The 142,700-nt window shown below is 38.5% G+C and overlaps 8 protein-coding genes across 17 annotated transcripts in view; 4 read left to right on the forward strand and 4 right to left on the reverse strand.

The window, feature by feature from the left end:
* Window positions 1–317: 317 nt before the first annotated feature.
* On the forward strand, window positions 318–53,219 carry myo7ab (myosin VIIAb). Its single transcript, XM_036588742.1, has 48 exons — window positions 318–576; window positions 11,174–11,236; window positions 11,515–11,628; window positions 12,643–12,795; window positions 14,800–14,984; window positions 15,347–15,468; window positions 17,328–17,470; window positions 18,256–18,369; window positions 19,004–19,157; window positions 19,273–19,349; window positions 22,862–22,981; window positions 23,484–23,626; window positions 23,767–23,977; window positions 26,312–26,447; window positions 27,325–27,431; window positions 28,908–29,045; window positions 30,705–30,863; window positions 31,270–31,362; window positions 31,602–31,696; window positions 31,776–31,860; window positions 31,993–32,211; window positions 33,464–33,781; window positions 35,129–35,332; window positions 35,953–36,129; window positions 36,439–36,528; window positions 36,615–36,742; window positions 36,840–36,966; window positions 37,066–37,185; window positions 37,280–37,453; window positions 39,089–39,316; window positions 40,856–41,026; window positions 42,700–42,817; window positions 43,441–43,567; window positions 44,495–44,664; window positions 45,189–45,379; window positions 45,798–45,922; window positions 47,288–47,445; window positions 47,554–47,707; window positions 48,118–48,273; window positions 48,365–48,470; window positions 49,506–49,619; window positions 50,888–50,975; window positions 51,064–51,170; window positions 51,318–51,503; window positions 51,606–51,722; window positions 52,511–52,594; window positions 52,678–52,797; window positions 52,933–53,219. Exons 2-48 carry the CDS (start codon window positions 11,219–11,221, stop codon window positions 53,023–53,025), a joined length of 6,537 nt encoding a protein of 2,178 aa, XP_036444635.1. The 5' UTR covers window positions 318–576; window positions 11,174–11,218; the 3' UTR covers window positions 53,026–53,219.
* A 2,143-nt stretch (window positions 53,220–55,362) lies between these two features.
* gdpd4b (glycerophosphodiester phosphodiesterase domain containing 4b) lies at window positions 55,363–68,450 on the reverse strand. Of its 4 annotated transcripts, none has more exons than XM_036588706.1 (16): window positions 68,188–68,450; window positions 66,957–67,134; window positions 66,214–66,317; window positions 64,164–64,257; window positions 63,744–63,803; window positions 63,548–63,646; window positions 63,340–63,433; window positions 61,963–62,108; window positions 61,094–61,176; window positions 60,028–60,229; window positions 59,619–59,843; window positions 58,689–58,846; window positions 57,299–57,446; window positions 57,132–57,214; window positions 56,128–56,207; window positions 55,363–56,001 (listed from the first exon to the last, which is right to left on the reverse strand). In XM_036588706.1, exons 2-16 carry the CDS (start codon window positions 67,116–67,118, stop codon window positions 55,967–55,969), a joined length of 1,773 nt encoding a protein of 590 aa, XP_036444599.1. In that variant the 5' UTR covers window positions 67,119–67,134; window positions 68,188–68,450; the 3' UTR covers window positions 55,363–55,966. The 4 variants fall into 4 exon arrangements, 3 of the variants coding, with proteins under 3 accessions (XP_036444599.1, XP_036444598.1, XP_036444600.1); XM_036588705.1 differs by lacking the exon at window positions 68,188–68,450 and adding an exon at window positions 67,956–68,084 and having other exon boundaries at window positions 55,364–56,001; XM_036588707.1 differs by lacking the exon at window positions 68,188–68,450 and adding an exon at window positions 67,956–68,084 and having other exon boundaries at window positions 55,366–56,001; window positions 60,079–60,229.
* Window positions 68,451–71,124: 2,674 nt separating this feature from the next.
* nadk2 (NAD kinase 2, mitochondrial) lies at window positions 71,125–78,958 on the forward strand. 2 transcript variants are annotated; one of them, XM_036588037.1, is made up of 12 exons: window positions 71,125–72,383; window positions 72,744–72,832; window positions 72,948–73,036; window positions 73,188–73,269; window positions 73,362–73,445; window positions 73,628–73,764; window positions 75,035–75,122; window positions 75,289–75,432; window positions 75,516–75,571; window positions 77,601–77,654; window positions 77,764–77,887; window positions 78,200–78,958. In XM_036588037.1, the coding sequence occupies exons 1-12, from the start codon at window positions 72,144–72,146 to the stop codon at window positions 78,336–78,338; spliced, it is 1,326 nt and encodes a 441-aa protein (XP_036443930.1). In that variant the 5' UTR covers window positions 71,125–72,143; the 3' UTR covers window positions 78,339–78,958. The 2 variants fall into 2 exon arrangements, with proteins under 2 accessions (XP_036443930.1, XP_036443931.1); XM_036588038.1 differs by having other exon boundaries at window positions 75,337–75,432.
* A 1,131-nt stretch (window positions 78,959–80,089) lies between these two features.
* Window positions 80,090–84,532, reverse strand: skp2 (S-phase kinase-associated protein 2, E3 ubiquitin protein ligase). 2 transcript variants are annotated; one of them, XM_036588039.1, is made up of 10 exons: window positions 84,410–84,532; window positions 83,169–83,392; window positions 82,354–82,468; window positions 82,086–82,229; window positions 81,840–81,974; window positions 81,594–81,692; window positions 81,341–81,468; window positions 80,887–80,938; window positions 80,692–80,799; window positions 80,090–80,475 (listed from the first exon to the last, which is right to left on the reverse strand). In XM_036588039.1, the coding sequence occupies exons 1-10, from the start codon at window positions 84,421–84,423 to the stop codon at window positions 80,274–80,276; spliced, it is 1,221 nt and encodes a 406-aa protein (XP_036443932.1). In that variant the 5' UTR covers window positions 84,424–84,532; the 3' UTR covers window positions 80,090–80,273. The 2 variants fall into 2 exon arrangements, with proteins under 2 accessions (XP_036443932.1, XP_036443934.1); XM_036588041.1 differs by having other exon boundaries at window positions 84,248–84,527.
* A 1,761-nt stretch (window positions 84,533–86,293) lies between these two features.
* On the forward strand, window positions 86,294–99,261 carry lmbrd2b (LMBR1 domain containing 2b). Of its 2 annotated transcripts, none has more exons than XM_036588522.1 (18): window positions 86,294–86,534; window positions 87,551–87,758; window positions 87,854–87,966; window positions 89,306–89,404; window positions 89,554–89,721; window positions 90,012–90,222; window positions 90,674–90,748; window positions 90,861–90,974; window positions 91,065–91,248; window positions 91,392–91,573; window positions 92,617–92,750; window positions 92,882–92,987; window positions 93,253–93,350; window positions 93,562–93,665; window positions 93,799–93,845; window positions 94,658–94,772; window positions 94,869–94,995; window positions 96,512–99,261. In XM_036588522.1, the coding sequence occupies exons 2-18, from the start codon at window positions 87,585–87,587 to the stop codon at window positions 96,573–96,575; spliced, it is 2,115 nt and encodes a 704-aa protein (XP_036444415.1). In that variant the 5' UTR covers window positions 86,294–86,534; window positions 87,551–87,584; the 3' UTR covers window positions 96,576–99,261. The 2 variants fall into 2 exon arrangements, with proteins under 2 accessions (XP_036444415.1, XP_036444414.1); XM_036588521.1 differs by having other exon boundaries at window positions 86,294–86,456.
* Window positions 99,262–100,021: 760 nt separating this feature from the next.
* capslb (calcyphosine-like b) lies at window positions 100,022–105,011 on the forward strand. Of its 3 annotated transcripts, XM_036588687.1 has the most exons (6): window positions 100,022–100,068; window positions 101,243–101,392; window positions 102,074–102,251; window positions 102,337–102,546; window positions 102,795–102,923; window positions 104,883–104,989. In XM_036588687.1, the coding sequence occupies exons 2-5, from the start codon at window positions 101,256–101,258 to the stop codon at window positions 102,894–102,896; spliced, it is 627 nt and encodes a 208-aa protein (XP_036444580.1). In that variant the 5' UTR covers window positions 100,022–100,068; window positions 101,243–101,255; the 3' UTR covers window positions 102,897–102,923; window positions 104,883–104,989. The 3 variants fall into 3 exon arrangements, with proteins under 3 accessions (XP_036444580.1, XP_036444581.1, XP_036444578.1); XM_036588688.1 differs by lacking the exon at window positions 102,795–102,923 and having other exon boundaries at window positions 104,883–105,011; XM_036588685.1 differs by lacking the exon at window positions 104,883–104,989 and having other exon boundaries at window positions 102,337–103,596.
* Window positions 105,010–109,418, reverse strand: il7r (interleukin 7 receptor). 2 transcript variants are annotated; one of them, XM_036588684.1, is made up of 8 exons: window positions 109,211–109,418; window positions 108,707–108,821; window positions 108,453–108,601; window positions 108,195–108,334; window positions 107,936–108,089; window positions 107,719–107,812; window positions 107,555–107,627; window positions 105,010–107,446 (listed from the first exon to the last, which is right to left on the reverse strand). In XM_036588684.1, the coding sequence occupies exons 1-8, from the start codon at window positions 109,281–109,283 to the stop codon at window positions 107,096–107,098; spliced, it is 1,149 nt and encodes a 382-aa protein (XP_036444577.1). In that variant the 5' UTR covers window positions 109,284–109,418; the 3' UTR covers window positions 105,010–107,095. The 2 variants fall into 2 exon arrangements, with proteins under 2 accessions (XP_036444577.1, XP_036444576.1); XM_036588683.1 differs by having other exon boundaries at window positions 107,719–107,830; window positions 109,211–109,415.
* A 17,895-nt stretch (window positions 109,419–127,313) lies between these two features.
* myo5b (myosin VB) overlaps window positions 127,314–142,700 on the reverse strand; it is a 68,752-nt gene continuing 53,365 nt past the window's right edge. The window contains 19 exon segments of the mRNA XM_036587638.1: window positions 127,314–128,878; window positions 129,580–129,660; window positions 129,752–129,880; window positions 129,882–129,927; window positions 131,501–131,694; window positions 131,696–131,787; window positions 131,928–132,078; window positions 132,220–132,309; window positions 132,475–132,626; window positions 133,207–133,282; window positions 133,284–133,354; window positions 133,461–133,554; window positions 133,660–133,858; window positions 136,386–136,480; window positions 139,207–139,446; window positions 140,823–140,891; window positions 141,246–141,380; window positions 142,083–142,202; window positions 142,301–142,446. Coding sequence (XP_036443531.1) covers window positions 128,726–128,878; window positions 129,580–129,660; window positions 129,752–129,880; window positions 129,882–129,927; window positions 131,501–131,694; window positions 131,696–131,787; window positions 131,928–132,078; window positions 132,220–132,309; window positions 132,475–132,626; window positions 133,207–133,282; window positions 133,284–133,354; window positions 133,461–133,554; window positions 133,660–133,858; window positions 136,386–136,480; window positions 139,207–139,446; window positions 140,823–140,891; window positions 141,246–141,380; window positions 142,083–142,202; window positions 142,301–142,446 — 2,333 coding nt within the window. The 3' untranslated portion in view covers window positions 127,314–128,725.

Below are 142,700 nucleotides of genomic sequence, written 5' to 3' on the forward strand. Positions count from 1 at the left end.
AATTGTTCATGGTTTGTATCAGACACACCCAGGTCCATTTTTAGACACAGAACCTTGACCTTTTTCCATGCACAATACAAAGACAGAGAAGGAGAGAGAGAGCACAGGGGGCGAGAGACATGTGGTTGGAAAGTTCTGACTGTGGGCTATTCACTGAGCTGTGTCGGCTGAACTGACCAGCAGACCTTTGTTTAAGCCCCCTCCCTACCTCCCTCTCTCCCTTCCTCAGTCCTCCCGCATGTGCTCCATAAGCCCGGCCTCCTCTCTAAGTAGGATCATGAGTGTGAATGAGGGAGGGCGTCACTGGCTGGCTGCTGCTGCCTGACCCAGCATCTCTCAGCTACAGGTAGTTCCAGACCAACAGTCCCACATATACACATATAGAAAGTCTTAGGAGGGTGCAGGAACATGCAGAATGTGTAGACAAGTGTATTGTTTTCCAGGCTGTTGAAGTTTATTCCTGCTTTTCTTCTGCTTCTTCAAACTGAGCTGAGCCTGTGGACTTGCCTGAAGGGTTGGGAGGAAGAAAGGAGGAGAAGTGAAGAAAGAAAAGGTGAATTCCTCAATCTCTGAAAGGTAAGTAAAGGTTCAGACGAAGGGCTTAGCGGTACGAGGGCACCGCATGCTCTCTCAGGGCTTTACTCAAAGCCTCTTACTGCTGTTTTCTGCTCTAGCATGCTCCACACCAGGCCTCAACAAGGGACCCTTTTGCTGACGTAAAAAGGGTCTAATATGTGTTTATTGTTGTTTGGGTGATTGTTTATTTGGCTGCACTGCTGCTGTATGATGGTTAAATGAAAGTCAAAAGTATACAGTTTGGTTTCTGCAATATACAGTAAATACTTTGCCCTTGTTGACCTCCGACTAGACACTTAGATTGATTCATCTAAGGGTGGCTAGTGTTTCACAAAAGGCCTGGAGCAACTTCAGATTGGAAAGTAATGCAAATGAAAAACAGAATGGATTACTGGTGAGTTGTAGTCTCTTAGAAAGCTGCAATCTGAAGTAATCTGAAAAATCAGTGGGAAACTTCTGATCAGAAAGATTTCAAAGGTTTGCTCTAAAAAACAGCATATTCATCTTTTAGAAAGTTGCAGTCAAGTACAATCTTAGCAAAAACATTATATATAGTCCTTTAAAAGAACCATATATAACAGCTTGTCCATCATGGAAAAGACCCATCCAGTCATGCAAAGAATCACAGAAACATTCAGTTGGTTCTTTTGAGTTGTCATAGTTCCATATTTAACCATTGCCTTCACCAAAGAACCCTCCTTTTTTAAAGGTTTAAGTGTGAGGAGTTAAAAGAACCCCCTTTTAAGAGTGTAGAAGTTAAAAACTGATATATATATATATATAATATAATATATTATATATATAAAGTTCTATGACTTGAATGAACCATTTTTAAAATGTTCTTTAATCCCTTAAAAGGCCCAAAGTAACATAAGAATAGCTCAGACAGTTTGCATTGAAGTCACTGTAGTTTCTGAATAATAAGTGTGTATAAGCCTGTGATTTTAAAGGGTTAAAAAGAATAGATTTTAATCATAACGAAAACCCTTTTAAACAGTTACTCCTTTGAGTTGCCATGGTTCTATGACTAAAATGATCATTTTTTTAAGGGTTCAGATTAGGGGTTTATACACTGTAGACCTTCTTCAGATCAGCAAGCACCAGAAAAACAGTATGTTTATTTCCTAGAAAGCTGTGATCAGGTAGAAATTGAATATTTGAAATCTGGTAGAATTAAAAAATTCAATTCTATGTGCAGTAGAGCCCCAATCTCCCATTTGTTCCTTGTACTTTGCACTACATCACAGAAGAGAAAGTGTCTGATTAAGAGACACTTTGCTGATTTGGCATAGATCTAGCAGTAACAGGTCCTCACACAGCTGGGAGATGCTATGGAAGTGGCAGGGTGATGGTTCAGAGTGGTGGTGCTGCTACTCCAGTCATTAATCTCTTGGCACCGTCTGAGACACTGGCTGCAGCATTCGGGAGCAGCACAGGATTTGTATGCATTTAGTGGGTCTTGGCCAGTAGCAGATGACAGGTTATGAAACACAGTGTCCTGGAAATGTGTGAGGAATATTAGTGGCTTCTGCTCAAATGTTTATACAAGAGCTCAGCAACCCTGAAGTTTTATTCTGGTAAATCTGATTATATGTGTCCGTCATTTGGTTTGCAAAGCTATAGAGCAAAAAACAAATCAGTTTCATCATTCAGTACATGTCTTGTGCAACTACTGTGTTCTACGTCCGGGTGCTTCTGTGGTATAGAGTTGATGCAAATTCTTTTCGATAGGTTTCACTTTTGTCCCCATAATCTCTAACCCAAAAAATGACCTTGTTATGGCAGCTCAAGATTAGCAGCTTTTGTTTGAAGGCCCAGAGCAGAGAGATGTTAAAACTTTAACTGCCTTTTTTAGGACAAAGCTTTGGTGTTGTGTTGTGCTTGATAGATCAGCACCAGAATATCAGCATATGGGTCCTTAACCACATCTACTTCTGCTTCTACTACCTTTGTTACCCAGTAATACCTTGGGAGTTTTTTAGACATAATCACTAGCATTGTTGTGTTCATTTCAAATGTTAGCAAAATATGAGAAATTGATTTTGTAAATTGGCAGACACTGTCAGACTTTTTTCATTTAAAAGGTTTTGCAACTGTTTGCAATACTTACTTTTTGGACTTTTTTTGTAAGTCGATACCACTTATTACTTAAAGGCTTTCAAAAAATAAAAGATCCCATATAACCCCATAGATCAGCCTGGAAAACAATAAGCCTTTGTTTTCTTCTTCATAAATGCTTCAAAAGCATAAATCAATGGCAAAGGACTGCACTGAAAATTCCCATTACAGTGCAGTTTACATAAAGCCTTTCTCAACCTTTTTTGGAGAGAAACATTATGTAAGATTAGAGTGTTTAGGTACAAATACCACTCATGGTTTGGATTTATTACATTCTGACACCTTAGGAAGTATTGTGCCTACTGTAGGGCTCAGATGAGCTATGTGCTAGGAGATGACCTGGCCCACTGTAGTTTAGAGGGCCCACATGATAGAAAACTGAAATCTTAAAAATTAAGTCAGTTGATGTAGTATGAAAATATTGTATCTTGTTTGAATTTTCCCATTCCACCTTAAATGCACCATTTAAGGTGAAGCATGAAATGTAGCTCGCTAGCTACCCAGACATCAGCAAACTACTAGCAATTTTTATGTTTATTATGAAGAAAAGGACCATAACACATTGAAACGACATTAAACAAAGATAATACAATGGTTATCATATTTTTTATCAGAGAAATATCGCTGAGGGTGATTTATCCGGAAAACTAACAGGATCCATACATGCTTATAAATGTGAGCCAAGTCTGTAGTCTTAATTGCTACCCAGCATTCCCTTCTTTTCATCACATCAAACTTTATGTTTAGGTATCACTAAAGCCCAGGCTAATCTTCTTACTAGCATACTGTGAGGACAGCACATGATATGCCATATGTCTCAGCCTATGTCCCAAACTGTCTTCCAGATTTGCATTGCACTCAGCTGCTTTTGAGCCGCATACTCATTGAACTCTAACGTAGCAGCATCCAGATCAGCTCAGTTGGCTTACGCCAGTGTTTACACTGTTTCCCTATGAGACAGGAAATCGATCTGGTAAAAGCTTTCAAACAGTGAGGAGGGACACCACAGGGCTGAAATAGGGAAATTACTCAACAGGAATATGTAAATTACAGTTTGCCTAAGAAACGGGCTTAGCTAGAGGAATCTGTGTAAGCTCCTAAAGGCAGTCCCAGTCTCCGTCACCCTCCCCTCCCCTCACCTGACCAGCTGACCTCAATTGGGTGGAGGTGAAGCTGCTGTTAACCCATGGATGCTACACAGACACTACACAGACACTGCACAGACAATAGACAGAAACTACACAGACACTGCACAGACAATAGACAGAAACTACACAGACACTGCACACAGAATACACAGACAACAGAGTCTACACAGACACTACAAAGACACTGCACAGACAATAGACAGAAACTACACAGACACTGCACACAGAATACACAGACAACAGAGTCTACACAGACACTACAGAGACACTGTACAGACAATAGACAGAGACTACACAGACACTACAGCGACACTGTACAGACAATAGACAAAAACTACACAGACACTACAGCGACACTGTACAGACAATAGACAGAGACTACACAGACACTACAGCGACACTGTACAGACAATAGACAGAAACTACACAGACACTACAGCGACACTGTACAGACAATAGACAGAGACTACACAGACACTACAGCGACACTGTACAGACAATAGACAGAAACTACACAGACACTACAGCGACACTGTACAGACAATAGACAGAGACTACACAGACACTACAGCAACACTGTACAGACAATAGACAGAGACTACACAGACACTACAGAGACACTGTACAGACAGAAGAACACAGGCACTATGCATAGACTACATACAGACAGAGAGAACACAGACGCTATACACAGACTACATACAGTCACTGCACAGCCAAAAGACATAGACTACAGAGACACTACACTGAGACTACAAAGGTGAAGAGCACATGGCACAGAAACACTGTGCCATCTGGGCCTGTCTTTCTTTCATTCTCTCCATAAGATCACAGCTGCTAGATGTTGTTTTACAGTAGAAGTTTTCTGCAACACTTGAATTTAGAATCTGCTAGTTTACAGTTCTGCTATACCTGCAATAACCGTCAAAGGGCTCACTGATGCTGTATGTAAGCATTGTTAAAGTTTCCCGAACATAACGTTCATTTCCCTGTCCATACAGTTTACACATGGAAATTGTGCTGCAAAAAAAAGCCAGATTTGAATCCATTATTTTTCTGATGTCATGAAAACCAAAGTATTTACATATATCCACCTGTTCAGCCTACAACTCCGGATGCTGATTAACACTGACGTTTTGAATTTGTGGTTTTTGTGACATCACCAAAACCAATATGTTTACACATCTGTCTGTTCAGCCTAGAGCAGTTTAGACTGGACTGCTTGTTGAAGAAAGCGCAATACAGGGCAGCCAAACAGAACAGAGGTCATTTATATATTATCATATTAACAAAAACATCCTGTTTAATTCTGAGGGATAAAGATTGGTTCTGCATGGCCAAGGCTGGACACAAGCCATGTAGAAAAGAATTTCTCACAAACTCACAAACTTTATAAGGGAAAATAAAATACAAGAAAAAGATCCTTTAATTGCTAAAGAATTCCCAACTTCATTTGTTTAGAAAACTCTAACATTAATGCATATTTATATTTATTTTAATGTAATACATTCTGATTTGATGTCACTGTGCTTTAGCCATCCACTAACAAAAAGTGAAAAGGTTTGACAGTTTATCAGAGCCCTCAAGTTAGGTAAAGTCAAAAAAAGCTGTGAAATAAGTTGTCTTAATAATTTGACCTGACATTTTTTTACAGAGTAATCAATATTTCATTAAATTCAATCAGGTGTGCTGATGGTGGAATTTAAAAAATCAATGTAATAACTGGAGTGCATTAAAGAGAAAGGCAGAAACCAAATAAAACAAGAAATCATTGCACTTTTACTGTTTTTTGTTTATTTATATTTATTCTAGTGCTATTTTGTGGATTTAAAAGCAAAACATACCGCCTAGAGAGATTTTCTTTACTTAATAATCATTTCTTTAATTGATAATTCAGTTGCTCCTGAATCACTGAGCGTGTGTTCTTTTGTTGGATAAATATTGATTGGAGGTGATTGTGTTGCTTATGTGGCTTTGCATTTGGAAGTGGAGTAGCCGAGTGTTCAGTCAGTGGCTCTGTGCTGTGTGTTTCAATTAACGTCTCCCAGCAGCTGCGCTAAGAGTGCTAAACAAAGAGAAGAAAGAGATTACCTGTACAAGCTCCTGACAGTGTCGGACATGTCAGTCACCACTGTCCTACTGCCGCGTGTCCCACTAATGCCCGTCAGGTAAGTAACCAGGCTGCCTTAAGATTTCGAGATCATTTAAAATGACTATTTATACGAAGTAAATTATTATTTATTTACGTTCTATAAACTTATTATAAAATGTTAAGGCAGCCTGGTTACTTATTTTCCTTAGCAAAGTGAATTTGAGCTTTTACTTCATTGCTATGTAATTCACATTCTTTAACATTATTCCCTTTTCAGATCGGCCCTGAAAAAAGTAATGCACTGAATTTACTTGATTTATGTGTACAAAAAATACACATCAGTAAAGTATATTACAGCAACTTAAATATTGCTGAAAGTAATACATTTTATTAATGTGGAAATGTTGCACATATCTGAATCAAGGAAATTCAATACGTTGCTTTTCTCATTGTGTTTTAGGTTTGAAGATTTGCTAATTGATTCGAAGATGTGAAGAAGGGTCTTATTGGGAAACGATTATTAATAGTTATCAGTATCAGTGCTATGCTTCAGTGCATTGACCACAGACCTCAACTATCCTTTTGACCCAGCCAGTCTGCAAGCCAATTACCACAGAGTACGGGTTCAGTTAAGCTGTCTGCCACAAACTACTCATTAACTTTAGTTAACTGACAAGACTCTACAGTAAAGTCTAGCAACTCGTTGTGTGCACTGAAAATATATACATTCAGTTATTGCTGAAAGAAGTAAACTGAAAGACGGTGGTTGTGCTAATGTAATATATTTTATTCACAAACGCATTTAAATGAGGTAAATTTGATGCAGTCCTTTTTTTTATTCAGAGTAATGGGGGGCAGCCGCATGTCTCCCCATTCACGCTGGGCCTAATCCATACCCTTCTCTCTGGCATTTGGCTTCTGTTAGCTACTTTTTGGCACAATCTGGTGGCTAATGCTAAACTACAGGCTATTATCCTATTAGCCTGTTAAAATCTTCATTGAGAGAAGTGTTTTGTCCTTGCCAGTTCATAGCCGTGTGGGTTTGAAGTGCACTGTACATGGTGGGTAGAATAGCAGCGCTCCTCTGGGGATTAGAGGTTCTGGTTGGGTGATTCCAGTGTTATTGCTATATCTGGTTACACAGCTGTTTAGAGGTGAGAAAGAACAGGCCAGCGATTGTTCCTCAACGCCAAGGCCAGTAATGTACTCAAAAGCAGGAATCACACAGTTGCTCTGCATAGCATTTGGTCGTCTATTTAAAATGTATTTTTCAGAATCAGAATAAATTTTATTTCACAAAGTATGTTACAAATCCCAATATTAGCTACAGTAAAATGAAAAAAGATAGAAAATGATATTAACATGATCCAGTGTTTAAAAAGAGCCAAAAACAAATACATATGTGAATATGTAAGGTATTGTGCAAAGGTCGGAGCCCACCCTTTAATTTATTCAATTTCCAGTCAAAACGGCTTTTGTCGTTCATTTTTTAGTGTCAGAAAAAAGGAAATTTTAACAGAAAATGCACAAAAGCCTCCAACACAAAGTATATCAAATATTTCAGTATTGAATATACTTTGTCCATTTTTTGCTTTTCTGCACCTGCTGCCACTTCAACTTCATCCTTCCAGTGTTAAAACCATGCAGTTACTGCTGTGTACACAAGCAACTATCCAAACACACCTAAGCTGCCTTGTAGATTTCTTTCTCATATGTACCTAAAATCGCTAAAGGAGATATTTCTGGTATATTTTTTTTAAAAAAGCAAAGGAAAATTGGAGTTAAAAACGTGATTTAAAGATGCAGAGAAAATTGGAGGACCTGGTAGACCTCAACACTTGAATACTTAACAGTGAAGAAGACAAAGGGAAAATGCATATTTTCACTACAACAGCGAAACTGGACGTCTGAGATGTGGAATAAGGTTTTATGGACTGATTTGTCTACACTTGTAAATTTGTGTTTGGGATTGCTTGGATAGTGAGAAGCCAAAAATGCAACCAACTTCTATGACTGAACTTTGGAGGTGTGGACAAATATTCCTGCAGATTTTGAAAAAGAAAGCATGACTCTTGAAAAAAGTGGAAACTATAATAAAGGCAAAGAGTGGACAAAATAAATACTCAATAAATAAATATCATATTGAGTTGTTGGGGCTTCTGTGTATGTTTTTGCGCTTTTCCTGATACTGACAAATTACTTACTGACAGTTTTGACTGGACATTAAATAAATGCCAGAGTGGTCTCTGACTTTTGCACAGTTCTGTTATTTACCTGGGTATAAATGTTATTTACATTATATTATAGAGTGATGTGAACATTTGTACAGTGATACTATGATAAGTAATGGTACAGATGATCTATTTTAAAATGTATTTAAATCTGTAATGTACTTAGGATGTCTTTAGACAGGCATATCTACACTGTGGGTGTATTATAAACAATGCTTGTTTGAATGACTTGAAAAGTCACAGGCTACTGGTTGTAATTCATGGCAGCTCAGTCTGAGGCTGTTAGAGGCTGCAGCCCTGTGTTTTAATGAGGGCTGTTCAACCAGCAATCATCCTGTCTAATTCCGTTGCCAAGTTTGTATGGATTACCATGGTGTCTTGCTGGGAGGGTTAAAATAGAACAGAAGTTAAACTGAAGAGATAAAGAGAGGGAACCTAGTGGAGTCTGTTAGACCTTACACCAGAAAGAAAATAATACTCAAATAACTCAAGGAATTATAATGTAAGAACCTTCATTCTTTCTATCATATGCTTAATTAAGCAGGTTGACAGAAGTTTCTCGTAGTTTTTGAGTTAACAGCATAGTAAATGCAGTTGATTCAAAGAATATTCCAGCCTTAAACTAAATTTTGGTAGGTTATTTGTCGTGTTTACAATTTTATGATGTTTTTGTTCATCAGTGTCTCTCGGAGTGCCTTACGCAAATATGTCATACAACAACTGATGTCAACCAATCCTGACTGCTAGCTTAGCTACTGATCTATAGGCAAATAAATACAACCAAGCTAGCATTAGTATAGCCAGCGAAGTTCTTTCAGCTAAAGTAAGGTATGTTGATAGCCAGGTACTTTGCTAACTTTAACTTTAAACTAGGTTTAACTAGAACTGCAAACTAATGTACTTGATCTGAAATGATCACTTAAAAAAACAAAGCAGGTTAAAACAATGCAAAAAAAAATCCATCAAACTGTTGCCTTCAGTTTTTTTAACTAGGTTGCACAGTTGCTTTTTTTAGGGATGTTTCTCAAATAATCATTAACATGACTACCAAAGTAAGAGCCCATGCCTGCACACTAGAGACAGATGGAAATACACCTCCAGGCCTGTTACCTACTGCATCTATCCATTGTTCCATTAGGTGTGAATGACTGCTTGTTAGTTCAGTGCACATTTCAGGCCATACAGCAGCACACTGGCTGTAGTTATATCCATCCTTCCTGAAAAGGCTTTTTCCTGCTGTTCTCAATCCTGCAGCCGCACATATAGCCACTGACACTGGGGAGGGATGCATTACAGTTGAACCACTAATACTCATAAATTTCACAACAGGAGACATCTACAGCGTTTGTGCGTCTAGAGAAATATTACCCACGGCCGGCCTACTCCACACCCAGGAGAAGCAGCAGTAATCTGTTTCAGTAATGGGCTTTGACATCAAGCATATGTGTGTGCTGCTACTTTCCAGGAACTGAAATCTTTAGCAATTTATATTCTTTAATTCCTTCTAATTAAAGTGGGATTTAACTTCAGCTCAGACATTTTAGGATTTGTTTTGCTGAAAGGGACAATCAATCTTCTTATTGTACCATCTGTGTGCCTAATATAATGACAGTTGGTTGTTTAAAACTGCATTTTATACAGACACCATTAACATTTGACTCATTGTGGTTGCTCACGTTGCACATTAGCAGTTAGTAAACTAGAAAACAGGCATTTCCTTATTACATTCATGATTTGTTCACAGTAGAAGCAAAAGCAATTCCATATGTAATGAACCATAACTCAGCATTGTTTTGGTCTAAATTTACCTCTGTTTCTCTGATTCACTGCTGGATTGAGTCCATGTGGGGTCAATGTCTGATTTTGTTTGACCTACATCTGGTAGAATAAGCCCTTTTGTAAGAGGCCATGCTGGCAGCAGACATAATCTCTTATACAAATACCTGCACTTGTTTCTTCTGATACACAAATCTAGGCTGATTTGTCAAATACAGCAAGCTATTTCTCTCCTGTTCTTTTCTTCTTTTGCTTCTATGTGCCTTATCCTTCACATATGCAGTACTACATTCATTCTTCACTAACTTCATTCATTTAATTTCCAGTCAAAACAGCTATTAATGACACGTTATTCATTTTTCAGGATATATTTTTGGGATATTAGATTATAAGATAATGCACTTACGTAAGGCATGAACAAGGCAAAGGAAAACAACTAAAAACACAGGGGTTTCCAAAACTGGAGTTAGTAAAATTATTCAAAAATAAAGAGAAGATTGGACTCCTAACAACTTTGCAAGACCTGGTGGACCAAAACTGTCACCATCAGATAAACAGTATTGAAAGGTTTCATTGCTTCAGATCTGAAAAAACCCACAGGTGTTTCTGTCCATCTGTTAGAAGACAACTCAACACTATGACTCTTAAAGGATGTATAGCTGTCAAGAAGCTGATACTGAGAAAAGAAATAGAAAAAAGAGGAAAATGTGCAAATCAAACCAAGAAGCTGCTTGTGTTTTTAGAACAATGGACTGTCCACCCCAGAGTCCAGATTGCAACATCACTGAATGTGTTTAAGCTTACTTGCATCATAAGAAGCGGAAAATGCAACCAACTTCTAAGACTGAACTTTGCAGGTGTGGAAAAATATCCCTGCATATTTCTTGAAAAAACTGAAAGCGACTCTTGAAAAGGAAAGGCAGAGTGGACACACTAAATACTGCAAAATCTGATGTTAAGGATATTATTTGATTTCTGCACACTACTTTACACAAAGTATTTAAGATATTTACATCCACATACATCATCTGTAGATCAGCATCTTTTTGGTACCTTTGTATGTTTATATGATACTATATTTCACAGTCTATAAGAGCAGTGTACACAGTTTGTGTTGAAATGCTATTTTATTGTACCGTTCCTGTTTTATCCAGTCTGTTTTTAGCATTAGTATTATGCCTCCTTACATCTTTGTATTCCTCTCCTAATCATGAATCCTTTACTTTATACAGGATCTTCACATGGTGACCTCTAATGTCAAGAAGTAAACCAGAAACATGGTCATTCTGCAACAGGTGGGCCTCCATCCTACATTTCTCTGTAACACAAAGGTGAAATGACACCAGGCCACAGTGTGAAAGGAGTCTCAGTGCTCTATGCCCTAGGCATTGTACTGTCCAAATAAGAATGACTCCCAGCGAGTCCTGGCAAACAAACCCTTCTCCGGGATTTGCCTCCCTGTACTGGGTCTTATCTGGTGCATTACCTAATTATTATTGTTACATTAATGACCCAGTAAAGCTTGCTGAGGTCTTTGGCTGATTCCTTGCTTGTTTACTGGTTTTCCCTACAGGGAGACTATGTCTGGTTGGATCCCAAGAGAGGCCATGAGTTTGACGTTCCACTTGGAGCTGTGGTCAAGCTCTGTGACTCGGGCCAGATCCTGGTTGTGGATGATGAGGGCCATGTGAGTGTTTAAAAGCAGCCAGATCATAAAAATGGAATTTTCCTCATTCTTTTGAAATAAATAAGCTTGATGTCCATTATCTGCTCTCCAGTTCATACAGTCCATATATGCAAACTAAGCTGCAAAAACAACCTTTTTTGTTATTGTGGTTATGATGTTACAACTATGAACACTTTTACAAATGACCACCCATTCAGCCAACAGTTGTTCTGAACAATAAAAAAGTGGAAAACGGCCATAAAAAATAAATTATGTTTGCTTTTGGTAGATAAAACCAGTGACATGGCATAATTTTGCAGCTGGGAGGGCAGTGCCATTATTCTCATACTGGACTCTGCAGCCTTGACCTGCAGTACGTTCCACTGGTTCCTGATATTAGAATAGTTATTTATGCATTTTACTCTATTCTAATAATGCACACAAAAGCCACTTGAGTGCTAATAGCTCCCCCTTGTGGAGAATCTTCAGTCTGCTAAACTTAAGTGAGCGCGAGATATGAGTAAGATCCATTGTGTGCCTCGTGTATAAGACTAAAACAGTGAATTTATTTATATGCATGTTAGGTTTACAATGACAAAATGCAGCATATGATGAAAACACATGGAAAAAGCTGGACATTGCAGCGAAATCTCCAAAATAAGAAAAGAAGTCATGACATGCCAATGTAGACAGATCTTTTGCCACAGAACTGAAAGTTACCAAAAAACATACAGCAGTCTGGAAAAACCAAACAAGGTAACGTGAAAATACTATAGCATACAATTATAAAAGCCCTTTGAGGATACTCACCAGAAATAATCGTGGTCCTACTTGTACATGAATTATGTTCATTTAACATTTAATTTTTAACATGAGTTTCCTCAGATAGGTTTAAAATTAGCACCTCAGCTGTATTTGTAGACTATGATGGGTTAGCCAGGTTTTCTTAACCTGGTACGAGAAGCTTTAGACAGGTCAGAGTCAGAGATGATGGGGCAAAGTCAGGTAAAGTGTCTTAACCCTCCCCCTGTACAGGAGCACTGGATCTCCCCTCAGAATGCCACTAACATAAAGCCCATGCACCCCGCCTCCATCCATGGCGTGGAGGACATGATTCAGCTGGGGGACCTGAATGAGGAGGGCATCCTCAGAAACCTCTTCATCCGCTACAATGAGAGGGTCATATATGTGAGTATCCAGGACGCTTTATCTCTAAATTAGTCTTTTTTCACAGCTTTACATTTGTTCATGTTTTATTCTGGTCTTTTGAGAATTGATGACTTAATTAGCTCTAAAGCCATGCATGCTTATTTAATAAAAAATATTTAATTACTTTAAATTCAGTTTGTTTAATTATTCAGTTGAATTCCCGCCTCTCTAATGGATATCCCCTGCCTGCTAAAAGCTTTTCATTATGTTTGAAAGCCAATATGCCTTAATTCGATCTTGTGCAGACATGTGACCCACACAGCAATAAAAAATGAAAAAACATTATATATTCTTCGCACAGAGCATTGAGTTTGAGCAGTAACTTTGTTTTTCATCTTCATCAGAGTTATTCTGCAGGATTTGTTGTGGCCACTTAAATGGAATAGCTTTGTTTGGTTGTCGTTGTTTTGGAGGGTGCTCAGATCAGATTGCTTTGCTAAAATATGACCTTTTTCTCTTGGCTCATCAGCAAATCCCCTTCAGCCATTTTCACTGCAAGAATGCATGATTGAGGGCACAGAGAGTCTGACAAAGTCAGAGAGAAGTTTGAGCTGCACTATGATTGAATCAGCTGGCAGTGATTGAAAATGCTTATCTTATGCTAAGGCTGTTTGTGTATGCCTGTTTTCTGGTAACCCTCTTCAAACGGTCTCGCTGTTTATGCTACTGCTCACAGGGTTGTAATCATTGTTTTCAAACCCTTGATTCTGATATAATGGTAGCTCTGTGCAACTTTATAGTCTTCAAATAATTTATAAGAATATATAATAAAATGAAGAGATTTTTAGAGGTGATAAATGGAGCTGCAGATGATTCCATATCTGAGAAAAGCTGTAGAGCATTGAGAGCATTGTTAGAATAAAATGAACAGCCAGAATGCATCTTATTTGCAATGTTGTGGTCAAATCACAGTGAGTCATTATTGCAAAGTGCCATTATATATTTATAATTTAATTTATTTTTGTATGTGAAACACTGAATAAAACAAATGTCTCTTGGTTTCGGGTTTATATGATTTAAATTATTTAATATGAAAAGTGTTGAGCAAGAATGTATGACATCATTGCTCAGCATTATTAAGGCTCATTCATTTTTGGGAATTCACAGAGTATATTTCCTCTCTCAGTTCCATGTATATAAAAGCTCATTGGACTGGTTAGACATTAGGTCATTGCATAGAATTTGCTCAGACCTCTTGCAGATCATATGATGTGGTGTTTTGTGAGTACAGAGCAGACAGGTACGTAATGGCAATGTTGATAGCAGTCACATGGTGTGATTATACAGTTGTTTAATCTGGTGCACAATTTGTTTAGCATATTAGGGAAAATTGAAAACATAAAATATGCTGTAAGTTTTGCACAGGCCACATTTTTTAAAAATACGCAGTGGTTGTGCATTAAAATATGAAGAAGATTTTGACTTATTTTCACTTAAAGAGATCAACAAAACATGTAATTTGGCTGAGGTGCCCAGACTTTTGCATACCATTGTTGCAGGTACATGCCATCATTCTGTGTCCATATTTTGTGAAATACACTGAAAACAACTACAAAATAATTAAATTTAAATATACTGGTGTCCTAAGTTTTTGCTTACTGTGAATGATTACATGACTGTTCCTAATCTAATCTAATGACAAGACAGTCAAAATAAAGAGCTGATGTGCAAATTTTAGCGATGAAGTTAAATGCTATTTATGGATGGGTCAAGAGAAAATGTCTCTGTCTAACCTGTGGCTTCATTTCTAAAATGTGTTTATTTTTTCATTTAAGCTCAATTTAAAAGTGCTAGTTGCACTTTACCCTGTATGAACAATAGAATGGATGGACCAACGGAACACAGAGTGGGCCAAAAGAAATTTAGAGAAGCAGACCTTTGAAATTTTGATGTTTTTTTCCTCTTCTGTTAGGTTGCTGTTTCAGGGATATGAGCTATTTTACAGCAGAAGTGAAACATTTTTGTTAATCTTTGGCATTTCAGACATACACAGGGTCAATCCTGGTGGCAGTAAACCCCTACCAGCTGCTGCCCATCTACACAGCAGACCACATTCGCCTTTATACTAATAAGAAGATTGGAGAAATGCCTCCGCACATCTTTGGCATTGCTGATAACTGCTACTTTAACATGCAGAGGAACAACAAGGACCAGTGCTGCATCATCAGGTAACAGCTACAAATACATTTGAGTGACTCTATGGCCTCTAACATCTATGTATAATAGGACTTAGCATTGAGTGTTGAGTCTGTGTATGTGTGTACATTTAACAACATATTGTAAAAAAGAAACATATATGTCTATTTTTTAAATTGTTATTTTTCTCCATCATTTGAACACAACAGCTGCCCTTTACATTGTGTGAAAATGTCATGATTTTGGGTTGAATGGAAATGCTCCAAAATTGAAGCACATGGAATAAAATCTCTTTACATTTACATAGTACAAGAACTGTTTTGCCCTGTCCTGTAAACTTGCTGTTTTGGAGGTGTGTTTTTTGAGTTATTGGGTAATCTGTATTGTTCTCCAGTGGCGAGTCTGGAGCAGGGAAGACTGAGAGCACCAAGCTGATCTTGCAGTTTCTGGCTGCTATTAGCGGACAGCACTCCTGGATCGAGCAGCAGGTTCTGGAGGCCAATCCTATTTTAGAAGGTAGGAGTGATATCTTTTTCACAGTGTTTTGATAGATTCTGTTAGCCCCTCTAAACCCAAAGCGGCCACAGTTTCTGACCCTTATCACTACATAACGCTCATATTACTTTGATAGTAGTTATTGAGTAGTTATGTCTGAATAAGCCTGCAGTTTAAAGCAACACTGTTTTTCAACCTAATCTCTACTTGCTGTGTTACACTGTCAATTGTCGACTGTTTCTTTGTACATAGGAAAGAACAGAAAACCTGCTGACTCAAAACTCACAATAGAATTCTTTGTGCAGTTGCTGAATTCTGTGAATAAACAGTTGAATAATTTCACTAATGCAAATTCAAAAACTGTAGCTGTTCAACTCTAAAAATACATGTCTTAGGAAGACAGATGAGAGAGTAACTTACAAAAGCTGTAAAGTTTAATTCCAAAATGCAATTCAAGTTAATTTAAAAGACTTTGGTAAAACTTTATTTAAAGGCTTTAAAACACATGCATAAGCCTTGCAAAACATTTTAAATGTAATACTTTAGTATTTACAGACAGCTTCTGTACGTGTTCTTAAGATGACACCTTTAATTACTTTATAAAATAATACATAACACAGATTGTGTCATTAAGGACACTGTATACTAGTAGTACGAAAGATACCCTCAAACTTAAATGATATGGGAATATATCGTTGCTGTCCGAGGGAAAATATGTATCTCCAGAACAGAACCTTTTCTTATTTTTAGAGAATTTCTTTTGGACTATTCATCTTTAAGTTTTTCCATAATACAAAGAACAACTGTCATGTTCAAATGATGTAGAAAAATCAAAATTGACAACCATATGGAGATTCTTTGAATAGTGACAATATGCATAAAAATTAGCACTTAACTTGAGGACATCTGAATCTTTCATAGAACTGATATATGGGGTTCTTAACTAGGCCTCAGCCTTAGAAGTCCCATTACCTGGGAATGATACTTCATAATGACCCTTCTTAATGTGTTATAAATGGAAAACTGTCTGTCACTTTAGTTCAAGAGCCTTTCTGTCAATACAATGTCATTTACGTTATAAAGCATTGTATGCTATCTCTCGAATACTGATGTATGCTGTTCATAAATATACAAATGTTGCTTTTTATATTCCACCCACACCACTACATTGGTAATATAGTATCATAAATTCTTCTCTCTGAAAAACTAGTCCCATTTCCAAAAGAAGTCATTATACTATGATTGATAGCTTAGTTTACTAAAGAATTCCTGAAAGTCTTCTACAGAAATACATATTTTACATAAAGATTACTGGCAGAAATTTAGCCACTGCCCAGTGGCTTCTATTATTTGCCATGGTAAGCAACTATACAGAAGATAGAGATTAGGTTGAAAAGCACTGAAGTATTTGTTTTACAGGGTTAAACCAGTAGTCAGCATGTCAGTTTGGCCTCCTGGGTAGATTTCATGATGGGGAATTATTCAAGGATTTGCTCTGTTCTTCTAATATGACACCTCACCTGCTGCTCACAGCTCCTGCTAATGGAGTTCAACCATATGGGAGGGGATTCTTCTGTAGTGCAGAGGGGAATTCATTAGCAGGCTTCAGCTCCCAGTAGGACTCCCATCTGACCTCCTAGCAGTGTCTGTGACAGATGCTTAACAAAACTCATCTGAACTTCAAACACTGTTTTTTCTTCAAACCAAACTATGAAGCTGGTCCGCTGTACATCAGTGCTTCTGTATTCTAGAGCGAAGCTGTTTTATCATATTAAACACGTTAACAAACCCATTCTCTGTTAGTCTTCAGTGAAGTGATGCATGAGAGAAATGTTTGTGAATTAATTCTGTTTTAATGGGAATTTCTCTTGTTCATGCAGCGTTTGGCAATGCTAAGACAATACGGAATGACAACTCCAGCCGATTTGGGAAATACATTGATATTCACTTCAACAAGAGGGGGGCTATTGAGGGGGCAAAGATAGAGCAGTACCTGCTGGAGAAGTCAAGAGTTTGCAGACAGGTAAGAGAAGCTGGACGTTTGGGCCACAGTGCATATCTACATGACTCCTTGTTATCTCACAGGAATATACAATATATGTAATATATAAAATATAGTAATGTTTTATTTTTGCCTGTTCTGAATTCATTGTGTTTGTAATGTCACAAAAAAACAGCACATTTGCAAATATCCTTATTCACCTTTTCCACCTAAGGCAGTTTAGCTCACCCATTCTCACTGAAGTTATAAGGAGGGTTTGAGCCTGGACTTCGCTTTGAATGAGACAAAACACAAGACAGCCACTATAAACAGAGATACTTTCCAGATATCAGTCTAAAATGCACAGCAATGAAAACAGTCTGTTTAATTCTTAAAGATAAAAAGAGATTGAAAAATTGTCATGTAAGAATGAATTATGACTGGTCAGACCACACAAACTTTATCAGTGGACGCCTAGTGAAGAAAATAAAATGCATTAAAAATGTAGGGTATGGACCCTTTAATATAACTTGCAAGTACACAGAAAAAGTGATGTATTGCATTTGCTTTACTTAAATGTGTACATCATTTCCACATGAATAAAACATATTACATCAACATGAATTTGTCTTTCTGTTTATTTAGTTTTAGCAGTAATCGTGCTAATATTAATTATTTTTTCATGTGGAAGTGATGTACACATAGGAATAATCCATATTCATCGCCTTTACTTTTTCACTGCAGGCTGTTTATGGAAGTGTTCTAGTCTATGTTATGCTGTAGATCAGGACGTTTCTCATAAGTTCAGAGACGCTGTTGTTTTACAGGCTCCAGATGAGAGAAACTACCACATATTTTACTGCATGCTGAAGGGCATGAGCCCAGACCAGAAGACTAAACTTGGACTCGGCCTGGCTACAGACTACAACTACCTAACCATGGTGAGAGACTGCATTCGTCTGATCAGAATAAAGCACTGTTTCAGCCTTAACATGTGCTTAAATCATTTCTCCTGTGATATTAGTTATACACCAACTGGATACTTCATTAACCACATCTCCTTGTATCTACAATCATTTTCCATTTTGTCAGCTCCACTTACCATACAGGTGCACTTTGTAGTCCTAAATTACAGACTGTAGTCTATTTTTCTGCATACTTTGTTAGCCCCCTACTACCCTATTCATCAATGGTTTGGACCCCACAGGACCACTACAGAGCAGGTATTATTTAGGTGGTGGATCATTCTTAGCACTGCACTGACATTGACATGGTTGTGTGTGTTATGCTGGTGAATTACATACAGCAGTGCTGCGGGTTTTTTTTAAGCTCCACCTATTTTTATTTATTAAATATTATTAAACCAATATTTATTAAACCAATTGTTATTTAATAAATACTGTATCAGTAACGTTGATATGTATAGGCCAACGTATAAATATAGACATTCGTGTGTGAGCTGTTTTTGATACCTAAAAATGTACTTACATAACTGTGTGTGTGTGTGTGTGTGTGTGTGTGTGTGTGTGTGTGTGTGTGTTTTCTGCTGTCCTGTTGTCCTCGGCTGCTCTCCAGGGGAACTGTACAGTGTGTGACGGGCGGGATGATATGAAGGAGTACTCGAGCATCCTGTCAGCCATGAAGGTCCTGATGTTCACAGACACAGAGAACTGGGAGATCTCCAAACTGCTGGCTGCCGTCCTGCACATGGGCAACCTGCGCTTTGAGGGTAAACCACAGGAGACACAAACCAACAGACAAAACATCTGTGTACAGCTGTTGGGATATGATCTCTATGACAGCACTGAGTTATGAACTGATCTGTGTAATTCTTTGATTCACAGCCCGCACATTTAAAAACCTGGATGCCTGTGTAGTGGTGCGTTCTCCTGACCTGACTAAAGCAGCAGCTCTGCTGGAGGTGAGGAGGGTGTGTGTGTTGGTGTGTGTGTGTGTGGGGTGTGTGTGTGTGTTGGTGTGGGTGACTGAATGTGCTTGTTTTCATGCATTTTCAGGCCCAGAGTGTTCCTGACAATGTTAAAAAAAAAGAAAAAACGGGGAGCCAACATCAGGGTTCTGTTGTTGTAAAGTGCTTTTTCCAAATGCTGCACATTTCATATATTTTTTTAGTTGAGAGGTCTTTTTAGTTATTTAGGTAAAGATTAGGCTTCAGTTTAGGATTAGGATTAGAAAATTCAGGGACTTAGAAATTACAGATATCATAAGAAAATCTAGCATCTTAGAAATGGTAAATTTGTGGGGGAAGAATGGAAAATATACATTAATATATCTATCATGAATGGAGAAGCATTGTGGCAGGATATATGTGTGAGTTGGGAACTTTATTTAAGCATTGACCCCATCATTAGGAGATGGAAAGTTCAATTCCTAGGTGATGCCACAGCCATCCGTTCTTGGGAGTCCAAGAGAGCTTGATAATGACCTCTACACTCAGCACAATGCTAGTCAATGCTGATGTTTGACAGCTGATGATTTTCCCATCAGTTACTGCATGTCTCTTGAAGAGTGCTTGATGCTTTATGACATTGCAGGACACTCCTGATGAAGGGATTTAATCAACTGCAGTGGACTTTACTGACATTGCATGCTCAGTGTGTAGAGTGTATAAGGGTACTGCTTAGGGACCCTGTGGAATAATTGCAGCTACTTTTCCTGACATTGATGCAAGTCCAGGAAGAGAAACATGAGGTCTATCTATACAGCAGACAGTAGTAGAAACTCCTGGAGAAGAAGGGTAGAAACTACACACAGGTGACTACGATAATTAAGCGGGAGAGTTAGACAAAGACAAAAGGGACTTGAACAGAGAAAGGAGTGGGACCACGTGTGGGGAGCAACTGTAATAGTAATGAGACGTTTTATTGATTTTAACACTACAGGGAACAAATAATTTTTTTTCTGCTAACATTAGCACACATTTCTGGTTATTTGCTGAGTTTAAAGGTGCAGTGTGTAAGATTTAGTGGTATTTAGCAGTGAAGCTGCAGATTGCAACCAAATGAATAATCCCTCCCTCACTGCTCTATTTCCATGCGTATAGTGGAACCTACGGTGCCCATCAGGTTTTCTGGTGCCGTCTGGCCCAATTTCATTTTGCCTCTTCATGTTTTCTCTTCTTTGAGGATGATAATTCACCTTCGCTTGCTTTTTCTTGTGTTAAATAATAAGTATGATGCTCCATTTGCTAAATGTTCTTCTTCTCACAACACAAAATGGTTAGCCAGAACCAGCAGCAACCACTGATTCTTCTTCTTTCTATGTCTTCCAAACAGCACCAAATTCAAGCTGCTGCTTCAACATAAAAATGTGAAAGACACCCTCTAGAGCCAGTGTTTGGTTTGTCCTTTCTGGGCTACTGTAGAAACATGGTTGCGCAACATGGGAGCCTCTGTTCGAAAAGGACCTGCTACCTGTGTAGATATGAAGGGCTCGTTCTAAGCTACCAAAAACACAGTGATTTGTAGTTACAGGTGATTATACACTAATGACAACATGGATTTATAAACTATATAACATTTCTGCTAATAAATCCCCCTCAATCTTACACACAGCACCTTTAACGTATTAAAAAATATGAAACATAAAATATAAATGTGCCATAACTTTTGCACAAGCCACATTTTCTTTCCCCAAGATGTTAAATTCACCAATAAACAGTAATTGTGCATTAAAATGTACAAAAGTGTGTTCTGTACTGTAGAGCATGTATGATGTAACTTATTTTCACTTAATTAACAAAACACATCATTTCACTAGGGGTGCCCACACCTTTGCATATGACTGTCTATGTATGTCTCCTTGTTCTGTCGTTGTATGAAAACAAACCTGTGTGTATGTCTGAGGTTATAGCCACGTCATTCACCGTGTCGTGTCCCAGTCTGTCTGTATGTATAGCTGTGAGTGACTCAACTGAGTGAAGCATATTTCATATCTGCTTGTTTCTGTCAATCATCTGGCAGCAGCTAGCAGGGTGCTCTGCTGATTCTTTTCCATCTTCTCCCTCTTACTGTCTGTCTCTGATTTCTCTCTCTTGCTTGCTCATTATCCTGGTGGGAGGGAGTTATCAGTGCTGTTAGAGGGGAGAGAAGGGGAGTTGGAGATAAATGCAGTCATTAGAGAGGGATCAGATGTTGTTATCGGAGTGTGTGTGCGCAGCGTGGCCTTCACACTCACACTGCCTGCAGCTCTCCACTGCTTCATCACTGCGCTGCACTCCCATCTCACAGACAGCTGCAAAGTTTGAAAGTTTAAGTGTGAACAAAGTGCTGTGCTTTACACAGTTCAGTTGTGCATCTGCCCCCTGGTGGCAACATGCAGAATTTCAGGAAAATCCATGGGTAGACAGAAAATGCCACCTGTATCTGTGTGGAATTAAGTACTGGAAACTGGAACTGTAAGAGACCACCTTTCATTTGTTTAATTTACCCTCAAAAAGGCAATAAAGTACAAGGTATTCATTTTTCAGCATATGAGAAAAGTAGAAAGCACATTTAACAATTAAATACAGTATTCAATATCCTTTGCCTTTATTACAGCTTCCATTCTTATCAGGAGACTTGCTTCCAGTTTTTTCAAAGAAATCTGCAGGGACATTTTTCCACACCTCCAAAAATCAGTGTTAGAAGTTGGTTGTGTTTGGTCTGCTTCTCACAATCCAAGTAATCCTTTCAATAATGTTGAGATCTGGACTCTGGGGTGGTCACTCTGTTGTTCTGAGAACACCAGCAGCTTCTTTGTTTGATTTGCAAATGTTCTTTTTTCTTTGTCTATTTTCTTTTCTTAGTATCGACTTCTTGGCAGCTTCACATCCATTCAGGCTCATGGTGTTGAGTTGTCTTCTCACAGTGGAAGGATGGACAGTAGTACCTGTGATTGTTTCAGATCTGAAGTAGCAGTGGAGCTTGATTTTGTCCTCTCTCTTAAATATGAAAGTGCTGTTTATCCGATGGTTACAGTTTTGGTGGTCTTCCAGGTCTTGCGTGGTTGTCATTTTCTCTGTATCGTTTAATCATTTCTTGAACTCCAGTTTTAGAAAGCCATGTTTTTTTTGCTAATATTCTTATTTCTACTCTCTTCGAAAGTATCTCCTGAAAAATGAGTTTGTACAGACATTTTGCCTGGAAATGAAATAAATGAAGGGTGATTTCTGACTTTTGCACAGTACTGTAGCTTGCTATAGTTGTGCTGTGTTTACAAAAGTAACTGTGATTTTGTTGATGAAAAATTATAGTAAACGCTTTGCAGTCCACCACTGTAAATTTATGTTTGAAATATACATTTTACAGTGTATGAGCATAGAGCAGAAGTCTTATTGTCTTGAAATACTAAAAGGCCAAAGTTATTGGAAAATATGTTGAAATGTTCAGTATGAACAGCTGTGTTTCATGAAAATGTGTACATTTTCTTCTACAGGTGGACCATCAAGATGTCATGAGCTGTTTGACCACTCGTACCCTCATCACTCGAGGGGAGAGTGTGTCCACCCCTCTGAGTGTGGATCAGGGGCTTGATGTTCGGGATGCTTTCGTCAAGGTTAGGCGCTAAGTTGTTTTAGCATTTTAGGCAAAATAATGACGTCAGACATTAGGAGTGCAAAAATGTATCGTCAGTGAATAGGTGTGAAGTGCGTCATGAATAGGTCTGAAGGTGGCAATTCAGCTGCATAGATTTTGGAATGATAGAATCGATTATAATTATATTCTATTTAAATAAAAAAAATGTTTAATATAAAAATAAAAACACAACCGCTTGGTATATTGTTTTAATGCCTTCAGCACTGCTGTGTAAATAGTTTCTCTGTGACATTTGACATTTGTATAGTCAGTGTATTTCTGCATGTTTTAGGCCTGAGTAGTGCTAAAATAATCAAATTGAACTTTGAAATTAGAAATTTCATGCATTGAATAAGTTCTTAAAGAATCGTAATTGAATCAAATCGTAATGAAGAGATTTACAACCCTACTACGAACTTTTCATAGTTAAATAATGCCGATGTACGTTAGATGATAGCTAATGATGTTTATCTTTTTTTCAGGGGATATATGGGAGGTTGTTTGTGTGGATAGTGGACAAAATCAACGCTGCAATCTTCAGGGCCCCGTCCTCTGAGGACAATACTATCCGCAGGTCCGTTGGGCTGCTTGACATCTTTGGCTTTGAGAATTTCAACATCAACAGGTGTGTACTGCTGTCTGAAACTATATCAACATCATTTGCGCTCATTTATTTTCATATTCAGAGTTTGTAGTTACCTCAGGCTTGATGATGATTGATGGCTGAACTTAAATTCTCTCTCTAATCACGGACCTTTTTTCCAGCTTTGAGCAGCTCTGCATCAACTTTGCCAATGAGAACTTGCAGCAGTTCTTTGTGCGGCACGTCTTCAAGCTGGAGCAGGAAGAGTACAACCTGGAGGGCATCAACTGGCAGCACATCGAGTTCACTGACAACCAGGAGGCCCTGGACATGATCGCCATCAAACCTATGAACATAATCTCTCTGATCGACGAGGAGAGCAAGTTCCCCAAGGTAACCACAGGGGAGACTTAGAGGTGTGATGAAATACCCAATATTGAAAAGAAATATATCTCCACTTACCATGTTGGTACTGTCTGTAGTTCTAGAATTAAAGACTCCATCTGTTTCTCTGCATACTTAGTTAACCCCCTTTCACCCTGCTCTTTAATGGTCAGGGCACCCACAGGACCACCACAGGACAGGCATTATTTGGGCGGTGGATCATTATCAGCACTGCAGTGATGGTACAACTGAATCAGACACAGCAGTGCTGCTTGAGCTTTTAAACTCCACCAACCAAAAATATCCAGCCAACAGTGTCCTGTGGGCAGCATCCTGTGACCACTGGTAAAGCATTAGAGGATGACTAACACAAACTGTGCAGCAGCAGATAAGCTATTGTCTCATTCTCAGCATTGGAGTGACACGGACGTGGTGGTGGTGTGTAAGTGTGATCAGACACAACAGTGCTGCTGGAGTTTTTAAACACTGTATTAGGTGCTCTATTAGACACACCTACCTTGTGGGGCCACCTTGTAGATGTAAAGTCAGAGACAATAGCTCATTTGTTGCTGCACAGTTTGTGTTGGTCATCCTCTAGTCCTTCATCAGTGGTCACAGGATGCTGCCTACAGGACACTATTAGCTGAATATTTTTGGTTGGTGGACTATGCTCAGTCCAGCAGCGATACTGAGGTGTTTACAAACTCAGCAGCACTGCTGTGTCTGATCCACTCATACCAGCACAACACATACTAATACACCACCACCACATCAGTGTCACTGCTGTGCTGAGAATGATCCGCCTCCTTTCCATTGAAAAACAGGGTAAAAGGGGGCTAACTAAATATGAAGAGAAACAGATGGACCACAGTCTGTAATTGTAGAACTACAAAGTGCATCTATATGGTAAGTGGAGCTGATAAAATGGACAATGAGTGTAGAACTAAGGATCTGACAAGAATAAGGCCAGCTGATTGGTATATATGTTTATGCGAGAGACTCATCCAACTGCTCATCTGCTGTGACGGTTGACAAGGAGAGAGATGACTACAGCCTAATAATTTTTTTGCCTAATAAACTACAGCCTAATAATAATTTGTTTTTAATGCTGACTCAGCTTTACCTCAAGTATATTGTACAGCTTAATATTACTACTTACCCCTGATAAGATGATTTAGGCTGTCAAAATATCCTACCTAATATCCTAATCAAACTTCCTTCCTACAGTTTTATGTAAGGAGCTACCTAATAATGTTGTACTATGGTAGGACATTTGGACAAGGTAGCACAATACATCAGAACACCGGAGAGTGAACATCAGGGCTGTACAGTGGAACAGTTTAATAATTTAAAAAATATTCAGCTCAAATATTAATATTATTATACTTTTGTATGTACCATCCTGTACATTGTTATCACCAAGGTTTTGCTAAAAACGTTGAGAAGTAGATGACGAGTACCTCCATTGGTGAGAAGTCTACTTTTATGTAGAAATAAGATGTGGTGTCTCTTTGTTAGTTGTGGTATTCCAGTTACTTGCTAATGTAGTCAGTGTAATTCAGTTTGTATTTCTTATGGGAGATCTGGGACCCCCTAGCCCCCCTCAATTCGAATTCTGTATTGATAAAGATATAAAGTACTTTTGAAAAAACTACAAGGGTAAACCGCAAGAATATGAGTTTCGTTCCAAAAATTCAGTGTCCTGTATTCATTTGAAATAATTTTGGATATAACAAGTTTTTGATAGCTGAATAGCTGATATATAATGGAAAACACATTTTATTTCTCTAATAAAGGTTGTATTAGTTGTAATAAAGCACTGATGTTTCTAGTATGTGTAAAACTCATTCCCAACAACGTATATAATGATAAAAGACACTTGACACTTCTCTAAAGTGATCTATAACGCATTTTACAGTTAAACTCTTCATATACTGTGAAAGTAGTGTGCATCAAAACATAGGTCATTTCATAGTTAGACTTCTTCCAGAGGACCCCTAAGACCTCTGCCACAATTCGAAATTCTGGATCAAAGGGAGCATCTATAGGGTCTCACATCAGTGCCTAGACAATAGTACTGTTTGAATTCACTTTGAACCATATGCATTGTCCTCTATGCATTACTGCAGGGGATTACAGAACCTATGGTGAGATTCCAGTCACATGACTGATTTACTTTGACTCAGTTCACTTGCACTTGCATGAATGTTTGGATGAATAATGATGGATAAACCCCCTAGTGCTGGTGGGGTTTCTGATATACTCTCTTCTCAGCTTTGGAAAGGGGCTTTTTTGACGTGGATGTGGATATTTGAATGCTTTGCTATATTTTGTGTTTTTTAGGGAACTGATGCCACCATGCTGAGCAAACTGAACTCCCAGCACAAGCTCAACATCAACTACATCCCCTCTAAGCACAGTCATGAGACCTATTTTGGCATTCAGCACTTTGCTGGTGTGGTCCACTATGAAACTAAAGGTATCTCAGAGAGTAGCTAATCTGTCTTTGTCACACTGCACATAACGAGATTTCCCAAAATAATGAAATTTCTAAAAGTGGTACAAGTAATAACAAAAATATTAAATACAGTTCTGTTTACAAAAGTCTGGTAATTTACTCCACATCTACTTATTATTAACCCTCTAGAGCAGGGGTTCCCTGTCCTGAAAACCCAACGCTAAACATTTTTGTGATTTGCCTCATCAAACTCACCTGATTCAGTTCATTAACTAATTAACAAGCGCCTCGTTGTCTCAGTCAGGTGTGCAGAATATGGAAGCCGCAAAAATGTGCAGGGCAAAGGGTCGCCAGGACTGGGGTTGGGAACCCCTGCTCTAGACCCCACAGCAGCCTAGAGTTCACAGTGACGGCCCTGTAATTTCTTGAGAAAATTTTAAGAGAAAATAGAAAAATTACAGTAGTCTCAGACATGAACTACAGTTTAGATTGTTATATATTTTGTTTTTTAATCAAAATATTTCAGTTTTTGACAAATGCTGAAACAAATGGCTTTACTCATTTATACACCTCGTTTCTCAACTGATGCCAGAATGAGACAAATGTTTTTAAAGCCTTGTTGGTTCGTTCTGTATTCCTGTTCTTTATTTTTAGGAATTCTTATCTTTGTATGTATTTTCAGCTTCACAATGACACATCCTTTTACAATTTCATTGCCCATTTCTCTTTAGTCCAGGGCTGACAGCTCTATGTTGACTTCTATCCATTAGTTTTGTGTTCCTACTAAAGAGATGGCACTCATCTTTGAAATGAAACCAATTTATTATTGTCATTCCTCCTGGCACTTTTATTTATTTAAGAGTGTTTTGAAAGTTGCTCTTGCATGTCATTTGTACAGGTTTTCTAGAGAAGAACAGAGACAGCCTCCACAGTGACATCATCCAGCTGGTGCATTCTTCCAAAAACAAGTTCATCAAGCAGATCTTTCAGGCTGACGTCGCTATGGTGATGCCCTTTTCCAATATGAAATCCATATGTATCCTGCATTAATATGCCCAATTTTTGCCAACTTAGGAGTGCATACCAGTGCAAAGGAGTCAGTTTTGAGTTTGTGTTTGAAAAGCTGATGTTGGGTTTCATATTGAAAGCGAAAATGCCAAAGTGCTGGGCCTTTGTAAGTATCGCCAGTAGATTAGAGAGGGTTTCTTGCTGTGAGTGTGTGGTGTTGGGAATTTTCCCGTTGTCTCACTAACACTGGTTTATTGTGATGTGAGATTTCATTTCCTTCATGTTTATTGTCTCTAGGTGTTGTTTGGACAGCACTGCTTCTTTTCCCATTCTCTGTGTGGTGATGTCAGCTTATTAAGTCTTGGCTGAGTGTATTCTTGCTGTTCTGCCTCAGCAGACTTGGCTAACACCAGTCAATTCTCTCTTTCTCTGTCAATTCTCTCCCTCTCTTTCTCTTTCTGCCTGATTTCTGGCTTCAGTTTCTCTGTGGCTATTTACAGCCCACCACATCCCCTCACAAGGTAATCAATCCTTGGTGCTTGTGTGTCCCTCTGAGGCTTCCATCCTCAGTGCTAAAAAACAGCATCTCTGCACCGTTAACCAGCAATGATCTCTCTGCAGTATCTCTCTCCAGAACTCATTCCTGTGGTTATTTTCCTCAGTGGAAACTATCTATGACAGAGTGTTCAGCTTTAGCATTTTCACTGAGTCATTTTGTTAAGTCTAGTAGTGGCTTTATATGTGGTAATGAATTTGAATTCTGGGAAAATGTAGTCATCAAAGCAATATATAAAAATCAAGGGAAATATGGTTCTGTTTCAAGTTAAATGTGGCCTGGTCTTACTGGTGTTCTGCACTTTACTGAGGAGAAGCTTTGTTTTTGTATGACTTTCCTGGCACCGTATGAGGTTGGGGAGGAAAAAAAGCCTCCAAGTCCTTCCATTTTTTTTCACTCTGCCCACCAGCGTCTTTTCTTCATTATTCCAACACAAAGCTCAGGCAGTGAGAGTGAGAAGTATACAGAGAGGAACATATAAGGAACCAATGAAAGTTTCAGGAAGAGATAGAATGTCAAAAAAGAGAGGGAGAAAGCATGTAAGGATAAGATTCACAAGAGGAGGTGTAAAAAAATGGAAGGACTGGTGGATAGATATTGTCAAGGTGAAAATGTAAATCCTCCACTATGGTCTGTTTCGAATGTGTATGTGCTGTATTTGGTGTTTTAAATGTATAACTGCTGTATTTGGTATATATGCTGTATATGTGGTGTATTTTGCAGTTTAAATGTATATGTGCTGTGTATGGTGGTGAGAACATGTATGCTGTATATGTGACGTGTGGTGTGTATTAGTAGCATGTATGTGCATATTTCTTTGCATATGTATTTATAAGAGGGAGATGTCTCTATGCTCATGATTGTAAGTGAGTGTTTGTGATGTGTAATTGATTTTTTGTACATGTGTGTGTGTTTAGGGTGTGGAGACTAGAAAGCGCTCTCCGACTCTGAGCAGTCAGTTCAAGCGTTCGCTGGAGCTGCTCATGCAGACTCTGAGTGTGTGTCAGCCTTTCTTCGTGCGCTGCATCAAACCCAACGAGCTCAAGAAGCCAATGGTGAGTCTGTGCCTAGAAGTGTGTGTTTGTTTTTGGCGGTCACTGCAGTTGGAGCAAAACATACCTGTTTTGCATAAAAGTGTTTGCATAAAACATAAAAGTGTTGCAATTTACTAAACAAACACAACAGCCCATAGCACCCAAAAATACCATCAAATAGGCAGTCACTGCTTTTTTTTGCTCTTTTGCCTCATGGTATAGGCGGCACGGTGGCGCAGTGGGTAGCGCTGTCGCCTCACAGCAAGAATGGCCTGGGTTCGATTCCCGGCCGGGCGACCAGGGTCATTTCTGTGTGGAGTTTGCCTGTTCTCCCCGTGTCTGCGTGGGTTTCCTCCGGGTACTCCGGTTTCCTCCCACAGTCCAAAGACATGCAATCAGGCCGATTGGACGTGCTAAAAATTGCCCCTAGGTGTGAGTGTGTGAATGTGTATGTCTGTCTGTCTGCCCTGTGATGGACTGGCGACCTGTCCAGGGTGTATCCTGCCTTCCGCCCAATGACAGCTGGGATAGGCTCCAGCACCCCACCGCAACCCAGAAGGATAAGCGGTTTAGATGATGTATGTATGTATGTATGCCTCATGGTATGTGCATTTATAGGAGTTTCCATGTAAAAGTGCAGTGTAATGAGAGATTATTATAATGAAGCAGCTACTCAGATTTACCAAGACTGATAGTAAATACTGACTGTGCATTATTTAATGCCTGTGAAAAACTTATTTTTGGAAAGAGAGAGTTTTTCAAACACATTTATTTATTTTTGTCTTATTTATTTAGACTTTTTTGATGAAGTAAATTAAAAAAAACTAAAAGCAAATAGTCACAGAGCAGGTTTTGCCTAAAGTATGATTTGACAGTTTTCTTCTCCAAATAGTTATTAAAAGCACATGTTGAAACTCAATACATTACTAAAGCTATTGTGGCTTTGTTATTTGTGTACACTTTGGCTTCTGTGTGCTGTAGTTTAAATGGTCACATTCAAAATCAATAATTCCCAAATTACCTAGGTGCACTCCATGAAATTAAACAGGGATTTCACAGTGTCAAAGAGGTTCGTCCATATGCACTTGGTGCTGAACTAAAGATCAGCATACATCATCAGAATGAACATGAACAGTCATAATAATTACTTACTTGCGCAAATTTCTGATGTTTTTGTCATAATAATTATTGTTGAAATGATGTTTAAATAATCACATACATTCTCAATAAGTAATAACTCAAGTTAGTCATTATTCTGACTTACTAAGTCAAAGTCTTGAAATATTAAGTCATAATAATTAAGTCATTATTTCAACATAATTTCAACCCATATTTCAACCTACCTGGTGGAAATAGGCTTTCATACAAAAACAATTGTGAACCAGGCACGTATCTCGTAGTGATCTCATGTTATTATGTTAACAATGTTGCAACTTTGTTAATTTGCATAGACATTCTTAGTATATAACCCTCTAAATTGGCCAACCCACTGGCACAAAGTGTCAGTAGACTGTCAGTAATTAGTGCCTCTCTTAGTAAATCTGCCCCATAGTCACAACCGCATTTAATGCATTTATCAAATATAGGAAAATCTTGTATTTAAAATTGAGAAAATGAATAAAGAACTGTTTCAGAGCTCATTGTGTTATGAACTTCTTGCTGCACTTCTTTCTAATGCAGTTATTTGATCGAGGACTGTGCGTACGGCAGTTGCGGTACTCTGGGATGATGGAGACCATTCGGATCCGCCGGGCTGGATACCCTATTCGCTACACCTTCGCTGAATTTGTGGACCGTTACCGGGTCCTCATGCCTGGTGTCAAACCAGCCCATTTACAAGTGGGTCAATAGCATTAATAAAGTGCACAAACTGTACACAAAAAGTCCAAAAAATGTCTAAAAACTTAAGTTCCTTTCAGAACTACAGTAGAACTTGTTAGTACATCCAGCATGTACCAACATAGAAAATGAAGTTTGTTGGGAAAAATCTTTTCCTTCTGGGGTCCTTTTGATCTAAAATAGTATGATAAGCAGTGTGAGCAACAGATGCTGAACCACAAGAACAGAATGAAACTAAGATGAACTGAGATGAACAAATACTGCAAAATTTCAAGCACATCTGCAGATTTTGTGCTATATGGAGGCAAAGGGAAAAAAATGGGCCTGTCTGTTACTTAGGAAGTCACAAAGTCTGTAAGGCTTGCTTTCAGCTTATATTCTATGACCAATCATTAACATTTTGTAGGAGAATCTGCGGGGGACATGCCAAAGGATAGTGACATCAGTCCTGGGGCGAAATGATGACTGGCAGATAGGGAAGACAAAGATCTTCCTCAAGGTTTGATATTTCTCAAAACATTGTATGCATTTGAACAATAGGATTAGTGGAATTATTTTCACTTGTGGTTTACAGGCCTTGGTTTACAGTGTTTCTGAAAGACTGCAAAGAAAAAACAGACATCCACTGTGCAGCTGGACACTAACAAGCTAAATATTGATCAAACTGATTAAGCAGATGGAAAGACATTGACAGAGTGGAGGCAGAAAAATGTTTTATTTGGTCTTATCATATTGTAGGATCACCATGACATGCAGCTGGAGATTGAGAGGGACAAGACCATCACAGACAAGGTCATCCTGATCCAGAAAGCAGTGCGTGGAATGAAAGACAGGTAATGATGCAGGTAATGGATGGTGAATGGATGTAAAACATAGGGGTATCTGTATGTAACCTGCGTTTCTGACCTCCAGAGCCAACTTCCTGAAGGCTAAGAGAGCGGTGACACTGATCCAGACAATGTGGAGGGGCTATATCTGTAGAAAGAACTATAGAGTGGTATGTTTTATCACCTTTTATTGAATTTACAGCTTTACAGCTGTGTAAAAAACAAAATTACCTTATTTTTCCCACTTGGCTGCAGTCAGTCACTATAGTAATTATTCAACTAGATTCATGCCTCTTCTGCAGATGCGTGCAGGTTTCTTGAGGCTGCAGGCCCTGTGCCGCTCCCGGAAGCATTACTTGGTGTACCGAGATGCCAGGACACGCATCATTCTGCTGCAGGGTCGTTGCCGTGGTTTCCTGGTCAGACGGACGTTCTGGAAACGCTTAAATGCCATTCGCACAATCCAGGCCTATGCTCGCGGCATGATCGCACGCAGACTCTGCAAGCGCCTCAGATTAGAGGTACAGTAGTGTGACTGCTCACTGCAAATACTTTATAACAGGAGTTTTGTAGTAAATAAAAACTACAACTGAAATTACAAAAAGAATCATAGAATAATAAATAGAAATGAATAGCCATCATAGAGGTGAATCTGATTTTACAATGAATTGACTGGATTTTTTATTTTTTATTTTTTTTAGAAAAATATTCAATTTGATTAGAATATTTTAGCAGTGTAGACAAGACACCAAGCTTCACTGCAAAATATGATATCTTGGCAAGTGAAATCATCTTAAATCTAGTCTATATAACTAATATTTCTCATTATATGATTGCTGTGAGAATATTATCAGATTATTCAACTTATTTCTAGACAGATTTGCTTGTTTTATGTCATTTTACCTAGTAAAGTTATTTGATAATGCTCTACTGAAGGGCATCACTCATAAGGCTACATGACACATACTGCCTTTTATGACAACTGACATAAACCTATGTAAACATTTTAAAAGCTGTTTCCAACAAGTCAATTGTCACACATTTTCTGAAGTGAAATGACAGTCAACTTGACAAAAACAGGCTTTGTGACAGCTGACGCATATTGGGATAAGCTTTATTAATGCTTATGAAGATTTATGTTATTAAATATATTTGTTATTAAAGGCTTATGTAATTGTCATGTAGCTTTGTAAATAACAAGTGTTACCAGTTATTTTATTATTATTTTATTTCACATACTATTTTTCTTTTTTCATGATATTTAAAGATTCTAATTTTATTTGAAACAATACTTGTGTAGGATTTTAAGTTTGAAAATTGGCTTGAAACTTGATTATAAAATGAAAGCAGTTGAATTTCCACCTTCCCATGCACATCTTATTGGGTCTGTGCATATATAAACCTGTAATAAGCTAACAACAGAATATAAAAAGATGTTTATAACAGAAACATATAATACAGCAATTCTCAAACTCAAATCACATCAAGAACTGAACATAAGTGATATGGTGAGATGCTGTATATAGTTTTAATTAATCCTTAACTTTTTAGGTGCAAAGCACGTCATGGACCTGGCTTTTAACTCACTCATGTTTAGCAGGCACTGTGTGTCCTTGTTTGCTTTATGGAAAACGTGTTGACCTTTCAGTTCTTGTGAATCTTCTCTGACCTCTTGTTCTCTCACTCTGCTTTTGTGTGTTTGTTTGTCTTTGTGTGCTTGTGTATGTTTGTTTGTGTGTGTGTGTGTGTGTGTGTGTGTGTGTGTGTGTGCAGAGGGAGCACAGGCTGGAGGCTGAGCGTCAGCGTCTGGCTGAAGAGGAGAGGTTGAGGAATCTGATGACGGCACGGCGTGCGCGGGCTGAGGCTGAGAGGAAGCATCAGGAGCGACTGGCCCAGCTGGCCCGTGAGCGGGAGGAGAGAGAGATGGCCGAACGAGAGGAGGCACGCAGGAAGAAGGAGTTGCTGGAGCAGATGGAGCAGGCCAGGCAGGAACCTGTCAGCGTTTCGGAGATGGTGGACAAGATGTTCGGCTTTCTGGGCAACTCTACATCCCTGCCCAACCTTGAGGGAGAAGCACCTGCAGGATTTGAGGTTTATGTCAACTTAAAATGATAAAGCAGCTTTTCTGAGTTACAGCTCCAGCTAATTAACATCTTCAGCTTACTAACATGTCTGTGATTGGCTTGATCAGGTTAATTAGTGTTATCTGATAAAGGGAACAGCATGTTAGATATAAGCTAGAACTAAACTCTGTAGGAAAAAATCTCCAGAGAGAAGGTTGGTGACCACTGTGTTATGTATCACGCTGCTCACATTGTTCTGTCATTAACTGTCTTAAAGCCACAGCTGAACATATTGCTGCAGTTCTTTGTTTACATAAAATTTCTAGCATATTGCTGCTGTCGGAACAAAACCTTTCTCCATTTTTGTCGTTTTTCAGTTTTTGCCATAATTTGAAAATGCCTGTTGCCCTTTACAATGTGTGTAGATTTCATGATGAATGGAAACGAGAGAAGTCTGGTTCCATTGACTTACATTGAAAGTAAAGTATATTTTTTCCTTCTCCTGTAAAGTGACCGTTTTGGAGAAGTTTTGTTTAGACAGTAGTGATATACACTGCTTGTCAAAAGTTTAGGGAAAACAAAGCTTTTCATCAATAGAATAGAAATGCAGAGATATCTGACGATGTCGCAGCCATCCATGACCAGGAATCCAAGACAGCATTATTGGCCTGGCTCTCTCTGGATGATTAGGATGGCCCTATGTCTCCCCATCACTCAGCTCCATGTCGGTTAGCTGACGTAACATAATCGGCAGTTAGTGCTCTCCTCCAAGTGAGTTAAGCTGTCTAGTGACATTACCTTAATGGCAGTTGGAAAACACTGGCAGCATTACATGATATCGTGGAGACCTAGCTAGTGGGTGGAAATTGGCCTCAACTAAATTTGGGGAAACACTGGGTAGAAATCTTCCCCTCATCCCAAGAAAAAGAAATGGAAATATAGTAAAGAATGAGCAGGTTTTGCTTTACAAAAACGATAAATGTAAAAATGTATGACAGTGTTTGTGACAGTGCTAACTTGGGAATAATATCAAAGCACATGCATTTCACTCCTTGTTGTGATGTCAGCACTTATTAACACTCAAATCTTTTTAGGTGTCTCAGTATGTACTTTTAACAATTGTTTGGAAAAGACTATTGTTAAAACTGTCAGATTTCCTAAATCAATTCGATTCTTTTATTTTTTTTTATTTTTTTATTTGATTATCATTATTATGCTATTTTTCTTACCTAATTGAAAGGTAAGAGCAGGAAAATTCAATACAAAAGGTTTATCTCTTTTTGGGCACTTTATTTGCATTGAGCCTGAATAGAAACAGTTTTGACCAATAAAACCATTACAGCAATACTGTTTAATATGTGTTTATCTATAATAGGACCTAGAGCAGGTTTCTAAGGACTATGAAGAAGACAGCATTGATGAGGCTCTTCCTCTTCCTGAAGAGGAACAAGAGGATCTGTCAGAGTACAAGTTTGCAAAGTTTGCTGCTACCTACTTCCAGGGAAATACAACACACACATATGTGCGCCGGCCACTTAAACAGCCTCTGCTTTTCCATGAAGATGAAGGTGACCAGCTGGTGAGATTTTTTTTCTTCTTTTTTCTTCATAACTCAGTCCTTCCATTTGCTCACAGCTCACAAACTTGTAAACTTACAGTGTAATTCTGAAGTTAAAAGTGTGGCTCTAAAAGGTGCATTCAGTCCTGAGTGAGGCTATATGATTCCGAAGAGGAGTACCACATTGTACCTGGACATTATTTCAGAGATTGTGTTGAAACAGCTCAGACTGTTGGACAAAATACAGCTAGTAAGAAGGCCATTACCAGAAATTGGCCCTAGACTAAATCTTCCAACCAAAGTCAATGGCTGGAGATGGAAGTCAATGACTTATGACTTGAGAATGAAAGAGGACCTGTTTAAGAAAAAAATGGGGGAAATAAAAAAAGTGTATAAAGAAATGATAAAAGCAGTAGCTTTGTGTTTTAGTTTTAACTATTCACTGTAAACTGCCAAATATATTTTGTGCTGTACTTGTTGCGGTATTCTGTTAATTTGTCTTTCATTTTATTCTGCTTCTTAAAATGAAAAGACCTTTGCCATTTTAATAGTCTTGATTGTTAAGCACTTTGATGCAACACTGTAGTCTTAGCGGATGATTTCTCTTATTGTGTGTGGTGGTTTTGTTTCTGCGTGTGCAGGCTGCTCTGGCTGTATGGGTGACTGTTCTGAGGTTTATGGGAGATCTGCCAGAGCCCAAATATCAGATCAGTGTCAGTGATGGCAGTGAGAAGATCCCAGTCATGACCAAGATCTATGAGACACTGGGCAAGAGAACCTACAAGAGAGAGCTGCAGGCCCTGCAGGGGGAGGAGGAGGTGAGAACATGAGGAAGGACATTAAGGAGAGACTTGTAGAAGAAGCAATGTATAACATCACTGCCAAGGGTGGAAAAAGTACAGAGAAACTTATGAAAATTAATTTTTGAAAGTTTTATTAGATTTAAATTCTTATGAATTTTTTATTGATGTAATGTCAACCAAAGTGTACCATATGCCTGAGAAAAAACGAATGGAAAGAAGTGTCAGTCAGTCTTGTTATTGTGACTTCCCAGCAGTCCTATAACCCAATAACCCAAAAGTTTTGTCGTGCACCAAAGCCAGACTGTTTTGTCTGCCCTCTTTCAGAGCTCCATCATTGACAGCCAAAAGAGGAACAGCGTCAGGCATAAACTGGTTTCTCTCACTCTGAAGAAGAAGACAAAGATTACAGAGGAGGTGAGAACCTTCTATCTAATGTATAGATATATAAATATTTAATTATTTCAGTTTTGCATAAAAAACTTAACATCCTTCTTGTTTAGGTGACCAGACGGCTGACTGATGGTGAATACAGTATACAGGGGAACAGCATGCTGGAGGACCGGCCCACTTCCAACCTTGAGAAACTCCACTTCATCATTGGCAATGGCATCCTACGGCCTGCCCTGAGGTCAATTATTGTGTTTGTTTTTTTAGGAATGATTTGTCATGTGTCTTACTGCAAAGCATGTACATTTTTGTTACATCAGCGTATTTGTCTTTTACAGAGATGAGATTTACTGTCAGATCTGTAAGCAGCTGACTCAGAACCCGTCCAAAAGCAGCCACGCCCGAGGCTGGATCTTGCTCTCACTCTGCGTGGGCTGCTTTGCACCATCGGAGAAATTTGTCAAAGTAAAGGAACCTTCACTTCTTGTTTTAGATGTTTGAGTCTCCTGTCAGGAGACCCTATGCAAGTACAATCCATTCTTGTCTGTTTGTTATCTTTCTTAGTATCTGCGGGCGTTCATCAACGTTGGGCCTCCAGGCTACGCCCCGTACTGTGAGGAAAGACTGAGACGCACTTTTGCGAACAAGACAAGAACTCAGCCTCCCTCCTGGCTCGAGCTACAGGTGCTGGAAATGTTCCCCCTACAGCCATTAGCCAGCTGTGTTAGAAAATGGAAATTGGAATATGGATTTTCTGGATCTTTCTCTCCTCCTGCAGGCCACTAAATCCAAGAAGCCCATCATGCTGCCAGTGACCTTCATGGATGGCACCACTAAGACCCTGCTGACTGATTCAGCCACCACAGCTAAAGAGCTCTGTAATGCTCTGGCAGACAAGATTGGCCTAAAGGACCGCTTTGGCTTCTCCCTGTACATTGCTCTTTTTGATAAGGCATGTTCAGCCCAGCTTTCGTGTCTTCAATATCAGTGTTAACAATGATACCAATGCAAAGATGACTATTATATACAGTGCTGTGCAAAAGTCAGAGACCTACCTACATTTATTTAATTTCAAATCAAAACATAATATTAATTTTTCAGTGTCATGAAAAAAACCACACATCAACAATTAAATATAACATCAGATTTTTTTATTATTTTGTGTGTCCACTGTTTGCCATCATTAGGAGACTTGCTTTCAGTCTTACAAAGAAATCTGCAAGGATATTTTTCTACACCCCCAAAGTTCAGTATTAGAAGCTGGTTGCGCTGCTTTTAATGATCCAAATAATCCCAAACACATTCAATGATGTTGAGGTCTGGACTCTGAGGTGGTTTATCTGATGGAGATAGTTTTGGTGGTTTCCAGGTCTTGCACAGCTGTTAGGAGTCCTATTTTCTCTATATCTATTAACCATTTCCAGTTTTCAAAAATCCCATCTTAATAGCCATTTTGACTGGAAACTGAATCTATGAACAGAGGACTTTTGCACAGTACTGTAAACATAAACTATCACTGAGGCTATCTTGAGTAAACTCAAGTACAACCCAGTTTCCAAAAAAGTTGGGACGCTGTACAAAATGTAAATGAAAACAGAATGCAATTATGTGCAAATCGATTAAATACTTTATTTCACTGGAAATAGTACAAAGCCAACATATCATATGTATACACTGAGAAATTCCATTGTTTTTTGAAAATATATGCCCGTTTTGAATTTGATGCCAGCCACATGAAGATTGAACAAGGGCAACAAAAACTGGTAAAGTTGTGTAATGCTAAAGAAAGCACCTGGTGGAACAGTTCATCGCTGGATATACAAATGCAAGTTAAAACTCTGCCATGCAAAGAAGAAACAAAATATAAACAGGATCCAGAAACGCCACCACCTTCTCTGGGCCAAGCTCATTTAATATGGAATAAAGCAAAGTGGAAAAGTGTCTTGTGAAAATGTGTCAAAATTTGAAATTCTTTTAAGAAATCATGGACACTGCGTCCTCCAGACTAAAGAGGAAAGAGACCATCCAACTTGTTATGAGCACACAGTTCAAACGCCAGCATCTGTGATAGTATGGTGGGTGCAATAGTGCAACAGCATGGCTCCATAGTAAAAGAGTCAGAGCGCTAAACTGGCTTGCCAGCAGTCCAGACCTGTCACCCCATTGAAAAGTATTGAGCAGCTGAAATCCTATATCAAGCAAGAATGGGAAAGCAATCCACTTTCAAAACTACAGCAGTTGGTCTCCTCAGTTCTCAAATGCTTACAGAGTGTTGTTAAAAGAAGAGGTGATGAAACGCGGTGGTAAACATGGCCCCTGTCCCAACTTTTTTACGATGTGTTGTTGGCATCATATTCAAAATTGGCATATATTTTCCAAAAACAATAAAATTTCTCAGTTTCAACATTTGATGTGTTGTTTTGGTACTATTTTCAATTAAATATAAATATAGTTTAAATGATTTGCACATCATTGCATTCTGTTTTTATTTATATTTCACACAGCATCCCAACCTTTGTGGAAGCAAGGTTGTAGTTATAAAATCTTCTAGGCATCTTATCATTCTGTTTATGTCTGATTTGCTCAGGTATCATCCCTGGGCAGTGGAAAGGACCATGTGATGGATGCAGTGTCACAGTGTGAGCAGTATGCCAAAGAGCAAGGGGCTCAGGAGCGTAACGCCCCCTGGAGGCTGTTCTTCAGGAAGGAAATCTTCACACCGTGGCACAACCCTTCTGATGACAGTGTAGCTACTAACCTCATCTACCAGCAAATTGTCCGTGGTGTCAAGTTTGGGGAGTACCGCTGTGATAGGGTACGGATTGTTCTTTAAGTATATGATGGTATATTGAATGGAGATGGTAAAATACCACTTTTTCTTTTCTGGTCCTGATACAGATATTTAAATCTTGATACTGATATAAATTATTTTTCTTTAAAAACTGCTAAGTTTTAAATTAAGCTATGAAGCAGTTCACTTAAGATGAGCATCTAAAAGTAGACTATCATGCTCAAACACTCTACTCCCTTACAGGAATAAATATACAGGTAACAACAATACATAAATCCATTTCAGGATAGATTTGTTACCGAATCAGATGGAACGTTTTCCCTCTGATATCCAGTCCAGAATTTCCTGAACTTATTCTTTGTACGTTGCTGTTCAAAAGCTTAGAATCACTTGTCACATTGATAATTGTTGTTATTTTGTTATATGACACCCCACCTACTGTTAGAGCCATACGAATAGCATGAAGTTACACTACCATTCAAAAGTTTGGAATCACTTGTCATACTAATATTTGTTATTTTATATACAATAACAACTTATATGGTGTATATTAAAATATTATAAACAAGACACCAGAAGGTATTGAGGTGTATATTTAAATGATTTTAAATTAATCTTAAATTAATTGTTAGGAGTGCAGCGTTATAGGAATTTAGGCCAATGTTGATATCCGATAATTTTCTTGTGTGCATCTGCTGATGTTGATACATTATATGAATGTATCAGGGAAACCTACACATTACACCTACAGGAGCTTTTATGACAGCGTGCTTTACACGACTCCATCCGATGTTTGGCATTGCACTTGCTGATTTAAGGCTTGCATGCAGCTGCTCGACTATGGAAACCCATGTCATGAAGCTCCTGGCGCACAGTTTTTGTGCTGATGTTAAAGCCACAGGAGGTTTGGAAGTCTGCGGTTGTTGAGTCAGCAGAGCGTTGGCGAGTTTTTATGCACTATGCTCCTCAGCACTCCGCAACCCCGCTCTGTAACTTTACGTGGTCTGCCATTTCGTGGCTGAGTTGCTGTGCTTCCTAATCGCTTCCATTTTTCAATAATTCCACTTACAGTTGATTGCGGAATATCTAGGAGGGAAGAAATTTCACAGACTGGCTTGTTGCAACAGTGGCATCCTATTACAGTACCATGCTTAAATTCAGTGAGCTCTTTAGAACAACCCATTCTTTCACAAATGTTTGTAAAGCCAGACTGCATGGCTAGGTGATTGATTTTAAATACCTGTGGCAATGGGGCTGAATGAAACACCTGAATTCAATGATTAAGAGGTGTGTCTCAATTCTTTTTTTCCATATATTGTACAAACACTGATACTTTCATTTCTAAAATGTAGACATTGGGATTTAATCTACTTAATCTGCTAATCTACAGCTTCCTACAAATTATTTGAAACTCATGAAGTTGAACAGTACTAGCATCATATTACAATAATATTATATCTGTATCTGCAATAAAATTAGTTTTATATGGTTGATAATGTGAAACTTTTGAACTGTAGCATATATGGGGTTGTGTGTGTGTGTGTGTGATGATGATGATATCAGGAGGAGGACTTGGCTGAGCTGGCCTCTCAGCAGTATTATGTGGAGTATGGTGTGGACATTCTGCAGGACCGTCTGCTTAGCCTCATCCCCTCCTACATCCCAGACCGAGAGATCAGCTCATCCAGAACCATGGACAAGTGGGCCCAGGTCATCATAGCAACTCACAAAAAGGTATCCACTAATCAGAGCAATAAATCAGCAGCTGAGCTCTTTCCTAATTGCAGTGCAGAAATTAATGTTGCTCAGACATGATTATTTGGCTCAGTCACTGTTCACTCACCCAGCATATTCACATTTAAACTATTTCTTTTTTATATAATGCTATTTTAGTGGTCAGTAATCTTCTGATGTTCTTGCCCATATCTGTTTCTAACCCTTATCTATAAGTGTCTCTAATAGTGTCTGCATGTATCACTGCATTCTCAAGGGCATCCCTACCTGTATTGCTGCCCACTGTTATTAACATTTCACATGGCAATGACTTGCTCTCTAATCTCTGTGCCAAGGGCAGCCTTCCCATAATTCTCTGTCCCCTCTACCCTGTACGTGGTGTAATAGGTTATAATCAAAATTTAGATAGGGCAAAAAAGCCTCCGTCATCATGTTCTGGTCTCAGGCTCTCTATCATTAGCCTCAATTTGTCGCCCACTGTGTCACCTGGATCCACTACATCGCTGTAGTTTTGGAGGTTTCTTTAATAGACAAGGCAGACTGATCACTGTCATTAGACACCCAGATGCAAATTAAACACGTGAGATGAGATAAAACTTTTTAATCCCATAAGAAATTACATTTGATAACAATTGTTCAATAAATTATAAACAGAGTAGCTGAACACTTGTTTTAAGGCAATAAGCAAGAGCAATAGGACAATATCTACAGTACTGTGGAAGATGTCAGAGACCACACCTCATTGATTTAATTTTAAGTCAGAACAGCCATTAAGTTATTCATTTTTCTTTTTAGGAAGAAAAGCAAAGAACATATTTAACAGAAAATTACGCAGAAGCCTCGACAACTAAATATATTGTAAAATTTTTCGGTATTTAGTGTATGCGCTTAATGCCTTTATCACAGCTTCTATTCTTCAGGAGACTTGTTTTATTTTGTAAGATTTATTCTTCCATGCTTCTTGTAAGCACCTCCAAAATTCAGGCTTAGAAGTTGGTTCCATTTTCTGCTTCTCATGATCCAAATAATCCCAATTACAAATGTATAAATTTAGACTCATCAGTACACAAAGCTTTACTCTGCATCTTAAATTGCTTGGAATACAATATTGTTACAGTAACTTCCATTAAAATTAAGAAAATTTTTTCCCTCGTTCTGTAAAGTTACTGCGTCAAGGACACAGAGATACAATGAACAGGAGGTGTGATTTCAGTGCTGTCAGAGCATCAATAAGGTGGTTGAACTGTCACTCCATTTTACTCCATAATGAAACTGTTGTTTATCCACACGTCATAATTGAGACTACACTATCAAATATAAGACCTCTCATCATCAGTTTAGTCCACTAACACTGTATCGATCACGCACACACAGTGCTAGTTCTCTTTTACTGGATCGAAGCAGCAGGTTGAGCTTTGACTGATGATGACCGTGGAACATTAATCGTGCGTTCCTTCCGTCAAAGGTGAAGCCTGATTTAATTACCCTTATGCCTCCCATAGGTTAAAGTGATGGACATGAATCTTTAATGCTGCTGGAGATCTATATTATGGATTGATGGAGTGGGCTGTTATTGCATGTGCTCGTAATATTTTATGCATATGAACTGGCCCTCAAGGAGCGATGGGATCCGAGGAGAAAGAGACATGTTATTGACTGTTAAATGTCCACAGGGAATATACACACAGAAGCGGTTCGACCCACAGAGAGTGAAGGAGGAAGTGGTGGATTTTGCTCGGTTCAAGTGGCCTTTGCTTTTCTCACGCTTCTATGAGGCCTTCAAATTCTCAGGTATAACCACTGTAGAGCACCTGTGTCGTTTGTAGGGATGCACTGATCCAGAGTTTTCTTTCACGATACCGATTCTTATATGTAAATTTAGAGTGTTGGCTGATACCATTACTCTTAAAAAGCAATTAGCACGGTTAAAAGTACAAAGTATGTTTTTGTATTAGAAGGTTTAGAAAATCACAGTATAACAGTTTTATATTGACCATGACTAAGAAAGGGTACAGTGTAAAAAAAAAAACTTTAAAAAGTATGTAAACATGGTTTCTGTGACATTTTCAGGTCATTGAACTTCTAAAAGTACATTAACAGAACAATAAACGTTACATTCTGTTAATCTATTATTTGAAGCTATCATTTTAGAGCAATTTTAAATCTAAATTTGAAGGCAGCCAGGTTAACTTACCTGTTTAGGTTAGGTACATCAAGCTATTTATTTACTGTGACGTAAATGTGGATTGATCATCTCCTACTGATATTTGATTCATTCGGGTCAGCATCACTGTCAATGTGAGTATCGGATCCGTGCATCACTAGGTATTTGACACCATACCTCTTATGTGACTCTTATTTTTAGATATCATGGTAATTATCATCATAATATGGTTCTTGTTCTGCATGTACAGGGCCCAGTCTGCCAAAGAATGATGTGATAGTAGCAGTGAACTGGACTGGAGTTTACTTTGTGGATGAACAAGAGCAGGTTCTTCTGGAACTTTCCTTTCCTGAAATAACTGCAGTATCCAGCAGCAGGTCTGTTGAAGTAATCCATTAAAGCTTTCCTTCTTAGAACCACTGCACACGATATTAGAATTCCAATAACTGTGCCATTGTTTAATTGAGCAAAAATCCCTTATAAAGTAGCAGTTCTTTCTGTATAAAACTTTCTGTATTAATAAATCCACCACACTTTAAAGTTCACTCAATCAGTCTTTTCATGCCTGTGTCTCAGTGGCAGATTGCTCTGATTTTTTTGAGATTCAGTCTTCAGAGTGATTTGATGTAAAAAGGGTCATCGTGGAGAAATTTCCTCCTGTAGAATATTTGTATCTTTATAGTGGTGGTGATCGGAACCAGATACTGCAACTTCTGACTTCATGTATATATAACATTGATAATGTGTTTTTGGCCCCAACCTTATTGCAAACTCAAAACTATCATAAGACAATGTGTCCAGCAAAGTGTTTTTAAAAATTCATGTAATAACTATCTGTGAGTTGGCCTTTAGAGGCATTAAATGCTTTGGCTGTCTGGTTTTTATCACCACCACTGTGGACAATTCTGATTTCACATCAAACCACTTAGAATGACTTTGTTTACATCTTGAAGATTTAGTTATGCGGATTTGGTGAAAATTAAGACTATTTTTGGACTAAGACTCTCCTCTGAACTTGCTTAGTAAAGGACTATGTCTTTATGTCTTAGTCTACTACACTAAAAAAGTAGTACATTGATATGACTAGATTCAATTGTGTACATTATTTACAAATAAATAAAATATATTACATGAATACAATCTTTTGATTTCTTTCACTCCAGCAGTAATTGTTTGGAGGTAATCTATCTTATTCAGATTGAAATGATGAATTAAATGCAATAATTTTTCCAGTGTAGTGAACTTTTCCAGTGTATATGAATGACTGTGACGTGAATGAAAACAGTTGTTTCACCTCTTCTCAGGGGAGGCAAGCTCCAGGGTCAGAGTTTCACTCTGGCCACCATTAAAGGAGACGAATACACTTTCACCTCCAACAATGCTGAAGACATTCGAGAGCTGGTCGTCACCTTCTTAGATGGCCTTCGTAAAAGATCAAAGTTTGTGGTGGCCCTTGTGGACAGCCATAATACTGGTGAGCTATATAGAACACATCAAAGTGTTTGCAGCATATGTTTGCACAGTCTAACATGAATATAAACAGATGAATTAAATCCAAGATGAGATGATTGTTTACATGTATGATTTATTTACAGTCATATGCATTTGTTTGAACAGAGTTTGAACAAACCATGTAAAATGACACATTTTGTTGATTTTGTTGAAAGTGAGGGAATCTCTACAGGGAACACATTTAAATCTAATATTCTTCTGTGAATTTTAGTGCACAATTGCTACTATTTGCTGAATTTAAGAAATTGCAAAAACACCCATAAAATAGCATGCAATTACTTTTGCACAGGTCAGATTATACAGTAATTGTGCATTAAAATATGCAGAAGTGTGATGCCTGTAGATGACGTTTTCACTTAGAAAATCAACAAAACGTAAATTGTTTAGGGGGTGTTTCAAACTTTGCATATAACATCTTGCATTTAATGCAAGATTATTCTGCCTATCAGTGAATGACTCTGGTGTATTGTGTGTTGGTTTCTGCAGCTGGGCATGACTCCTCGTTCCTGAGTTTCTCAAAGGGAGATTTGATCCTGCTGGACGAACACACAGGAGACCACGTGCTGACCTCTGGCTGGGCCCATGGAGTCAATGACAGGACCAAAAAGAGAGGAGCCTTCCCTGCAGACAGTGTCTATGTGCTGCCCACTGTCACCAGACCACAGTATGATATTGTGGTAAGTCAGCTGTTCTTTTGCCTTTTGACCCAGCAAACTTCAGGCTTATTATTTAATTAGCAATCATTTTTCAAATAATTTTATTAATTTATTATTCAGATCTAAAGTAAAAGCGGTTTATCTGTTTATCTGATGGTGATGGTTTTGGTGGTCTACCAGGTCTTGCACGATTTCTCTATAACTTTGAAAAAACTTCTGTTTTTTCACACATTTTCTTTTGACTTTCTCCTTCGTTATGCAAGTGGATTATCCTATGTCAAATCTCATCAGAAACATTTCCTGAAAAGTTAATAGCTTTTATGAGGCCTTTTGACTGGAAATGAAATTAATAAAGAGTGGGCTCTACTTTTTGCACAGTACTGTATGTAATTTGTGGTTCCTCTGTCTCTCTCTTTATTTACGTTTATTTATGTTTTAGGCATTGGTAACTATGTCTCCAGACCAGAGGAAGGACTCCATAAGTTTATCACAGCTGAACATGATGGAGAGTGAGGAGAAAGTGAAGCCCTACACTTTGGAGGAGTTCTCTTACGATCACTTCAGGTATTTTAACCTATTAACCTATTAATCCCCAAGGACTTGTATGTAGACCCACCCTTCAGGTCCTCTCTTTAACTGCCTAACCTTTATTAGTTTCAGAGTAGCTACTGAATAATTCACAGTAGTTAATGAATAATGAGACTTTAAATAGCTGAATAAAAGCCCATCGTTACCTCTCCAGTACCCTGCAGTCTTGCAAAATTGCATCCTTCTTTATCATGTAAATGAAGATACAGGACCCAAAGCACCCCACACTCTGTGGAAGCATAAAGCTGAATGTCTGAACACAGCATGTCTGAATGTTTACTTCCCTGATGGCACAGATGAGGTGGGGTTCAGTTACTGATACTACACTCTTAAAAATGAAGGTGCCAAATGGAACCAAAAAGGGTTATTTGGAGTGATGCTACAGAAGAACCACTTTGGGTTCCCTAAAGAATGTGAAATGGAAATATTGGCATTTATTCAGTCATCAGGTATTATTCAGGTATTAGTGCTTTTGCAAAGTGCCTTCCAGGTTTATTAGAACCTGTGCATTGTAGAGGAATGTACTAACTCAGATTTCCTTACATTGATGGTGATAGGAAGCAGACATCATGATGTCTACAATGCAAATACAGTCATTTTATTTACTGTCCAAAATGACCAGTGAACCCACATGTGTCTTCTGAGTTTTTATTTGTAATATTGATGAAGTTAAATCAGAAAAAAATGTTTTCTTTGGGTTTTTCCTTTCAACGCACTGCATGTACTTCTTCTGTGTAAATAGATTTGAAATATAGTCGTATGCAAAATTTGGGCACTTCTGCTTAAGTGATATTTTGTTGATTTTCTAAGTGAAAACAACACGTCCTCAGTGAACACACACGTAATGCACAATTACTGTTTATATGCTGATCTCAACATGTTTTGCCTATACAAATGTTATGGCACATTTTATACTGTATGTTTTTTTCAATATGTTAAACTTGCAGATAGTCTCATATTTAATTTATACCCCCAATTTTTTGACTTCGTAAAACAATTTGTAAACATTAAATGCTTCAGATGTCTGGTTCCTATCACCACCACTATGAACAATTCTGACTTGATATGTCTCTCTGTGATGGCACATTTAAATTCAAACCACTCTGAATTACTTTCTTTAAATCTTAAAGACTTAATTATGCAGAATTTTTGAAAAATGGATGGAATTCCCCTTCCTGCTTAACTATTACGATACATCATGTGCATTTCTAGCACTAAGCATTATATCCCAGAAGTTGAAAAATGAAATTTCATTTACTCGTCATCGTACAGTGACATTAATCCTTCTCTATGTCTCTCTTTTGTTCTTTGTGTATATTGGTGTTGCTCCTCTGGCTTCAGACCTCCTCCTAAGAGCACTCTGAGCCGTGTGATGATTACTAAAGGCAGAGGGAAGGATAAGCTCTGGTGCTGCTCCAGAGAACCTCTCAAGCAGCCTCTGCTGAAGAAGGTCCTTAACCATGAGGAGCTCTCTCAGGACGCCTGCCTGGCCTTCATCGATATCCTTCACAAGCTAGTTTTACTGAAGTAGCACTATATCATTGGCTTTTTACATCAGCTATTGCTTGATGCATGAGCACTTCTGATCCTTGACTCCTCTGCTGTACCTATCATGAAGTATATGGGTGACTATCCCTCTAAGAGAACTCGATCCGTTAATGAACTCACTGATCAGATCTTTGAGGGAGCTCTGAAGGCCGAACCACTGAAGGATGAGATCTTCTGCCAGATCATGAAGCAACTCACTGAAAACCATGTGAAGTAAGTCATTTCACTTAGAGGTTCTTCATATTGAGTTATTCTATGCTAGCTTGCCTCAGGCCTGGCAGGTCATGTAATGGATTTTCATGGACAAAATCAAGCAAAAATGCAGAATTTCAGGATGGTGCTACTTTTATTATAGTTATTTTAGATGCCTGTTGACCTTTACATTGTGCATAAATTTCATGTTGAACAGATATATATATATATATTTATATATGCAGGTAATTTTGGAGTTGGTATGGAATAAAACCTTTATTCTTAAACATTGTTTTACACTACTGTTTTTCTCATGCTTCATCACTCATCAGCCATCATGGAGCAAACATTCACAGTTCCCCCCTGACCAGCTGCTGATACAATATTTTGTGATGGACGCAAGGCTGACCTCATGTGTTTTCTGTGTGCAGGTACAGTGAGGAGAAAGGCTGGGAGCTGCTGTGGCTTTGCACTGGCCTCTTCCCTCCCAGTAACAACCTCTTGCCTCATGTGCAGAAGTTTCTGCAGTCCAGGAAGCACCACCCGCTGGCACCGGACTGCATGCAGAGATTGCAGAAAGCCTTGAGGTAACGGTCAAAATAAACTACATGCACAACCACAAAATGCAGTATCTCATATCATCCTTTATATTAACTTATCTACTCTTATGCTTTTCAGAAATGGCTCGAGGAAGTATCCTCCTCACCTGGTGGAAGTGGAAGCCATCCAACACAAAACCACACAGATCTTTCACAAAGTTTACTTCCCTGATGACACAGATGAGGTGGGGTTCAGCTTTTGATACTACACTCTTAACAATGAAGGTGCCAAATGGAACCAAAAAGGGTTATTTGGAGTGATACCACAGAAGAACCACTTTGGGTTCCTTAAAGAACATTTCAATGGCTGGTTCTATAAGGAACTGTTTCTATAAAGTAGGTGTGTAAATAATATTTTTAAAGTGTAAATGATGTAATGGTTCTATTCCAGTTTAAGGTTTTATCTAGCACCTTTTCCTATAACCTAAAAAGTTCTTCAGTGAAAGCAATAGTTATATATACAACCATAAAAACTCACCAAACCATTTGAATGCTTTAATTGTTCTTTGCATGATTAAATGGTTCTTCACTATGATGGAGTACATGTTGTTTAAGGTTCTTTAAAGAGCCTTTTGAAAATAGTTCTATATAGCCCCAAAAATGTCAAATAACCTTTGTAGTACTACATAGAACATGCTAAGAGTGTATGTTCAAGCCAAGCATTATTTTAGAGTTTTGTGGTTAATGGTTTGCAATCTATGCTTGAGGAATTTTTCTTGGCACTTTCGCTCCAGTACTAAGCTGTAATTGGCAAGGCCTCAGGATGCAGGAGCGATGCTGTCATGCTCTGACCTCATTAGAATTCCAAACTAATTTCAGCAGCAGAATTATAGAGTGGGGCTGTTTATACTGAGCTTTAAAGAACAAAGCATACCCAAGAATTTAAAACAGAGAGGTAGTGATTAAAGCCTAATGTTAATAAACAGGACTGTCTTTTAGGTGAACAGTATATATTGTGTACTTTATTACTTTGTTCCTTTTGTTAATCAACTGGCATGGACAGCTCATGTTATAAAAATGCACTGATTACTTATTAAAAATGCCTTAACTGTCTCCTCATTTCGATAATGTTGAAATATTTTGCCAACACTCACTCGCGCCCAAGGCAAAAGTGCAAACCAGTTCAAAGAAAAAGAGAAATACTGAGCTTGACCCTTCCTTTTATTTCCCCTGACAGGTGTCTGATAAAGTGCTTATCTAAGGTCTATCTTATTTTCCAGGCTTTTGAAGTGGAGTCAAGCACAAAGGCCAAAGACTTCTGTCTGAACATTTCTGGCAGAATGCGGCTCAAATCATCCGAGGGGTTCAGCCTGTTTGTCAAGATTTCTGACAAGGTAGAGTAAACCTACCAAAAAACAGCAATGTCTATTGGTAAAGATATCAAAAGAACTGTCAAAGAGGTGTCTGTAAGAGTTCATGACCTGCTGTAATCTCCAAGAGAGTCGTATGTTTTTAGATTGACAAGCATTACTGAAAAGCCCACATAGAGGCTCACAGACACATTTTTAACAGTGTATAACATATTTATAAAATGTATTGTTGATTTGGGTAACACTGTAGGGCAGGGTTAATAAGGCTACATGACAACTACACAAGCCTTTCATGACAGCTATCATAGACCTATATAAACACTTACACCAGTGGTCATCATTTGTCATAAAAGTTGCTTTTGCCAGGTAATTTTTTATAACATTAGGTGGTCATGGCACTTTATGGGGTGAAATGACACAGACGTTGTGGCCCAGTGTATGTCACAGTGACACGATGTTGATAATATGACATAACTTGCCAAGTCAGGCTGGTTGAACAAAAGTGAGTCCCTTAAGTGAAGTGAGTTTCAATGTACCATTTATAAGATTTAACCTATAGTACAGGTCAAAGTCAGTTGTAAAAACGCAAGACACAACCCAATGACAGAACAAAATAGGTGACATCAAAGTTTACAGAATCAGATCAGATCCATGGGCGATTTAATACACAGGCTTACCTATTTTTTTATTTAAATAATAAATAAATCTCTGCCACCTGGGCCTACCCTGATTGATCACAGGCTTACCCAATAAACTGCGAAAATGTTATTTGTTTACTTTAAGTGCTTTCATTGTATTATGGCCATTTCTCAGCCCTCCAGTTCCTATTTGTCAGCATCTTATTCTTATACTTTTTTGTTCCATCTTAAATAGTGCAGCAGTCACAGGCATGTCCAAGTATGACCGACTATGGCTTTAGTATTCTGGTTCTGGGTTTCAGTTCATGCAGTAATGGATGGCAATGCTGCAGTCACTGACTGGTGGCGGCAGTGTGCGCATCTTCATTAAACACAAAGGTTTTTGGAGGCTCTCTGTAACTAGGCCCATAGGGCCCATGACCACCTGCAGCCCCAGGACCCACAAGCAGGTTAAAGCACCCCTGACCATGCCTACTGGAGTAAGCTTTTATAAATGTTTAGGAAGGATTATGTAAAATAATCATGATGAGATTATGTAGATGTCATGTAGCCCTATACAGCCTACAGGCTAAGGCTTAAGCATTACCTTGTTTTGTCTCACATTTTGCATTGTGTCTCTTTAACATAATATGTACAACACTTGGGTTGTCTCAGGTCATCAGTGTGCCAGATGGAGATTTCTTTTTTGACTTTGTAAGACACCTCACTGATTGGATCAAAAAAGCCAGACCTGTAAAGGATGGTAATAATATTTGATTATTCGTTGTATATTTAATATTCAGCATCTTCTTGAAAGAAAGGAATAAATATACATGCTCTTTATGTTCTAGGAATAGTGCCTTCGCTGACATATCAGGTGTATTTCATGAAGAAACTGTGGACCAACACTGTGCCAGGCAAAGACTCAATGGCTGACTCTATCTTTCACTACCACCAGGTAAAGAGCTCCACCGGATTGTGTTTTGACTGATATTCCACAGTGAAATGTCTCTTTATTTTATTTCTTTACGATGTACCTAGTACTGGTAAATTCCCTCTCAGTAGTGTTTAATATGCTGCTTCATGTTTTCCACTTCTGCTTCAGGAGCTTCCTAAATATCTGCGTGGTTACCACAAGTGCACTCCTGAGGAAGTCTTCCAGCTGGCAGCTCTGATTTACCGAGTGAAGTTTGAAGAGGACAAATCCCAGTTCATCAACATCTCTAAGATGCTGAAAGAGCTGGTCCCTCAAGATCAGATCAGACAGCTCTCTCCTGATGACTGGAAACGGGTGAGTGACACTGAGCACTGTACTAGATATGACCATGCTGAATTGATTTACTGAACACTTCAAATCAGGTGAATTATGTGACTAATCTGTTTTTATCCACAGTCCATTGTGGCATGCTTCAACAAACATGCAGGGAAAACTCAAGAAGAAGCCAAACTCATGTTCCTGAAAATCGTTTACAAGTGGCCCACATTTGGATCTGCCTTTTTTGAAGTCAAAGTTAGTTTTTCCAGTGTACAATACAACACCCATGTGCAATTATTGTCAATTTTATCATTGTAGAGTACTGTGGAGTACTGTGCACAAACCAGAGAACACCCTTCATTTATTCAGTTAAAATGGCTTATAAGTGCAAGTTATTATTTATTCACAAGATATTTCTGAGGAGATATTATTGTAAACCATTAACATAAGAAAGAGGAAAATCAAAGGGAAATAAGTAAAAAACAGGAGTTTCCAAAACTTGAGGTTCAAAAAAATATTTAAAAATATTGATAAAATGGGAGACCCACTAGTAGACCACCAAAACTGCATCTATCAGATAAACAGTACTCAAAGCTTTCATCTGGAAAAATCAAGCTCTGCTCTTGCACACTTCAGATCTGCACTCAGACCATGTGTTTGTCCATCCTTCCACTGTGAGAAGACAACTCAGTGCTGTAAGTCTATAAGGATGTGAAGCAGTTAATAAGAAAAGGAAATGAAAAAAAATCAAAAAAACTGCTGGTGTTCTCAAAACAATGAACTGACCACCCCAGTGTCCAGACCTCTGATGTCCAGAGTCCAGTAATCCCGAACACATTGAATTTGAGATTATATAAATGAAGGTTGATCTCTGACATTTGCACAGTACCATACGTTTGCAGATATTTAAAAATATCTACAATATTTCATAAGGTATTTTGTAATGTTTCATTGAGAAATTGAAAACATAAGTAAATACATCTTCTTTAAGTATTGATGACTCCTTTTAAACCTTGTTTCTTGTACAAATTTCTTTGTCACAGCAAGCAACAGATCCAAATTTTCCAGAGATCCTGTTGATCGCTATAAACAAGCATGGTGTTAGTCTCATCGACCCAAAAACAAAGGTATGGCTTCAAAGACTTGGTTTAAAAAGTTGGATGGATGTGTACCTGCTGTTTTGATATTCACTCAGCTCTGCTCTCCACAGGACATCTTAATGACGCATCCCTTCACCAAAATCTCTAACTGGAGCAGTGGGAACACATATTTCCACATCACAATCGGCAACCTGGTGAGGGGCAGCAAGCTGCTCTGTGAGACGTCACTGGTGAGTCATACAGGGCTTCATGTCAAACTCAGAGTGAAGTGCATTTTAATATGACACGCCACAATCATACCTCAAACTTCTGGTACAGCAGTGATAAATAAATATAATGCTTGGGCTGATTTTCTTTGATCACAGGGCTACAAAATGGATGACCTCCTGACCTCCTACATCAGTCAGATGTTGACCACAATGACGAAACAGCGCAGTTCTCGTGGAAATAGCAAGTAATGCAGCAGTGCGAGGACCAAGACTGTTGGTTATGCATGAACAAATATATACATTCTGTTCACTGAACAAATGACAAGCCTTTTTCTGTCTAATCCATTACACTGAAAACATTTTTGACTTAACTGCTCTTTTTATGTCATTTCAGAGCCTTAATTTTAAACTTTATAGCGATGCTGGGACTCCCTCAACGTCAGATAAAGCTTTGTCTTTGCATTTTAAATACCTTTACTGGAATTATGAGTTACAATACAACAATCAAACCACTGAAAACACATTTTAGAAACTGCTGTTTAAGAATATTATAAAATATATCTGCTCTTTAGGCTAAGTATCCTAACTTGCACACCATGATTTTAAAACCTCAAGTTGCTGATGTTTTAAGTAAGGCACAGTTTGGCCCAGTCATTAGTGCCTTTGAGCAGTACTTACACTTACTCTAATACATATGTGACTGACAAAGATGTAATTTCATCAGCATGCTCCTAAATCTTAAGATCTGATGATTTGTCATACGATCCTATTTCAATCTATAAGGATTTCCAAACCATGGTTTGATGCTGCGTTCAGGACTCTAGGCCAGTGTACTGTTATACTGTTATAAGCTGCATACCTCTGATGTTCTACTTGATTTCTTTTTCCATGAATGTTACCTTTATAAGATATGTGATCAGAGTACATTTCAAATTGACTTACTTTCTAGAGAGAGGTACTTGCAAGAGTGGCTGTAAATCTTTTCCTACATAAGTGTTGGACCAAGTATTACGTAGCTATATGCTGAAGTATTTGTGAAAGAGCAAGTCATTTTATCAGGCTAGTGCAGGGCCCAATCTGTTAGACTCTGTTCGATTTATTTATTAAGTTTACTTTAAGAATGCACGATTATTGGTTGTAGTATCAAATGAGGACGTTTGTGCTGTACGATCCATTGTCGTTTTCTAATGATGAAGGCTGCTGTTTTATAAAGAGAAATAAAACTCTAAAATGTTCGTGAGACTTTATTCTGTGTATTATTGTTAAGTACAATAGACTTTATTGAGGAGACATGATTCAGTGCAACTGCATTGCACTTCTGAGTTTGTAAATAAAGTATGTGCACTTGGGGTGAGGGGGACACAGCCTAATGTATTATGAGTTTTTTTGTTTGTTTTTTTCAGTTTTTTTTTTTTTTTGCTATATACATTTTAAAAACACGAGCAAGTTTAATAAATTCGATATAAGCGACCTACACATCTCTACATTTTCAGAAAAGAGGTACTGTTTTGGTAAACTGTTGCCCCCCAAAGTACAGACAGTGTAAATGCAACCTCAAAGGTACAACAATGTCCTTAAGGTGCAGTATATTAGCATATTTGTACCTTTTCATAATATAATAAATAGCTCGTTTTCATAATAAAATAGAAAAGATGAAATAAAACGCCTGGAATCAAGACAGGGTATACGGTCAATACAACTAAAAATATTATATTAATATTATAACTTTGAGGTGAAGGTACATGTGGAGGCTGAACACACTTAGAAATGATGGTTCTTCAAAGATTATTTAGTAAAGAAAGTGGTTTTATATAGAACCATGAACTCTCAAAGAAACACTGGTTCTTTGTATCGTGAAATGGTTCTATACAGAATCTTTTTGAAAAGGGTTCTATATAGCACCAAAAGGGTTCTATTGTTACAATGTCAAGCTTGCAATAATAGAAGATCCCTTTTTAGTGCTATATAGAACCCTTTTCAAAAAGGTTCTATATAGAACCATATACAACACATTCTCCATCAATCTGAAGAACCATTTTACAATGCAAAGAACCATTTAATCATGCAAACGGTTCTATGAGTGTTCATGGTTCTACATAGAACCATTTTGTTTACTAAAGAACCCTTGAAGTGTGTACTTTAGCCTTGACTTGTTTATACACTACTAAATGGTTGTGTTACAGGCACTAAGAAGGTGATTAAAATAATATAAGTGTAAATTCTGTGACTTGTATACCAAACTCAGTAATCGAGAAAAAGAAAACTTTATAAAAAGTTACTGTTGATAATTGTTACACCAGCAGTCTTCAAGATAAATCTCAGGAAATATCTGCCTGATTGCTCTGAAAATGTGCTGGTTGTGTTGGGAATGTGAGAAGAACACCAAAAGCATATTCTACTTGAATCTGTTAAAACACATTAAAAAAGCTGTTAAATTACTCTATGTTAGGCTGTGTCCTGCATTCCAGAGGTGCAGTTCCAACATTTGTTGAATAATGCCCATAACTTACACTGGAATTCCATGGAATTTCTTTGTGTTTGGGGGAAACAGAACATTCTTCCCTTCCAGAACTACAAAGGGAGGACTGTGTAAATTAAGCCTGAAGTAAAGCCAGGTGAATAAGAGAAATAGATGCACTGTGAAAAATCAATTTCTGCATTACATGGTCACATAATGAAGGTCCAAATCAATAAATCTGTTTCACATTGCACACCTTTATTTTCTAGGAAATTGTATAGTGAAATATAAAATACAGTTAGTTTAACAGAGGAAACGTCCGCTTTAGTGCAGTGTTTGAGAATGAGGAGAAGCCAACCCTGCTGGTGCCTCTAAAATTATGTGAAATTGAGAATAACAATTATTTGGGAGAAAAAGTAGTGTAACTCTATCAGGAATTGTCAGCAATATTGTCAAAGCTTTTCCTTGTTCTTCATAAGTCCTTCAGACTTTTGGACCAGCACCACTTTTTGGACAGTACTGCTTCTGTTAGAAATCACACTCATCAAAAGCCGCCTTTGGACACTAAAATCTGAGCTCCACCGACATTGATCTTCACCTCTAGAACAACTCTAGAGCTTGGCTGCTCTGTACAGTTGCTCGGTACTCTGAGAAACGGCCTTCAGAGATATGATACACACTTCCCAGAGCTATCTTCAGTGTTACTGCTTGGGTAATGATGCAAGGTCTCTCCTACAGCATTGTTAAGGACCACACATCATTCATTCCTGCCAAAACAAAAGAAGAGGTGATAAATGATGGTGGTCTCAAACTGTTCATTTCCCATTCACTTTGCATGAAAGGCAGGTAAGATTGTAAAAGATTATTTAGACAGAGAAAGATATCCCTCTGACCTGTCCTGAACTCAGGGGAGCGTCCGTTGTCATGTATCGTGTTTCTGCCTGAGCAAAGAGTCACTCTGTGCTCCTTCCACCTGCAGTAAGTCATGATAAAGATCAGCAACATGATTCTACAGATAAATATTGAATAATTTCACCCTAGCTTTCCAAAGAAGTAAGTCAGGAACTGCAGGAGAATTTTGCCTCTATAAATAAAGGTTGATAAATATTTACAGGTACTTAAACTATTAGTTATTTATAACATGTATGTCTCTGAAAGTCTCTGAAATAGAATAGAATTCCATAAATATACTGTACTGTGCAAAAATCAGAAACTAGTATTTTTCAGCATCAGAAAAAATGTAGGAACTATATTTAACTATTTAACTGAAAATTACACAGAAGCCTCAACAACTAAATATAAAATCAATTTCAGTATTTAGTGTGTCCACCTTTTGCCTTTTTTACAGCTTCTATTCTTTTGGCAGACCTGCTTTCATTTCATCTGCAGGGATATTTTTCAACACCTTCAACGTTCGGTCTTAGAAGTTGGTTGCATTTTTTGCTTCTCACAATCCAAATGATCTCAAACACATTCAATAATGTGGTCTGGACTCTTGAGTGGTCAGTCCAATAACTTGTACTACTGTAAATTAAATAAATGAAAGGTGCTCTTTCGCACAGTACTGTACACTCTGAAAAAAGGGGGTTGCTAAATGGTTCTTGGCTAGGGTCATATGTTTCTAGGAAAAACCTTAAATTGCTGCAGAATTTTAACATTATGTGGAGGTTCTTTTAACTTTTAAAAAGTTCTTCACACTCACACATCTAATTTCTAAACACAGTTCATGCCCTGAAAGGTTACTGAGGGAACCAAAAGTCAATCTTCTATGGCACTGCTTTTTGACACCTTTATTTTTTAATGGTGTATAAGAAGAAGGCCTTAGGGCACAAACATAGGGCACAAAGCTACCTTGTAGCTGAGTGTAAATAAACCTAAAAGCTCTTATCTCACTCACCAGTGGAATATAAAGACAGCAAGTATGACGATCAGTGACACCATGTCAGTTAGGACCCACATTGCGCTGTATTCCTGAGGTGTCTGGAGGCGAAAGACAGAAAGCTAAAGAAGGTGTGGGACTGAGTCTGTTGGATGGAGAGAAATGTGAGCTGACGTTTGCCTTACCATAAAGAAGAGGGGGCGGCGAAGGCTCTTGAGGATGTGAACAGCATTAGTAGTGACAGAGTGGACACCCGCACACCAGGCCAGAGAGAACAGCCAGGGCTCACTGACCACATACAGATTTGTGCTGATGTTTACAGCAGAGTACTTACTGAAACAGAAAACCACAAATAGACACTCACAGAAATAAACCACCTTTTGCAGAAGGAAAAGAAAATTACCATTCATCATTTACCATTTGTTTATGTCATGTGAAGCTGCCAGTGGTCACAGGTTGTCACAGCAGGCATTTTCCATTAGAACAAAAAAGCAGCAATCAAGGTTGGCTTTTGCTAGCTACATTTTCACCTGAAAGACCTTAAAGTAATAGTTTGCCAAAAAAGAAAATGTACTCAATTTCCACTTCCCAAAGTGGTTCATCAGCCAAGAGATTGGTGAAGCTTGCCTCTTGCACTGGAGCTACGAGGCTAATGTATCTAACAGAAAATGATAATGTATGCCCCCTGAAAAGGCACCATACAAACTACATGACTAAGTCAACACATACTTGCTTCAAAATGTATCAAGTTGTGAGTAATCTCAAACAGACTTGCATATGGACTTTCTAATACTGTTTAACATACTATAATCTATAAAAAACAGACAAAAGCATAGCTAAAAACGGCTGTAAAGTCTGAATATTGTCTGTGCTTTTGTCCATTTTCATAGATACAGTATGTCAGAAACCATATAACAGCATATAACTTAGCAACATATTGAGCATAGCGTTCGTTCAGGCAAGCCACGAAGTCATGCTCAGACCCCAGTCTCAAATCACGATCACAATCTCAATCAAGTGACGGCTCAGTTGATCGTCTGCTATGCATACGATTGGCTAAAATCATCAGGGTGCTTATTTAACCTTCTTTAGCCTGCCCATTCTTGCCACTCCTCTGCAAGCCACTTTGCAACCTGCCCGCACCCCAACTCATCCCTCATGATGTGTCAGACTTGTTCATTGTTGCATTTGGGGTCTTTCTGCTGCTCTCCCCACCTTAGGCTTTCCATGTATGCACATGGAAGGGCAGGGAGGTCCCAGAACAGAGCCATACTGCCAAATATAACTTACTGCAAACGCAAACAAAATATTTTCTCTGACATAGTGGTCCTGACTGAAATCCAGTTTTGGTTTCGCACACTTTTAATAGGAGGCCTCAATTTCTTGTTATCTAAATAAGCCTCATAGCTCCAGTGCAAATCACCAAACATGTCTTGGCTGATTGACTACATTTTGAGGAAGGGGAATATCGTGTACACCTGATTTTTTTTCCCAAACTTCTAGTTTAAGAGTGCAATCAGTTACAGTTACTTTACAAACACTGCACTGCTGCAGATACAATATGCATCCTCACACCTTATTTCAGCCTCAGACATGGAACTGTAGTGTAGGTTGAGTCTGACAATGTGGTTGTGTTGCAGCTCCTCCACTGGGGCCAGGCTGCCTGAGGTCTGCTGCAGCTCGGGGTCTGTCTCTTGCACTAACTCCCTCAGCTCCGGAGGCAGCCACAACACCTGCGCCAACACAATTCAACAGAGCGCACCATTTAAGCATTGACACAAATACACTAAATGATGAAGTGGATTTATAGATCCAGGTCCACTTAAGTGTATTTAACTAATTATTCTATAATGTAGTTTGTGACTGCATGTTTAAACAGTGTTCTTGTTCTATATAAAAAGGTTTTCATATAGGTCAAATAATACAAATTATCCTTAATGTGCTTTCAATTTTGGGGAAATTCTTAAGAACCATCAGTGTGGGAGCTGTTTACAAAACAAATTTACTTCTTTTGCAGAGACGGCACGCTTGAAGTATACATTTTGGGAATTTGAAAAGATCTGTAGGCCTTTCTTATGTCAGTAGAGAGTGTAGTGAATCTTTATAGTATAATTATTTGTTTCAACTTCAACTCGGTGGCATTTGCAGAGAGGGCAAGTGAGGGTTTTGGATGGGAACAATAATTCCATGCTGATCTTTTTTTTTGTCTTTTTTTTCTTTCTCTTACGGTTTATATTGGCATGCATACTGTGGTGATGTTTGTTTTTTCATGTGCTAACAGAAAGAATGGAGCAATGCAACCTTTACCACAGTGGTCTCAAAATCCGGTGCTGGTAGGCCAGAGTCCAGCACTGTTGGTAACAATACTTGCACAAGCACACCTACCAAAACCTGCTTATTAAGTGATGAGGTATATTGAATACAGGTGCTGGATTCCAGGTCTCCAGGACTGAACTTAGACCCCTGCTTTACAAGGTGGCAAAACAGGAAACTATAGATTCATACCTGGCTAGAATGAATGGACGACTCACTCTGAATGACTTCTAGAGTGCGTGAGATCCACATGTCTCTGTAAGGATGACCACGTGGCGGCCTGTACAAGTCAAAGATTACAAGTTTTCCATACTGGGCAGCCAGCTCCAGGACTGCTCTTAGAGTACACACAGACTGATTCTGAGCCTGAGTGCGATCTTCTGGGCTTAGGGAGGAGGCTGTCTTGAAGGGGTTTTGCTGTGGAACAAAGGAGGAAATCCAAAAGAGTGCATAAACCACTTCCTAAAGGCTTTATGGGAGGAAGTTTTCTATGTGTCATGTTTTCTTTAATTTCAAAAAGGAAGTAAAATCACAACTATGCAACAATGAATGGTATCTGGCAATTCCTAAACAGATCATGTCAGAAATAGCTTTCATTCACCATGACATGCTCTAGGCCAAGGGAGTTAAAGTGCACTTCTGTTGGTCTCACCGAGAAGAACCAGGCTCCAGCATTGAGCTGCTGTAGCTCATTCCAGGTAAACATGGCAGCTGGGCTGCGTGTTCGGTTAGGGAATATGTCCTCAACATTTGTTGTCCTACGCAGGCTCTTGTCATGCATCAGGAAGGGCATGCCATCATAGCTGTGTGTCATAAAGATATATACAAATATCTTCACATATGTGGTGAGATATTATAAAGCAGTAGAATATGAGAGGGAGTGTACTATTACAAATAATATCATGGCTGTAGTAAGGCTGCAGGCTTGGCATGTGCACAAGATGGGCTTGAACGTCTGCCCTTATGCCCTCAGACTATATAAGTGCCCTCTTTTCTGCGTGTATAATAATTGTCTTTTATAGGGACACTCAGCTAGATGAGGCTCGGCCTTGTCTCAGGAATAGAGCTTGTAGGTCAGCTCTGGGTTCACAAGCTTCATCAGACTTGGGTGCCCCCTCTGGTGTAGTATTGGCCACCTATGGAGACCTTTGGTAACTCTGACCTGTCATGAATGCATGCGTCACCACATTTTTGGAAATCCCACTAATAATAACTACTAATAACATCATAATGAGGATATTTGGAACAACATTCAAATATAATATTAGCAGAAAGGGGTGTTAATAACATCATAAACCAGGTTTTTGTTAATGTAAAAGAAGAGGTATTATGTCAGGATCAGTGGAGCTCTTAAACTGAGGTAAAACTCAGATGTTCATAACAACTAGATAGCACGTTACAGTGTTGTACACTGGAGACTGGGGTTCAAATTTCTTCTCAGGTGGTAGTGCTAGTATTTTGGCTACTTGGGAAAACTGCTTAACACTACTTTTGGACACCTCTTTATGATTACACTATTTCTTGATATGAGTATTTGCAAAGGGCTGTAAATTAAATTTCAGTCAATAGGATTCTTGACCAGAAATAACTGTTGTATTAACTACATGAATGTATTCTAAGAGGCAGCAGGTGTTGCTTTTTATGAGATTAGGTGTGAAAGCACTGACCTGATGGTGACATCAGTCTCCAGTCCATCCCCTCCAGCAGCAACAACCTTCTCGAAGGACATGTAGGTGTTCTCTGGAGCAAGCTGTGATTCAGCAGCCACACATGAAACACCTTGATAGGCACATTACCCTGCCATTACTCTGCACTGAGAGCCAGTGCTAGAGCCATCTTAAATGTGAACTACAAGGTGCATCACAGAAAAAATGAGCATAAAATAAACATTCTGACATAATTATGATCTATGTTAACCTTATGTTAATCTTATCACAACAAATGGATACATGCTAAAGACCCAGTTAAAGCTGATATAACCCCAGGAGTCATTCCTGAAGCAAAAAATGATCTAGGTCAAATTTCCTTTATGTTCTTTATAATGACTTATTATCAGACACACTTCCCATATAGTTGCACCTTGTAGACACACAATTAGTGTGTAAACTGTAGCCCATCTGTTGTACAATTTGTCAGCCACACTCTACACTGTCTATAAATTGAAAAGGATGACCATAGCACTACTATATCATTTGGGTAGTGGACCATTCTCAGCACAGCAGTGTCCTTTTACATGGTAGTGGTATATGTTGTGCTGGTATGTGTTTTAGACAATGCAGTGTTAGGTTTTTATACACATCAGCGTCATGGCTAGTGTCAGAAACACTCCTGTGCCGAATATCTATTCAGTGATGGTCCTATGGTGGTCCATTTCCATTGATGGATGGGGTAGTGGGTGGATGATAAACTGTGCAGATGGGCTTCAGCCTGTAACTGTAAACTTACAAAGTGAACTTAGATTGTACAATGTAGGTGTACCTAATAAACTGGCAACTCAGTGTATACTATTCAGAATATAGTTTGTAATCCAACCTACCATTGGTGCTCCCCTGTGGCCAATTAGTGCTGGAGCTGGACCCAGACTGTTTCTCTCCTTAATGCAGGGAGAATACATGCCCAGCGGCACCAGATACAGAGATATGAGAACTGCCCCACACAGCGCAATAATGACCATTCGCCTCACTGAAATAAACACACATATACAGGCAACTGAATGCAATGTAAAATCTTCATACTAAAAAAATGACTACGTCAGTATGTGATTTAGCAGCATTTAAGTTTGCAACAGCAAGCCATTTGTTTCAATACCAGCTTTAACATGCTTTCCTTGGGGGAATTCCCGACGCCATCTTAAGGGCTGTTCGATTACTTTTTGGTTCAAGCAGTGTTTATTATATGAGCCCTCAGACTTTGCTTTGTTCACAGTGGGTTTAAGGTAGCAAACTCCCTCTGTTACACATGATTGCTGACACAACTTCACTATTTTGCTCTGCTAGCCTGCTAGTTGGCATGAAATGGACACACAGCTAGCACCAAGGTACTAAAGTTTAAGAACAAAGTTTACAGCCAGACAAAGCAAGCATGTTATGTTCAAACTAAAAAAAAAAAGTTTTGCATTTCAAAGTTTGCTTGACTAGCTAACTGTATAGCTCACTGAGGTTAATCTAGCCAAAGGCAGAGACATTATAAAGGAGAAGGAGACAATCCACTATTTAAAAAATGAATGAGAAAGCTTATAACCATTAACATGGAATCTGTTTATAAAGAAACTCCCACCCCTCAATAAAAAGAGCCAATCAGCTTGCTGGCAAAGCCGAGAGCAGGTACAGCCCTCCCTTGTTTTAGAGATGTGCATGTGCAACAGCCAAAACTAGCTTAAAAAACAAAAAAATGCTGTTTTTTGCATTACTTGAGCTAAACACTACAAACTATTAATGCAGTATTGGTCAGTGATTTTAACTGTATTTAAACTGTGATTTTAATTTTTAACTGTTAACATTTCAAACGTGTTTTTAAGGTTCATGTGGCTGTTAGTTTCAAAAGTTTCTTCCCATTCAAAGAGAAAGGAGCCTGGTGTTATTTGACTGGAAATAACTGTCCGGGAGCATTGCCAATATAGGCAATGTGGCAAAAGCATTCTGATTAAGTAATCTGCTCCCTGCCGTCCTCTCCTCGCCTTGTACCGCGAGTGGCCATTTGCGTAACGTAGGGGTGACACACTTACACGTGGGGAGTCGAGGTTGACAAGGGACACATGTTTTGGGAAAAGCATGGAAACACATTGATAAACAGCCTTTGGGTTGGGTTGGGTTGCATTTTGTATAGTAGGAAACTCTACTAAAGTAAAGCATGACAAAGGGTTAGAAAACACTGCCTCTTCTATTCAGACAGAAGAAATGTAAAGCAGACTTGCCTCTCTGTCTCAGACAAAACAAATGTGAAGCTAACGGCCAAGATAAAAATATCATTAACAGCACTCCTCCCACCTGCAAATATGGTGCTGTCATCTAAAAAAGAGACAGATTGCAGGACTTTCAGTATCATTTTTTATAAATACTGAATTTCTACACACACAAACAAAACGTGTATATGTGAAAATAATTATTATTGTGTGTTTCTACCTGAAAAGAAAGAAGTACAGTTTCCCACTTTTCATTCCACAAGTCTGACAGCACTGCTGTAGCCGCAATGGAGAATATCAAAGTCACTAATATTCCAATCTAAAACAAAGATGTTTGCAATAAGCTATAAAGTTGAAAACTAACAAAATTATGTTTTTTAAAAAAATGTGTATATGTGTAAAAAATGAAGGATTACCTTGTGACCCCAGTGTAAATACAGTCTTTGTCCTTCTGAGAGGAGGCACACTGACAGCAACTGCAAATAAACACCCTTATTTGCACAACAGAGAGGTTCTTGAAAAGTGTATGAGAATATTATCTTCCTATATTTTATAATATGTCTTTCAAAAATACTTTTCTTTCTACGATAAACAGAAAGAGCGGTGCAACTGATTCAGACCAAAGCAAACCTTCTTAACCCTGTAATCTTTTTATGTCTGCACCTGGAGCTTAGTATTCAGAACTACATGCTAATTAACAGATTTAACATTAGGTTATTGGAGAGATGACCAGAAGTTTAGAGCTGTCACCAGAGCAGTGAAGGTTAAGGGGCTAACATAGAGTTTTCATAGCTAGGAAAGATGACTTTTGCAAAAAAACTAGAATTCATCTGTACCAGCAGAAAAGCAATGTAGGTAAAGAACACTGCAGCAGTGACTAACAACACCATGGACCACGGGAACCAAAAGCCCAAGTTGCCAAAGTTAAACCTAGAAAAAATCAGAAAAAAATCCATTGTAAAAGAACATTAAATGGATGTGTGGTGGTAAACTTGAGCTTTACCAGTAATCCTTACACAGTATCCAGACAAACCCTGCTGTGGACTGGCAGTGGAGACCAAGCCTGCATGTACTATCAAGAACCTTTTTTTTCTTTTGCAGCCATAATTAATTTTTACATAACCAATTTCAAAACGATCTTTTAGAATTAAACAAAATATTTATTTTTGGTTATTATGCTTTTAAGACTGATACATGTAAAATAAGTCAAAAAGCAGTCATGACTGAAATTACTTATAACTTCACTCCTTTTTGTGTGAATGAGTAGTGCTAAACTGCTTTAGGCTGAACAGGCAGATATACTGTATAAAAATGCATTGATTTTGTCATTACAAAAACAATTAATTCTGAACAAGCTGTTTCTGCAGTGTAGTGCAGTGCTTCATTAAAGTTTTGAAACTTTAACAATGTTTACATTCTACATCAAACTCATCATCAAATACTTTTACATTACAAAAACAAGGAAGGAAAATTCAGGGCATTTGCTATTAAACTACACTATATAGTGCTATATGCTTACAGTGTAAATATCTTAGCTTTTATTTATTCATAATTCTTTATATTGTTTTTTTTTTGAAGGATAGAGTTTATATTTTTATCTTATATTTTTCTTTTAGTATTATATATATTGTCTATATAGTAACAAGTAACAAACTGTAAAAACCTTGTTAAGTAATTAACAAAGTTAATTACTTACTTATTAATTCTATTCTTGTTACTTGTTTTCTTTTTCTTGAGTGCCTTGCTATCCCTTTGTTACTGAGAATTTCCCTGTTGTGGGACTAATAAAGGATTATCTTATCTTATCTTATCTTATTAGACTGTTCTATGCTATACTATTAGAGTGTACTGTAAGTCTGTACTGAACTATTAAACTGTACTGTGCTATTAGACTGTACTATTAAACTGTACTGTGCTATTAGACTGTACTATTAAACTGTACTGTGCTATTAGTCTGTACTAAACTGCTAAACTGTACTGTACTTTGCTATCAGACTATACTGTATTATTAGACTGTACTATACTATTAAACTGTACAATTAGACCGTATCATGTTATTAGGCTGTACTGTACTGTGCTGTTAGTCAGCACTGAACTTTTAGACTGCATTGTACTATTAGAATTTACTATTAGACTGTGCTGTTAGACTGTACTGTGCTATTAGTCTGCACTCTTTTCTAGACTGTACTGTACTATTAGATTGTACTGTACATTGCTATTAGATTATACTGTACATTATAGGCTATACTGTACATTATAGACTATACTGTGCTATTAGACTTTCTGTATTATCATCCTATACTATTAGTCTGTTCTGAACTATTAGACTGTATTGTGCCATTACACTGTACTGTACTTTTAGCCTACACTGTATAATATGGGCCCTTTAAACTAGAACGCTCCACTGAAAGTCACTCTTTTTGAAATTCATCTGGGAAATATAATCCCACTTCAGGCCACATAGATCATCTACAGCAGTGTTTTTCTATCTCAGTGCTGGGGAGTCAGGTGCCTGCATGCAGGCATTCTAACTGATATAATTCACCAGATTATCTTATCAGCTGTAGGGTGACTTAGAGAAGGGGAAGAAAAATGCACAAACAGTGCTCTAAAGGGCATGCAGTCTAAGGCAATACATATCACATTACTCTACTCTTAAAATAATTTTACTCTTAAAATGCTTTTAAAAGTTAGACATATTTTTAGACCGACTCTGACTCTACCTGATGACAGCACAAGCGGAAACATGTTACAAGATTTTTTGTCCATAGCCATGTTATAACAAAGTCTTATATTTAATGAGGAGTGCCTTGGTTTTTTACTTTTTTTCTCTATATTTTAAGATGGTTTATATCCTACCAGGCAACATTAGGTATTTACACCAACCAGTCAAAGTCATTGTAGTCATTCTGTGCTTCAGTCCAGAAGTAGAGGAAAACCAGGCTGAGACAAAATGTCACAATGATCACAGCAAAACTGCCACACTCCAGCTGCAAGATTAAAGAAGTAAAATCAATATTTAATCCCAATATAGTGCTGTTTCTCAGTAGTCTTGCAAGCCTAACAATAACGCATGTGGTGTTCATAACAAAGCAAACCTTATGATCCTGTCCTTTGCAGAAGTTTGAAAACCCCTGGTTTTGTCAAATTTTCTAAAAGGAATTAAGTTAACACACCTCTGCAGGGAACAAACTTAAATGTGCCATTTTCTGCATTGCGCACAATTTCTACTTATTTGAGTGTAACATATTGGAAAAAAAGTAAAACATAAAATATGAAATGTGCCATAAATTTAGCACAGGTTACTTATTATGTGTTAATAATAAAACAGGTTAATTATCTGTGTGTTAAATTCAGCAAATAAACAGTAATTGTGCATTAAAATGTGCAGAAGTTTGTTCTCTGTAAAGGATGTATTAACTTTAAATCAACAAAACATAATTAGACCAGGGGTCATCAAAATTTTACTTATGACTGTATGGATTGTCCTTTTTCCATGTGCAACTGAAACATGTGTGCTAACAGTGTTTTTAAGAATTAAATCAATCATGAAAAAATATTATGAATGAACATGAAATACTACCTACAATTTACTTTTTTCTGTGTGCATCTGAAACCCTCACACTGACCTTACTGCAGCAGAAATGACCAAACTGGCTTCCAGTATGCTGGTGGTGTTTCCATTGACAGCTATAGAGGCCGGTCAGACAGGACACAAAGGCTTGGTGTCCATAGCCCTTCCAGCCCTGCTGTCTGTCCACGCTCAGCTTCTGTATCCTGCTCGAAGTCATTTAGACATGTGGGTCTCTGGAATTACATTAATAGCATACATTAGTCTATTATTCTGCCACTGAGGTAAATCACATTTAAATGCCTTTTTATATAATTTAAAGGTGTGCATTATTTAATTAATGCGATGATGCTATGTTTTCTACCAGTCTTGTGTAAGGGAAATTTATCTGTGTATTTCTGTGTAAACTGTTTCGAGCATGGTTTGATATGATCATATACTGAAAGAGATTTATCTGGCTATGAAAAATGAACAATTCACAAAAAAAAGTTTACAAAAATACATGTTGGTCTGAAATCATTAGATGAACTGGTCAGAGACTTAGATAAAGTTTTGCTTTCTAACTGTAAAAAAATAACGGAAACTGATATTGATAAAATAACCTATATAATGTGGCAGAGCAGACAGAATAGTTTATGGAGGTTTGGGTTGGTTTCTTGTGATGATAACGTGTCACAAACAGAGTTTTACACTGTAATTGATTTGTGAGCGTTTCTCTTTTGTCCGGTAATTTCGAGATGACCCCTAACACGATAGCCATACCTTGGTCTGCACTTCAGAAGTACTGACTGTAGTATCTTCTGTTTTTGTCATTTACCCACACTGTACAGTTAAACTGTAACTCTAGTTAACATTATACGTGAGAACGAACGGAATCCTGAACGTCAAGCGAAGGTCGAATATTAAACTCTGGGCTTCAAAAGAAACTTTTGGATCCAGCGTATGGTCAACATGTAGGCTATTTGTAGCCTTACCGTCACTTCACACCAATACTGAGCCGCTGATGTTACCAAGACAAACACGATTGAAAGTATGAAATACAGACTATGTGAAATACCTGCACTGAAGAAAAAACTGATTCCGCTGTTTTCCTGCCACTTTACGAGGTCGCCGACATCAGTCGTAATTCATGAGAAAGGAAACACCGTCAACTACCTGCTGAGATGTGTGTGTGTGTGTGTGTGTGTGTGTGTGTGAGAGAGAGAGAGAGAGAGAGAGAGAGAGAGAGAGAGAGAGAGAGAGAGAGAGAGAGAGAGAGAGAGAGAGAGAGAGAGAGAGAGAGACCATGCCTGTGTGAGCTGAAGCAACTTCTTTACTCGTGTCTGCGTTGTTCAGAGAAGAAAAGGAAACTTCCACAGGGCTCCGTGTACGAATGAACAAAAACGGTTGTTTATTCCAGACTGTACACGTGATGAAATAAAATTAAAACAAAACTTTCAAACCATGGTTAGGTTGTTCCAAATATAAGATGCAACACAAACCGTAACGCTAAACACGGTAAGAAAACTGTGTTGCTACCAGTAACCTCTGCAGCTCACTCCCCACAGCCTAAAACATGTCCTCCCAGCACCGTAGCAGCTTAGCTCCTAAAGCGACAGTGCACCTATTTTCTGCACATAAACAAATGGTGCCTGAAGACATTTGTATCTACATAATCAGTACAAATATCACTTCTAGCATCTTAATACTACATTAAGCAGCAGTATATACAAATATGCACTTCTTCATAAAAAGTTAATTAACTATTTATATTTACACACAATGCAAAAGATGGTCTTTATGGTTTGGCTCCTACAATCCCTACTGTACTATGACATTACACTGTGTGCTGTGCTATTATACTACAGTGCACTGTGCAATTGAACTATAATGTGCTGTGTTATACTGTGCTATTACACTATAATATGCTAGACTGTGCTGTTAGAATGTACTGTGCTATTGGACTATACTGTACTTTCCCTGCTAGAAAAAAAAACTGCATAGATCAGCATGGCTGGTCACCAGCAAAACTAGCATATGTTGTGTTCTGGATGCTGGTATGCCGGTCAGCAAGCATGACCATGCTGGGCTGACCAACTAAACCAGAACCAGACCAGCACTAGAACAATGTAAAACATCATAGACCAGCTTAGACCAGCATTAAATCCTTGCTGGTCTCTATTGTTTTTGGGTTTTTTTTTGTTTGTTTTTTTTCCAGCAGGGTTGCTATTACATTATACTGTACTATTAGATTGTACTTTACTCTTTGACTATACTGTACTGTACTTTTAGACCATATTGTACTATTAGACTATACTGTACTGTTCTAGACCATACTATACTACTAGACTGTACTGTACTGTGCTAGACTATACCATACTATTACATTATACTATACTGTGCTAGAATGTATGATACTATTAGACTATACTGTACTGTATTATTAGATTATATGGTACTATTAGACTACACTGTACTATACTATTAGATTACTGTACTGTACTTGACCATACTATACTACTAGACTATACCATACTGTGCTAGACTGTGCTGTACTATTAGACTATAATGTAGTGTACTATTAGACTGTACTGTACCGTATATATACTGTATATATACTCAGGGTTGGGATGTAGTGGAATACAAGTATTGGGAACATGTATTCAGAATACAGAAATCAAGTTCCTGTATTCAGAAAAGAGTTACTTTTCACATTTTTAGGAGAACAGTGTTAGAATACTTAGCCACTAAATAAAAATCATACCAATTTAAATGACACACCATCAATGCTTGTTTATTAACTATTTTAAAATCAGTGCGCGGCATGCAGCAAACATGCTTGCTGGACTACCCCTAAAGAGAAACTCAATTAGTGGCAATTAACGGAGTAGACTGATAAGTCAATTTGAAGATGAGTTACTAATCTCAGTTTTATTAATCTGAGACTTAATGCCCACATGTAGCAGCTCATGCCCTGAGGAAGGCAAGCGTCACTATGCATGGGTTTTTTTTTAAAGGTAGGACAATGCACACTCACACCGGAAATGCAACTGTAAAAGCACATATTAATTAGCATTTTCAAAATTGCTTTTGAATTTTAAAAAAGTCCTGAATATTCTGCCATAGTTTTCTATGTAATTACATTATTGAGATGTCTATTCAAATAGGACTACTATTACTGAGCGAGTCCAGACCTTTGTGAATTATAGACGTTAATTCACTCTGAAATTATTACTTATCAGACAATGGACATGGCAGATTCATACTGGATTACAATTACAGACCACGTTGAAAATCACTCAAAATTTCAGATCTCCACAGGTAGAACTAATGCAGTTTCAAAAGGGCTTTAGACGCGACTGTAGACTTAAATATATTGTGCAATTAGGCTGTACTGTGTTGTGTTATTAGACTGTACTGTGTTATTTACAGTCAACATTAACGTTTTTAATTTGATTACAGTTGTATGTGATAAGCTTCTATTTAAATTTTTTAATTAAATGCAACCAAATTTAACTACTTTTTTATTAGCTTGGGTCAGTTTAATGTTGCAGTTTTACTGCATAATGACAATATTAATTGTGTATTATTACTCTTTAACGATGATAACTAAATTGCACTAAAGCTATAGCAGTTAAACACCAAAAGGTCAAGACAATCCTTCTGTGACCTCTGAAACTGCGAAAGTATCAGAAAGCACTTCTAACACGTGCATTTTACTAAAGACAGACCATCACAGCAGCAAACACGTTGAATGAAATCCGCTTAACGGTGAATCCCTTTGGGGTTTTTTGATTACAGAAAGCTCCTTAAGACAACTGATCCCATCTGGTGCTGAACAGTAACAAACAATTTATTTTGATCTATGAGATAAGTGGTTCTAAACTGCCACAGATACTGAGGCCTTTATCTCTTCAATAGCTGAAAACCGCCCTAATAATTCACAAACTTTGTCGCTTATCCTAACTAGGACTGGCCTAGTCACTTTTCATTCCACTACGTCATTCCACCACAGGCTGCTCACTTCCCCTAGCTAGGCTTCTTCTACTGTCACGGTGCAGAGATGTTCGGTTATAGCTAGGCCATTCGAAATGATGCACTTCGTCCAGAAATATAACCAGCAACAACGTAACAAATCTTAAAACTTCATATCAAACAGCATGTCTTAAAGCAGAAAGGTCCGCTTAAACGAGCGTTACGAGTCAAGTGCTAGTGAGTAAGGAGGGAGCGTGCATTGAAGGGAACGGAACGGACCCAACAACGTACGTTCCTCTACGTACTTAAAAGATGGCAGAGGCAGTGAGTGTGGGAAGTAATGTGTTTACGATAGGAAATTCTAGATTTGAAATGTAGAAACGTTTGCGAGCCTCGCACTTTATGTCGATTAAAGTTGTGCCAGGACAGTTAGGAGAGGATGTGAGGAAGAACTCGGTTTAGCGGTAGACGCGGAGTTTGAAGCTTAAAGCTGCAGCAGGTAGCGTTAGTTATCCGACGCGGTAGCAGCTAAAAACTCAGCCTCAGCTAACTACAGTGACCTTCCGCACCTCCACAGTCTGCTCTGTACTAATGAGCCTACTGCCCAGACCTGTTTCTGCCACTGTAACTTAGTTTATATCCACGCCTTATTATCCGAGACGACATTTAAGGGTAGTTGCGTAGCTTTTTAAAATAATTCAGCTAGTTAGTTAGCTAGCTGTTTGACCACGCATGTGACTTCTGGCAAACCCAGTTAACATAAGCCACCTTAACTGACAGGTAGACGGCTGTCTCCTTTTAATAAGCACTACCAAATGTAAAATTAGTCTAGATGATAGGTTTCGAATTTGTATGGGAGGTTGGGAAAGTGTCTGAATAAAGCATTAAGCTAGCTAGCTAAAGAAGGTGGCTGTGCTCATAGTTTGTACTGTCCGTGCATTGCGTTAGTTTCGTTGCCGTTTATTGCTCAAAGTCAAGCACATTCTTATAGTGCTTCTCTGCTACTCGCTACAGGCGTTGGTGTAATTTGTGTATTACTCCTGAATAACATGAATAGAGCTTTTTCTACTACTGTAGTTCGCTGGCTACTATGAAATGAGACCATGTTTGGTATTTCAAAGTCTGTTCCAAGCCAGACGGGCTTGTGTGGGTTAGTCTAGCAGGATCTGGACACGACGAGGTCCAGACCTCGGATGACCGACACCAAAGGGACTAACTTAACAGTTTCACCAGCGTTTTTCTTCTTTTTTTCTGGTTGAGTTTTCATTAGTTGCATATTTTTGTCAGTAGAATGACATCCAGAGCTTTAAGAAATTTACTCTGCTATGGAAATCCAGTTGTGACGATTTTCAGTGGGAGCTGTTGTAGTCGCCTTTATTTCCATCAGACAGCTGTATGTAAAGTTGCCTGGCAGGCTAAATCCGGCTTCAAACCATCAAAAGTTGCTGTTGTGACAAAGACGACAAGGTATGAGTTCGAGCAACAGAGGTATCTCTACGCAGGCCTGTCAGAAGAGGATCTTAAACAGCTGGTAAGAAAACTGATCGTGTGGAATGCCATACATTTATTTACATGGCCATAGGATAATATAATGTCCCATACAAAAAAGTCTGATAGTTTTTCATACAGTTTGGTGTACATACAGTGTATTGGGATGATCTGACTGAAAAATCATTTGGGTTTTTCTTTTTTTTCTTCTTCAAAAATTCACTTTAGTCTAAAACCAGGCTAAAGAAAAAACAATGAAAACTTTATACCCAGCTTTGTAAGTATCTTAGCAGGCCACACTTCCTAAACATGAACCAGATAGGGCAACATGTAATAACTCTGTTTATTTTCAGTGTTCAGCACCATTTGTGGTTCATTCTTTTTTCATTCTCTGTAACTCCAGCTTGCCCTGAAAGGATCCAGCTACTGTGGGCTTTTGGAAAGACACAACATACACACCCAAAATGTTAGACAGATTGTGGACAATCTGCAGTAAGTGATGCATGTTGAGACATAGAAACACTGTTGATATTTATAAAAATGCAGCAGATGGTAAGTTCACAGTGAGTGAATATTCTATGAGTGACTCCAATTTTTTTCTTCTTAGAAAAGAAGGGGTCGAGGTCCATGTGGTTAAAAGAGGGGAGTATAATGAAGACACCGTCAGATGGGCGGACGCCATTGTTTCGGCTGGAGGTTTGTTGCTTTGTGTCAGTGCCTGCAGGATCTTCAGGCATGGCGCAACATGTGAAGTCATTACAGCAAATACATATGAATTTAATTGCATGCCGATCTGGCTGTGTGTTAGCTTACCAGTCTGTCGGTGTTCTGTCTTCCGGCTTTTTAGGTGATGGCACTATGCTACTAGTTGCCAGTAAAGTGTTTGATAAGAACAAACCTGTAATAGGAGTCAATACTGATCCCGAAAGGTAAAAAAGCATCAGCACATGCACATGATGAATAGAGTTTTTTTTCTTTCAAATGTATGATGTATATACATTTTTTCTTTTTGGAAATGAAGGTCCGAGGGCCATTTATGCTTGCCTGTGCGCTACACGCATGCATTCTCTGAAGCATTACACAAACTCAGGAAGGGAGAGTTCAGGTGGGTCATTTATTGTATAGTGTATTGTTTATGTACTAAGGAGTCGATAAGGAGACTGAGTTGATAGTGTCCTCACACTACCTTCAGCTGCGGGCTGAATTGCAGATTCCTGAAACAGTAATGTTATTAATAACTCTTAATGACATCTTTTTATGTCCTGTTTCTTCCACTGTCTCCACCAGGTGGCAGTGGCGGCAGCGGATCCGGATGCACTTGGAGGGCACCGGAATCAATCCCACTCCGGTGGATTTGCACGAGCAGCAGCTGAGTTTGGAGCAACACAACAAGGCGCACCGCAGCTCCACCGAGTCCCAGCACAGTATGACTCCCGTGTCAACTATTTCCTTCGTGTTCCCTTCCTTCTCTCTTATCTGCCTTTTTCCTCCTTTACCATGCTGTCTTCATATAGGATAGACTTAAAGGGGAAGTCCACCATTTTTCTAAGTTTCTCTATATTATAACCGTTTACGTGTGAACAAAGTCATTCAGAGTGGTTTGGTATGCGCCATGCTAAAGAAACCAGACACGTCAAAATTGTTCATGTCAGTGGTGACAGGAACCAGAGGTCTGAAATGTTTAATGGTTCACTGCATTTCATAGATGAAATGGTTTCAGTGATATAGCCTGATGGCTCAGACATAGTTTTACTATAGTTTTGAGAATTTTTCAGCCGAAACAACATTTTTTAAAATTTGTTCATGGCAGAACAGTACATGCCTAGCACTGGAAGGTAAAATAGCCCCCAAGAAAACATGTTTTTCAGATTTGCCACTTTATAACGTTATCAACAGAACATAAAAACTCAGTAGACATGTGTAGGTGGATTGTTTAATACAATACAATGGCTATTTTTGCATTGTCATCACAACTCCTACTTCCTGTTATCACCACCACTATAAACATGAAAACACTTTGTATGACTCAAATTTTCAGAAATTGGTGGAGTTTCTCTTTAACAAAAGTTAATATTTTATCCAAAAGTGTGGATAGGAAATAACCATGACCCCTTTAACAAAAGTGTCATGAACTGAAATATTTTAAATATGAAGAGGCTATTCTTGTGAGGTGGAAAAGTGTGTAAACGTATGTTAGCATGAACATGAATGTGTAACAATGCTTCTGAAAACATGAGTCTGGATGTTGTAGACAGGCTTGAAGAATACTTTCAAAAATTTTGTAAGGTGATACTTGACCATGATCACAACATTTTCCCCCCTTGTGTTTTTGTCAAGAACAGCTTGATCCATTTTATACAACCTACGAGATTCAGGGTATAGTATTGCCCTCATCCAGCAACCAAAAAGTTTTTGGGGGCCAAAAAACAGAAAATATCTTGCAGTACATAATTTACTAAGATACCCTAGTGTTGTGCATGTGACTGCCTTTTTGTGTGAATCCTTTCAGGGCCTTTTTTGTGTTCTTTTAAATTAAAGCCACCAGTCTGCACTTTACCCCCTATAGCCATTGTCAAAAGAGTCCATATCTAAAGAGTATAGAGACAAAAGAATAACAAAAATGTGTGTGACACTCATTGCATGGAGCTGTAAAGTGCTGAGAGTCACAGAGGTAACCTGTTGTTTTGGTGACAGGTACAGCACATAACAGCTACACAACACCACACCTACTCCCAGTCAGAGGACTGAACGAAATCTTCATTGGAGAGTCGCTCTCGTCCAGGTATATGTTTGTCACCTATGCCATGTTATTGTTGACTCCCTAACCATTTTTGTTTGTCTGCCATCAGTCTGTCCATTAAGCTTGATGTATCTCATCAACCCCTCTCTTCCTCACTCCATGCATCCTTGCCCATCTCCCCTTACTTGTGGATCTCTATCTGCCACAGGGTGAAGTATAAATCCTTCAAACCCCATCTTACCCTCTCGCTCCATAGGGCTTCCTACTATGAGATCTCCATTGATGATGGCCCATGGGAGAAGCAGAAGAGCTCGGGACTCAGTATCTGCACTGGAACCGGATCCAAAGCCTGGTAGGTCTTCCCGCTAAGCTTGCTTTAAAGGGCTGTTAAGTGTGCTGGTACCTAATATACACATTTCTCATTGTTACATGCAGGTCTTATAACATTAATAAACTGGTGGAGCAAGCTGTGGAGGATGTCCTTAGAATAGGTATGAACAAAATGAAAATGAGACCCCATATGGTTTGCTATAGCTAATCTGGGTATGGTTGGTCATATAGAGTTGGGTAGTGCCTTCTCCATATTCTTTTTAATGCTCTGTGGCTAGTTTCAATAATTCCACTGTCATGCTCAAAGGAGATTCCACCAGTTTTTCCAAAATTGCTGTTGGATTAGATCGTTAAGATGTAAACAGTGAGATCGTAATCAGATTTCTGCAGCTCTCTGATTATTCAAATGGTCATGTAAACAGCATACTTCAATTTCTTAGATTGGAGTAAGGTCTAGAAGTCCGATAAAGAGAGCTGGATTTTAGCTCCGTAATCTGATTTCTCAGTGCTAGTATACTCTTACTCAGATCTCTTTCAGATTTCTCTGTCTGCGCATGGGTGAAACCAGACTGCGGTACCAGAAATAAGCAAACAGTGTTTATGCAGCACCCACAAGAAGGCAACAAAACATTTTTGGAGTGACGCTGAAACCAAGGGCATGCTTGACAATCAATTTAAATATTCTTTATCTTGTAGATGACGTGTTCACATTATCAGCTAATATGGCTTCATGTTTCAAAAAAAGCCACAACATGAAGTTTGAGCTTTGTATTACGGTTACGTCAGAGCCAGTTTATGAAGAGCCTGGCCACTTCCTATTTCCCCCGTTATATCAAAAACAGGACTCTAAAACAGCAGAGGGTGCCCATGAGCGAGTCCTCAATGAATGGGGTGAATGGAGCTAAACGGCTAAAAACGAGAAAGTTAAAATAGTTTCTCACTTGCCCAGAACTTTCCTTTAGTTTTAGAGAGTAGAACCATGTATTTCACTAAAAAAAGCAAAGAAAACTAACCTGTATGTTTCATTTTTACTACAGTAAATGGGTTTTGGGCAGTACAGTGCTAGCATTTCTGCTTCCTAGTGCTGATTGGTTGGTGACCAGAGAAGCTCATTGGCTGTTTGTGCCAAAAATATAACAGCGGTGCTCTGTGTTCAGGATATGGATGCATTCTTTTATCTTAAAAATGTTTAAGCATTTATAACGTATCATTTTATTCAAATGTTCCATATTAACCCATTCATTTCGGACTCGCTCGGGTGCGCCCTCTAGTGTTTGAGAAACCCGGAAGACGTTACAGAGTGGTAATTCTCCTCTCTACAAGTTCTCTGGTTATGTCATGTCTTGTTCTGTGAGTTTATTGGCCGGTTGCAAAAGCAAAGATCTAATTACTGCCTGACTCATGTAAACCCAGAATTTTCCCATTATCTGATTACTCATGTTCATGTGAACACATTGATTGGACTACTGACAAAATCAGATTTTCTGCAGTTATCAGATTATTAAGTGCTCTGTCATTCAGAGTGATTTGATGTGAAATGCTCAGTTCAGTCAGAACTGTTAATAGTGGTGATAGGAACCAGACATCCAAAGAACTGAATGCCTCTAAAATATACCTCACACAAAGTTATGACAAGGTTATGTTGCTTGATGCATGAGAAATAGTTTTACCATATTTTTAAGATAAGGGAATATATTAATACCAGAGAGGTACATGCATGGTGTTGTAAGGCAATAAGAAAACATTTTTTTTTATTACCGCAGTTGTAGTGTAACAAACAGCCACCAATTTTGAACTGTCTGTCTGCACAACAGTTCAGTGTAGTTTGAGGTAGTGGGTTATCCTTATTAACGTTACACATAAAAACTCAGAAGTCACATGAAAGTTTGCTGTCTTTTTTTGATAGTAAATAAAACTGCAGCATTTGCACTGTAGATACCGTAACCATTGGTTCCTGTCATCACCACTGTAAAGAAATCCAAGCTGCTTGTTTTTCTACAATACACAATTTCACATCAGACTACTCTGAATGACTTTGTTTACATGTCACTTATTGTATTATGCAAGAATTTTGAAAAAAATGGTGGAATTTCCCTTAAAGGACTATTAGCTTGTGAGACTGAGAAAAAAGTAATTGGAATAAAAAAATAAAAAATGGTTTAAAAGTAACCATAATTATATTTTGTGTAGGTAAAGTCAAAACTGGTTTGGATATTCCTCTAAACCGGGAGGTCATTGAGAGTGGTGAGTGCAGCATTGTGACAATGGAATGTTTTCTCTGAAAACTCATGCAATGAGAACTTCAAAAGTCATGGGATTTTCATCTTTTTATATTGTTTTATTATGTATTTAGTGACCGAGGCATACAACGAGTCACTCATCTTCAGTCCAGAGGAGAACAGACTTTTCTTCAGTGTTAGAGAGCCCATCGTTAACAGAGTGTTTTCCAATAGCCGCCAAAGAGGTTTTGCAAGCAAGTGAGTATTACTTTCTATACAGAAAGTGTCTGGATACACTGAGCTGATTTTCTTTCTGTGCAGAGTTTTGGAGTTTGCTTTGCTATCTTCTCCAATAGCCAAAACTCATGCAGGGCAAGATTTAATTAATAAAATAAATGCTTAACACGATTTATGCTGTTGCCTACATCAGTGGTTCATGAGTCATTATGTTGATGTACTTGCACTTGTCACTTTTGAGACTTTGTTTAGTCAGTTATCAGGTTAATCTGATTAGATGACTTGTTAAAGGTTGTCATTTGAAAATGTTTAATCTCCCTGTATTGCTTTAAGGGTATGTGTCCGCTCAAGGTGCTGGGATGCTTGCATGGTGGTAGATGGAGGAACGTCCTTTGAGTTCAATGACGGTGCTATTGCAACTATCAGCTTACACGATGAAGACTCGCTAAAAACTGTAATCCTTGAGGACTGAATGAAAAGTTGCTGAACCAGGACATTCTTTCTACTGTATTTGACCTTAATCACTTATCTTTCAAGCCTGGAGCCTTGGAGATGAAAACTGACAAGGTCAAAAACCTGTTACTGAGGCAGTAGGTTTCTCAAGCCAGGTTCTTCGTCTTTGTTATAGAGGAAACGTTGAACTGAAAATTTACTTTTACAGCTACAGTAAGAACATTTTGTCTTGCATTATTTGAAGAGTCTTGATGTGAATTGACTTATTTCTAATTGGTTGCTTTCCTGCAGCTATCTTTTTAAGTACTGTTGCAGTTCTTTGAGAAATCTACTCATAGCTGCCCCCATTAAAGACCCTACGCATTAAATTGCTCAATTTGAATTGTACATCCATTTCTGTACTTCACCACTTATTCGAGGTCATCACCTGCTGTGCCAATGCTGTTAAAATTACTAGAGGTGTCAATCAGTATACTTTTAAATAGTAGTGTATGACCCCAAAAGACCATGTGTGCTATTGGCAGTTCAGAGCATTAATTGGCATGGTTTACAAAGAACATGCCAAAGTGTCTTTTGTTTAGAGAGAGCAACTTTTGAATGTCTGTGGTTCTGGTTTCTCCATTAAAAACTTTTTAAAAATGTTCTGACATGCTTTCTGAAGCAGCAGCATAGAAATTTCAAGGGAAATAAGCTTTCTATACTGTACAAGTGAAAACACTGTACAGGGGTACAGCTCAGCAATATCAGAAAGGAAGAGAAGAGTAAATAAAAAGTAGAATATTTATTTAAAATTAGTGAACATGTAAATATTCACAAAAATACACTGTATATCTGAGTTCTCAATAGAGAAGTCAATCATTCAAGTTTGTCATTCATAATGGAAAGTAGTACCAACAGATTTCAAGATTCCAGGTATTTTGGTCACAAAGAAAAGCTTAATGTCCTGAAAACGTGATTTGTTTAATTCTGTCTGAGACCACAAATAAAGCTGCCAAATGTTCAGTTATTAAAATTTAAATGGTTTAAAATCTCAAACCATTATTTTGGCAGCTGAGCAAAAGTGTAGACCTTTTTTTTCCTTAATGCATTGGTAACAATGAACATTTAAAACCATCTTGCATGGATATGCAACATATTATGAACAATAAAATGCCTTCATTAACCAGAACATGACAGCTTGTAGGTAGATTCTAGGATCACCAAGTTTACATAAATGTGTCTTTGCTGATCCGTAAGCATTCAAGTTAATAAATGATGTGTAATTTCCCCTTTGCCATTACACTGTTTGAAATACAACAATGTTCATGGTACAGTGGTTACATTATGAGAATGCACCTACATTTGTGATTGTCAGGACAAAACATTATTGCCCAGGAACTGGTCTGCTTAAAGGACCTTCAGACCTTTTTTTTGAACCAAACACATGCTAATGTTCATTGCAGACACTCATTCTGATGTTTTAGGAAAGTTAAGGCACCCATGAGTATAAACATGACCCAGTAATGTCCATCATAGCCTTGCAATACGTTTCACCAAAGCAACAATCATTCAACATGGACACCAATATTAAAATGAGGTTCTAAGACAAACAGAAGTCATGATAAACAGTCAAGTTTAAAACTACAGAACTCATCCTTTAAATTGTGGGTATGTAACTTTTTTTTAAAAATCAACCATTATTAAAACACTTTAAACATCAAGTACTGAACAGTAAGGTTGCAGATTTGCAAGGGCTTAAAATGTTTAAAGATTGTTTTGTGGGGTGGGGGTGGGGCGAATATGGAGTTAGGCCTGTTGAAACAATTCCACTTTTCCTAAAACATCTACAGGTAACATTTTCATGCCACTTGAAAAATAACTTTCCAGTGGACTCCCTTTAACACATTATTACTCAAATCTATTCATCATGTGAAACCTTCTAAAATTCACCTCTCAACTGTCCTGCGTTTGTAGGTTATGGTTTGTATACCAGTCGACAGTGCATTCCCCATAGAGTGCGGTCTTTCCTTGTAGCTGAAGTAGGACGAGCCACACTAGAAAAAGGCTGAGTGTTGATCTGTATATGTGGCAGCCCTTTACTGAGAATGGGCAGATAGCTATCCTGTATCAGGCCGAACACCTCCAAGGTCTGCAGCTTCTCAAACTTCTCGAAATGTCTGTAATAGAAAGAAAGAGGATATTAAAAAATGTAAGCTAATAAAAGCACAAATTAAACTATACATTTATCGTAATATGTATATCCATTTTGCATCCTATTTTAGCTCAAGTAAGCTTATTTATATCAGCCACAAAAAAAGCTTATTATATCAGCTCAGGAACTCCATATTGGTGCATCCTTCAATAAAAACACAAAAGATACACTCGTGTCTTACATGAGGGCGGCTGGGTGAATCTGGTAGCAGCGGCTCAGGGCCAAATGCCTGAGTGAGGACAGTTGCTGCAGGAACGGGAAACTGTCCGTAGTCACGAGTACACTGTCACTGTAGGAAAAAGACATCAATATTGGGACTCAAAAGCCTAGAGAGCGCTTAGACTGCCTGCAATTCCCAACCCAAATTATCACTTACCTTAAATCCAAATTTGTGAGATTTGGACATCTTTCCACTAAGTTCTTCACATCTAGGGAGAAAGGACAAAAGTTCCCGTAAAGAGAGAATTCAAAATTGCTGCATAGTTTAAATTCACCTAAAGTGATGCCACAATAACAAAAGTCTCTTTTAAAAACAAACAGCTTACTATAAAGAAACCAAATTAGCATCTTAAATCCTAAGGACACGATCCTGATTCTTGTAAATACATACCTTTTATAACAGCAACTGAGTAATTTGTAGTGGTTACAGGATAATAAAACTTGAGATTGCTAACTGAATAATAAACCTATTGTATAACTGTATAATAAACCATTGTGTAAACCTATTGTTGCATTTGGCAACAGCAGAGGTTTAAACTGTGCTTCAGCAAATTTCATTTGATTTAACTCACCAATACAGCTTTTTTCTTTAAATCAACAGTTATCCTTACCTTCCATGGTCATGTTTTGCCTGTATCCGCTGATATTAAGTTGAGTGACACTTGATGGAACGTTGGTAGCAATGGCCTGAACATGCTGACTACTGAAGTCACACCATGACATATTCACCTCTTCAAGCCTGGATCAAACAGAACAGAGGGCTAAGTAACGGTAGACGATAAATGATGTGCCTGATATGCCTGTCTTTCACTGCACATTTTATATTATCATAAGTTATTATCATCTTTTGCTTCATATACATACTGGGTGCAGGACTGAAGCATCTCAGCCAGGGACTCAGGAGAGAAACCAGCACAGCCACACAAATTCAGTCGAACCAGCTCCACATTCTGAGCTAAAGAACTGCATAACAGATAAAGATATTAAATAAATAAATAAATAATAATCATCTTAACACAAATGTAGGCTTCAGAATCAAAACAAATATCAACACTCTCATAGATGCTTTTATGTTGACAATATATTCTTATTCATTTAAACTTCACATACTGTAGTATGCTGTCAGAGAGTATCAGCCCCTCAAGACTGAGATTCTGCAGCCGTCTGCAGCGGGACAAGATGTCCTCCAGGACAGAAGTCTGTACGGTGCAGCTGGACAAGTCCATATGCTGGACACGCAGAAGACTGCAAGAGACATAAGATTGCGTTACATTACAACATTGGGATCAGCAAAACATGAAACAGTAAAATGTATATATTAATGACAAACTTGTACAGAAAGGGCCCAGCACTCACTCTGCATTTTTAAAGCCAGGCTGACCAATGCAGACATGTGGAGAGCGCAGCCTCAAGACTCCAGCGGTGAGCACCTGGCCAAGCTCTGCATCTAACTGAGCCTTTCCTACCAAGTCCACACTGTGCCACAAGGACTCATCAAAACTGCAAAGATACTTGAACAAGTTAATTCTCAAGACAAGCATTCAATTACTAAACAGTTTTCTCGAGATGACTGAGTGCCCATTTCTGATTAACATGAACAGCAGAGGTACACGACGTAACTTACGCAAGCCGATGCCAGCGCTTACACACGCGGGAGGTTCTCAGGAGGTCTTGCAACGAGAGGCGAGAAAATATCCCCAGCAGGAGCTCATCTGGGAGACTGTCCCAACACAGACCAGCTGAAGGAGGGGCCAAAACAGAAAAAGCACATTTATGTTTCACATTCATTGTCATTCACTGATTGATCCAGCTAGGGTTGCGGCTGCAATAGGGAAAACAGAGAAGCAGTATAGGCAGTGGGAGATGTTTCATACAGCATACTTTTAATGCAACTGAAGTTGCATATGATTGTGATTTAGGGTGTAACAACACTATTTCAATACACTGTCTATACAGGGTCTCTTCATTTCCCCCCCATTTTTGTTGAATCCACTATCAGTGATCACTTTATCTATCAAGTAATTCAGATGTGAAAGAGTAACTTAATTATGATGCTCAGTGTCAGACTCTGCATAAATTTGGCACATTGAGACAAGATGATGTTTCCATATTGGAGGATGAAAATGGAGACATGTTATGGCAGTTCAGATTTTTGTACTGTACCAGTTTGTGTTTTAAGACCTGGGGTTTTTCAATAAAACTAGCATTTTTTCTGATACAGACCAAACTGTTTTGTATAAAATCAGGACTTTGTAGAATCACTGAGCAGAAAATACACAGAAAAAATAATCTAATAATGACCTCAGAATCAAAAATAGTGCTGTCAAAACCTTAAGTGTACTGATTACATATGACAAATCTCATTTATATAAGCACGAGTTACCAGCAAGGTGTTCCCTTGAGCACTCATGGACTCGTGGTCAGGCCAAAAAAACTGACCTGCTGAATCTCTGCTTTTCCTGGGACGTCTGGCAAGCACAAAAGCATTCTCCTTGCCCTTGCCACAGGGCCGGGGCTGCTTGCGAGGAGGCGACCAGTGCTGGATGAGCTCGTGCGGCGTATTCTCCTCACCATAGCACGGCCTTTCCTTCCGTTTCGTCTGAGACATGCACAGCAGGGATCCCTCCAAATTCTCATTCAGACACGGAAGCTCTTGAAGCGGTCTGTAAAACAAGGTGGGTTGCTTAGGAGTCAATAAAACCTAGCTGGTTATTATGCCTAAATAAAAAAGGAGGTATTTAAGAGCAAACATAGCTCAGTTATGCCCAAACCTCCTCTACTCAACCAACTAGCCCTGTTTGCTAAGATCAAGACTGGCATTATGTCTAAATAAACACAATTCGACACCTATTAAACAAAATACGTAAGATATATAAGTTATCTGACAAAAGAAATGGTTTCATGAGCTCTTTTCTTCTTTAACTGTAAAATCAGGCCGAGTATCAAAGTTAGCAAAGTTGTTTTGGTGCCCGCCATAACGGCGCTAACAGTCGCAGTTCCCACTGATCGCGCCATCTCAACAACAGGACAAACTGACATCAAATTTAGGAGAACAAAAAGAGGAAATAACAGTCATCAACTGCTTAACTTTATCCTACATTATGGTTAAAGAGTATATGTCCGATGGTTATCCCAATTTAGTATGCGAGCTCTAAAAGCCAAGGCGCGCCAGAACTGCTGGAAGGGAGGGAGCTAAGCTAGCTAACTAGCTAAACACACAGTAGCAATCAGCCTCGTTTCTCCCGCTTTAACTTATCAATCTTTCAGAAAGACGAACTGCCGTAATCTAGTAGTAGGTCACCCATGAAAGTACACTTAGTAAAGAACTTCACCAAACGAATCACTCGATATACAGCAAGATTGAAGTGCAGGTCTAAGTTAGCCAATTACTGGCGTTACTAGTATTTAACGCTAAGCAAAGTCGGCTATGTATCTAATAAACATCAAACCCGCTTTAGTTTTAATAGTAGACTGTATCAGAAAGGTTTACCCCTTAATCAAAATAGTCATACTGTTACCTCTCGCAGGACATTTCTTTCTTTTTGCTGTATTTTCGAAGCAGGGCTTGATGAGCTACTAGCTAGTAGGTTATTTTGTAGTTAAACGTCAAAACGGCTTTAACAGTGATCCTAAAACTACATTAGGTGAGTTTTGCATTACGCAGATGTTCACATAATTACCTCTCGACTGCCATCTCTTTGTTTTTGTCTTTGTTTCGACTGTATGTGCGCTGTATTTTGCCTATATGTCTGCAGTAAAACTCCCTGATCTGCTGTACAGCGCTGAGCTCCGCTCTCTGTGTGCAGGCGGCACTGTTTAAACGCGCAGCTTGCACCGCCCAGACTGAACTCAGCGGAGAGGACAACCCTGAGTGTCGACACCTTCCGGCAAGGAGGAGGAACAACACGCTGTCTTTCCATTCACTTTAGTTACTGCAAAAAGAGCTTCTTTCTTTCTTTCTTTCTTTCTTTGACTGTTTTTTTTTTCTACATTTTCATGTTTAATAAGTGTGGAAAAAATAGAAGCTTCATATGGTAAGTGCTTTTAATGTTATTTGTTTATTTATGTCAGAAATATAAGTATGTTATTAGTATACTTATGTTGAAGTTATTAATTTTAGTAAACAATAAATTACATGTAAAAAGTCATTTGCATTCTCATTAGTAAGAATTAATAATTTTGTCCTAATTCACTTTGATGGGAAAAACCATTTCTCATCATCATCGTCATCATCATCATCATCATCATCATCATCATCATCATATTTCAATTTAAGCTGAGGTTTACACTACGGGGAATCCTAGTAAATGCAGCTAAGTGTCACAGGGGGAATAAAAAGCAACAAAATGATAACAGATTAAGAAATACATCTCAGTGATAAACAATAAAATGGCAAGACAATAAAATGGTAAAAAAGACAATGAACTAAACATACAAGAAAGTAATCGTTTTCACAAGTAAAATTATATTTTATTTTACACGTTAGAATTATAATTGCTGGAAGTTTGAACATTGACTGTGATATGTTAAATAAAAGGAGACATTTGTTGTTATTGATGTTGTGTTGTTGTTAGTGCAGTTGGTGTATTTGTAATAAATTGTATCTGGACAATTGTCCGTGTCTATGTTGCTATGTTATCCGTGTCTTCTTCTGCATCGTCACCACACTGCTGTCTGAAGTGGGATATAGCATGCCCTGCTCAGTTTCATCACTCCGGCACACCGATGTAGTGGTCATCGACGGAGCTGGTGTTCGCCTGCCCGTCAGAGTCATAGGAGGACAGCACACCTGGGGTATGCTGAGGAGCTACTGCCCCAGAGACTTAGTTTGGGCTGCATGGGCCACGGGACAGCCATCCCCTGAGGCTTGTGTCCGCCACGGGCCCAGCTGCCATGAAGCGCTTACAGGCCATGCAAAGTGACTTTCGGGAGGTGTCACACTCCTGGTGTAAAAAAAGAGGAATTTGTTGTCGTTGATGTTTTGTTGTTGTTAGCATAGTCAGTGTATTTGTAGTAAATTGTATCTGTGGAGGGTGGGTTTTGTGTGTGAGTTTGTCCACCCTCCATGTGTGTCGTGTACTCCCGTGTTACCCCCCTCCCCGGTTTCATGCTGAGAAAACACTGGGCTGGTCAGTTGTTGTTCAGAATAAGAAAAGAACTGTCTGAGAGCCCATATTACTGTCTCACTGCTGCATATCAGCAGTGCTAATCTGAAGTGAAAGTGAACTGAGATAAACATGCACTGATAATTTAAATGGATTAAAGAGATGAGTCAGGAAAAAATTTAAAGGCCATTTACAAAGCCATTTATAGACGGTGAAAAAGTGCTATACAGTGTTTATACAAACAATTCATAACTAAAGTTTGAATAAATTAATTTATTCGATTTTTGCAAGCATAGACTTTTGGTAAACATGATTTCCTTGGGCGATTTCGCGTAGTGCTGCGGAGAATCACTGATCTACAACTCATCGCTGACTGAGAGCTCTTCATGCGTAAGGAATGCATGAAGCAGAATTTGAACTGCGCATGCGTGAATGCGCCGGATGACGCACCTCCTCCTCGGAGCTGCTCCGGTCGCTGGGTGACGTTTGTGATTTTAGGGGAAGCTGCGTGATGGCTCCAATCCAAATAACGTTATTTAAAGGAAATATTTCTTCCTCTGTGTTCTTTAATCAACGGATAGCAGCATTTTAAGCAGCGTTTATATCTCTCACCACAGCCGAGGTACGAATAACATAAATATGACTCTGTAGTTCGCAGCTAAGTTAGCAAAACAGGATAATGGACGCGCTGAATTAGATGGTAAGACAGTTTGACAGGTCTTTTATCGGTAATACTACACAGCCGTTATAGATGTAGAACGTGATTTATCGCATATGTCATTTGTTGATACTGTATGATGTTGTTTGATATTGCTTAGTGTTTAGCTACAGCTGGTGTTGACACTGTTTACACAGTGGGTCACCTAACCTAGGTTATTTGTAGTGTGTTAAATTAGCCCTATCTTACTCGTAAATGAGATTCATAAACAAAGAGCTTTAAAGATTTAGCAGATACTGCATCCTAACTGAAAAGATTCTTTTATGTATGGCGTAGGACATTGTTTCTCATCTCTAGTCCTGAAGTCAAATAATTAGCAAAGAAAATGATCAAGTCCTTCATTAGCTGTGTTAGGTGTATTAGATCAGTGCAGTCGGACTGCATAACTGAAGCTGAGAAACACTGGCTTAAAAACTAGAGCAAGATCATTTCTTTCTTATGTTTTGGTTATGGAAGGGCAATATGACGTTATTTTATTGTTATCATGATAAATTATGCACCTATTGTATATATTGTCAGTAAAGACCACTGACTAATTACGTTTCTTTACAAATTGAGCATAATTAGGTCTGTTTAACCGGATTTAGTGCAGTTTGTAGAAGATTGAATAAAAATCATTGTTGTTTTTTTATTTTTATTACATTATTTTTCATATGTGGCACTACAGGCTCTATTTTGTTTGTTCCAACTTATTAAATCTCGGAAAAACTATGTATCATGATGCATATTATGTTTCGTGAAAATATCTTGTAGTATCGTGATACAGTATTTTTTGCCGTATCGTCCACTCCTACTCTTGCTGTAGTGAAGAAAAACAAAGGAGTCTTTCAGAACAGCAAATGGGCCATTGGCTTTTGTCAGAGACCAGTGCTTTGTATTCTCTTGTAATTAGTTCATGGAAGGCCCTCTCTGTATTCTGCCTCTCCGCCATGTAAGAGAGTTGTAGTATCTTGCCATCATGTCTTATGTATTTTTGTCCTTCCTGCCTGATTTCACAGTTTTGATTAGTCCAGAGGACTGCAGCAGGAGAGAATGAGTGGGGCTGCGCTGGGTATTGAGATAGTCGTGGTCTTTTTTCTGGCTCTGTTCCTGCTGCATCGCTATGGGGACTTCAAAAAGCAACAGCGCATGGTGCTCTTTGGCACACTGCTGGCCTGGTATTTGTGCTTTCTCATCGTCTTCATTCTCCCATTGGATGTCAGCACGGTTCGTTTAGTCCACTATTTGAAATTGATATATGTATTTGATTATTTTAAAATGTTTCACAGCATGAATCCTGTGAATTTTATTCTATATTTCAGACAATATATAAACAGTGCATAATTGATCATGGCGAACATGCTCAGTCACCATCTGTAGGCCCAGAAATCACCAACCAAACAACAGGAAATGCAACTGTGGCACCCACTGCTAGGTAAGTCTACGTTCTGTTATTCACATAGATACAGTGCTATAAAAGGGGCCTTTGAAGAATAAAATTGGAATGGATGGGGCAAAGACATTGTAATGTCTTTATTGGGGAGACCTACATTAGTGTGTTCATTTTTGTTTAAAAAGAGTGTGTACAATTATTGTTATATCAAAACCATGAGTATTTGAAAACAGCAGTTTCTCTTTGCATTATGGAATCATTCAATGATGAATGGATGAATGAAAACAGTCAAAATATCCTGGAAGAAATTCTCAATACAGGAACATGCATTATAGCTGAGAATGTTTTGTAACACTGTACTTGAAGGCTGCCCACATGGGGACTTCATAACACATGCATAAGCATTGAATAACATACTTATAAAGCAATATTAAGTGTAAATGAACAGCTTGTGCCATTATTCCCAGGATAACATAAAATCTTTTATGAATCAAATTACATTGTATTGATAAAAAAAGGCCTTAAACTAAAGTGACTGGGGTTGTTTTTTTGATTTTTAATACTTATGAAGCATTATTCCCAAGTAATTTAACATATAAGACAGAGACCTAGAGCCCCATATATCGATCATATATGTTTCTACTTGAGTTACAGTACAAAAATACAATTTCTATTAAGTGGCTGCAGTAAAGAGCAGATTACAAATGGAGCAAATGTCTATCACTTTAGTTTAAGGACTCTTATGGCAATACACTGTCATTTACTTCATGAAACATCTTGTTGTCTTGTGATTTATAGGATAAGCTGTTTATGAATATTAAAGTATTCGTTTATAAACGCATTATTCAGTGCTTATGAATGTGTTATAAAATCCCTATGTAGGTAGCCTTCAAATACAGCGCTACCAATGTTTATTTCCTTGCTGTCCAAAGAAAACCATGTATGTCTATTTTTGTTGATTTTTATTTTTCTACATCATTTCAACACACCAACTGTCCTTTACGTTGTGTGAAATTTCATGATGAAAGGACCAATATAAATGCTCTAAAATCACTTGGAATAAAATCTCTTCACATTAACTTACACTGAAAAGTAAGAGTGTTTTTGCCCTCTCCTATAAAGTTACTATTTTGGAGATACTTGTTTTTCTTCGGACAGCGACAATTTGCTTCTCCTGTAAAGTTACGTTTACAGAAGAAGCAAAGGTTTTATTGCAACAGTGACAACACAGGTTGGGGGTGACAATAAGAGGAAATATTTTAAAATAATATTTTATTTAAAAATAATAGTCCTAGCTACACAGGCACATTTTATGTGTTGAGACTGTGTATTTTCTGTTACGATCAGTCCATGAGAGCAGTCTTTGTCTTTTCTTTCATAGCATTCCAAAGGTGTGTCACAAGCCATGGAGCTACATTCCCAATGGTATCATGCCTGTGTTCTGGAGGGTTGTGTACTGGACCTCACAGTGTCTTACATGGTGAGAAGACCATCTAAATTCCTCAAAATCATAAATCGTAATTCATTGTGGTTGTGAGAATATGATTTGTTTCATATATATCTTTTTTTGCATTATGTATTGCATGGATGTAGATCCTGCTGGTCAATCACATGTCTTTGTGTTTCCAGGCTTCTTTTACCCTTCATGCAATCCTACGCCCGCTCAGGGGGCTTCTCCATCACAGGAAAAATAAAAACAGCTCTGATTGAGAATGCCATCTACTACGGTACTTACCTATTCATTTTTGGCTCGCTCCTCATCTATGTTGCTGTGCATCCACAGTGGCACCTCTCCTGGTAAGTGTAATGCTGCAGATCTGTTCCACAGCCTACATATTTGGGTTTGTGTACTGCAGTTTATTTCTCACTAATTTTAGAACTGTTAGAATTCGGGTATGATGCCTGTGTAATTTCGGAAGTTTACATTTGTGTTCTCAGCTACTGTGCATTGTGACTGTGTAACTTACTGTGGTTACCACTTTAGGATCCTGTGCTAATGAGTAACTGAAGACAAATTCCTTTTCTGTGAACATACTTGGGCGATAAAGCCTGGTTCTGATCTTATCTTTGGTGTGGTTTTTAACCAGGTATGAACTGCAGACCATAGGCATCACAGCAGCCAACACATGGGGTCTGTTCTTACTAGTGCTGCTGATGGGTTATGGCTTGGTGGAAATTCCACGCTCCTACTGGGAGGCTTCTCGGCAAGGACACCTGCTCATCAAGACCTACTTCAAAGCTGCTAAGTTGATGGCTGAGAAAGCAGACGCAGAGGAGAACCTGGAAGATGTCATGGAGGTGGGGCAATACATACATAGCTACATTTACCAGGGGTGCACAGTAGGCAAATATATAACGTCACAATACTTCAAGACATTTTCACTATACATGATGCTCAATATTTTGCTTTTCTGAGAATTGATAAGTTGGATCAGACAAAACAGAACCAGTAGTGCCTCTCCTATACTATTAAAACCTATGAATACAATGATTTTCATTCATATACTGTGCTGCACAAAATCCAGATAACCAAAACTAGTTATGCTCTTTTTGTACTGAAACATTCTGCATGTCAGATTTCTTTGAGCACTGACAATATCCATAGTATGTTCAGAAAGACATACTGTGATGTGGCAGTATTGATAAATATTGTCATAAGTATATAAATATAAATATATACTCATGCAGACACATTTGAAAGAGGTTGTGGAAGAGCATTGTTATGATGTATTATTTTCCATGACCAAAGGAGGTGAGAAAGGTCAACGAATCCATCAAGTATAACCACCCTTTCAGGAAATACATTGACACTATCCTTAGAAAGGTAAGGAGAATATATCATTCAGTTATACAAACAACATTTGTATACATTTTTATTTAAAAAATGGCAGCCAGCAGTGACCATTTAAATACTGTAACTGTACTTTCCCACAAAGTGCCCTGTTGAATATCAAGAGAAGATGGGGAGAAATATGGATGACTATGAAGATTTTGATGACAAGCAAAACACCTATCCCAGTGAAAGGAGTCTAGTGAAGCTTCACAAGCAGGTGTGGTCAAAATCAGCCACTCAGTTATAGAATTGCATCATTAATATTTTTATATTCTTAATATAGACATGTCTAATTTTCTCCTCTTAGGTCATTTATGCCGTCCAGAGACATAATCGTACACGTGTGCAGTGGCAGATTCTTCTCGACCAAGCCTTCCACCTTGAGGACGTTGCGAAGAACGAGACCAGCACATCATGCCAGTTTGTCCATAGCTTTGCACCCACAGAGCCCGCAACTTGGTTCAACCGCTACATCTACACGCCTACTGTAGGTCAGTCAAAAGACTTAGATTAGCTAATAGTAAGTCACAAAAAGCACTGAATAACTGTTTGTTATATGCAAATCAGTGACAATAATCATTCTCTCTCTTTCTATTATTATTTTACTTTTTTGCTCTCCTTTTTTCTTTACTAGAGTGGTATTGGGAGTGCATGATGAAGCAGTGGTTTTACCGTGTGCTGGCTGTAGTTCTGTCACTCTTCTCTGTGGCTGTGGTCTGGTCTGAATGCACCTTCTTCAGCACTCGTCCTGTTCTCTCACTCTTCGCTGTATTTATCCAGCTTGCAGAAAGAGACTACAACTATCTGTACATCGAGGTAAGTTTAACTGAGCTCAGTGTTTAAATGATTATAATATAATATTGTTATATATTACATTAATTCAATTATTATAATTAAATCAACCATTCACTCTGCTTGGAGAATAGATAACATTAATAATACAATATATACTAATCACTAATCACTAGAATTATTTCTATAATCATCAAAGAAAAGATTTCCAGACACATTGAGTTAGTTAGAGTTTCATTTGGGCCTGAAATTGTGGAATGAACCCAAATACAGGCTGAGAATTGTGTCTGATTTGACCCAAACCACATCATCAAATTTTGAGTCTGATCCTGACCACAGCCAAACAAAATTTTGACCCAAACCACGTCATCAACATCAAAATTCTGTTCAAAACTGACCTGAACTGGCCCATCATAGCCCGGCTAGGGTATTCATTAGATTACACACAAATAAAATTTACAACTAGATATTTAAAATAATGATATAATAAATAAACCAACTGCCCAAAATTAAGTTTTAATTCCGCTTTAACAAATGTGTTTATCAAGCTAAGCTTTTAAACAAATTCTTATTTTGAAAAATGTAGTTGATATTTTGTGAGCTATTTAAAAAAACAACAAAATTTGGCTCCAGATGTCTCCTTGATGCCCCAAACCATCACAGAGATTTGTTAAATTCCATTATCAGCACACTTGATTTAATATAATGAAGCTCTGATTAGCTAAACTGAGTTTTGGATGATAACTATAATTAGTTCTTGGTTTCCACAAGTATAGGTCTGAAAATAGTTAAATGTTATGTAGTGTATACATAACATGTAATCTGTTAAAAGTGGTAGGCAGGATGTGAAATGTAAACCCATTCTGAAAATGAAGACCGAACCCGATGTGAGGTTGGGTTCACACAAATATTTCAAGCTCTAAGCCACAGAACTAAAATTAACTGTAATTAATTGAAAAATTCCTATTAATACTGAATTTACTTCTCAAATATGCTTAAGTCATGATCGGGGAATCCCAGAGTATGGTGTTACTTTCATTTCCTCCTTGTTTCATTTTATCTTCTAGATGGCGTGCTTCATCACAATCTTCTTCCTGTGCACTTGTGTGTACTCCACTGTGTTTCGCATTCGTGTTTTCAACTACTACTACCTGGCCTCTCACCACCAAACTGATGCCTACAGCCTTCAGTTCAGTGGCATGTATGTCATCTGGATAAAAGAGAGAACTTCCCTGAAAAAGCTTCCTTTTATTCTTCAGTGATCCTGTGCTTGGTCTGCTGTGATGCTATAATTGCATTAATGTTGTCTAAATATCCACTCTTGTTCTTCAGGCTTTTCTGCCGCTTGACTCCTCCCCTCTGTCTGAACTTTCTGGGATTGATCCACATGGACTCTGCTATCTCTCACCAGGCTAAGGAGCAGACTGCGTACACTTCAGTGAGTACTGACCATTTTCTCTGCTCTGACATACCTTATCCAGCTAATCAGCGATTTATGAAGCTGTTCCTGAGTTGAAATAGATGTGTTAGGGCAGGGAAAACACTAAATTGTGCAACACAGAGGTGCTCTGGAACCAGGACTGGGAACCACTGCTTTAGAAAATAAGTAGAATTGAAGATACTTCAAATCATGCATTTTTCAAATGACCACATTTAATTTTAATCACATGAATATTGTACTACACTCTTACTTTCTGTTTTAGATCATGGGTTCCATGCGAGTTCTCTCTTTTATTGCCAATGGCTTCTACATCTACTATCCTATGCTGATAGTCATTCTTTGCATTGCCACATACTTCAGGTTTGTAAAAATAGATGACAACAAAATATAATAGTATTCTAATGAAATCAAACATTATAAATAACATTATTATTGTGTAAATAGAAAATGTGTTATGTGATGATAATTAATTAATCTAATATACAAAGTATTGCAGCAATGTCTACATGTATTACAGCCCTGTGCTCTATTTTCTATTTATAACTTTTACATATGCCTGACTTCTGGGCAGCCTTGGCACCCGCTGTCTGAACCTCCTGGGCTTCCAGCAGTTTATGGGAGATAATGAAATGACCTCTGACCTAATCGATGAGGGCAGGGAGTTACTTCGCAGAGGTGAGTCTTTCTGGGGGTTGGGGATATTCATCTGTATACATATAGAAGTACATTAACATCTACATGTCATACAGAAGTCTCTAATCCTGCTCCAAGTCTCTAATCCTTTTTCTGCTTATTGTTTTGGCTGCAGAGAGAAGAAAACGACAGAGAATAGAGGATGGGGAGAACAGAAGAAGAGTGAGTTCCCATATCTAATATTTATCACTGCGGGGTATTTATATTACTGTTTTTCTCACAGCATTTAATATACCTAGGTTGAAAAATAAAACAGATCAAATTAGATTAATCGGTGTTGGGGTCCCAGGCGTTCCTGTTTTTAGGAAAGAATGAAGATCTCAGATCCACGTTCTCATGTTACAGCAGGGAAAACAAAACACTGTGCATTGTTTGGGCTCACAAGACTGGAACTGAGAACCACTGCAAACAGCCTTACTCACTTAAGACACATTTATAAACTTCCCTGTTCTGGTGATTGCTTGTTTGTGTGAGTTGACCCCAGTTCAGTAACCAGAGTTAATATTGATTGGAGCCATTCATTGAAATAAATTGAAATCATACCCAATATTACATTACATTACAAGAATTTTTAACTGCATTTGCTGGATATGGAAAGCCACCAGTGGAACTTCTTACCATTTAAAAAGCTGTATTCAAAGAGAGAACAGTTGTGGAGCCATAGAAACAGTGTGTGAGCAGCTAGACGTCAGGCTGGAATTACGCTTGGTTAAAAAAAAAGAAAGCAGTGTTAATCATTTGTCATGTTACCACATTAAAGTGTTAACTCTGATGCCACTTGTATGTCATGTTTTAACAGCATGATAGTTAAATATGTTGTAAACATATATCTTAAGTATTTGTGTTTAGTAACAATAAAAAAGAATGCAAAGGTTTGTTTCAGGCGATTAGCCTTCAGTGGCCCTCATATATATATTATTTATGGAAATGTGTCAGACAGGAGTGGTAAAATCTCTGCTGTTGCTCTGTGACAGGAATGGAGAGAGCGCTATGGGCAGAGAGACGAGGCAGCAGCCAGAAACAGGGCCTCCATCTCGGAGATGAAGGAAACCAATTACGCTGAAACACTCAGCTCGAACACAAACAGACGTGCGTTTTATGCCTATACCATTTTTTTCACTTCTGTTTGTTCTAGTATGGAAGCTTTTAGTATTGGTACACCTTATCCTTTTTGCTCTTCCATAGAAGCCAAATACTCTCGCAGTGGCAGTCGCTCAGGGAGGGACTGCATTGAGCTCCTACAAGATGCTGAGCCTTTGGACTTCAATGCAGAAGCACTAACCGAAGACCCACTGGAATCAAATACTAATAGGTGAGATTGATAATCAATTATTATCAGCCTATTAATTAATTTTATAGCTATTCGGCCATGGTAGCTATGCTTAAAGTGTATTTTTTACTTGTTGTAACAACTAGTGTTGCGCAATATCGACAAAACTTTAGTACTGAAACTAAATTGCTTCATATTGCGATTACGATAGAATATTAAAAACACATACTGTGACATGGTTAAAGACTGGAAGGACGTAGTGGGTAACGCTTTCGCCTCACAGCAAGATGGGCCTTGGGTCCTTTCTGTGTGGAGTTTGCATGTTCTCCCTGTGTCTGCGTGGGTTTCCTCTGGGTGCCCCGGTTTCCTCCCACAGTCCAAAGACATGCAGTCAGGCCAATTGAACATGCTAAATTGCCCCTAGGTGTGAGTGTGTGTGAATGTATATGTCTGTCTGTCTGCCCTGCGACAGACTGGCAACCTGTCCAGGGTGTATCCTGCCTTCCGCCCAATGACCGCTGGGATAGGCTCCAGCACTCCCCCTGCGACCCAGAAGGATACGTGGTTTAGAAAATGTGTGTGTGTGTGTGTGTGTGTGTGTGGATTACGTGGATGAGTCATCAAAACACCCACAAAAACATCTATCTGGAACTGTGATGGGTCAAGATGCTTGCAGTACGAGAGTAAATAAAAAAAACAGGTTAGATTGGTTAGAGGTTCTATTTATATATTCAAGCCTTCAGTATTGCTCAAGCCAAAATAAAGATTAACTATTGATTTATTTTCCACCACCAATGTAAACTTCCCTGTTCTGGAACATAAGCACAAGAACAATGATGTTGTTGTGGTTTTAGCTTGAGCTTGATGTGCTGCAACATGTAGATGTGTTCGGTTACACTTTACTGTAGGGCAGTGTTCATAAGGCTACATTACATCTACATAAGCTTGTCATGACTTAAACCTCCATAAACATTAATAAAAGCTTGTTCCAATAGGTGTCATCTATCATAAAAGCTGCTTTCGTGAACTTTGTTGTCAAGTGACATATCTCTTTTCTGGCATTGGGTTCTGTTTTCTTAGGTGAAATGACATTACAATCAACTGTAAGTGGTATTAATTATGAAATGGAAGCATCTAGAAGCAACAGCGGCAGTACACTATGCAGTCAGCGTAAGAACTGTGTGTCGGGAGCTTTATGAAATGGGTTTCCATGGCCACACAGCTGCACATAAGCCTAAAATCACTATGCGCAATGACATGCTTTGGTGGTGTAATGCACGCCAGTACATTAGTAGGTGTGATGGTCGCATGTCCACATACTTTTGTCCATGTAGTGTATGTTATGTCACTGTGACATACACTGAGCTGCAAAGCCTGACACTACACCCCAAAAAGCTCTGGACTGCAGTAAAGTGTTACCATGTGTACTGAAATGAACATATATCCTCGCAGTGCAAATGAGCAAAACTTATACTTGGTACAGATGTGTAATCACCAGAAGAGAACCCAGCTTTTATGATTTCTCTGCATGCACTAACTATCTTCCTCTCTGCTACAGACATACTGGAGGGAGATATCTGTCTATGTCCTCCTCCCAGAGCAGAATCTTTGATGATGTGTGAAAGGCATTCCAGGAGAAGAGAAGTAAAAGAGATGATGGTGATGTATTTATTTGCTCGGTCTGAGGAGTGATTTCAGATGAACATGGTGCTTCTGTCACTCTTGAATGTAGAATGTTACTGTACCTACAGAACAGGCACTAAAGGAAGGGGGTATTTCATTGCGCATCCCTGATTGAAACGTATGTACCTAATCGTATTGTACGGAACATGCACACATACGCACACTCACACACACACCAACTCTCAAGTGCCAGGTAGTCAGTTTGTTACATGTGGAAAATGAGACTTTTTCTCCTTTGCCTTCAGAGTAGCTCCTTTTCAGGTATTGAAGGAATGTTAGTTACTGTATAAACCTAAATGGTCAGAGCATTAAGTCATGCCAGATAAGGCTCATTGAATAGTTAAATATCTACAGTAAACTCAAACAACTCTATCTCGATGGTGTGCTTTCTGGACTATTGATGTCTACTGCAGTGTGTTGACCAGTTAAGAACATTATTTATAATTTTATCCTCGGGCAAAGCTGGTTTTAATTCAATTTAAATATTTTATAAACTAATGCAGTACAGTGCAAAATCAGAGACCACCCTTCATTTAATTAATTTCCAGTCCAAATGGCCATTAAGTGCAAGTTATTCGTGGAGATTAGATATAACATAATCCACTTACGTAAGGAAGGGGAAAGTCAAAGGAAAATAAGTGGAAAAGCAGGTGTTTTCAAAACTGGTGTTCAAACAATTATTAAAATATGGGCTACTAACAACCATACAGACCATCAAAACAGTAGGTTAAGCTTTCATCTTTTATCAAAGGGTCTGAAAGGAGGTGTAGCTTTCAAGAAGCCAATACCGATAAAAGAAAATAGACAAAAAGAAAAAAAAATGCAAAAAAGTTGCTGATGTTGTCAGAGCAATGGACTGACCACCCAGAGTTCAAATTTCAACATCATTAATTGTGTTCTGGATTGCTTGGATTGTGAGAAGCAGAAAATATAACCAACTTCTATGACTGAACTTTAAATCTGTGGAAAAATACCCCTGCAGATTTCTTTAAAAAACTGAACGCTGTAATAAAAGCAAACAGTGGACACCAAAAGCTGGAAAATGTGATTATATTTATATTTAGCTGTTGAGGCCCATTACATATGTTTTATACGTTTTCTTTATAATGACAACTGAATAACTTGTACTAAATGCCAGTTTTGACTGGAACAGTATTGCACAGTGTCTTGATGAGACAGAGGGTGACAGAGGACATTCATGTAAAAGTTTGGTCTGAAGGAAATGCATCTTTAAGAAAGTAAAATGCTGCAACAGGTCAGGTTTGTTTTAATATTCCATCCATATAAAAGCTCAGCACAGGTGTACAGATGTACATATGTATGCACATGAACTAATCTAATATTTATTCTCATTCCACATCTAGGCTATGTGAACTTTTATGTTTGTATATTTTTGTGGGACTGTGCAGACAGTTGGTCTGGTGAAAAAGGGTTGTGGGTAGTGTTCATCTCCAAAATTATCTTTGCCAGGTGCAGAGTTTAAAATGAGAACTAATCACATACTGTTGCACTCCAGTGCGGATATCATCAGCCACAAGTAAACATCAAATTATTTAGCAAATGAAGGAAGTTGTTATTTTTTATGTCAGCGTTTGTCACATTGTTTTATGGGTGAAGTTGATTTAAATACATACTGTATCTCAACTGTTTGGGTTTTTTTGTATGCTGCTGTTAGGACAGTGATAAGTGACCTTGTGTGTTACTTGCTAAGTGTCACATCACAAAGAAGGAATAATGTCACGTGGCGTTTTTCCGTTGCACTGCCATTCACCAATGCAAAAGACTGTCTGTGTGAAAAATATTTATGACATGGTACATAAAGGAGTGTTACTGTTAGAGACTAACAAAGGTCATAGTTGTTCGCTTAAATGAGGAAGAAGATGGTGATGAGACGTTTTTTGCCAAGTTGAAAAAAATGCTGATTAATTGAGAGTTTGTAGCACAAATTAAAGTGTCAAACTTGGAACTTGTGATGCAGATTTCATTCTTGATGTACTCACTCTTTGTCAAAATGGCAAATTAACATTCACGTAGTAATCAGCAGCATTTTTTTATGGCGTAGGCTTTAAAGACACTTACTATGATTCCCAGGTGCATGACATCAACTGTACTCTCAGAATGCCCTGCACATGTAAATACCTCAGCTCCTCAATCACATTTGATGTACATTTTTGTATGCCTTCTCTGCTGCATCTGCCTGAATGCTTTCAGACATGGTCCTGGGCAATTTTTAAACCCATGTAAATGTGTTCGCTGAGAAAACTCTATGTCAAATTTAATAGAAAATCTTAACGCTGAAGTGTACTGCACTCTCACTTTGTTCAGACGTACGACGGATTTCTCTCATTTCATTCCTTAACTCTCAAAATGTCCAGTTCACTGTATAATTATGAAAATACTATACTGGTTTCTTACATGATGGATATGACTATGACAATGTCAACAGTTGATTTAGTGTGAAACATTAATGAAAACCACACAACCACACACATACTATTGATGCTGGATTGTTTCAATTTGTTACCTGGTGTTGGTCCTCAGTGTTTTTAAATAGTGATCCACTCTTAAAATACTTAATATAATCTGTAATGTTAAAAGTGTCAATAAAAGATGGAATAAACTTCACAACTGTTGTTATTTATTTATTTATTTATTTGTGTGTATTTGTATAGTTTAGTGATTTTTTATACATTAATAACAATCATAGATTTGTAGATTTAAATATTATAAATTAGACATCAAAAGGTATTTTTACATGTTTTATTCAATAATTCTAGTATTTGGGGATTAACAAGAATTTATTAAATGATAAATCATATACTGTAATTCTAACCTGCCTTGAGGATTGATCATCACTTTTGAAAAACAAGGCATGCTGGATATTTTTATATTTCTGGACCTTGATGCTGTACAGTTTTTGAGTCATTTCAGAATCTACATCTACAGCTCTGTTCATTATTTGAGATACATCTAACATGCCTTTCTTTTACAGCTTTGTAGCTTCCTACTAATTATTTTAAACCTGTGAAGTTGCAGAGGACTGGCATACTAAAATCATTTTACACATTTTTGCGGCAAAAATTGTTTTACATTACTGAAACCGCTGGATACAACCTTTTATACAGTAGTGCATGGTTGAATATGCAGTACATATTACATACAATACTACAGTGAAAAACAGTGATGCAATATTTTGGCAAATGTTCTTCTCCCTCTACATTTGATCCAAATGAATCTGATGCAGAGGCTGGAATGGAGAGTTTGTTTCAGTTTAATAGTCACCTCTCTTACCTGTAAAACTAAAGTGGAGTATTCCAGTTCACTACTAGACGCCCCCGCGTAAAATAAATGGTACAGCCCAAACAAAGTGAGAGTTTCGTCTCCATGGCTACAGTGGAACGCTGTGAAGAAGGCCGAGGACCGTTCAGACAGGTAATGTTAGCCAACACCCAAACCGTCATCTCTTTTTAGTTTATTAATATATATAAACGCATTACTTTTCGATAATGTTTATACATCATAACTATTGCATCCGCTGTGTTTTATCCAGCCAACTTAGTACATAGTCGGTTAGTACGGCCAGCTTTTCCTGATAGTGCTGATAGGGTGCACAGTGGTAATCCGTGATGAATAAATTAGCTAACGTTATTTAGGTTAACCTATGTGTTTCATGAGCTATCAGGAAAAGCTGTGTTTTATAGCAAGCTATATATATATATATATACATATATATATATATATATATATATATATATATATATATATATATATATATATATATATATTTTTACTTAAAAATGTTAGTTAGCTAGCTACATTTATTCAGTTACATGTAACGTTACTTGTGAGGAAATACTTAGTCATTCAGTTGCTAACTGTTAACCGTTTTTTATGTTAATTTTGTTCTGTTAGCTACGTTGGTGGCAGCATCTGTAAAGCTTTGCGATTGGTCACACCTCTGACATTGAAGGTTTATGATTTTCAGACCAAGGCTCAATCTCAAATAGCTCCATGCTCCCTCTGTAGTGCACTAACCTAAGTTGGCCATGAAACAACGAAATAATGGCTTCTACACCCAAATAGTGTATTGTATGTCTAAGAGAAATCCATTTATGTTTAGCCAAAGCCGCACAACTCGTTGTCTAGCACTATTAACACTTATTATGCACTATTTGGGTGTAGAAGCAAATAATTTCATGACCTAAGCAGTGCACTAGCTAACTATATAGGCAGTAGGAAACAGATTGAGTTTCAGCCCAAAAAATGCGTTAAATGGATAAAATAGAGGCTACAGTCTTAGCAAAGTGTTTCTCTATTGTAACAGACAGGCTCATATGACTTGTAAGAATAGTGGAATCTTTTTTGGTGCTATACAGAAGTATTTCTCAAATTTTTTTAAAAGAACAATGTACAGCAGGTTCTCCATCATGGAGAAGAACTATTTAAACATGCAAAGAACTAACATTGGTACGTCTACTCAAGCTGCTTTATTGAAACGATACTTATTTCATTGGAGTAAACTGCACTTCAGGATACTGTGTTTGCCCACATGTGCTTGTCTCTCGGACTGTGTTTGTGTGTTCATTACTATAAATCTGCTTTTCAGACACGGGGTTATAATGGCAGCGACGTCGCGGCACGACCGGGAGATGGCGATAAATGCCAAAAAGCAGCTTGCGGAGACTTCAGACCCTGTGGAGCGGCTGCGGCTGCAGTGTTTAGCCCGAGGATCCGCGGGGATTAAGGGTCTGGGCAGGTAAAGCCCTCCATACCGCCTTTTATCAGCCTGGATAGGTTTTCTAACACAACAGCCCTACCGCGTTTTCTCAGGGGTTGGACCGCTAGCTTCAAGCTGTGTTGGAAACCCCAGTCCTGGGGAGTCACCCTGCGGGCTTGTGTGCTTTCCTTCAGCTAGCACAGCTGATTCAGCTCATGAACTTATGAACAAGCTCCTCATGTGCTGGATCAGGTGTGGTAGAATAGGAAAAACACAAAAATGTGCAGATCACAGGGTTCCTGGACTGACTTTGAGACATTATCAGTAGTGTTTTCATGCTTCAGGAACAGAGTTGGGCAAAATACATTGAAAAAGTGGTGATGGCTGAATACTGAGTACACTGTCCTAAATGTATTCTGTAACATATTCTATTACAATACATAAAAAGTAAAGTATTTAGAATACATTTAGAATACATATTGATAAGTCACTTATTTACCATATCCCAATAACAAAAACCTCCCAGTTTGACTATAAAGGAGGGTTGCTGTATGATTTTCAGTTGATAGAATGTATGTAACTTCATTCAGTCCACTCAGGCTTTAGCAAGTGTTTTTAAAGATGTTCTTCTTTAGAGCATGTCTTTACACATCTTGCGCTGATTTTAAAATGGTTAATAAACAACCATTTTGTCTGGCTGCCATTTAAACTGTTTGATAGAGCTTTCAGGATCATGGACGATGACAACAACCGTAGCCTGGACATAAAAGAGTTCTTGAAGGGCCTGAATGACTATGGTGTTCTCATGGAGAAAGAAGAGGCCATGGCTCTTTTTCAGATCTTTGACAAGGATGGCAGTGGACAGATTGACTTTGATGAGTTTCTCCTCACACTCAGGGTAAAAGTATTAGTCACAAGGTTTGAGGCTTCTGTATTTTTGGTTCTTCTTGAGGAAATGCTCATTTAAATGCTTGTAATTGCAGCCACCCATGTCCAATGCGAGGAAGGAGGTGATATTACAGGCTTTTAGAAAGCTGGATAAGACTGGCGATGGTGTAATCACAGTTGAAGATCTGAGAGGAGTGTACAATGTCAAAAATCACCCCAAATATCAGAACGGGGAATGGACTGAGGATCAGATATTCCGCAAATTTTTGGACAGCTTTGACTCTCCTGATGACAAGGACGGAAAGGTATGCAAAAAGTACAGAGCAGTAGCTTGTGTATGTAATGCATATCATGTGTTTCATCAGTGTGGGCTGGCAGGAAAAAGCAATGTGTGTGTGTTTCGCTCTTGATTCAGTGTGGAGGGAAATTATGTATAGACAACTTTATGCTGTTACTGAGTTCTTTTTATCTCTCTACTCTTTTTTACTATGTGGAATATTAAATGGAACAAACAGTTGTGTGAAGAGTATTGTTAATCTGTTTTATGCATCAGGTCACAAAAGAAGAGTTTTTGAATTACTACGCTGGTGTGAGTGCCTCCATTGACACAGATGTCTACTTTATAGTAATGATGAAGAATGCCTGGAAACTTTAACTAATATCTTCAAACGTTTGTCTCAGGGTAAAGAGCTTGGATGGAGCTACTTCATCCTCTGTAATCTGACGGGTTCTAAATGGTCTTCAAACGAATCAGCAAATGGACATCAAATTCCTAAAGGACCTGCCCTGATTCCATCAAATCAGTTTCTCTGTAGCATAAAATTGGTCTCGAATCAACATTACACCATTCATTCTGCACAAAAGTAACTTCAGCTGCTTCAGATACAGCACTGATCCTCTTTTCCCAGTCAGGAATCAGTGCACCTGACATCATAGCTTGTGGTCCTGTTAACAGCAGCAGCTATAAAACAGCAGTGCTAAAAGACTCCAAGCACTACAATGTATAGAACTTATGTACAGGGAGCCTTTTTGCTATACTGTGCTGTCTGCACTGAGGAATTCAGCGAGAAGTCAGAAGAGACCTTGGCACTGTTTTGGAAATTTCCAATTTTCTGTTTTCAATAACAGGCTGGAAATAGTTTTGATTGAATCAGTTGGCAACAATGACAGTTACATTCAGATCTATGGGAGTTTTAACCCTCATTCAATCAACAGGGGTGGTTTTACTACAATGTTACAATTACTTAAGGGCAATACCATTGATTTTTTCAAAATTTCTGCAGAGTTCAATCGTTGAGCTATTCGGAGTAGTGTGATGTGAAATGATTCATTATAGAGAAATTTAAAGCTTTAGATTTTTTTACAGTGGTGGTGAAAAAAAACAGGCATTGCTATTTTATTTACCTACTTTATTTACTATCCAAAACAAGCTTTTATATGTAATGTAGGTAATCATAAAAAAGTGGTAAATCTGAAAAAAGGCACTTTGGATACTATTTTGCCTTACATATATGAATATATTAGGCCGAACATGATCTCAAAACATTGTGGGGACACAAAGGGACAGGCAACACGCGGTGTCGTTGTAGCTAACTCATGTACTAACTTTCTGTGAGGGAGCTTTTAGAGTTATTAAACGCTTCAGATGTCTGGTTCCTGTATCACCACCACTGTGAACAATTCTGACCTATCTCTAGAAAGGAGCATTTCATGTCAGACCACTCTGAATAACTTTGTTTATATCTTAACTACATGATCATGCAGAAATTTTGCAAAAAAAAGCAGTCAGTGGAATTCCCCTTTAAGTGTTGCTGTTTTATGCTCGTCGAATTATGAGGTGGCGTATTAGCAGTGTTATAGTGGCACCTAGGCAACACAGTGTTATTTGTAAACAGTCTGGCATGGTAACATTTAAAACTGAAGATTTGGTAAGACCTTGTGAACATTTTGGTTAATAATGTAGCCTTTAATCTGAGCTACTAGTCACTTGTTGCTCAAGCACTAAGAGCAGCATTATAAACCGAATTAGAACCATTAGGTCTTTAAAGGTTTGTTTTTTAATGGGGGATTTTGGGTCCTAGTTGTGTGTTCAAAATGGTTTTATGAAGGTTAAAATTATTTTAGCAATGACTGAAATACATTCTAAAATAGTTAAGTAGTATAACTGTGCGAGTTCTGAAATCACAGACCTCAACGGCTTTGGATCTACTGTCCTGTTTCTTTCCCTTTTGAAAATCAATCAATCAATAAATAGCAAATTCCTAACACATCACAGTATTTCTCACTGCAGGCAAACAATAGTATTAGTGTTAGTCTGCTCCAAAATCATCTCTGTTATCTACGAGTAGCAGGTGATGTGGTGAGCATGCTAGAGTAACACTATATCTCTGTTCGACTATAGGAAAGGTGTCTTTTGCACCTGCTTGGATCCTGAAATGAGAAATACAAATTTAGCAAATTACAGCCAGAGCAAATTACAGCCACAGCAAATGCTCGTAGATACAACTTCTCTTTCTCTCTGGCCTTGGGGAGTTCCATCCTTTCTGTTTCACCCTTCCACTTCCCCATTTGATGTTTATAATGATAATAGAAACCTTCACATATTTTGTGGTAATAATCTCATCTACTCTCCTGTCTGTAGGTCACAAAAGAAGAATTTATCAACTACTACAGTGGAGTCAGTGCTTCCATCGAGAGTGATGTGTATTTTATTCTCATGATGAAAACGGCATGGAAACTATGAGCGTCTCATTCTGTTAATTTCTTCATTTTTTACTCACTATTTATTTTAAAATACTAATTATATGGAATAATATTTGTCAATCATGAAAATTGTTCAGCTTTACATAAACGTTTGAACATTTTCCCATATTGTCCTCTTGATTTCCTCATTAATATGCCAATTCCCAAATTCTCAAGCTATAAAACAGCACTGGTCAAGGAGCACATGCTACTCCTGTACATATAAATCCTGCACCCAGCTAGCTGCAGTGTGCAGTTCTGCTGAGTGTCCTTTTCTTCCAAACACAATGCAGATAATTGCAGCCTCTGGGACAATAAAGATAACAGAATATGGCACAGCTGTTGGGTGCAGTGCTGCATTAGTAAGCACTGTTTTACATGCTGACCCCACATAGGTGACCTGTATGTTTCAGTGATGTCTGAAAACAAATATGCCACCATTTTGTAACTTTTTTTAATCTTTCATTGTGCATAGTAAACATATTAACAATCTATACCATGGATAATACGTGTACAGATATGGATAAATATGTTTGACCTTGTCTTAGTAATGAGAAAATCATCTTAAAGGGCCCATATCACTGAAAAACAAATTTCCCTTCCTTTTTTGAAGTAAAAGCGTTTGATGAAGTATATAAATACTGTTAAAGTACCACTCACACCCCAGTCTAAACAGCCCTTATTTGGAAATCTGGAAAAACAGCCCATTTTGAATTCCTTGTTTTTGTGATGTCACAAAACCCAGTTCATTTGCATTCATGCGTCTATTCAGTGAACAGCAGTCAAGCCCTGCCCATTTATGTTGACAGCCTGTTTAATTCTAAGAAATAAAGAGAGGTTGGTTAAAAATGTAAAAATGATTTGGGGCTGTTTTTGGTGCATAAAATAACAAACATCATAATTGGCCTTCAGGAGGAAAAAATTAAATTAGAGAAAAATATATGGGCCCTTTAAATCATCACAATGGTCATAAAGATTAAGTTAGTAGAATTGTTTTGATATACTTGGTTCTGATGTGCAAAATCTATTATTCTAGTCCTACAAATCATTCATTAAATGTCTTGTACAAACATGTAAATGCTATGTGATAATAAAATGACTCTTTTGTATGAGTGATCATAGCAAGAAACTGAATTAAAGGTGATGCTAAATGAAGCACTGGTTAACATAATTGAGTATATATTTAAAAATCATAACTACCATGCCATTTAAAGTAAATCCTTTTGCAGTAATGTCTAAAAAAAAGCCTTACACAAATTTAAATATACAACAAAATGTAAAACAATTACTTGACAATGAGAAAATATGCTAATGCTGCGAAAAAGTTCTATGAGAATACATTACCTTCTTATTTACTGAACTAAACACAAGTAACAAATGAGAAAATGCTGTATGTTGCTGTCGTGTCAGCTCATTGTACCTCTATAAGCAATGGGTAAATGAAGTCTAGCAGCAGTTATTGTATTACTGTATGCTGTTGGCAGTGATGCCTTTCGAAGTGCACACATTCACAGCAGCCTTGGCAGATTACACGTGTTGGTGGAAGGAATGAGAAAAATGCTAATTGCAATCATTGTGTGCTATTTTGTGACTGTGAAAATTGATTGCTACATTTGAGTACACGGTCAGAATGCCCTCTTTGCAAACGTGTGGTTTGTCACCCTGCATGAAAGCTCACAAAATGGCCACAAATTTGCCTGTAATGTGATTAAACGTGTTGCTTGTGGGTCAGAAAGCCTGACTGATGGCTAAGGAAATGGTGCCACCTTTTTGCAAAGCCAAACAGAGTAGCACTGTTAAAACAATCATTTGAAGTTCAAGCCCAAGTCGTCGAAACATTCAGAGATAATTCTTAGCAGCGAATGATACTGGATTGTTTGTCCCTGTCACAGTTGCCCAAGCACTGTTACCATCTTTCTGCAGGGTGTAGGCCTGTAGGTAATGTGGGTGTCATGCAAGCAAGCTCTTTTAAGTTCCATCAACACACTTGCTTGAGTCTGGTCACTTACTGCTTTTCATCCACCAAATCTGGCAGTCCTCCATAAAGAAAGAATAAAATGAGCAGCCATTATAGTGAGATTTAACTGTTGTGCAACATTTGTGGCTCCGGCCTTACTGTGTTTTATAGAGGCTGGACATGGTAACATAAGTCTCATCCTTACAATCTCTTTGGAGAGTTGCCAGACTCTGGCAGCCACCCTCATTCTCTCCTTCCTTGGGCTGATCCAGCAACTTAATCTTCAGGTGGGACATCTCCTCAAGCTTTCTTTCATCTCCATCTTGTTTATCACACAGCGACGGAGACCGAGAACATCTCGAACCCTCAGCTTCACTCCAGCAAGTTCCTGTGGTGTCTTCTTGATCTTCGTCAACCTCAGGAGCGAGTTGCTTCTCTTCAGCGTAATCCACCCGGTTGATACTGACGTCGTTGAAGATTTCTGGGCTGAAACTGACAGGTGGGCGCTGCAACAAAAGTGGTTTTATTTTTATTTTTTTTAAGCTTCTTGTACTTCTGGGTTTCTAGCTACAGACAAGTAGATGCAGTTGCAGGTAAAGTCCAAAGTGAATTACCTCCTTTTCTCTGTGTATTTGGGCAAGGGTGGCCTTCGGATTTGGGATGTTTGGAGAAATGTAGGCTTGAATCCTAGAGGAAACAAAATGCATGTTAAAAATTGTGTTGACCAAAGTTTGGTGGTAATTATTATTTTCAATTTTAGAGGAGAACACAGACTCACTCTTTCTTCCATCGCAGGACCATCAACACAATGCCAAACACCAGAATGAGAGATGTGCAAAGAATGACATATGTGACCATTGAAGGGTCTTCGGCTGTATGAAAGATGGTCTCTGCAATGAGCAATTTATAAATAATAACCCTCAAAGCAACTGATTGCAATATGTTCCCCTCAGCCCACACAAGATGATGTGAAGGAACTCAGAGGAAACTCTCACCTGCAGTACGGCTGAAACTTTTCACCGGGCTCCAGGCGGTCCAACTGCCGTCAAAATAATCCACAGGTTTGGCTCTAACACGTACATAGTAGGTGTTACTGTTTCTCAGCTTGTCTCCACCTATGGTCACTTGCTGGTAATTTACGGTTATTGTCTGTTAAAAAGGCAAACAGCTCTATGGTATCAGAATGCTAATGCTATTCGTATTTTCTGTGCAATTATAGAGCCAATATAAAGAAATGCATAATAAAGTCTCTACCATCTCATCTGTGCGTCTTGTTCCCCAGATGTCTAATTGGAAGTCAGGCTTGTCTACGTAGTCATGCTTGTATCTAATGGATATAATCGCCTCATCAGAGTTGTACGTAGCATTGTCTACCACAGGAATTGGGATTTTAACTGCAATGACAGAGGTGAAGATAACAGCTTTGTAGGAAATGCAAAATAAAACTACACAGTATGGAAAACACTCATTAATGACAATTTGATTTCTAATTGAAGGATAATAACCACATACCTATTTTCACCAAGTAAATATTTTGATTTTCTTTTGCTCCATCTTTGAAGTGGGTCTGCAGTTCATATTTTTGTAAAATATCCAGTTCCTGAAAAGTTATGGTGTCGTTCACCAGCGTGCCATTGATACATGAAGTTTGACCTGTTTTACTGAGAAAAAAACGCTTATCTTCAGTCTGACTTTTAGCAACAGGGTACATTTAGATAAATTCATTATTGATCATTTCTCTCTGGTTTATAACAGAAAGGGTGTACCAAAGTGTTGCATATTCAATTTCAGCAGCGTCATCAACCAGGCCACAGATGAGGCTATTAATTTCCAAGGAGATCATGGACGAGCAGAAAACACTGGGCTCTGCATCAGGTGAAGCTGTTAGGAGATCATACAGACTCAACAGAAAGTCCTGATATCTTTTTCACAAGACGTTTTCCTTCTCCCGTGTCTCTACAAACTAACAAACTAAGTTCCTTGATATAGTTTCCTTTCACACAGCATGATAAAACTTTCTACAACATATAAAACACATACAAATAAAAATTAATACATCAATTATAACAACACAAGTATTTAATAAAGCCATCAAGAATACAAAAAGCCTACAAGGCTGCACTAATCCATCAGGAATGAGATGAGAAAATAGAGCATTGGTCTTAGAACCTTGGGCTCACTTTTACAAACGTGTGGGACATGCACTTTACTACGTACTCTGAACTTTTTACACCTAAAACATTTCAACTGAATGAAATAAGATCTCTTACCATCATCTCCACTTTCAGAATGAGAAAGAAAGGGACACAGTGTTATGAATATCCATAAAACGCAGGATGCCATTTGTCAGCTTGTAATATTCACTGGTCCAACTTAGAAAAAATCCACGGCAGCATTGCACTGTGTTCACAACATGGAGTCACAGGCAAAAAGGGAGTAAGTACCTACGCTGAACTTTCAGTATTTATACATGGTGCGGAGGAAGAGAGAGAGAGAGCGCGCGCAACAGAAAGGGAGAGAGAGAGAGAGGGTGAGAGAGAGAGAGAGAGAGAGAGGGGGGGGGGAGAAGCAGAGAGAGACAGAGAGAGAATGAATATATCATTATATAATATTTTTCACTGATGGAAAATAAAAAAGAAGGTTTAGATTTAAAAACACTGCACACACAATGCGCTTTTAACCTGTTGAGACAAGTCAGCAGTCAACATCGAACTGAGAAGAAACAGGCCAGACAAGGTAGAAGAGCAGACAGACTGGTTTAGGCGAAACAAAGAATACTCATGGGAAAGACAAGCAGTGAAGGAAATGAAACTGAACCGAAAACTGGACAACCAGACGCTTCAAAGTAAATTTATATGAAGATCATTAATAAAAAGGGGTCGGATTTGAAGTCCTAAATAAACATACAAAAAACAGAGACTGTATGCAAGATTCATACATTGATAATTTTGCTTTGTATGAATAGGGGCAATGATGCAGCTTTTTTCCTGGAAATATATGTATATATATGTATATACATACATATACAGCAGCATTATATATATATATATATATATATATAAAACGAATGTCTTGTTTTGTTGATTTTCTAAGTACAAATAAGTTAACCCATCTGCTAGAGGGAACAGACCTAAATACAACATTTCAGTTTTTGCCATACCTTTTGCACAGGCCACATTATTATTATGTTTTTCAAATATGTTACATTTTTCACAATAATGCACTGTTATTGTGTGCAGAAGTGTGTACAGAGAATGTGTACTTATTTTCACTGACCAGAGGTGCCCAAACTTTTGCATACAACTGTGTTGCTTTAAGGTGAACTGAAAACACAATGATGACATTTGAAGTTTTCAAAATGATGAAAATCCAAATCATCAATCAATCAATGCATTTTAAATCCACCTTAAAGTAACACAATGCTAAAATTCAAATTGCAACATTCAAAGTAGTCTTTTTGCCGTATATTCTTCCATTTTGTTTGCAGTTTACGTGCAGAAAGGTAAAGCAAAAGTGAAATAAAAAAAAAATTATCTCCCCTTAGCGCTCCTCCAATCTGAAAAACAAAAACAAGCGGTAAGCGAGTCCAGCCCACTTCCTGTCACCTCTGGTAATTGGGGTTACATCAGAATGAGGCCAGGATGCAGAATTCTATCTACCATAGGCCTTAGTGTGCACTTATATCATCTTCAAATGAAATGCAGTCAGTGAGAAGGGAAACAATCATTTGACACTTGGTAAACTGATTATGAAATGTTTCCTCACATGTAGTGATGGCTTTTGTATAATACCACCTCAATATAAGATCTTAAAGCCACATTATTATTATTATTTTTACTATTATTATTATTATTATTATCAGGTTTGTACTGCATCCTACTGGTCACACCTATTACACCTTCATATTATCAAAGAATAAGACATAATACGAGGGTCTGTAAAATCATGTGGCAGGTCTGCACCTCAAATATACTCAACACAGACTACATTTAAACTGCATAATGAACACAACAGCTTTCATACTGACTCATAAGTCCATGGCTGTGGTGGAATGAGTCAGTGGCCAACTGAATTGTAGGGTTGCTTAAAACATGAGGCATTAGGACTTTTACAGAGAGTGGAGAGGAGAGGCTGTGGTTACCTGGTTGTGTACCTGCACACTTCCTGTATCAACATACATAGGACGCAGATTCTTGAACTCCTAAACACGGCGTCAAATTTACTCACTTTTGTGTTAACTCTTTTTGATGTTTGGGAAGTCCCTAGGATTGGATCTCTTCTAAAAACATACGTACCTTTTATAATATGCAGCATATAGAGTTCCCCTTGTAAAATGACTAAAAGTCTCCTGCTGTGTCACTTTATCACCAGATGACAAGCACTGACAACAAAGCCTATCATGGTTGGTAATCTGCCTTGACCATAGTAGTATCTTTGGTATGCAGTTGTGTGACAGCTGGCATGATCATGGTCATCTCATCAAAACATCCAGTGATAAATTCTGTGGTCTTTCAGACAAGGCAGCAAGCACCCTGTAAGAGGCCTGGTGATGTCCCTGCGCATTGGTACATCCTGATGTAAGATTGCATATCACGGCTTTAGATCAATGCCCTTTCGATATCAACCTCCGTCTAGCATTTCTATGAACTGTACTCTTCACCTGAAGAATAGCACGTGGTAGGTGTTAGACGGAGACTTTGTAATGTAAATGTAATTTAGTCATCAAGTAACAGAGCTGACTGACGCCTAGAACAGTCGTAGGTATTCACTAGTTTCATCCCCCCTACCGGTGACTTGCTCTGGTCTTGCAATTACTGTCGTGCTTAGAATTGACTAGAAACACAAATGAACGTCTCAAGAAACTTGCAAGTGAGTAAGAGAAGCTGGAAATACTTGGCACATGTGGGGGCTGGGGAAAGAGAGAGTGCGCAAGAGGTTAAAGGGGAGCGAGTTTGTGCTGGGTGGAGGGTGGAGTGTAAGTGTGGGGTGACTGGTTCGAGCTCTAGAGTGCGTCCGTGGGCGGCTGCTGTGGTTAAAGCTGCTCAGAAGGCGAGAAGAATGTGCGAACGGTGAAGGGAAAAGGGGGGGGAAGCACACTCCTCCAGCTTTGTTCTACCATGCTTTGTCATCTTTTCAAAAACTCAGTGACACATCTTTTCCCTCTGCCGTCTCGCGGTTACAAGTGCTGGTGCGGCTGTCAGAGGGGCCGAACTCTATTGGTTAGACGGTGAAAGTTGTGCAGTGGAGGCCTAGTCTCGATGCATCGTGCCAGAGAACATGAGGCCTCATCATACAGGATGAGAGCGCACTGAACAAACCCCCTGAAACCACACTCCCATCGCTGGAGGCCCCTATCTCACACACCATCTCTCAACAACAGCTTCAGCTCTTTATCTGCACACAGCACTCTTCTGTATCTGCCATTCGTGAACTCTGAGATGTTTTTTTCTCTCTCTCTTCTTCTCTTCTCTTCTCTTAACTCTGGTTGCGGTCAGCATCCTTTGAGCTCCTCACTTTTCTGTGTCTCAAGATGCATCCATGTGTCATGTCTAGACACAGAACAACACAGAACAACACCTCTTCATGGTCTTCGTAGACATGGATGGCCTGCATGCACCAGTGGCAAATCGTGACTAATAGCTCTTGGCCTCCTCAGGCAGGAAATGTGAAAATTCGGTCAAAAACAGGGAGAAAAACCTCTAGAATATGATGCTAAGTTCAGCTAGTGCTCCTATGCAAAGCATGTTAGCACTAAGCTAATGGCAATTCCTATGAACCATTTTTTGGCTGTTATAGACTAAACATGGACATTAGCATATATTTTACACTGTTTCATGGTGACTCTTTCAGTAAAGCTCTGGCATACAGCTGCTGCTGATTCCATTTCTAATGTACTGAAACGCTTTGGTCAGGCTATCACTCGTACTCAGAGTCAGTGACATATCTATGACTTTTTTTTTTTGAGAAATCTCCACCCTTTGGAAAGAGTTTTTAGGGAGAATTTTAGTTTAGTCTTGTTATTAGCTGCAGTCATTGCACTGTACAAAAGTAAACTCAGACTTAAAAACAGCTTCAACATGGCTTCAAGTAAAAAGCCTTTCATTGTAGAAAAAAATCTATCTGAAGGACAGACATGAAGAGCTATAGCTAATCCAGCTGAAACTTTAGTACATTTTAAAGGAATGTGATCTGTAACTTTACAAGTTTAGCTCTGATAGCTAGTGTGCTAGTTAGCATACTTGCTAACCAAACTATGTGCTAATCAGTTTGAAGCTGTTTTGCTTCTTTTATGCTGCATTTACAGCATGATGTGCTCTGTTCTGTCTGTCAGACTGACAGGCAACCTCACACGCAAAAAGGCTGGAAAGAAATGGTTTCATTTTCTGCCTTAGGACAGAAACATATTGCCAAAACTATTCACTTGTCTGCCTTCACACGCATATGAACTTGAATGACATCCCATTCTTAATCCATAGGGTTTAATATGATGTCGGCCCACCCTTTGCAGCTGTAACAGCTTCACCTCTTCTGGGAAGGCTTTCCACACGGTTTAGGAGTGTGTTTATGGAAATTTTTGACCATTCTTCCAGAAGTGCATTTGTGATGTCAGACGTCAAATTTCACGACTGGACTTGTTGCACAGGTGGCATCCTATCACGTTACCATGCTGGAATTCACTGAGCTTCTGAGAGCGACCCATTCTTTCACAAATGTAGAAGCAGTCTGCATGCCTAGGTGCTTGGTTTTATACACCTGTGGCAATGGAAGTGATTGGAACACCTGAATGGATGGGTGAGTGAATACTTTTGGCAATATAGTGTATTTCATGTAAGCACATGAATGCAGGCACCCTGAGATACACAAACCTGGTTTCTTGCATCATTGCCTGGCCAAGCTGACTCTCACAAAAATGATTTGCTTGCATGCACTACATGGCAAAAAGTATGTGGACACCTGACCATCACACCTATATAAACACACTATTCAAAAACCATTGGCCCCCCCTTAGCAGCTATACGAGCACCCATTCTTCTGGGAAGGTTTTGTCAAGATTTTGGAATTTGTGTCCATTCGATCAAAAGAGCATTTGCACTGATTGAATGAGAAGGTCTGGCTTGCAATCAACGTCCAGCTCATCCCAAAGGTCTTCAGTGGGGTTGAGATCAGGGCTGTTTGCAAGCCACTGGAGTTCTTCCACACCAAACTCATCAAACCATGTCTTTATGGGCCTTGCTTTGTGCACAGATGCACAGTAATGCTGGAACAGGAAAGGGCCTTTCCCAAACTGTTGCCACAATGTTGGAAGCATATCACTGTCTAAATTGTCTGTAGCCCTTCACTGCAATTACGTGGCCAAGCGGGAACCCTGAAAAAAAGCCCCAGACCATTATCCCTCCTCTGCCAAACTTTCCACCAAACTCAGATTTGTCCATCAGACAGATAGTAAAGCATGATACATCACACCAGGGAAAACGTTTCCACGCTTTACACAACTCCAGCTAATGCTTGACATTGCACATAGTGAGATTAGGCTTGTGTGCAGCTGCTCAGCAACAGAAATTCAATTCATGAAGCTCCTGATGCACAGCTTTTGTGCTGATTTTGTTTTCAGGGGCAGGTTAGAACTCTGTAGTGAGTGATGCAACAGAGGATATGCAATTTGTTACATATTTCAGCACTTTGTGGCCCTGCTCTGTAAGTTTATGTGGTCTACCATTTCATGCCTGAGCTGTTGTTGCTTATAGATGCTTCCATTTTACAATAATAAAACAGTTGATCAGGGCAGACATTTCACAAACTAACTTGAGGCAAAGGTGGGATACAATGTGCCACATTTAAAGTCACTGAGGTCTTCAGTTTCCCCCATTCTACTGACAGTGTCAAGTAGAATGTCTACAGAGGTTTCATGGCTATATGCATGATTTTATAAACCTGTTAGCAATGGCTGAAACACTGGAATTTAATAATTAGGAGGGGCGTTCACATACTTTTGGCCATATAGTCGACCATTCTACCAGATTTGTTCAAATTGAAGTCCCACAGTAAAAAACTACTAAAAAACAATTAAGCATTCAGAGCATTGATATTTACAAGGATTATGTGGTGACTTACTTAAACCTAAGACATTAACTGAGATAGTAATAAGCTATATACATATAAAATATATACAAAAGTATCATATTTATCATCATAATTATTAATTATTATTATAATCATAATGATCAATTATTTACAGGATGCTTTCCCCGGGAGGGTGACTGTCCCAAACCCTAAAGCCTAAATTTCAACTGAAAATAATATTCAATTTTTATTTAATTTTAATGTTTAATTAAAAAAAGCTGTCCCACGTTTTCATGTAACGACCAAAACACAAAGAGTTTTAGTCCATAGACAGAGCCTTATGCTGTGTTTGCATGCTGATCAGAATGATATACATACCAGATGGTTACCTAGTAAATACGACTTCACTCCGTTCGGGTGCTTGTTCATAGATACACCCACTACACGGAAAATAGCACAGAGGTCTGGAGAATACAATCCTGCTTTTTCTTTGCTGTGTTAAAAAGCACATAGATCTAATAGAAGTGCATCAGAAATAATTTTTTTCACATTCACTGCAAGTTTAGCATTTTTCACACATAATAGGTCACATAATATGTCCCATGTTGTAATGTAGTTAATGAATCATGACTTTCTCAGCTGTAAATATGACTTTGTCAGCAATTCCTGGCAATTTCCAAGTGGGAAACTGATGCAGTATTTAATCTATTATTTTAATAAAATAAACATAATTAAGGTATAGGGTCATTGAAAGCAAAAGGACTTTAGTCTAAAGTCCAAGTCAGTTAAAAGTCAGGGTTTTCAACTCTGACTTTGAACCAGTTTGGCAGAAAGATCCATATATGATACATGGCCATTTTAGATACAGAACAAAATCCAATGAGATGCAAGAAGAACGTACAGAATGAGAAAGAGCTCTGTAGACTAGGCGAACATTAAGAGCAGGTATTGTTGCTTGCAACATTGTAGGTTTTGTTTACTCAGTCACTTTTGAAAGAGTCTGCACAGCTACATGTGATGACTTCCTGTTAATTAGTTACCACAAACCGAGAAAAACATGAGCCAGAAGCCAGAGTGTCTTTTAGCTCTCTGTCTGTGACCGTTACCAGTGTGTGTGTGTTTGTGGATGGGAAGGAGCTCAGAGCTAAGTTCACAAGGTCTCAGCAAAAGCCACAAACAGGAGGAGACAGAATAAAGGGAGTGAGGGGGAAGGAGAAAGAAAGACATAAAGTTAGGTGAAGTGCGTCTGTGTCTGCATGATGACCATGGTGCAGCAGTGTTAATGTCTTCTTGATTGAAGCCCTGCAAAACCACATAAATATGTCAATGTGCACTGTTCAAGCCTTAAAGAGGAATTCCACAGATTTTCAAATTACAAAGTATCTTGAGACATAAACTATGTCTATGTTCCAAGTGGCTGATGTCAAGATTTTCCCTGTACCAATCAGAATTAGGACAGATTTTTGTCAGCTGTCCCCCATCCCAGCCCCGCCCCACACAAACCAACTCTCTTTAGTAGAGCCTGACTGACTACCAGTGAGCAAGCTTGCATTTTGAGTGTTGTGCCTAAAACATGCTTTAACCATTGAAAATTACTGTAATGCCTTTTATAGCATATTGCTTTAATAAGAAAACCCAGTAGTTCTTAGCCAACAAATGCTAACATTGCATGAATGATTTGTCATCTTTTATAGCCACTTAACCAGTATGCTATCATTTAGCACATGCTTGTAGTACCACCACGGTTAATACAAAAACAACAGTTTATGGTTGGTTATTTTGCATGTCAGTCAAATGGCCTCTCTCTTTCAAAGTAGGTGGTTCTTTTGCCACATTAAGCTATGAAATCTAGTCTTGCAAGGAAGACTTCTGACTATTGTCAGACTATTGCCAGTGTACCTCTGTAGGTGCAGACTATGGGCATGTTCAGACTGCCAGCCCAAATTTGATTTTTGGCATATCCAGATTGTAACTAGGTTGATTTTTGATTGTCTGGACATTTAAAAAAACCCATGAAATCTGCAAATTGGATCCAAACCACATTTAGAGGTGGATTGAAATGCAATTCCAGTATGATTTTTACAAATGCATCTCAGTCTGGACACTCCGGCCGCTCAAACTGGATTTCAAAAGGTCTTTTGTGTCACTCGCAACGCAGCAAACAACAACAATCAAATCCAGAGCGACAGAAGTGCTAGGATTCAAGATTCAATGACTGAGATGCATTCGTATACCAGAGAATTCTGAAGAACTCGGAGGGCGAGATAATGCACCTCCATCTCTCCTGCATCCACGCTTGAAATCCACATCACCAGCATAGCTACGTAGTTACTGATGCCGACGTAGTTACCCCAGAACCCCATGCAGATAGGCTGGCGATGTCTGGACACACAAATCCAATCTGATAACTTGCAAATAACAGTATGGATGGTCATCTCAAAAGATCTGATTTGAGAAACGAATCCGATTTGCCTGCAGTCTGAACATAGCCTATCAGAATCTGGTAATAGGGAAGCCTAATGATACTGTCACACCATGGATTCAATGGTACTTCAGTGACCTGTATTGGTATTTTTTTAATTTTGGCCTCAGGGAACACAAAATCACTTTGTGAATCTGATTACTTGTGCCAATCCCTGGTACACCTAACATGTTTGTTGCAGTCCAAGATGGATATGGGCCGGAACCCTGTCCCAGGAGCAAAAATCAGGATGGAACAGCATTCCAGCTAAGATTTTGAAAATCGATGTCATTGTTTTTATAGGAAAAATGCATATAGTTTTTTTTTACATAAAATAGAATTTACAGAATTACAAAAGTACTTTTCAGTTGAAACTACAATGTAGAAATATTAAATCACACACATTCAAACATAAAACATTTAAATAAATACTAAATAATTATTGAACATTTTCTATAAATATGTTTGTCCCACATTTGCATGTCCCTTCCACAACACTTACTAAATGATGTAAATGAAAGTTTTTTCAAAGCCAAACAAACCTACATTTGATGGAACACAGGTTAACCAAAAAGCACATGGATAAAAGTGTGGTAAACCTAATATAGGTACACTAGAGTCACAGAAAAGCAAATATTACTTATTAATCACATTCAGTATTTTCCGAATGTTCTTACTGTATCGCTTATAACTCATATTTTGATTTAGGCTATAAAACAAAATCATATTCATGTTAAATTTAAACATACACTATATGGCCAAAAGTATGAGCATGTTGAACATCTGATTCCAAAAGCATGGGCATTAATATGGAGCTGGTCCTCCTTTGCAGCTTTAACAGCCTCTGCTCTTCTAGAAAGGCTTTCCACAAGATTCTGTGTGAGTGTGTTTGTGGGAATTTTTGCCCATTCATCCAAAAGAGCATTTGTCCTGATGTTGGATGAGAAGATCTGGCTTGCAATCAATATTTCAATTCACCCCAAAGGTGTTCAGTGGGGTCGAGGCCAGGGCTCTGTGCAGACCACTGGAGTTCCTCCATACATAACTCATCAAACCATGACTTCCTGGACCTCTTTTTGTGTACTGGGTTACAGTCATGCTGGAGCAGGAAAGGGCCTTTCCCAAACAGCCACCACAAAGTGGGAAGCAAATAGTTGTCTAAAATATGTTTATATGCAAAAGCATTAACATTACCCTTCAGTGGAAATAAGGGGCTGAGCCCAAACCCTGGAAATTAGCCCCCATTATTCCTCCTTCACCAAACTTTGGGCAGATAGTGAAGCATGATTCATTACTCCAGGGAACGTTTCCACTGCTCCAGAGCCCAGGGACGACGTGCTTTTCACCACTCCATTCGACGCTTAGCATTGTGCATAGTGATCTAAGGCTTGTGCGCAACTGCTTGCCATGGAAGCCTATTTCATGAAGCTGCCAATGCACAGCTCTTGTGCTCATGCTGGTTCCAGAGGCAGTTTGGAACTCTGTAGTGAGGGATACAAGACGTCTTCTAGCATTCAACGGCCTTGCTCTGAGAATTTGCATGGTCTGCCACTCTACCACTTTGTGGCTGAGCTGTTGTTGCTCATAGATGCTTTTTTTTCACAATGATAACACTTACAGTTGATTTGGGGATATCAGAAACTTCACAAACTGTGACATCCTATGACTGGCACATTTAAAGTCACCAAGCTCTTCAGTATGAACCATTCTACTGCCAATGTTTGTCTATAGAGACTGCATGGCTTTGTGCTTGATTTTACACCTGTTAGCAATGAGTATGGCTGAAACACTGGAACTAGATGTAGTGCTTATACAACTGGTTGTTAGAGCTAATGTAACAGGCCATGTTTTTGGCGTTTACACTAAAGGATTTCTTTAATTTAACATTCTTTATCACAACAGCAACTTCATGACACTGTAAAAACAAATTCAATTCGGATTATGGCATTTTCATCATATACTTCATCAGAGTATGTAATACAGTGCATTTATTTTTGTCATGGTCCATTTTCTGAAACTTTGGACAGCACTGTGCAAAAAGAATATGCTGTTGTTTTTGAAAATGGTTCTATATAACACCAAAAAGGATTCTTCTATTGTTACAAGCTTGACATCCTAACAATAGCAGAAGCCTTTCTTTTGCTATATAGAACCATATACAACACATTCTCCATCAATCTGAAAAACAATTTCACCATGCAAAGAACCATTTACACATTCAATTCTGTATAGAACTTGTTTGATACGGAGTAAGGTAGGGCTAGTTTGTTTAGGGTTAACAGTAAGCAGGATGGTGTATCGGTCAGGACACAGGAAAGAAGATGAGGAGATGTAATTCTTTCTTTAACTGTATTGTATTCCAGCAGTATTTAGTGATACAGCTTGACATTCAGTATCGCCATCAGTTTTCCGTCATTGACTCAATACTTGAATATCGCTGGTTGGATCGCACAGGAAGGAATAAGGAACGTTAACAGTCATAGGTAAGTGAGACTAGACTATGGAGTGGCGCAGCTGAACTGGCGAACTCATTCATCTATGATGGTGAACTACTGAAATATACACGTCACTCCCCTATACCCATAGAACGCGAGTGAAAGTGATATACATCCAAATAGTCTTAGCCTTTTATACAGAACTCATGGTTCTAAAAAGAGCCATTGGCTTTACTAAAGAACCCTTGAATAACCATCTTTTTAAAGTGTTTAGCAGAAAGCTAAACAGCTAACAAACTAATGCTCCAATAAAATGACAGACTTCAAGCTTTTATAGAGGAGGTACCTTAAAGACTGAGTCACACCACATAAATAATGGTGCTTACAAGCCTTTTATTTAGGAAATTCTTTATCTAAACTAGAACTGACCGCTAAATCCAGTACAGCTCCAAGCTAACCCAGCTAGCTTGGCGCTAACATGCCATATGAATAGCACTGTTGTGGCGCTGGTTAAAAAATAAATAAATAAAGAAATAAGCAAATGACACAGTGCTCTGTAGTGAAACTGCTTTATATTTTTATGACTGTGCCTGACTTTCAGCGAAAACAAAATGAAGAAGTTAAAATGAATTTCCTTTTTGGTGTTATTGGTGTAAGCTGTAAATAGACTCCTCTGACTCTCAAGCAGTTTCAGGTTTTCAAAAGTCAGCACACAAGCATTCAAGCATTCCAGTGAAGACTTAGAGATTTACATTTTTATTTAGTCTCACATTTCCATCATGTGTAGATGTAATAAACATTTATAAGCACTGTCTGTTTATGTTTTGCTGGAAGATTTGTACATAAGTCTCTCAGAGCATCATGGTAAGAAAAAAATCAACCAAGGACAAAAAAGTAGACTGGCTGATGCATGAGAACATTAGAGCATGTCAGTGCAGAGCGTTATTTTTGCACATCGCCATGCATCGGTACATTTCTCTCAATTAAATCAACAGCAAAATGTGTGTTATTTTTTGATGGATACTAAAGTGCCTTACTGAAATATCTCTAACACAGCGTGATGCATTTTAAACATAAACGTCCTCAATATAGATTATCGTTGGCTGTCTTTGTACATAATTGTGTGTGCCAGAGGCATAAATAGGATCTTACAGGCTCACTATACCAAAATTACTTTCAATTAATAAAATAATTACAATGTAATTGGCATGTTTATTCTGTTGTTATGTCTCCTCATGGATTTGTTTAATTCCATCAGCAGTACTTGATTTAATTTAACGAAAGTTTGATTAGAGCAACTAGGTATTGGATAATAACAATGCTAAACTTCATTCAGGAGAGATTTAGTGAATGGTAACGCATTTAATCACAATGGCTTTTTATTTGCTTATCTGTATTTATTCTATTATTATTTGTGTTTCTGGAACAAATTAACACCGCCTAGATAAATAATAATTAAATAATAGATAAATAGCTTTACATATCATGTTCTAAGATGCCTGTTATTGTTTGTTTACAATAAGAAGTGATTCCAGACTTAAAATGTCATGTGATAGCTTATTTGGTCACTTAAACATTTCAGTGTAAATATGATCAACGTCATATGACATTTACGATTTAAATACAGCAACACGTGAAATTAAAGCTCATTAAAGATTCCTTCAATGCTTTAAATCTAACAGTATTTTGATGTACGGTACATTGTCTGCATTCCCTACGTTTGAGTATTAACTCAAAAATAAAAACTTCAATCGGCTTGAGCTGAAACTACAAATGTAAGAAAAGGTTCCACGTGACTGCAGACTGTTCTGTATGTATAAAATCAGTTGTAAAATGTCTTGGCTATGAAGCAGAACCAGGACTGCTTTTGCAAGCGAACATTGAATGCGCCATCATTAACGAAATCTGTTAACTAGAGTCTGAAAATCAATAACGGAGATCATCTCAGTCAGTGGTGGATTAATGTGATATTTCCTGAGGGAGGTAAACAGAGTACAGCAGTAGCAGCTAGCTGAGATATCAGGTGAGTAGAGGAGGCTAAAGACTGACCTGTTGCTGAATTAGTTATTCTGAACACTCTCACTGGGCGTGTGCTACCAGAGAACTTGTAGAGAGCAGAATTACCACTCTGTAATGTCTTCTGGTTTTCTCAAACACTAGAGGGCGCTCCCGAGCAAGTCCAAAATGAATGGGTTAAGATGGAGCATTTGAGCAAAAACATACTTTATAAATGCTTAAACATAAAAGATTACTTTCATTTCCTGAGCACAGAACAACATTTAACATTTTAACACTGTTATATTTTAAGAGCTTTTGAACTCCATTTATAGAAGTTTAAAATGGCACCTCATGTACGTTCATGACGTCAGTGAGCGCAAAGAGACAATGAGCTGCTCCACTCACCAAACAATCAGCACTGCTGTCCAAAACGCCATTTGCTGTAGAAAAGAGGAAACATAAAGGTAAGTTTACTCTGCTTTTTTAATGGAATACATCCTTCTACTCTTTAAAATTAAAAGAAAAATCTGGGCAAGTGATTAGAAACTATTCTAACTTTTCATTTTAGCCATTTAGCTGCATTCACCCCCATTCATTGAGGACTCGCTCGTGAGCGCCCTCTCGCGTTCTGCAGTCCTGTTTTTGATATAAGTGGGGGGAAATAGGGAGAGGCCAGGCTCCTCATAAACCAGCTCTCAACAGCTAACAGTGTTGCTTTGAGAATAAGAGCAGCGCAGTGTAGTGCAGGAAAAAGAACAATCGGTCAAATCGTCTTATCAATTAGAGCTGGTTTATGAGGATCCTGGCCTCTTCCTATTGCTCCACTTACATCAAAAACATGCCTGCAAAACGCCAGAGGGAACCTGCGAGCGGGAATGGGGGTAAATGAAACTAAAAGAATAAAAATGAAAAGTTAAAATAGTTTCCAATCACTTGCCCAGAATTTTCATCTAATTTTAGAAAGTAGAAGATTTCAGTAAAAAGCAAAGAAAACTTACTTGTATGTTTCCTTTTTTCTACAGCAAACAGGTTTTGGGGATGAGGACACTGGCATTCCTGCTACTGAGTGCTGACTGGTTGGCAAGCGGAGCAGCTCATTGGCTGTTTGCGTCATGAACGTACATGAGGTGCCATTTTAAACTTCTATAAATGGAGTTTAAAAGCTCTTAAAAATATAAGTGTTAAAATGTTAAATGTTGTTCTGTGTTCAGGAAATGAATGTAATCTTTTATATTAAAATGTTTAAGCATTTATAAACGTGAAACGCTGAAATGCTCCATATTAACCCATTCATTTTGGACTCGGGAGCGCCCTCTAGCGTTTGAGAAACCTGGAAGAAATTACAGAGCTGTAATTCTCAATTCTGCAAGTTCTCTAGTACAACCGATGTACCCGAGCGGATTTGGGAGGCTGGTCTGAAGATTCACGAGCAACTTGTCTGAAGGGGATTAACGAGCCCAGCTACAATGGCAGAGTCTCCACAGACCTCTCTTCAGACCTGTTACAGACGTAAATAAACTATTCTCACCTGTGCAGTCAGACTCATTTGTATTCGAAATTGTTTACTACTATCACGAATTATGCAGGGTATAGACCACGTTAGTCGTGCGTCATTCTGTAGTACTCGTTATGCCCATATTAGGAACTCCGGGTCTAAGCCCCATTTCTCTATGGCCAGAATGAATAGGGTTTTCGAAAAACCGTCTCTATCGCACCATGTTAAATAAAATGTTCAGGACCCGATACGTTTTGTCCTGTGAACATTCTTCTCCCGAATATCACTGGATCCTCCGAATTACGAGGTCGTAAAGAGCTATAATACTAATATTGCTGAAGCTAAAGCTACTGCGCATCAATTTGATGTCACTAAACTACGCGACACTAAGGCGGGCTGTGCTACCTTATCGAAACGTTCTACCGTAGCGCATAATTACAGGTATTACCGTAAATAAAACCTCTAGGTAGAGCTGGGCGATATGGCCAAAAATGTTATCAGGATAAACAAAATTTTTATTGTTCGATATCGATACATATCGCGATAAATGTCACATCATTATTTCTTTCAAGTTTGAAGGCTGATTTTGCTCCTGGGTGGTTAATTGCTGTTTTAAACTATCCTTTATGGTCGGAACACAACAAACACTCACCAAACAGTGGAACATTTCACAAATCTGTCATGGGAGAGTGGGAGAGAGTGTCTGGTGAGCTGTTTTTTACCAGCTGGAAAAGCATGGCTATTTTGTAATAGTCATAATTTAAGAAAGAAAACATTATTTTTAGCTGGTGACGAGCGCTCGGCTACCCCGCTACAAATGACATCACAGTATTCAGACACCAGCTAGCGACGACTGGATATTCAATTGTAGTAGTTTAAGGGGTGAACCGCAAAATATCAACACCAGACAAACAGAGTCCTCCTTTTAGGTATGTTTAAACTGAAAGCGGTGCTTTTGTGTCGTGTTTGATCTACAGTATCATTAATTCGCCGTGTCGTGCAGTGACGAAGCGCTACTTTAAGTTAGCCAGCTGCTAAAAACAGCTAGCCTGGAAAGCTAGCGCTCTCCCGCTTTCCAATGCCTCACAGCTTCCTCAGTTTACTTTTGTTTACATCAGGGCCGTAACTGCATGAACCCACTTCTTTCTTTCACTTTCGTTGCTTGGGAATGCACTAACATTTAAATATGACTGTCCGAGCGCTGTAACAGCGCTGGAGTTGTGAGGATTGTGATTTAATGCTGCTAAAGCTGGTTAGGATGTACACAAAGAGGTGAGTTCACTGTAGGACAGTACAGTTACACCACTGACCTCGTCACTCAGACTCGGTCACAGGAGAACAGATCGCCTGTCGTTCCGCTCAAACAGGGAATGTATAACTCTGCGTTTCAGCCGTTGCTAAAGACTCATCTTACTCGTGGCCCCCTCCCTCTCTAATCATGTAGTAAAACTCGGAAGTGCGCCCTCTCCTGGCGACAGCACAGTAGTGTCTCTTTCCTTGCAGTAGAAAACGCCACCAAGGCTTTCGCTGAACGTGGAAGTGTGAGAATGGTGCATTATATCGAACATTTATCGAACATGTCGTATCGCTCTATCGAGGAAAAGTTATATCGCGATAATTATCGTTATCGTTTTACTGCCCAGCCCTACCTCTAGGTAGGATATTTGATAGGCTAAAACTCCTTACCAAAAACACCACCCGTGTTAAAACTACGAGGCTGAATTTAGCTTCTTTTTTCGCAGCTTCTTGTTTGAATGTTCCCGTTCCACCTTAAATGGTGCAGCAGCTGTGACTAGCGGTAACAAACATTAGCAAAAGAGACAAAATACTGACCTGTCTGTTCTGTGAAACAGCAAAAATAAGTTAATGTTACTCATCTGTTAAGCGGAAATAGAGAAACCTCCTCATATCATACCTTTCAACCCTCCATGAAGCTGAAGTCCGCTTCTTTTTCGCCGCCTACTTGTTCGAATTTCCTCATTCCACCTTAAATGGCGCAGCAGTTCAGAACACGACTGCTGCACCACATAAGGTGGAACGGGACAAGTCGAACAAAAAGCTGACGAATGTCCTCAGAAAAATGTTACCAGCATTAAAATAAAAATTAATATATTCTGATAGCCGAAATCAGTTTATCAGGGGGTGATTACCTGCTTAAGGAGGCTGTCAGTCTAATGACGTGAATTCAGTGCGCAGTAGCTTTAGCTCACATGTAGCAATATTAATATTTCAACTCTTTAACGACATTGTAAATCGGAGCATCCAGTGTTATTTGAGAGAAAAATAAACACAGGACAAAACGTATCGGGTTCTGAACATGTTTATTTAACACACGGTGCGATAGAAGCGATTTTTCGAAAACCCTATTCATTCTGGCCATAGAGAAATGGAGCTCAGACCCGGAGTTCCTAATATGGGCAAAAGAACATGGCGCCGACCACAAAATGACGACACGACTAACGTGGTCTATAGTGACTAAGGGATCATTTCAGACATGGGAGACATTATTTAGTGGCAATTCTCCTCACTGCACATAATAATCTGTGGTTAGTGACAGGCCTTTCAAATGATGTTTAGTTTCATTGGCTATTTTTTTTACCACTGAAAAAGACTATTGGATTTTATCTTGTACTCTCCAGTTGGTACAGATGTGTTTTAGACAGTGACTTAGAAGTAAAGAAATGAGTAGTGAGATTACTTTTCCAGGAAGCAATAAGTAAGTTAACCCCATTACAGTTTGAGAGAAGCAAGTAGTAGTAGCCTAAATACTGGAAGTAATTTGTAATTTATTACTTTTTGAGTTTTTGAGTAGTACCCCAACATTAGCTTTCGTGCTGTTACTGCTGTGATCGGAGGAACAAACCAGTTAGATTTCCAGATAAAAGCTGACCAAACTAGACGTCTAGAAAGAAGGAACTGGCCGATACAAAACGCTCAGCTGCACTTTAAAGGGGAAACAACAGCAGAAAACAAAGAAGTCAGCATAAATACTAGTCAAAATGTGATGACGAGCAGTTTTATTTTGCATGAGAAATCAGAATGAACAACAGATTCATACAGCTTTACATCTCTTTTTTTTTCAGACTACACACATTATAATCTTATTTTACACTTCATAACAGAGGTCAGAGGTATGGAAAAGTGGTGCAAGAAAGTTCCCAGAAAATATATTTCTTTAAATATATAAACAAATTTGATGAGATGTACCATTAAATGGAATTTGTATCTGTAGACAGTATTTGTATTTGGATTAGTCATACAGTGTACAACACTGTATAGTGTATAGATCACAATCACACTCTGTATGAAAGCTGTTGACTTGAATGTTTTGAAGTTTGACAGAGATGTTCAGAACAATTACTGCCCCCTAGCTGATAAAAAGGGACTGATGATGTTGTAACTGCTACTGTACACAATAGAGTAGAAAGGAATAAAATGGCAAATTCCTATGGCACACGCAAGTAAAATACAAACTGCAAATCTTTGTGGTATGAACTGTATTAAATATATGTGTAGGCAGTTAAGCAGCTTTCATGGTTTCATGAAAAAGAGGCATTGGGATGTTTCTGACAGCTGATTGGGTCTTCATGAAGCATCTCCGAGTAGGAGTGCTGATCTATGATCTGTTCCTGTAAGTAACGTCATCGTAAATAAGAAATGAATCTGACTCTAGATCAGCACTTCTACTCCTGTTATTCATCAGAGAGCTGTGGAGCACTGAACAGGCAGCAGGGGGCAGTACAAATTCCCAAAAGCTTCAAATGAAGCCTTGTTTAGAATATGACATTGTGTAAGCTAATAAATACACAAAAGAGTGAATCTGCTGTAAAAGCGTTGTCATCCGAGGATTACAAAAAAGGAAACATTCACAAAGCAAATATATTCATCGTATATTTTTTCCACATATGAACACAACACTGAAAGAAACTCCACAATGGTCTTTTTTTATTGGCATTGAAAAGTGGTATAAAGCTAACAGAGACCCACAGAGCCATTCATTATTGGTAATGATGTATGAATGAGAGTTCTGAATCTTAGAGAGACAGAGTCGAAAGCCTTCCCTCTCTAGTTCAAAACTCACTGCTGCTTTAGAGTAGGCAAAACAGTGCATTTATATCATAAAACAGATAAATACAATTAGAGAAGGAAGCTGTATTTCAAACCAATAGCCTGGTCTTTGCTGTTGACATGTTACAGATGTATGAACGAAGATTAAAAAAACAGATTGTAAAATATTCTTTGTTAGAAAACAGTGTTTTGCAGTTATTGCTCTGGGATTGCATGTATAACTTTCCTTAATCTGTAAATCAACATGATGTGACAAAAAAAAGACACATGGCATGTTTTTTTGTAGGTCCTCTCTTCTGTTATAATTCCTTCCTCGGTATACGAACTGTAGCGCCTCCTCACTTTCCTGCACCCCACTTCCAAATGCCTTTCACTTCAACACATACAAATTTCCCCCTTTAGTTCTCAGCGTAAAATATTTACCATTCCCTTATTCCAAACAGAGAATTTACTATCTCAGCTCACGTACCTCCCGTCTCCTACAACACCTCATTTCTCTGCTCCACCGTTCAACTTTGATTTGCCGCTCTCCTGTCCATCTCTCTCCTGACCGGTTTGTGTATTAGGAGAGCTGTATGGCACAGGACACTAACGCTGTGACATAACAGTTTCAGGCTGTCAAAGCCTCTCTCTGGAAGCCTGCTCAAGTGCTGCCTGGACTTCTCAGAGAAAAGGACTGGCTGCAGGCACAGAACTCTTCCAGGCAGGAAAAAAAGAGAAAGAATGGGCTTCACTTGGACAGAGTGAGTCACGGACAGCAGCCACTGCAATGCAGAGGTTTCTCCTGCTTTTGCTGGCAGCAGCTGAGAGACTAGATCTGCTGGCTGTTAAGCCACATACAAGAAAACCTAATAAAAGATGTGAATGAGTTGTGAAAGAAATTATGTCCCTGTGTCAGTGCAGAGACTGGAATAGCCTTTTTAATCATTAGCTGCAAAGAAAGAATGAACTGATGTAGAAAACAAAAACTGTTAGATCTGTTAGGGCTAAACTGAAGCTCTGTTCATTTCAGTATTGTAGAATCTCCCAAGTAACACCCTGATGTTCTTCTTTGCACACATTATGATTTGCTTCTTAACACCAAATAGAAAGGAAAGTGCCACAACACAGAAATTAGTCTGCCAGAAAGGCTCGCTGGCTGCTGATGTATCCCTGCCAGCTATAGGGTTTTTGTATGCTGGTTGGTGGGGCTGTGCTAGGGGGTACTCCCCTGCAGGTCTGCTTCAGTGGGGTCCATGAGAGAGCAAAAGAGAAACAGACTGAGAGGTCAGACTCGTATGAGGAAGTCCAGGTTGAGAGAGGCAGGGATGTGGATGGTCTCCAGACTCAGGGCTGAAGGAGTGTAGGGGAACAGCACTGGGAATGTGTGCTTTGTGTCCACCAGGAGCTGGTTGTTTTCTATTCTGCCTTGGAGACGATTCTGAAAAGAAAACGGCCAGTTATCTCGCAGGCATTATCATATATATTTACATATGTATTAGCTGTTTTTTATTAATCATCATCACCATTCCTGGACAATGAACCCATGACCTAAATATTACTTGCAGTTGCAGAAGTGCTCAATCGACAACAATCAGAAAATTAAACTGCATGTCCAGAAGTTTGTAGACGCCTGCTCATCCAGCATTTGTTCCAACATCAAAGTTACTAAAAGATCATCTTCCCTTCCTTTGCTGAAGTAACAGCCTCTACTATTCTGGGAAGGCTTTACACTAGATGTTGGAGCACTGCTGTGAGGATTTGATTGCATTCATCAACAAGAGCATTAGTGAGTTCAGGTAGTGATGTTGGATGATTATTTTTGGATCACAAAGTCCACTCCAACTCATCCCAAAGGCTTTTAGATGGTGCTCCACCACCACAGAGGCCTTCTAGCCAACACTCAGAATTGGGCATGGTGACCTTAGGTTGCTGCTCGAGAATGTACCATTTTATTGACAGTGCGCTTCTGTGGAGGTTTTATAAACTGTTCGCAATTCAATGCCTTTGTAAACAGGTACACTTTAAAGTAGCTGAACTCACTTTCATTTTAGAATGGGAATCTACAAACTTTTGGAAATACAGTGAACATGTGATTAAACTGTTAAATAAAGTAGCCAGTTATGGATGGAAGAGATATACCTGTATGTCTCTAATGAAGGACACAGTGACTCTCTCCTCAAATTCATTCAGGGGGGTGTAAAGATTGAGGATCTTTACAATCTGATGGAAAAAAAAAAACAGTGCATGACTGAGCACTCAGTTACAGGCTGTAATTTAACATCAGTATTAAATCTGCTACATGGATCCCTACCTGTTGTGTGCTAAGCACACTGCACGTATTGCAGATAGCCTCAGCGTCCTGAGAAGTCTTCTTCCTAAGCTGCAGCAGCTGAGCAGCCTGGATAAGAGGCTCGATGGTGGCCACCGCTCCACTCTGGTTTCAAGTTCTTATCCCGAAGCCACTCCTCCATCTGACTTATGTTGTACCTGAATCCGCATGCAACAGCATATAAATGTCATTAAGGCATGAACAGAAGTTGCAGTAAATAACCACCTAATGTTACTAATGAGACTAATATAACTGCCATTCAAGTAACAGAAAAGCAACTATAAAAATGGTCAAAACTGCAAACAAATTCAGGTTTCAATTTTGCTGCCACTACTGTTTTTAGCCATGCAATAAACTTTTGTACATTTTTATATAACAGTATTCATATATACAATGTCAGAAATCACACAGGCATAACTATTTAAGACTTAGCAATTTGACATGGGTTAAGGCAAGCAAGCGATTAAGGCATGAAATTTGCATGTGCACAAAAAGTAGTAACAAAAGTAGTAGCTAGTATGTGACCAACATGAATTTACCCAGTACACCAAAGATACCCATAGGATGTACAACTTCTGCAGGCAGGCACATCTTTGTGATATATTGCATCCAAAAATGTAACATGGTCGTTTTGTGAGGATGTAACTACGGATAGAACCACCTGGTTTGCTCCGAACAGTTTAACAGACTCAGTTTCAGCCTTTTATGAACACATGAATGATGTGAAAGGAAATAGTTTGTCCTGCTGCTGCGCTCAGTGTTACGCTAACATTCCATCAGTTTTCGCTGCTGGTCTTAAGGTGTGTTTGCTTACTTCATCTCTTTAATAACATTAACTATAGATAACATAGTTCACCAGTAACTCACTAAAGTTAGTCTCAACCAAACAACTTTACCAACTTTTCAATTTACCAACTACGAATGTAATGAAAATGAAAATGAGTCATAAATAGAGAAAAACAGGTGTGTTTGGAAACTACATAGGTTTACCATACAGACGTATCCAAACCTGTATATGCATTATATCCACACATATTACTAAAGACCTGACCTGAAAAAGAGCCAAAAAAAAGGGTCTAGCAGTGATTGAAGAGCTAAGGAAAATATGGTGGGTGTTGAGACGGGTCTGACTGGCTTAGTCCCTGATGTTGGTCGTATACTGGATACTCTACTGTATACTACTATGAAGAGGAGCATGCAGTGTACAGTATATACTTGTGCAGTCTGCAATATGTAGTATAGTAGTATGCCATTTTGAATGCACCCATTGTTTTGGGATAAGGTTTTGGCCTAACATATATTTATAAAAGCAGATTCATGGTGGAGAGGTATAGGTATATGCAGGGTGCTAAAAGGAAAAGTAGTACCCAAAAAATTATTTTTTGGGGATCTACCACTGTTTGAACACTATCAACCTGACATACATAAATTCAGAAGACTCATAGTAAATAAAATGACTATATTTTCATTGTAGACATCACAACCCCTGGTTTCTGTCACTACCACTGTATAGAAATTGGTAGTCAGTAAGTTTCTCTACAATACCCCATTTCACATCAAACCACTCTAAATGACTTTGTTTACATCTCAAACATTGAATTATTCAGAAATTCTGAAAAATAGGTGGTATAAAAAAATCATGAGCAGAGTGAAGTGTTTTGAAGTAAATTAAATTGCTGTTGTCTCCTTGCAGCCCTATTTCTGCTGGCATTTAAGTTTTTTCTGTTATACCTGAGCTGCATGCCAGTGCTCCAGGAGCAGACGTCTTTGCGCAGCAGCAGGTTGTTGAGCGTGACGGCGTTGATGCTGTAGAAAAGCTGGCGGATGACCTGCTGGCCGATCTCTGGGTCCAACCCGTGCTCTCCCATGATGGTGTAGAACTGGCTCAGCTGTCTGATCAGAGCCTCTAGGGTGTAGCCCCCTGGGACCCCCGGTCTCACAGTCCATACTGGAAGAACGGTGCCTGTAGCCCATGGGTTTGACCCCTGTGAGGCTTCCACTCTCCAACATAGCAGACACTACCACAGAAAAGGGAAAATATATACATCACTGTCAAGAAGGAAGTGTGTCATGGACAGAGTAACAACGGAAAAATAATATTAATCAGATCCTTTGAGGACTGAAGGGGGACACATAGAAACACAAAGAAACTACTAACCAATCATGGGCTGAAGAATGGCCTCAGCTATTTTAATGAGCTGCTGGTAGATCTGGATGGACAGATCACTCAGAACTTGCCGGTACTCTGCAAGGTCAAAGTTCTTCAGGCAGTGTTCGTTCTGTTTGGCTGTGTTCTGGGTCATGAATGCCTGTGCAATGAAAGTCACACAAAGCTTAGCTAGGACTGAGGCTGTTTGGGAATAAACAGGATCAAACAAAATCTCTATCGCTGAAGACTGTAAGTGGTGCTGTAATGAAGCAAATGAGTTTGGATAGGTTGTGCTTCTCACCTCGTCTCCACTATATTGCTTCAGACAGTGCAGGAGTCGACTAGTGTTAGCCAACCAGAAAGAGGTCATTTCGAAGTCATCATTGTTTTTCTGCAAAGTAACAACAGCAGTGGAAATGGTAATGTCTGTGCACATCAACAACTCATGAGCTTTTGTATTGGTGAATATTTTTTTGTTGTGAAATTTAGTATGAAGTTAATATGAAATTCGTATGAAACTGAATCCTTTGCTTAGAATCAGAACTGGGAAACACACCTTGAGAACTTTCTTGACAGCATTAATGGACGAGGTAAGCAGGGAGTGCACTTTCTGGTCATCATTGATGTAGTCAGCGTGACGGATGCACATGAAGAGGATGTAGGCTGGGAGACAGGGGACCGTGGCTGACACAACATGGGGCTTCATGTCTGAGAACAACACACAGGCACAAACAGAATTAGAAACAGTAAAATGGGTCATTTAGGCGAATCTCTTACAGCTAAAGCATTAGCAGGATACATGCTACAGCAACTAACAGACTCATTTATGTAGAGTTGGCAACTGTCTATAAATGTAAATACATTTTATTTGCTCAAATCTGACCTTAAAGAAACATATTCTATTTAAAAAGCAGAAAATACGCTTATTCAAAATGTATATATTACTTTCAATAATTCAATAACATTTTTCATGATCATGTGAACACAGGGTTAACATAAAAGAAAGGCAGATGCAATTTCCGGTTTTCATTACTGACATCCAGTTAGAGCAACAGTGGCTGTTGTGGCATGTTTCGACCAGTGACAATATATATCAAATATATCATTTAGTTAGTGGTTCTTTCGAGATTGTAGCCCTATCGCTCTCACTCTGATTACACTAGAGGCTCTCGAGGGGAGCTTTACTTTTTGCAATTGCTTTTTTTTATATATTTGTGGTGTCAAAGTTGACAAGTTAATAACTAAATAATAATTCAAATTTAAGACTGGTAATCCTGCTCATACTTACCAGTGACAAGAGCCTTTATAAGCAAGGCTTCGTCCTCTTTGTAGTACTCAAACATGCCCTCAAAGTCTTTCTCCTTTCCTCTGCACTGTGACCTGGCGGGTCAGCTCTGGCCTGGCCCTGTTAGCCTGCATGGCTGCTGCCTGGGCCACTGCACAACACAACGAATATCACATTAGTATGACAGCGAGGTATGACATTACTCTACCTTAGTACAATAAGCTGCAATAAGAGAATAAGAACAGTATACATCATACCTTCAAGTTCCTGAACTTTTTTGATGTAGATCCTAAGCTGCTTTTTGAGCTTCCTCTCATTCTTCTCCAGCTTCTCCATGATCTCTTTGAGATCCTGGAACATATCATCGTAATCATGAGGAGGAACAAAAATTTTATAAAGTTTTATGCTTTACCACATGTATTATTTTTCCATTGCTGTGAAGGTGAGTGTGCTCACCAGGTTCTCATTGGTGAGGCGAGTGATCTCCTGCTGGACGCTGAACTCCACCAGCGCCTCCGGGGAGAGGGTGCTGAAGTGATTTAGCATCTCCTGCTTCTTCTCCAAGTCTTCCTTCAGCACCTCAATCTGTGTGTGCAGAGCCTCCAGTTCATCCTGGTGCTTTCGTGACTGGGACTGCAGCTGTGCCTCCAGCAGCCTAGAACACAGCCAAAGTTTCACTACTTAGCTAAAATTTTCATCTTTGCCTGTGCACTGAATAAATGCTGCATGCACTGTGGGATCACACAGTTCCAAATAAAATGAAGAATTCAATCCAAAACGTGAAATGTGACAGAAAAGAAAGTATCCAAGATACTCATCTTCCATACGAGCATTACAGAGAAGCTCTCAGCTAAACCAGCGCCATGAATGTTATAAGTAAGTGCTACTTTTAAGTACTAAAAGAGTGACACGCAGTCAGCTGAGATTAAATAAAGGAGCTGGAAGGCAGCAAAAGATTGAAGCACAAAGGCACAACCTGGCTACTTGCTTTAGCCCCTGATAGGCCAGGCCAAGCTCTCCATCTTCATTCAAATAACCCCAGTCCTGTGTTTTACTGCTGTCCAAGCAGAGAAAAAGAGAAGCAGTGGCACAAATGAAATTAGAAAGCAGACGAGAGGAGAGAGAAGAAAGCAGTTAGTTAGGCAGAATAAAGTGGTTAGTTAGGCAGAACAGGCTGGCCTAGCAGTGTTATCATAGAATGATGCTTTAGGCATTAGGAACTATATTGGCAGGAATATAGTTTAAGAAGTATTTTAGCTGCAAAACGTTCATTCCACCTGCACTTCTGCAGTTTTACATCCAGGATTCATGGGCAGCTACAACAACTTAAACCATTAGAGCATCAACTTGGTTGTTGCATAGCAATAGCAAGTAAATAAGCAAGTTGTCATTTTTTGGTAAGACATAAAAGGTGGTCAGCCTATATATATATATATATAATATATATATATATATATATATATATATACACATATATATACATACATATATATATATATATATATATATATATATATATATATATATATATATATACACATATATATATATATATATATATATATATATATATATATATATATTAACATAAGTAAAATGTTTTAATAAACTAATTCAAAGTTTTATTTTTAGGGGTGTATAGTGTGGTCACTATTGGCTGGTAAGTGTCCTCCAACACATCTGTGGGCAGTTTCATATTGCACTGGAATGAATTTAGTTAGATGTTTTCATTTAACAAAAATAATAAATTAAAATGTGCAGCAACTCGACTAACTGGCAAGAGAACAAGAGAGAAATAGTATGTCCTTTGAAATGTATGGTAGAATATTGGACTTTCAAATTTGAAAATGATAATTAAATCATGTATTTAAGGTTGCATTTCCCATGTGAGGGTGCATTACTGAAGATATGATTCAAATTCAAATTCAAAATGTCTATCTGCGGTTGCATTTCTCTGTATAATGGCTGGAATAGGTTAATATGGAAAAGCAAAGTCTTCAAGTCGTTTTATTTACATTGTTTTAATGTTACGACTCTGACAAAAGAACAATCTCTCATTTGCAATTACATTTCCTCATCATGACGCTCCAACCTGCAATTGCGTTTTCACTGTCTACGGCACGCCCCATACTGACATCCCACCCACAGCATTTGATTGACAGGAGTTCTTCACTGACAGTGAAAAGGCAATTGCAAACAGGGTTGCAAATACATTTTCCTTTTGGCAGAGCTGAAGCAAAACAATGAGGAAATGTAATTGCAAATGAGTGACTGTTATTCTGTTTTTAATACGCCAGAGTCATAACATTAAAACAATGAAAATGTCAGAAAGACTTTGCTTCAGAAGAATTTAATTAGCATTTTCAAATTTGCATCTGAATATGAAAAACGTCCAGAATATGCTGCCATAGAAATATTTACTTGTGCTTTGAAGGTCAAAATGAAGGGGAGTAAAAAGTATTTTTTTCCTCTTAAAATTGTGATAGAAGCAAAAGAACAAGTATTCATAAAATAATCAGTTCCAATTGAATAAAGTACAATCTCACAAGTACAAAGAAAGACATTGTAGTTATGCCCCCGATAGACATTTGAACATCTCAGGACTATATATCGCTGCTGTCGGAACAAAACCTCTAAAATAGTAATTTTATAGGAGAAAGAAAAAACTTACTTTACTTTTAATGTTAGATTCTAGTGTCTGGACAACAACGATAGCACACTCAAAGGGACTGAGAGACAGAGGAAGGAGAGGGATGCATGCACAAGAAGTCACTTTAGCTCAGGTAAGTAGATTGTCTACATTGAAAGTTTGGGATGGATTCAAATGTTTGTCAAAACAGTCACTCCATATCACTGTCAGAGCAGGGTGGAAGGTGTTTACTTTAGAAGTCAGAGCTAAAAATATAATAAGAATGCCAGGAAGAACACCTTTAGGTATGCAACTGTCAATATTTCTAAATGACAAGGCCTTGCTAACGCTGTTTGAGTGAGTTATCACAGCAGTGCTGTGGAGAAATAAGAAGCAATCTGTATGTACTTAAACTAAAGGTAGATATCATGTAGTGTTACGACTTCATTCTAAACACAATAAATATTCAAAAATGAATATTAAAAAACAAAAAGGCAAATAAGCAGGAGCAGTTAAGTTCCAAAGCTCTCACAGTTTTATGGTATTTACTTACCTCTTGGACTCGCTGAGTCCCTGGTATGCCTGCAGAGCCTCCTCCTTGTCTATCGGCTTTTTGTTGTTAGCCCAATCTGTGACATCATTGGAGTCCTATTAGGAAATGGGATACAGACACAGAATTATACTTGTGTCTTTGTTATGAGAACCCTACAGCTGATAAAAGATGCTTGTAAGTTTTAATGGCGATGTAGGAGAGAGCAGCACAACCTAATATAGCATAAAATATAACAGACATTCAATGTAGTTATGAAGGTCACTTTCTCAAATTCCGATATCAGTATAATCTGTACATTTTCACAGCAATTAATCAGATGTTTTTTGGGATTGACCTTGATATTGCTGTAATATTGCACAATTTTGAAGCATGTAAAAACTCACAGTGAGCGCTAGCCAGGCTAAATTACATCCTCCACATAGTGGGGTTAGTTTTACAGCTAATGAAAACAATGAAAGAAGTCCATTTTCCTCTCAAATAAATTGAAAACAGTTATTTTTTGACCTTTTTATGTACAGATTAATCAAAAACACTACAGATGCGTAAATAAAATAGAGCTCAATTTTATTGTGCTGATATTTGTTGCTCTACTTTGTGTTTTGTTTGCTTGTTTCTCTAATCATATTTATAGTTAATGTACATATTTTTATATATTTAGGTCATCTGGTTCAAACGAAGTTTACCTTTTTGTTTGTGGCAGAGATGTACAGATTACTTATCTATAAAAATTAATCTTGTTCAAATACTTTACAAATGGTTCGGTGAAAAAAACAAAAAAACAAAAACAGACTAACTTATGGCCTTTAAACCTTTAAAGAGTAGAAATACAAGTGCTAACACATACAATATTTGAAAGTAAAAGTAGAGCATGATAACAAGGCATGATGTCCTCAGCCCTGACAGAGTAACCCTGCCATTAATGCCCCTTTTAACATCTTCCTGCCTTTTAAAATCCTCATGACTGAACACATCAGCTTCAGCTGCCACCAGAGCACATCAGCTGCTCACTAAGAGCACATCTCAAAGGCGGGCCATCACACCCCTGAGGGACAACCTTAACTGAATCTATCACAGAGAGCACCGATGCTAACCTGAATCGGCAAGAGAGAGTGTAAAAAAAATAATAGAGAGGAGCGTGGGTGCAAAAAACAAAGGAAGACAAACTCAAAGTTAGACATGGAAGGAAAAAGAAAGACCACTCCAACGTCTAAGAGCAGACTAAATATAATGAAAGTTGACATGACATGCCATTTTACAGGGCAGAGAGAATTGAGTGGTGCGAAAGGCACTCGAGGACTGTTTTAGAAACTCTGCTCTTTCCTCTCTTCCCTGTAGAGCTGCACTGCTCTCTGCCACACCTGGCTGCTCGTGCTACCGAATAAGGGACTTTCATTAAGGAGTTCCCGACAGCGGGCTAATGGATTGAAAAATCATATGAGACCTGGCTGACCTGATCGAGTCTCTGAAAGGCTGAGGTGGTCAGTGCACTTCAAATGAGTCTTGTTGCAATGGGCTGATTTATCAAGGCTTATACAAATAGCTGAATGCAGGGGTACTGCCAACTGCCTGGTACACATGGCCACAACATTTCACATATTGGCCACTAAAAACACAGAGCCATTTGGCCACTTGCTTCAGAGATTTTGCTTTGTGTTCTTGTTCCCTTTTAACAAGCCTGTTCAGTTGGACACAGAACTGAAAAAAGAGATTTTATTGAAGTTCGTTAACTGTAACCACCATGATAGCTACTGTGATGGTGCGGTGACTGTGGTCACCCCTGCCATGAAGTAACAGATGCTTCACCATTGGCTAAAGTTAGCTAATATCATTCTATGAAATAAGGTCTAAAATAAAATAAGGTGTTAAATAAGCTGCCATTATCCTGAGAAGCTATCATTGCAGTAGCTAAATAATATCTAATGAAAGAACCCAGATCAGATGATGCCTTCATCTACTCCCACATTGATTATTGCAGCTCCCTTTTTAATGGTCTCCCTGTTAAATTGCTCAACTGGCTTAATTCACAACTCTGCAGCCAGAGTGCTCATTTTTACGAAGCGCTCTGCACCCATCAGCTCCATCCTCCATCAGCTTCGCTAGATACCAATATATTCTTCTATCAAGTACAAACTTCTCCTGATAACTTTCAAAGCCCTGCATGGTGTCAGCCTTTCATACTTTAGTGACCTTCATCCTTGCTGTCCCTCTCACTCCCTCAGATCTTCTGGCACTGGGTTTCTTAAAGTACCACGTACACGACCCTCATCAGTTGGCCGCAGGTCTTTCAGTGCCACTGCTCCTAAACTGTGGAACTCTCACTAAATCTTGTGGCTCTTAGACTGCTCTACCTGCCCTTCCTTTAAAGCTCAAAACCTTAAAACCTTCCTCTTTACTGCACACTATTTTACTTCCTCCAAGTCTAAATTCTTTTTTTGTTAGTTTATTTTTTTGCTTCAATGTAAAGCATCCTTGGGTTTGTGAAAGGCACTATATAAATATATATATATATATATAATATAAATTATATATAGTGCCTTTCACAAACCCAAGGATGATGATAAAAATGTTTCTATTATTCTGGCCACAAGATTGCTGTATGACCCACCCCTAATTTTAACTGAGCTCAGCTAAGGCCAAACATGAAAAATGCATTTGAGAGGAAAATGATTCAACTATAGTGCTATACTAATGCAGGAAGAAAATAAATAAGACCTTTAAGCGCTGACCCAGACAGGCTCTGAAGTGGTGTATCAAATGGACTTTTATTATAACAAAAGGACTTTTCTTGGCGTATTTACACTTCAATAATATTTAAACTCACAATGTGATTGGTGTCTTCTGTTGGCTTCGTGGTGCTGACAATCTGAGTTTTCAGCATAAGAACCTCCTCCTTGCGTACATCCAGCTCCTCATTCGCTGCTTTGAGTTGACTGAGCAGCAGGTTGTAGCTGTCTTGCAGCTCATTGGAGGAGCAGCTCTCAGAGGCCCTGTCAGCTAATGCCTTACGAAGTTCGTTCAGATCATTCTTCAGCTTCTTGTTCTCAGACTCAAGCTCCTGCCTCTGCAGAAATGGAAGAAAACAGGCAGTGTGTTAAGATGTGCACATAATACTTGAGGAACTTCTGATTTTGCAGAAGTGAAATGAAATCTGAGGGAAAGAGAGAGAGAGACACACAATAATAACCATTAAAAAACGAGCATGTCTCTTATGAGAAGGCCTTTGTAATTTGAATGAAAGTGAACAGGCAAGGTGCTGGGTAAAACATTTTTTCTGTAGCCTTGTGAAATTAGGTCTATAAACAATGAAATGCTTTTCAAAAACATTTGCATTTGCTGAGGAAGGCGGATGTTATGTAAGTTTCTGCTGAACACCACATTCAAACTGCAGTGCCTATTTGCCAATTTGTAAAATAGAGCAGAGGCACATAGAACACCTGCTGAGAAAAAGAGAGAATGAGAGAGAAAGAGAGAAGGGGAAAGAGAGATGAGGAGGGGATGAGGTACAGAGTACGGAGAGAAAAATTAAGTTTAATGTCTGTAATTTCCAGCAACACATAATGTAAATGACCCAAAACTATAATTTTGCTAACTCAGCCCACAACATATCATTATCTAAGATGTGAAGAGCTGAAAAAAAACTGCCAAAGGTTATGCTAAAGCTACTACACCACTGAGACACAACTGGCTTAGAGTCAGTCACTTATGTAACCATGCAGCTTCAACACATTCAATTCAATATGTTATCAAAGCCTTTAAATCACCTAATAATTTCTTACAACCATAAAGGCATGATACACACTGCAAAAGACTTGAATGTGACTGGCCTTGTACTTTGATCTCTCAGCTGAGTCTAACATTTTCAAGCTTGTACTCTCCAGTGGTACTTCGTCAATCCCCTGGCCGAAAACTGAATGGCTGATCGGTATGACAGTGCTAAGAGCTCTGGCACCATATTAAATAAAGATGTTAAGACTTACTGAAGCTGAATGTACTTGAAAGTACACACTGAAAAAGTAGTAAGTAGTCTTTCTGTGCTCCATTTTATTCCAATATAGCCAGTGCTAATAAATAAATAAGTACATAGCAACACAATGGTGCAGTGCATGCTCTCTACCTTGCATAATTGTTGTCATGTGTCTAACACATTGTATTAAATGTAAAAACTGTATTAAAAGTAATTAAGCACTAGGCCGATGCCCGTGATCTGCATCACTAAAACTTGCCATAATAAATGTCAATACTGATAAAAATCAGTTTTCTAGGTCTACCTCTTTGGTCCGCTGTCCTCCCACTCACCCACAGTCTAAGAGGCAGCAGTGCAAGCAGCACCAGACCAGCCAATGTGCAGCACAAATCGATGTACAGAAGAAGAGACATATTTCTGATGACTGCTAGTCTGACCAAGAGCAAAGTGTGTGTGTGTGTATATATATAAACCTTGAGACTGTTGTAGGCCAGATCTGCATTTGTGTCCTCCTCTGACGTGGAGCTCTTTGGATCAATCGGCTGAGAGTTCAGAGAGGTGAAGAAAAAAAAAAAACTGTAAACACAAGTTGAACTTTTGTGATAAGACAAGAGATGTCTGCTGTGTTACAAGATGGACTGATATGATAAATATTTATTATCATGAGCCATAACATAGGTGAGTCCAAAGACACTTCCACAATCTACTGTGGCATCACAGTTTCCATGTTCCATTTGTAAGACAACTCCTGTAACGTGTTGCTATCACTCACACATGCAATTAATTAGGTCCAATCTAAACAGATTTTCAGCTCAGCCTGTACAATACTACAATACCCACTTTCAGAATATTTTAACATTTGTGAAATTCACACAATGTTTGCGAGGAATACTAACTTTGCGCTTGCTCAGCTCCTCCATCTTCTCCAGGTTGGTCTGAAGTCTCTTTCTCTCCTGCTCCAGCTCTCGCACTCGCTTCTGCAGCTTCATAAACACACTGAGATCCATGGCTGCATTCCCCAGGCCCATCTCCTACAGAGACAAAGGAAAATACTGAGATTAACTTGGCAAGACCATCTAAAAATTGTAAAGCTTTCTAGATAACATCTTTTTAGATATGCTAAATGTAAATATGAAGAGACAGATCTATCCTAAAGACGTCTGAGATGTTGACTAAAGCTTTATAGGACTGAGAAGTCTAAACTGAACATGAAAAGCAGTAAATGCAACCAACTTCTAAGACTGAACGCTGGAGGTGTGGAAAAACATCCCTGCAAATATCTTAAACATCTTTGAAAACTGAAAGCAAGTCTTCAGAAAAAAAGAAAGCTGTAATAAAGGTAAAGGTAGGACATACTAAATACTGAAAAAATTTATATTATATTTAGTAGTTAAGGGTTCTGTGTGATTTTAGGTTAAATATTTGTTTTCAGCTTTCAACTTGTACTTAATGGCTGTTTTGACTGAAATTAAATAAATAACGGTTTCTGTGTGTGTGTATGTGTGTGAGAGACAAAAGTCACACTTTTGGGAGTCTGGGTGTAGTTTTTTTGTTATGTAACTGAGCTGTCTTTATCATGCTTTCCAACCTGCCTAGTTCGATTTGCTACAACATCATAGACCATGATAGCATAGCATTTTATACTGGAAGTGTGTAGCAAATCTAAAATTCATTAGACTAAATGTGTTGTGTAAGTGAGGAGTGTAGTGTTTTGTGCTTCACATCAGCCATACCTCTATCTGCTGAATGGTGTCTTCAGTGTCTCCCACTTCAGACATGGTGATGGAGGGGAAGGGTGACTCAGAGCCTATGCTGCTCTGGTTAGAGGGGTTCCTCCGATGACCTGGAGCAAACTATAGGATCAAAGATAAAACAATATAACAGAATAAACATTTCTCCTCTTTCCTTTCATTTTTTGAAGTCTGTCTGCTTATTCTAAAGTATGTGCTACCTTGCTGTAAGCAATCTCCTCTTGCAAGTTGTCATATCTCTGCTCCAGTCTGGAAAACTCTTTCAGGAGGTTCTGATAGCGCAGCCTCTCTTCATCAAGCTCAGTCTGCAGACGGACTTCTTTCTGAGACACAGTGCCCTCCTGACCTACACACACCAAACAGACATTAGCCATGTATTTCAAGTGCTGACTAACTGAATTGAATTATTAAAAGCTTATTTGTTATAATAACATAGCATTTTATACTATTAGAACTAGTAATAATGCACTTACACCATTTCTGAAGTGAACATTGTGTTACAACTACAGTATGCTGTCAAGTGCTACTTATTACAGATGAAAAGACATAATTAGATTTACAAGATTACTTGATGGCCATTAGTAAACCCTAATTGCCTTA

Source organism: Colossoma macropomum, unplaced genomic scaffold, assembly GCF_904425465.1.
Source record: "Colossoma macropomum unplaced genomic scaffold, Colossoma_macropomum, whole genome shotgun sequence".
NCBI lineage: Eukaryota > Metazoa > Chordata > Actinopteri > Characiformes > Serrasalmidae > Colossoma > Colossoma macropomum.

Excerpts from the sequence above, each read along its gene's own strand:
- myo7ab (XM_036588742.1), top strand. Across the intron at positions 43,568-44,494 it reads ACTGCAGTATCCAGCAGCAG|GGGAGGCAAGCTCCAGGGTC; the intron begins GTCTGTTGAAGT and ends ACCTCTTCTCAG. Across the intron at positions 44,665-45,188 it reads TGTGGACAGCCATAATACTG|CTGGGCATGACTCCTCGTTC; the intron begins GTGAGCTATATA and ends TGGTTTCTGCAG.
- gdpd4b (XM_036588706.1), bottom strand. The coding sequence starts at position 67,118 with ATGACTTCGAGCAGGATACAGAAGCTGAGCGTGGACAGACAGCAGGGC. Across the intron at positions 63,434-63,547 it reads CTGTACTTCTTTCTTTTCAG|ATGACAGCACCATATTTGCA; the intron begins GTAGAAACACAC and ends TCTCTTTTTTAG. Across the intron at positions 57,215-57,298 it reads GCCGCCCCCTCTTCTTTATG|ACACCTCAGGAATACAGCGC; the intron begins GTAAGGCAAACG and ends TTTCGCCTCCAG.
- nadk2 (XM_036588037.1), top strand. The coding sequence starts at position 72,144 with ATGACATCCAGAGCTTTAAGAAATTTACTCTGCTATGGAAATCCAGTT. Across the intron at positions 77,655-77,763 it reads CCGGGAGGTCATTGAGAGTG|TGACCGAGGCATACAACGAG; the intron begins GTGAGTGCAGCA and ends TTATGTATTTAG. Across the intron at positions 77,888-78,199 it reads CAAAGAGGTTTTGCAAGCAA|GGTATGTGTCCGCTCAAGGT; the intron begins GTGAGTATTACT and ends TATTGCTTTAAG.
- skp2 (XM_036588039.1), bottom strand. Across the intron at positions 82,469-83,168 it reads GAAAAGCAGAGATTCAGCAG|CTGGTCTGTGTTGGGACAGT; the intron begins GTCAGTTTTTTT and ends CCCCTCCTTCAG. Across the intron at positions 81,469-81,593 it reads ATGCTTCAGTCCTGCACCCA|GCTTGAAGAGGTGAATATGT; the intron begins GTATGTATATGA and ends TGTTTGATCCAG.
- lmbrd2b (XM_036588522.1), top strand. The coding sequence starts at position 87,585 with ATGAGTGGGGCTGCGCTGGGTATTGAGATAGTCGTGGTCTTTTTTCTG. Across the intron at positions 87,967-89,305 it reads ACTGTGGCACCCACTGCTAG|CATTCCAAAGGTGTGTCACA; the intron begins GTAAGTCTACGT and ends TTTCTTTCATAG. Across the intron at positions 92,751-92,881 it reads AGCCTTCAGTTCAGTGGCAT|GCTTTTCTGCCGCTTGACTC; the intron begins GTATGTCATCTG and ends CTTGTTCTTCAG.
- capslb (XM_036588685.1), top strand. The coding sequence starts at position 101,256 with ATGGCAGCGACGTCGCGGCACGACCGGGAGATGGCGATAAATGCCAAA. Across the intron at positions 101,393-102,073 it reads GGGATTAAGGGTCTGGGCAG|AGCTTTCAGGATCATGGACG; the intron begins GTAAAGCCCTCC and ends ACTGTTTGATAG. Across the intron at positions 102,252-102,336 it reads AGTTTCTCCTCACACTCAGG|CCACCCATGTCCAATGCGAG; the intron begins GTAAAAGTATTA and ends TTGTAATTGCAG.
- il7r (XM_036588683.1), bottom strand. The coding sequence starts at position 109,283 with ATGGCATCCTGCGTTTTATGGATATTCATAACACTGTGTCCCTTTCTT. Across the intron at positions 108,602-108,706 it reads ATTGAATATGCAACACTTTG|TAAAACAGGTCAAACTTCAT; the intron begins GTACACCCTTTC and ends TTTTTTTCTCAG. Across the intron at positions 108,335-108,452 it reads TATTTACTTGGTGAAAATAG|TTAAAATCCCAATTCCTGTG; the intron begins GTATGTGGTTAT and ends CTGTCATTGCAG.